The sequence below is a fragment of the Neoarius graeffei genome, chromosome 15 (genome assembly GCF_027579695.1).
Source record: "Neoarius graeffei isolate fNeoGra1 chromosome 15, fNeoGra1.pri, whole genome shotgun sequence".
Classification (NCBI taxonomy): domain Eukaryota; kingdom Metazoa; phylum Chordata; class Actinopteri; order Siluriformes; family Ariidae; genus Neoarius; species Neoarius graeffei.
Genome location: NC_083583.1, coordinates 59,574,747 through 59,718,925, shown reverse-complemented (window position 1 = coordinate 59,718,925; position 144,179 = coordinate 59,574,747). Strand labels below are relative to the sequence as shown.

Below are 144,179 nucleotides of genomic sequence, written 5' to 3'. Positions count from 1 at the left end.
TTGTAGCGATTTCCATCGGATGCACAACATTCTGGACGAGATAGTGAGACCAGCGGGGTCTCTGTGGATTGTTATCGGAAGCAAAGCGAAGGAGGCGGTGCCGGGAGCGGAAGCAAAAGCGAGGCTGCAGGCAGAGCCGGCCTGTTGACTAAGCTCAAAAACAACCACTCAAATCTCCACCGCTAAGCCTCTACCTCTCCAACGCCAGATCCATGGTAAACAAGACGGACGATTTGGAATTACAGCTGGAATTACCTTATTCTATTCTATAATCGGCTGGTCAGGGCTATACTCAATACTTAAGTGACTTACCCATCCAATGAGGATTCTTGTTTACAAGATGCCACATCTGAGTCGCTGACAAATCCTGAATTTCTGTAAAGATAACTGTGCAGAGATTTATAAGCACGCAGTGCTTCACCACTGAACAGCGAGGGAAAGTTAATGAGGTAATCATACACATCTGGGTATTCCACCTCTGGCAGTTCAACATCCACCGACACGGTCATGAAAACTCCGTCCGGTAAGCCATAAGGGTCACTAATCTGTAGGTCATTTATTTTAGACATATATCTAGTTATCTGTTCATTAGAAAAATGAGCCGTGTAGTCCGTCGATTGAAATTGATCCATTCTGTACACGAGTGCAGCAGTATTCAGCGGTGTTTTTGACCGACAAGATGGCGGCTGTGTATTTTCCAGTCACGTGACTGCGAGATCTCTATAGACTGATATTTTGCACGATTACACGAATAATGTGTTTGCCAGTCTAAAAAATTGACTTTTTGTATTTTGATTTGTCGTTTTTGTTTGATATTTCAAAAGTATTGTATGAACATTTTGGCACAAAATTGATTCCACAGATATGTGCCATAAAATAAAGATCTATTCTAAGTATTAGATGTATATTTACTCAACGTGTTCTGAACTGGGAATCACAGAACACTGCTTGTTTACTTCGTGGTATTTAACCAAACACAGGAGGAGTTGAGCTGTGTGTATAATTTCAACCCTGAAGTTGTTGGGTTTTTTTTTTTCAGAAAACCCAAAATAAATTAGCATGATTAAGCCTTTAATGAGTGAGTTCTGTACCTGTCCCAGTCCAGGCATCCCTCCTCCAAGCCTCAGTAACCGGTCCATTTGATCTACAAACAAACAAACAAACATTTTCACACAAATGTCTCCTTTTCTGCCCACATTACTCAGGTTTACTAACAGGTGAAACACACCGAAACTAATCACTAACTAACCTGTTTCTCGAGTCTATAATTAAAAAAAAACAAGAATAAACATCAACACTGGCATAAATTATATTTCCTTTAGTGATGAAGAGTTTAATCTGAGTAAAATCAGAAGCTAAGCGCTGAGGCTGCTAGCTAACCGCTAACTAGCTGCGATGCTGTTTAGTCCAAAATAAACCACCAAAAACAACAAACAGCTTTTCTTCAAGCTGAAATTCTCTATTAGTACAAAATAAAACTTACATATTTATATAACAGTTTAAAACTGTTACCTGTATTATTAAAACCCGCCTCAGAACTTGTGCTAAGCTTCAGGAGGTCTACAATGAATCAGCCCGAATTAGCACAGTGAAGTCAGCAACAACACCACTGTAGAGCCTTGAGGGGAAACCAGATCATATATATATCTATCAAAATAAAAGTCTTTTCACTTTATATATGAAATTAAAATATTGTTATTGATGGCTTGAGTTTGTTAATTATTATTATTATTATTATTATTACATGAAAATACATGGAAAACACTTAACTTGTAAAAGACTTCTTTCTATTGTGATGCAAAGATGCCTTCAAAAATACATTATTATTATTCTCAGGGTGGCACGGTGGTGTAGTGGTCAGCGCTGTCACCTCACAGCAAGAAGGTCCAGGTTCGAGCTCCGTGGCCGGCGAGGGCCTTTCTGTGTGGAGTTTGCATGTTCTCCCCATGTCCGCGTGGGTTTCCTCCGGGTGCTCCGGTTTCCCCCACAGTCCAAAGACATGCAGGTTAGGTTAACTGGTGACTCTAAATTGAGCGTAGATGTGAATGTGAGTGTGAATGGTTGTCTGTGTCTATGTGTCAGCCCTGTGATGACCTGGCGACTTGTCCAGGGTGTACCCCGCCTTTCGCCCGTAGTCAGCTGGGATAGGCTCCAGCTTGCCTGCGACCCTGTAGAACAGGATAAAGCGGCTACAGATAATGAGATGAGATGAGATTATTCCCATGGGGGAAGTCATGACCTAAAGGTTAAAGTGCATATCACAGGTAAATCCAGGAGCAAGATCAATGTAATTCTCATCTCATCATCTCATCTCATTATCTCTAGCCGCTTTATCCTTCTACAGGGTCGCAGGCAAGCTGGAGCCTATCCCAGCTGACTACGGGCGAAAGGCGGGGTACACCCTGGACAAGTCGCCAGGTCATCACAGGGCTGACACATAGACACAGACAACCATTCACACTCACATTCACACCTACGGTCAATTTAGAGTCACCAGTTAACCTAACCTGCATGTCTTTGGACTGTGAGGGAAACCGGAGCACCCGGAGGAAACCCATGCGGACACGGGGAGAACATGCAAACTCCGCACAGAAAGGCCCTCGCCGGCCCCGGGGCTCGAACCCAGGACCTTCTTGCTGTGAGGCGACAGCGCTAACCACTACACCACTGTGCCGCCATGTAATTCTCATATTTTATATTAAACTTTGGTCAAATATCTGTCACATTTTGCATTTTGTGCAATTTTTTTTTTACCTTGCGCAATACCAGAAAAATTCAGTTGAAATCAAAAGCCATCTGAGGCGAATTGGTCCGCCTCTGAAAAAACTTGGCATTTGGATTTCCCGGGAAACATTGATTTGCGTGACGTCGCGTGCAGGACGCCTCCCTCTGAATCCTACGTCAGCGCTGGTTTGTTTATGAGAAAACGACCTGGTGGTTTTCTGCAAATTTCTTCAACGTTATCGCGTAATTATTAAAATGGTTAACAGATGTATCGTAGGAGGGTGTAGCAACACCAATCACCATGGGATTAGTACTCATCGTTTCCCACATTGCGCTCAGGTGACAATTCCATATTTCAATGCAAAATCGCTAGCTGCTAAACTTGGTCTACACAGGCTGTGCACTGAAACCGTGCAAGCTCACGCAGCCTGTTGACGCTTCCGCAGGTGACGTCACGAATCTGGCTCCAGACTCCGTTGGGATTTTTCCAGACGAGTTTTTTTTTTTTCTGCTGTAGACAGATGGCCTTGTGCAAAATTACCCTTCTGGATGAGTGTGTAAAGGGACATTCTTTCAAATTTTAAAAAAAACGAATTTGGTCCAGGATATGCACTTTAAAGAAGCAGCTTTGGGACCAGAAGTTTGCCGGTTCGATTCCCTGGCCCAGCAGGAATGGCTGAAGTGCCCTTAAGCAAGGCATCTAACCCCCAATTGTTCCCCAACTTGCTCTGGGTTTGTTGTATGTCATTCTGGATAAGAGCGTCTGTTAAATGTCTGTGATATAAACTAAATATTCACTGTACTTACTTGTGAAATCTACATTCTCCACAAGAAGATTAACTTCATATCTTTGTACCACTGTGTATCCATCCATCCATCCATCCATTATCTGTAGACGCTTATCCTGTCCTACAGGGTCGCAGGCAAGCTGGAGCCTATCCCAGCTGACTACGGGCGAAAGGCGGGGTACACCCTGGACAAGTCGCCAGGTCATCACAGGGCTGACACATAGACACAGACAACCATTCACACTCACATTCACACCTACGGTCAATTTAGAGTCACCAGTTAACCTAACCTGCATGTCTTTGGACTGTGGGGGAAACCGGAGCACCACACGGACACGGGGAGAACATGCAAACTCCGCACAGAAAGGCCCTCGCCGGCCACCGGGCTCAAACCCAGAACCTTCTTGCTGTGAGGCGACAGCGCTAACCACTACACCACCATGCCACCTGCCACTGTGTAATGTTCTTTATATTATATGGACACATTCACCAAAAAAAAAAAAACCTTAAGTTAATCAAAAGAAGTTTAATTTTGAACCGGTTCACCATTTTGACAATGCACGTCAAGTCAGCAGGTAAACACCACTGAGCTCTATGTAAAAATCTGGAGAGCTCAAAGGCTTGTCAGAGTGAAGCCATTTGGCCACCATCTTACCACTCTCATCATGGAGTGGAACAGTCATTTAGGCTACTGGAAGCTACACAAAACTGGACAAGTTTTTGATGTAATTGATGAGGAAAAATTGCAAGAAAAATGCCTGCATGTGCAGCAATGAACTGTACAAACCATCATGTCAAAGGTTGTGGACGAACATTCCACCTGTAAGTGTTGATAGTGTGTGATCATTTTCACGGCTTTTACACGTGTGCACAGTGCCGTTTGCATGGACCACCTATAGAATTTTATCATGGTTTGCAAGAGCGAAAGAAAAAATAACAGAAACTCTGTCTCATCATCTTGTCTGTTTTTGTCGGAAATCTGACGTTGATATCTGGGATGAATACTGTGTCAGATTTTCGATGGAAATGTCCCAGACTGGGGCGGCACGGTGGTGTAGTGGTTAGCGCTGTCGCCTCACAGCAAGAAGGTCCGGGTTCGAGCCCAGCGGCCGACGAGGGCCTTTCTGTGCGGAGTTTGCATGTTCTCTCCGTGTCCGCGTGGGTTTCCTCCGGGTGCTCCGGTTTCCCCCACAGTCCAAAGACATGCAGGTTAGGTTAACTGGTGACTCTAAATTGACCGTAGGTGTGAATGTGAGTGTGAATGGTTGTCTGTGTCTATGTGTCAGTCCTGTGATGACCTGGCGACTTGTCCAGGGTGTACCCCGCCTTTCGCCCGTAGTCAGCTGGGATAGGCTCCAGCTTGCCTGCGACCCTGTAGAACAGGATAAAGCGGCTACAGATAATGGATGGATGGATGGATGGATGGATGGATGGATGGATGGATGTCCCAGACTGGATCAAAGCCAAAGTCTAGACATGTTTGATATTGAATGTGAGAGCTCAAGCTCAACAGCTCAAATTAAAAAGAAAAATGAACTGAGTAAATTAGCCTCAAGGGCCTAAATGAAAGAAGGACCATAGCCTTAGTCGGAAATGGCAGTGAGGGATGCAAATAGAAAGAGATATGTAAGAACTATATGAAAGAGAAATATACACTGTATGAGAGAAAAACTGAAATAATCTCTGTAAAAAATAATTACAGGAGTAAAAGAGCAGTTCAAAAAAACGATCAGAGACTGAACTGGAAAAGGGAAAAAACAATAAATGTGAAGGGGCACACTATGCAGATGGAATGTGGGTAAAGTTGAGAAAATAAGAGGAGGTAATGAAAGGGAATAAAAAGTCATGAGATACTTTTCTTGGGGCAAATTTGATCAGATACGACGGTTTAACACAAATTAAATGCACGCGATGTGAGTGGTAAGATGGCGGCCAGATGGCTTCATTCGTCTCTACAGCGGGGAATAGGCTATGAGCTCAGTGGAAAACACTGAGAGTGATATCATTAGAGTGAAATATCGGGAATTATTATACATACAGGACACTTTTCCATGGAATAAAAACATGTATTCTGTTCCCTTCTAGCGGGTTTATTGATGGCATGCAATATTGTTATCATCTCGCTTATCCTCCATGCATTACGCCACTCTCCCCAATGGAGAATGAGCGTGCATTATTGTTATAATATTGCACATTGTCAAGACAACACGACATCACACATTGGAGCTCATGCGTAGATGAGCCGTTGAGAGCCGTTGTCGTGAACTCGGGCTTGCATGCCACCATGGAATTGCCAGACGATGGTGATGAAGTGATCTGGACAGCCAAACTTTGCCATGATTTTCCAGAGGCCTTCGCGACTCACAGTATCAAAGGCTTTTGTCAGATCAACAAAGGTGGTGTACAGTCTCACATTCTGTTCTTGGTATTTTTCTTGAAGCTGTCGAGCAGCAAAGATCATGTCCACAGTGTTACGCCCTTTGCGGAAACCACACGGGCTCTCTGGAAGAAGGCCTTGTTCTAGATGGGCTGAGAGGCAGTTTAGACATATCCTTGCGAGAATCTTGCCAGCGGTAGACAGCAGTGATATGCCACGATGGTTGCTGCAGTCTTTGCAGTTACCTTTGTGCTTATATAGATGGATGATGGAGGCATCTTTGTATTCTTGTGGCAGTTTCCCTTGCATCCAAATTTCAGAGAACTGTTCTGTGAGGTGGCTGGTGACTAGAGGGTGATTCAGTTTGTAGATCTCTGCTGGAATGGAATCACTGCCAGGAGCTTTGCCATTTGCTAGACCCTTGATAGCTTTGAGGACCTCATCTACTGTTGGTGGATTGTCCATTGTGTTATTTACGGGTACTTGTGACAGCCTTTCGATTGCCTCCTCACTGATGTTTGGGGGTGATTCAGGACATTATTGAAGTGTTCAGCCTAGCATTGGAGGATCTCTTCCTTCTCAGTTATTGTAGAGCTTACATCCGCGCTAAGCAGAAAGGAAGACCCAGAGGAAGATGGACGATAGACAGTTTTCAGAGCACAGTAGAAGCCTTTACAGTTCTTGTGGTCAGCGTATGCTTGGCTCTCATCTGCCTTTGTACTAAGCCATTTGTCCTGTATTTGGCGGAGTTCAGTCTGAATCTTGGCCTTGATGTTCTTCAGGGCATATGCCTTGGAAGCAGAGTTTGGGTCCTGGAGCATAGAACAATGTAGCTGGTGCTTCATTTCCAGAAGTTCTCGTATTGGAGTGGCACTCTCGTCGAACCAGTCCTGGTGTTTGTAAGAGGATGTGCTGAGGACAGAGAGAGCAGTGGTGTAGATTGCATCTCTCAGCTTGGCCCAGTTTTCTTCAATATCGCCATTGGTTTTAAGGTGCTGTAGGGACTCTGAGAGATGCGCAAAAAGGGTCTGCTTGGTAGAAGGGGCAGAGAGTTTGGCTATGTTGAGGCACTTTGGGGCTTTCTTCCCTCGTGGTCGTCTTGGTGGTTGGAACTTGATCTTGAGCTTAGAGACAAGTCACCTGTGGTCCGTCCAGCACTCAGCACCACACATCACTTTGGTTATTCTAATATCCTGCTTGTCCCTCTGACATACCAGTACGTAGTCAAGAAGGTGCCAGTGCTTGGAGTGAGGGTGCTGCCATGTGATTCTACTGCGTTTCCGGAGATGGAACAGAGAGTTTGTGATCAGCAGCTCATGATTGGAGCAGGTTTCTAGCAGCAGGTAGCCATTGCTGTTGCACTTGCCAATACCATGCTTCCCAAGTACACCACACCAGGTTTCATGATCATTGCCAACACGCACATTGAAATCACCCAAGGTGATGAACTTGTCTGACTTGGGAACGGCCGAGATGGTAGAGTTCAGCTCCTCATAGAATCTCTCTTTTGCTTCATCAGTGTTAGTCATTGTTGGTGCGTATACACTGAGGATCGTGGCATAACGCTTGCCGGTTACTGGCAGTCTTAGGGACATCGGTCTATCGCTGATGCCTTTTGGAGCGAATGGCAGCTTCTTTGCCAAGCCAGTCTGAACAGTAAAGTCAACTCCGGATTCACGGTTTTCTTCGTCACTTTTGCCACGCCAGTATAACGTATACCCAGCACCCATTTCAGTCAGCTGTCCTTCTGTCAAATTGTGTCTCACTGAGGGCAGTGATCTGGATCTTGTATCTTGAAAGCTCACGAGCCACGAGAGCAGTTCTCCTCTCTGGCCTAGCAGTTTCGCTACGGTCCAGCAGAGTTCACACACTCCATGCTCCTAAGATCAGTGGGGTGATTTTAGGTTTTGGCTTGGAATTTCCTCATTGTTGTTTACTGCAGAGAGGGGAACTCCTGCCAGCTGCGGTAAGCTGGCCAGGTTGGGGGTGAGGCAGGCAATTTTTAGGACACCTTTTCTAGTCCCTGCCTCAAGCCATGGAGGTGAGCAGTGCATTCCTAAATAGGGCTGCTCAGTCACCCGGGGGGCTGCCGAGGTCCAGTGCTACCTCGGTCACTGGACAGCAACCCTATAGCCTGGGCCGCCTATGTGCAGGTTTGTGGCTACGGCTCCCAGTGCAGTCCAATACCTGCCGCTTCGCCAATCTCCCATCGCCGTAGGACTTGGATGTGTGAAGATGAGTTGGTGAGATGAGGTGAAGTGGATGAGTAGGTATGACTTGTGCTAGGTGTTGGATTAAAGTGAGGATGGGTTGCGCTGTGCCAACCTCACTCTCTCACCCAAGATCCATGATTTTCAGCAGCAAGACAAGGTCGAGACAGCAGAACATGGAGTTGGGTGCAGTGGATGGCCTGGAAGCCTTATGTGCCTCATCCAGCCCTGAGCGCTCCATCCACAAGGCAGTGGAGCTATTTGAGCCATAGCTGGCACCCTAACAGGTGCTACCACTCTGGGTCAGAGTGGACCTGGGAGTAATGACAATTAAGGGGTGACTCCACGCTCCCCAAAGCCCCATCCATCCCTGGCAGGAGCCTTGCCACCAGATGCAGTTTAGCATCATACCCAGGACCAACGGGTTCCTCTACGGGGTAAAGAAAGGTGCATTCAATTTGGATCGACACCAAACTACACAGCAGCTCTCATGATCAGACAGGTCTTCTCTGTCAATCAGTATAAACAGATAAAGGTGGATATCATGGTCACGTAAATACACTCCAGTTGCTCACCAAAGCAATCAGCAATGGTTCGTTGAGTTTGCTCTAGTGGTGAGTCACACAAGAACCTCTTAAACTGGCTCTCGCTAGGCTTATCAGGTGGGTTGTGATGAACAACCATCTGGTAGAGTTTGTACACTTGGTACAAGGCATTGAAAGAAGCTTTGAACTGTGGACTGGATGGCATGGAGCTCATTAGCCTCACCTCTAAGCGATGAAGAGGGTCATCAGGCAACGAGTCTGTGATAAATTCTTCTAATGCCTTGGGTTGACCGGATGCTGGGGTTGCTGGAGCAGGCTTCAGGTTTGTTAATCTAAAGACTAAATGGATGACAGCTTGATAAAATAAACACTTATTAAAACCAATATCACACTGTTTATTCTCAACAGCTCAGCTGCTACAAGATTAAAAGCTATGAACAAGTACACAACATCGCCGAACTACACACGGTCTCAATCTGTAAAAGTCGGCTAGGCTTTGGTAAACATCATACAAAAAAAAAGAAATAAATGAATAAATAAAACCACATAGCCTAGAATTAACATGTGAAATACCAGACTAATTGTTTAAGAAGCAAGATATTGTTACGGATTATTTTCTTGTTTATCTTCTCCTAAACATTTGGCTGATTTAAAATGATCGAAAAACTATTTTTTTAAAAATCTCTTTAAGCGTGCTGATTTCACTTGTCCTTCGTGGCTAATTGTTGGTCTTCAACAAAAGATGAATTATCAGTGTGAGCCCATCCATCTCTGCATTTTCTATATTCCTCTCTTTTTAAACACCCCCCCTTCATTTGCTCCAGGCAATTTTGACACCTTAAGATCTGCCTGCTGCCACTTCTCCATTGAGCACAGACCTCTATTTCACCCATCCCCACATGCGAACTCACGTCCATGATTATTATTCCAAGAAAAAAAAGCATCATATAAAACACATTAAACTACACACCATCTGTTTTAATCTGTTTTTCTTTAGTCATATTTGTGTTTTTTTTGGAGGAAATAAATTCTTCAAGAGGCCAATTATTGTCAATATTACACCACACTAGCACTAATTATCCTGGTGATATTGTAGTTCAATATATTTTCAAGGACCTTATTGAAAAAAGAGAACCAATTGTCGTAAGACTTGACATTCCTTTTTAATAACAAAGACACAATCGTTTATTAACCACTACATCATGGATAGATGATCCACTCTGATGGCTTTTCCAGGTTTGCTATTTCCATGTTATGGTGATCTTGAATAACAGATAAAGTCTCATTATATTCTCATGGTGTTCAGAGGTCTTCAGCACATTATTATCACTATGGACCTCAATTAGTGATCTGTTAGACTGTTGTTGAATTTTTATTACTATTGTTATTATTTCATGGTGCCCTCTATCTCTGTCAGTCAGTGGTGCGAATATCCACTGAGCTCACAGATGGGTTTTAGTGTACAAATTTATTTAACCAAGCTCTTAGGATGCATAAAGACAATCAGATGGGAAACCTGGGGCAAATTCAAGTGGGCATCATCATCATCATCGTTGTTGTCGTCGTCGTTGATGTCATCATCATAATCATTGTGGTTATAGTGGATGTTGTTGTTACTGTTGTTGTGTGGTTGTTGTGGTGGTGATGGTTGTTACTGTTGTTACTGTTGTTGTGGTGGTGGTGGTGGTTGTTACTGTTGTTGTTACTATTGTTGTTACTGTTGTTATTGTTGTTGTTGTGGTAGTGATTGTTGTTGATGTTGTTGTTGTGGTGGTGGTGGTGGTGGTTGTTGTTGTTGTTACTGTTGTTGTGGTAGTGATTGTTGTTGTGGTTGTAGTTGTTGTTATTGTTGTTACTGTTTTTGTGGTTGTTTTGTTTTGTTGTTGTTGTTAATGTTATTGTGGTTGTTGTTGTTGTTGTTGTTACTGTTGTAGTGGTGGTGGTTGTTACTGTTGTTGTTACTGTTGTTGTTGTGATGGTAGTGGTAATGGTGGTGGTTGTTACTGTTGTTGTTACTGTTGTTGTGGTAGTGATTGTTGTTGCTGTGGTGGTGGTGGTTGTTACTGTTGTTACTGTTGTTGTGGTGGCGGTTGTTACTGTTGTTGCTGTTGTCGCTGTGATAGTGGTTGTTGTTGTTGTCGCTGTGATAGTGATTGTTGTTACTGTTGTTGCTGTTGTTACTGTCATTGTTGTTGTGGTGGTGGTTGTTGTTACTGTTGTTGTTACTGTTGTTGTTGTGGTAGTGGTTGTTGTTGCTGTTGTTAATGTTGTTTATTGTTACTGTTGTAGTGGTGGTTGTTGTTACTGTTGTTGTTGTACTGGTGGTGGTTGTTGTTACTGTTGTTGTTACTGTTGTTGTTGCTGTTGTTGTTGCTGTTGTTGTTGTAACTGTTGTTGTAGTGGTGGTCATTGTTACTGTTGTTGTGGTGGTGGTGGTTGTTACCATTGTTGTTACTGTTGTTTTTACTGTTGTTGTTGTTGTGGTAGTGGTTGTTGTTGTTTCTGTTGTTACCTTTGTTGTTGTGGTAGCGATTGTTGTTGTGGTGGTGGTTGTTGTTACTGTTGTTGTGGTGGTTGTTGTTACTGTTGTTGTGGTTGTTGTTGTTGCTGTTGTTATTGTTAATGTTGTTGTGGTGTTTGTTGTTGTTGTTACTGTTGTTGTAGTGGTGGTTGTTTTTACTGTTGTTGTTACTGTTGTTGTTGTGATGGTGGTGGTGGTTGTTACTGTTGTTTACTGTTGTTGCTACTGTTGTTACCTTTGTTGTTGTGGTAGTGATTGTTGTTGTTGTGGTGGTGGTTGATGTTACTGTTGTTGTTACTGTTGTTGTTGTGGTAGTGGTTGTTGTTGCTGTTGTTGTTGTTAATGCTGTTTGTTGTTACTGTTGTAGTGGTGGTTGTTGTTACTGTTGTTGTTGTACTGGTGGTGGTTGTTGTTACTGTTGTTGTTACTGTTGTTGTTGCTGTTGTTAATGTTGTTGTTGTTGTTGTTGTAACTGTTGTTGTAGTGGTGGTCATTGTTACTGTTGTTGTGGTGGTGGTGGTGGTTGTTACCATTGTTGTTACTGTTGTTTTTACTGTTGTTGTTGTGGTAGTGGTTGTTGTTGTTTCTGTTGTTACCTTTGTTGTTGTGGTAGTGATTGTTGTTGTGGTGGTGGTTGTTGTTACTGTTGTTGTGGTGGTTGTTGTTACTGTTGTTGTGGTTGTTGTTACTGTTGTTGTGGTTGTTGTTGTTGCTGTTGTTAATGTTGTTGTGGTGTTTGTTGTTGTTGTTACTGTTGTTGTAGTGGTGGTTGTTTTTACTGTTGTTGTTACTGTTGTTGTTGTGATGGTGGTGGTGGTTGTTACTGTTGAGTTACTGTTGTTGTTACTGTTGTTACCTTTGTTGTTGTGGTAGTGATTGTTGTTGTTGTGGTGGTGGTGGTGGTGGTTGTTACTGTTGTTGTTACTGTTGTTGTTGTTACTGTTGTTGTTGTGGTGGTGGTTGTTGTTATTACTGTTGTTGTAGTGGTTGTTGTTGTTGCTGTTGTTATTGTTAATGTTGTTGTTGTGGTGTTTGTTGTTGTTACTGTTGTTGTAGTGGTGGTTGTTTTTACTGTTGTTGTTACTGTTGTTGTTGTGATGGTGGTGGTGGTGGTTGTTACTGTTGTTTACTGTTGTTGTTACTGTTGTTGTTGTGGTAGTGATTGTTGTTGTGGTGGTAGTGGTTGTTACTGTTGTTGTTGTTGTGGTGGTGGTGGTTGTTGTTATTGTTGCTGTTGTTGTGGTGGTTATTGTTGTTGTTGTTGTTGTTGTGATGGTGGTGGTGGTTATTGTTACTGTTGTTGTTGTTGTTGTTGTGGTGGTGGTGGTGATGGTTATTGTTACTGTTGTTGTGGTGGTGGTTGTTGTTGCTGTTATTTTTACTGTTGTTGTGGTGGTGGTTGTTGTTGTTACTGTTGTTCTTGTTACTGTTGTTGTTGTTGTTGTTACTGTTGTTGCTGTTGTTGTGGTGGTGGTGGTGTGGTTGTTGTTACTGTTGTTGTTGTTGTACTGGTGGTGGTTGTTACTGTTGTTGTGGTGGTTGTTGTTACTGTTGTTGTTATTATTGTTACTGTTATTGTGGTGGTAATGGTGGTTTTTGTTACTGTTGTTGTCATTGTGGTGGTGGTGGTTGTTGTTGTTACTTTTGTTGTTGTTTTTTGTTGTTGTGCTGGTGGTTGTTGTTGTTGTGGTGGTGGTTGTTGTTACTGTTGTTTTTGTGGTGGTTGTTACTGTTGTTGCTGTTGTGGTGGTGGTTGTTGTTACTGTTGTTTTTGTGGTGGTTGTTACTGTTGTTGCTGTTGTGGTGGTGGTTGTTATTACTGTTGTTGTGGCGGTGGTTGTTTTTGTTGTTGTTACTGTCGTGATGGTGGTGGTTGTTATTATTGTTTCTGTTGTGGTGGTGGTTGTTTTTGTTACTGTTATTGTGGTGGTGGTGGTTGTTGTTGACATAGTGGCACAGTTTCCTGTATGTGCTGAGTGTTACATGTTCTCCCCAGGTTCTACATCTCCTGTTTCCTCCTGTTATCCAGAAACATGCAGGTAGGCAGATTGGTCGAGCTAAATTTCCCATAGGCATGAATGATGAATGTGTGAAAGGTGCCCTGTGATGAATTGCCATCCCACCTGGCATCAATCCTCCCACCTTACACCCTGTGTACCGAGGATTGGCTCTGGATCCACTGTGACTCTAACAGGTTAAAGTCTTACTGAAGAAAAGTGTTACTGATTTTAATTATTATTATTATCTCATCTCATTATCTCTAGCCGCTTTATCCTGTTCTACAGGGTCGCAGGCAAGCTTGAGCCTATCCCAGCTGACTACGGGCGAAAGGCGGGGTACACCCTGGACAAGTCGCCAGGTCATCACAGGGCTGACACATAGACACAGACAACCATTCACACTCACATTCACACCTACGGTCAATTTAGAGTCACCAGTTAACCTAACCTGCATGTCTTTGGACTGTGGGGGAAACCGGAGCACCCGGAGGAAACCCACGCGGACACGGGAAGAACATGCAAACTCCGCACAGAAAGGCCCTCGCCGGCCACGGGGCTCGAACCCGGACCTTCTTGCTGTGAGGCGACAGCGCTAACCACTACACCACCATGCTGCCCAGGTTCTTTTGATCAAAAAAAAAAATTTAACCAAGCTAAATCACATCAGATCTTTTTTCCATCTTTAATGTTATATAGCAGCCAACAAAATTCAAGTGAAAAAAATTGGGGAAAAATGAAAAGAAAAAACTAACATTAACTTGGCTGCACAGCCTTTTATAATGCGGCATGCAACTGCGCATATGTTTGGTTAATGTGACTTAACCAATGAGGCGCCACATTACCATGGACAGGATTTCTATCTCAAATTAACAAAACTTATCAGGGAGGCTGTGAAACACCTCTGACAATATTAAAGGAGCTGCAGGAATATTTGGCAAGTACTGGTCACTCCCTACATGTGTCAACAATCTCTTGTATTCTTCACATGTCTCGGCTATGGTGTAGGATGGCTAGATTCTCATGAAAAACACATTCAGTCCCTTCTAAATTACCCCAAACCATGTGAGAAAATGTGTGATGGTCTGATGAGACCAAAGTAGAACTTTTTGGACATAATTCTAAAAGAAAAGCAAGACAGCTTATCACCAAAAGAACACTATGGAACATGAATACTTGTGAAACATGGTGGTGATGGCATCATGCTATGGGGCTGCTTCTGTTCAGCTGGGCCTGGGGCTCTGTTCAGGATAGAAGGAATCACAAATAGCTCAGAAATAATTGGCTAAGTTTGCTATGAGCGGTTGAGAGTGAATGGGGGAAATACTGTATGTATTACATGTCTGCGTGTTATTATTTCAAGTTAAGGTTATACACACTTTCGGACTTAACTAACATTGAAGTGACTCATACGCCGATTTATTCTGAAATTATAATTGAAATTAGGTCATCTATATTTGTGCTATTGGAATGGGTTTATTTTATTATTTTTAGAGATTTATTCTCTACATTTCTGAAAACATAATAGCTATACTAGTGCATCTCAAAAAATTAGAATACCATGAAAAAGTTCCTTTTTTTCATAATTTAATTCAAAAAGGTACACTTTCATATATTCTATATTCATTACATGTAAAGTGAAATATTTAAAGCCTTTTTTGTTTTAATTTTGATGATTATGGCTTATAGCTCATGAAAATCAGAAATCCATTATCTCAAATTATTAGAATATTCCCTAAGATCAATCAAAAAAAGGATTTACAATACAGAAATGTCCAACTTCTGAAAAGTATATTCATTTATACACTCAATACTTGGTTGGGGCTCCTTTACCATGAATTACTGTACCAATGCGGTGTGGCATGGAGGTGATCAGTCTGTGGCACTGCTGAGGTGTTATTGAAGTCCAGGTTGCTTTGATAGTGGCCTTCAGTGTATCTGTATTTTTGGGTCGGGTGTTTCTCATCTTCCTCTTGACAATACCCCATAGATTCTCTATAGGGTTCAGGTCAGGCAAGTTGGCTGGCCAATCAAACACAGTAATATCATGGTCAGCAAACCATTTGGTAGTAGTTTTGGCACTGTGGGTAGGTGCCAAGTCCTGCTGGAAAAGGAAATCAGCATCTCCAAAAAGCTCGTCAGCAGATGGAAGCATGAAGTGCTCTAAGGCCCAATCCCAATTCTAATTTCTACCCCTACCCCTCCGCCTTCCCCTCCGCCTTCCCCTTGGCCCTTCCCCTTGAAACTGAGCTACAAGGGATAGGGCTTGAAATTCAACCCTTACGTATTGGGATAGCCCTTCAACGATTGCATACGTCATCGCGTACCTCCGTCAGCGTTTACGTTAGCAAAATGCGACCAAATGCGTCATTGGCTTTGACCAGCCGCTACAGTCAGAGCCAGAACAGAAATCTCTGCTGGCAGGGTGTGATTTGTTAACTAACACCACTGAATGGGATATCTTTGGCGCTTCGTGCACCACATCCGACAGAATGAGGTGTCAGAACACTCATGTAAACAATAAAAGCGAGAATAACAGAACAAAACGTACGCAGTCAAGCAACCGAAAACAATACTCACTCCCAAAGCTTTTTAGCAGCAGCTTGGATTTCAGAAATCGCTGCTCATTCTCAGCTCGAAAGCGAATCAAGCGGCGTGTTTCCTCTGGATAACAACTTAAAACACGTAAATAATGGAGAAAATACATTTATGACAATCTTTCGCCGCGGGAACCGCCATCTTTCTGAAATCCGCATGAAATCTCGCTGAAATCCGCATGGCATTGTGGGAAATCACTCAAACCCCTTCGTTCGGAGTCAGCTCCAGGAAAATCTCCGTTTGGAGGGGTACAGAAGCCCTCCCCCTTCCCCTACCCCTCCGCGTTAACTGGGATTGGGATACCCCTACCCCTTCACGTGAACGCGCAAAATGGAGGGGAAGGGCTAAGGGGTTGGTCCAAGGGGTGAAATGGGATTCGGCCTAAAATCTCCTGGTAGATGGCTGTGTTGACTTTGAACTTGATAAAATACAGTGGACCAACAGCAGCAGATGACATGGCACCCCAAATCATCACAGACTGTGGAAACTTCACACTGGGCTTCAAACACCTTGGATTCTGTGCCTTTCCACTCTTCCTCCAGACTCTAGAACCGTGATTTCCAAATTAAATGCAAAATGTACTTTCATCTGAAAAGAGGACTTTGGACCACTGAGCAACAATCCATTTCTTTCTCTCCTTAGCCCAGATAAGACACTTCTGACATTGTCTCTGGCTCAGGAGTAGCTTGATATTAGGAATGTAAAAGTTGTATCCCCTTTCTTGAAGACGTCTGTTCGTGATGGGTCTTGATACACTGACCCCAGCCTCAGTCCACTCCTTGTGAAGCTCTCCCAAGTTCTTGAATCAACTTTTCTTGACAATCCTCTCAAGACTGTGGCCATCCCTGTTGCTTGTGCACCTTTTCCAGCCACCCTTTTCAGCAATGACCTTTTATGGCTTACCCTCCTTGTGGAGGGCATCAGTGATCATCTTCTGGACAACAGTCAGCAGTCTTCCCCATGATTGTGGTTGTGTGTACTGAACTAGACCGAGAGATACACTGTGTTCATACTGTTTTACTCAAACTCGAAATGAAACATTCTAATATTTTGAGATGTTTTTTTATGTTTTTGTACTATATGCCATACTGATTAAAATTAAAATAGAAAAATGCTTGAAATGTTTATGTGTAATGAGTCTATAATATATGACATTTTCACTTTCTTAAATAACTGATGGAAAATATTGAACTTTTTCACAATATTCTAATTTTTTGAGACGCACTAGTATGTTACAGAAAACAATGCTGTTCTCTTCTATGGTGTAATGTGAAATAATAGCCACTAGATGGCGCTATTGAAACGTTTGTGGCCGAAATTCCTGCCCCACGAAAGTGAAACTGTACATGGTGTTTATTCATTTCAGAAGAAATCACATGGTTCAATAAAAATAGTTTCAGCTAGCTTATTTATTTCAACTGATTTCTGTTCACAAGCTATTTTTTAGTCTTTAATATTATTGTTTTGTTTTGTTTTATTTTATGACTACCTAGGTGACTTTATCTCAGGTTTTACTGTGAGCAGTTTTCAGAGAAATGCAAGCACAGCATACAGATTTACCTTGAAAGTGTGTGTGTGTGCGTGTGTGTGTGTGTGTGTGTGTGTGTGTGTGTGTGTGTGTGTGTGTGTGTGTGTTGAAAAAAAAAACATTGCTTACCATCTGAACTCTTGCCTGTCCTTCATAATAAAGAAGTACGGCCATATTTTTTCCAGATTATCATTGAGATAAATAATAAAAGTATGAGATAAACTGTTCCTTTAAGTCACTCAAACAGGGTTTTTTGTTTTTTTTTTTTGGTGGGAGGGTGAGGCCTCTGCACTGCTTAATTATCCCCCGTAGGGTTCCGGAGCCTCTGAAGGGTCAGGCATGACCCAGGGGCAGGCGTGACCTCCTACCTCCATTAAAAGGATAAGCTTTCTCAGGCCACCAATGACTCTGGGTAAGTTTTCTCTTCATGTTCTGGTGTGTCTATGGAGCTTTATCGTCGTTGCCACAACACTTAAAGGGCATCTTCGAAGACCATCATCAACAAGTGGAGAAAATATGGCACCACAGGGACTTGACCAAGAACAAGACATCCCTCCAACAACAACAAAAAAAAGGACAAGACGAAAACTTACAGTACCAAGGAGGCTGCCAAGACATCGACTCTGACATTAAAGGAAGTGCAGAAATACTACTGATAACATCCTGAATGTGAAAACCATCTCTTGTATTCTTGAGAAGGTCTGGGCTACCGACTAGGGTGGCTAGAAGGAAGGTCTTTCTTAAGGAAAAAATGTCCAAGCGTGATTAAATTTACCCAAACCATGGCAAAATGCGTTATGTTCTGATGGCACCAAGGAATAACGCTTTAGACCAGAGGTTCTCAACCTTTTCTACTTTAAGGCCCACCTATTCAACGAGTCAGGGCCTATTAAAAAAGATCCCCAATTATTTTGGCTCATCTGTTCTATTAGAATCTAATAGAATACTGTAAAATGTATTAATGGGATGCAACATCACTCCCTGTTACAGATGGGAGCCCAGGAATTAAGTCAATACAATAAAAACAAACTGTTTTGAATTGTAGGTATTGTATTTAAAACTGTACGGATGTGCCAGAAGCCAAACCCTGCATGCAGGTCATTCTCAGTCAAAAGGGATTAATGATCCAAAAGTGGAGTCTGGTCTATTAACACAAGAACTTATTGCCATGTTTGTGTTCAGCAAACAAGCAAGTTATTAAAACCAAGAAGTCCACTCAAAAGAAGTGGATATAGAACCCACTCAATGGGATTAGATCCTTACACACTAACAAAGAAGGATTTTTCCTATGAGTTGAAAAAGGATCCATCTGTTGAGTTCCCTGACATCTCAAACTACTTGGTGCTGCAGACATCGTTCTACACGGACACACAGATAAAAACCTGGAAGAGCATGGAGGCGTACAACTTTTTATATGTGGCTGGGTTAAAGATCTGGGGATCAGGACATGACAAGATAGACGGCAGGAGAGGGAGCTAAGTGCAGGAAGAGTGTTTATTAGCAGGTGTGATATTTACAAAAACGAAACACCAACAGAAAGCAGAATCATAAAGCGGAGTATTAAAACAGCGTCATGAACATGGCTATGAACAAAAGTGACAGTGATAATACTTCGCAAAGCCTCCGTGGAAACAGCCTCCGTATCTGCACATGCTAATTGCACTCAAATCAGAATCAAGTGTTTCCCGTAATGACTGGGTCCCAAGAGCACACACAATGCACTCTGTGAGCGAGCGTGACCGCTCGAGCTGCGCCAGACTCAAGTCTGCAAAGGGACAGTCAAGTGTTCACCTGCTGTGTGACCACAACCTTTAGCTCACGCGTATATCACCATGCATCGCCACCAAAATGCCTCGTTTTCATCGATAACCCATTGCAAAGCATCGTGAGCTGTAGTGTGACTGTAGCTTAATGAGGTGGATGTGATGTTGGATGCAATCCAACAACTACCCTACTATGAGTAAAAATTAGCTTCAACTTGAAAAAAAATCGCAGCCCACTAGAGGGTGCTTCACGGCCCGCTAATGGGCTGCGACCAAGTGGTTGAGAAACACTACTTTAGCCACATTTCTAAAAGATATGTTTGGCTTTAAAAAAAAAACAGCCTAAAAAGACACCCAAAGAACACCATACCCATGGTGAAACATGGTGGTGGCAGCATCATACTATGCGACTGCTTCTTTTCAGCTTGTTAAGGTAGAGGATAGCTCAGAATACATGATTTAGCTTGGTTATATTTTTTACATCACAAAAAAACCCTTGCAGGCTTTACTTTTTATATCCACTGGACCTATATGTATGCAGAGAGCAGTTTAGGAGTTGGGATGCCTGTGGGGTTTGATTGTCTTCAGAGAGAATGAATTCTTCAACAAATGACCCCCTGAGGTGAACTGGAATCATAATCAAATCAATTGCACATCTTATATTTTAGATTACTACAAGTAACCAAGTAGAAAAACGTCAAATCAGGAATCATTGCTTCTTGGTAGGGTCAATGAACCTGCCTCTCATGCGCAACTTGAATTCTTTCCTTTACTACAGGAAGTAGTGAAGTGGGAGGTGTGGGATGGCTTCCTGTGGAAATAGATCCCACAGCATATCAAATCAGAGAGAGAACAGATCACAGGCCTTCTCACTTCCTGTCAGTAGATACTGAGAAAGAAAAATATCTCAAGCCATTGACAGCAAAAGTGGATGTCCAAATCATAACAAACCACGGTGAGGTCCAGCATATTGTAGCACACTGTAGTCTGTAGAACATTCACATGTCACGTGTCACCTATCGTGTGTCACGTGTCTTACAAGTCATAAGATGGTTCAGCTGGAATGTCTTATGTGAGTAAAACAAAAACTAACCTTATAGAAACCTTAGTGTGGAAACTAAAACGTTGGCGTAACATCATAACAAATTGAACGTTCAAGAACCTAAAACAACCATAACCTTTACAAAATGCTACCTGAGTTTATAGTCAATATGCGTAAGGCTGGTTAGCATTTACAACCCTGATTCCAAAAAAGTTGGGACAAAGTACAAATTGTAAATAAAAATGGAATGCAATGATGTGGAAGTTTCAAAATTCCATATTTTATTCAGAATAGAACATAGATGACATATCAAATGTTTAAACTGAGAAAATGTATCATTTAAAGAGAAAAATGAGGTGATTTTAAATTTCATGACAACAACACATCTCAAAAAAGTCGGGACAAGGCCATGTTTACCACTGTGAGACATCCCCTTTTCTCTTTACAACAGTCTGTAAACGTCTGGGGACTGAGGAGACAAGTTGCTCAAGTTTAGGGATAGGAATGTTAACCCATTCTTGTCTAATGTAGGATTCTAGTGGCTCAACTGTCTTAGGTCTTTTTTGTCGTATCTTCCGTTTTATGATGCGCCAAATGTTTTCTATGGGTGAAAGATCTGGACTGCAGCCTGGCCAGTTCAGTACCCGGACCCTTCTTCTATGCAGCCATGATGCTGTAATTGATGCAGTATGTGGTTTGGCATTGTCATGTTGGAAAATGCAAGGTCTTCCCTGAAAGAGACGTCGTCTGGATGGGAGCATATGTTGCTCTAGAACCTGGATATACCTTTCAGCATTGATGGTGTCTTTCCAGATGTGTAAGCTGCCCATGCCACACACACTAATGCAACCCCATACCATCAGAGATGCAGGCTTCTGAACTGAGCGCTGATAACAACTTGGGTCGTCCTTCTCCTCTTTAGTCCGAATGACACGGCGTCCCTGATTTCCATAAAGAACTTCAAATTTTGATTCGTCTGACCACAGAACAGTTTTCCACTTTGCCACAGTCCATTTTAAATGAGCCTTGGCCCAGAGAAGACGTCTGCGCTTCTGGATCATGTTTAGATACGGCTTCTTCTTTGAACTATAGAGTTTTAGCTGGCAACGGCGGATGGCACGGTGAATTGTGTTCACAGATAATGTTCTCTGGAAATATTCCTGAGCCCATTTTGTGATTTCCAATACAGAAGCATGCCTGTATGTGATGCAGTGCCGTCTCAGGGCCCGAAGATCACGGGCACCCAGTATGGTTTTCCGGCCTTGACCCTTACACACAGAGATTCTTCCAGATTCTCTGAATCTTTTGATGATATTATGCACTGTAGATGATGATATGTTCAAACTCTTTGCAATTTTACACTGTCGAACTCCTTTCTGATATTGCTCCACTATTTGTCGGCGCAGAATTAGGGGGATTGGTGATCCTCTTCCCATCTTTACTTCTGAGAGCCGCTGCCACTCCAAGATGCTCTTTTTATACCCAGTCATGTTAATGACCGATTGCCAATTGACCTAATGAGTTGCAATTTGGTCCTCCAGCTGTTCCTTTTTTGTACCTTTAACTTTTCCAGCCTCTTATTGCCCCTGTCCCAACTTTTTTGAGATGTTTTGCTGTCATGAAATTTCAAATGAGCCAATATTTGGCATGAAATTTCAAAATGTCTCACTTTCGACATTTGATATGTTGTCTATGTTCTATTGTGAATACAATATCAGTTTTTGAGATTTGTAAATTATTGCATTCCGTTTTTATTTACAATTTGTACTTTGTCCCAACTTTTTTGGAATCGGGGTTGTAGTAGTATCGTGCAAAATGTCAGATCAACGTGTTACGTTTTATATCGATGGAAAGATTTTTTTTAATTTTTATTTTTTTAGAAAGCCCAGCGCTGCTGTCATCACTTCTTTCCACTGTCGTTTGTCAGAAACCCAATCTGCCTGCAAAACAGCAATCTGCCCTGCCAAGAGCATTGCACTGGGGAAAGTAATGCTCCAAGAGTCACAACTTCATCTGTGGGCCTCGTCTAGTTCCAGGCAAGCTGGATGTCGGTGTAGTTAATGTTACCAGTGTTCCCGGTTCAGATTTCTGCAAGACTACTCCATCTGCTTTTCGATCTGAGGCTGCATGCGTTTGGCCTTTCACATAGCTGTGGTGCAGCGCTAAGGAAAACGCAGCTGTCCTGGTCTGTAAACAAATACTTGTAGATGGTGTGGGGAAGTGTGTGTAGTAGTGCGAGATAGAGAGGTAATGGGAAGGTTGTGTAAAGCAGACTCTCTCTCTGGTATGTCAGTAATGTGTAATGCCTGTTTACCAACCTGCCCCTCCAACACACACACACACACACCCACCCTCTGCTCCTTTTCCCTGCCACTTTCCACTCATGCGTGACCCTCTGCTCCTGATTCCCCCTGGAGGGGTTTAGAAAGTGGAATCCCTGTAGATCCTCATGTCTGCACCCTCCGACCACCCAGTCCACTCCCTGTAGATCCTCATGTCTGCACCCTCCGACCACCCAGTCCACTCCTGCAGCACAGGATCTGATTTCGGCTCCTCTAGATAAGGCTAACGACATCGGAGCAGCTCCGAACACACTCTGATCCGGTCTGTGATTGAGGCCGGCTCTCTGCGGCATACATTAGACTCTTTAGATATCCGATTACGCTATTACACGATTCCTGAAAGGGGTCTTCAGCGTACAAATGGCTGGATCGCAACTCAAGTGTGCTGCATGACAGAAATAGACTAAGTGGCCTCGCTAATGATGCTGATTAATTCATGACAACATAATAATAATAAGACGAAGAAGAAGAAGAAGAGAAAATGAAAGCTGTTTTGTCAAACATGGTTTGATGTCGAGTTTAACTGACATCCAATGTCTGATTCTGAGAATGTCCTCTGTTTGTATGTGTGTGTGTGTGTGTGTGTGTGTGTGTGTGTGTGTGTGTGTGTGTGTATTAGAGGGCCGTGAGTATTCCAGGAATGCAGTAAGCAAAAATGCACAGCTCCGATTGCAGGAAGGAAACCACAGAAAACAACCCAGTGAGAAAATAGACGTGGTCCCCTTCCCCCCAACCACACCAATCTCGGTTCTTTTCCTTAATCTGAACACAAGGGACGAAACTGGTGCCTAGTTTACTGCTAAGCTCGTGGTACGAAACAAAGGACGGGACGCAGACCCAAAGAGACGTCAATGAAATGAAAATACACAATATGTAACTCACACACGCAAAAAAACCCAAAAGGACCAACAAGTTGAGTTTTAAACAGCGTTTGAATATAAAACCTCTCGGTTGACATCCATCCAAAATGCAAGGCCTCGAAGACTGATAAAAATTATAAGCAGACATAAAAAAAAAAGATCATATGATTGACTTGGCAGCACGGTGGTGTAGTGGTTAGCGCTGTCGCCTCACAGCAAGAAGGTCTGGGTTTGAGCCCCGTGGCCGGCGAGGGCCTTTCTGTGTGGAGTTTGCATGTTCTCCCCGTGTCCGCGTGGGTTTCCTCCGGGTGCTCCGGTTTCCCCCACAGTCCAAAGACATGCAGGTTAGGTTAACTGGTGACTCTAAATTGAGCGTAGGTGTGAATGTGAGTGTGAATGGTTGTCTGTGTCTATGTGTCAGCCCTGTGATGACCTGGCGACTTGTCCAGGGTGTACCCCGCCTTTCGCCCGTAGTCAGCTGGGATAGGATCCAGCTCGCCTGCGACCCTGTAGGACAGGATAAAGCGGCTAGAGATAATGGATGGATGACTGACTCTAAATCGATTTAAAGCGAGGGACTCAAAGATCATCAAATAAATAGAAATTGGAGCGAATGTGAGGAAGGATCAAGGTTTAAAACTCATGTAAAGCATCCCGTATTGAGAATATTACATGTACAGGAATGGAGGTTATTTATGAAATGAAAAGAAATAACACAAAACCACATGCATGGTTTTGTTTGGTCATGACTAACCACATCATGTTTTTCTTTGGACGTAGTTATACTTGCAGAAAATTAGGGCTTAGCAAATCTATTTTGGGGTATATCTATGTATTCTAACAATCCTTTTTCAGACTTCATTTTTTTAACCACAGATTTTTTTTTTATTAATTCAGAACGTGGTCATGACTTGATGCCATCACCAAACCAAAGTTGATTTGTTTCCGCTAAGAGCAGGTCCCCAAATGTTTTATTCCTCACCAATTTCCAATAAAATGATTACATTTTATTTTGCATTGAATGAACAAGAAGTCATACTGGGAGGTATAGGAGCTATAAACATTTGTTCCTTCATGACCTTCTCTTTTTTACTTGCATTCGAAGTTAATAAGACAAAAAAAAACAAAACAAAAAACCCTCTCAGATTTCACCCAGAAACTAGAAGGTCTTCTCCCTTGGCAGAAAATGTACAGACTGCTACAAAGCCAGACTTCTTCCTTAAATAAACATTAAATAAACATCTCTTTACATAAAGCTTCACCATGATAACAAGTATATTATATCATGGTGAGTTGCGGTGTTTTAGAAAATTAAGCAACACTTTCTGCCCAATCGGATTCAAGAACTGTGCTATAAGTCATAATAATGTTATGGATAATCTCATGACATAACAAAATGTGTTTTACTGCTGGTGTGATGTAAAGCAAGCACATCTAAAGTTTTCGTAATGCTTCTCTAAAGAAAAGCTCTCCATACTGTCAGGTTTCTGGGTCAGGAAAATACCCAGCAGGGATTGCCAGGATTTTCTGTGTAAATCAGATAAGCTGCACACACAATTTGTGGAAATAATAGAACTGGATTCAAGCACTTGTAAAAGTCAGCTTGGGTTTTATGCAATTCAGATGAAGAAAGCCAACAAAGATTTGGTTTTAAAAGTAAATTAAACTCCATACAGCCAAAGCAATCCAGGAGTTCATCAAAATACCTTGGCATGTTTTCATGTGATCACCTTTTGATCACCTTTATACAGTACAGTATGTTGTCTTTATTGTCTATGGGTCTATATGTCATCATGTGATCATTTTTAAATATTGTCTCTATTGTCTGTGTCATCATGTAATCACCTTTATATATTGTCTCTATAGTCTGTGTCATCATGTAATCACCTTTATATATTGTCTCTATAGTCTGTGTCATCATGTAATCACCTTTATATATTGTCTCTATAGTCTGTGTCATCATGTAATCACCTTTATATATTGTCTCTATAGTCTGTGTCATCATGTAATCACCTTTATATATTGTCTCTATAGTCTGTGTGTCATCATGTAATCACCTTTATATATTGTCTCTATAGTCTGTGTCATCATGTAATCACCTTTATATATTGTCTCTATAGTCTGTGTCATCATGTAATCACCTTTATATATTGTCTCTATAGTCTGTGTCATCATGTAATCACCTTTATATATTGTCTCTATAGTCTATGTGTCATCATGTAATCACCTTTATATATTGTCTCTATAGTCTGTGTGTCATCATGTAATCACCTTTATATATTGTCTCTATAGTCTGTGTGTCATCATGTAATCACCTTTATATATTGTCTCTATAGTCTGTGTCATCATGTAATCACCTTTATATATTGTCTCTATAGTCTATGTGTCATCCTGTAGTCACCTTTATATATTGTCTCTATAGTCTATGTGTCATCATGTAATCACCTTTATATATCATCTCTATAGTCTATGTGTCATTATGTAATCACCTTTATATATTGACTCTATAGTCTGTGTCATCATGTAGTCACCTTTATATATTGTCTCTATAGTCTGTGTCATCATGTAATCACCTTTATATATTGTCTCTATAGTCTGTGTCATCATGTAATCACCTTTATATATTGTCTCTATAGTCTATGTGTCATTATGTAATCACCTTTATATATTGACTCTGTAGTCTGTCATCATGTAATCACCTTTATATATTGTCTCTATAGTCTGTGTGTCATCATGTAATCACCTTTTATATATTGTCTCTATAGTCTGTGTGTCATCATGCACTACGTTCAGACTGCAACCTGAAACGACCCATATCCGATTTGTTGTGAAATCCGATTTTTTTGTTCGGCCGTTCACATTACCAATTATATGAGACTTGTATGCGATCTCGAATATGAATGGAAAACGACCCAAAAGTGTCCCACATGCGCAAATTGACACGTAATAAGCACATCTACGTAATACGTAAACAAAAAAAAGCGCACTCTTCAAGTTTGCAAGTAAAGCATGGAGATGAGGCGAGACCTGGCAATGTGGTTTTTGTGGCGGCGGCGGAACTCACACAATAATCTGATTAATGTGGGCAGCAGACTAATGAGACCGAAGGTGTCAAATTACTGGAAATTTCCAGAACAATCTTATAATCTTGTAATACAGGATGGTTTAATTTATAAATCAGTTATAGAAACTGTTTTATTTAATCAGGCTAACAGATCAACATCCAGGTCCCTACCAAATCCACCATTAGCTTGATCAATTCTATAAAAGTCTATTTAAATTCTGAAAACTGTACAAATGTTGTTGTTTTCCACCAAAGAGGCGGGATTAGCCAACGCAGAATAGTGACGTTTGTCTCTTGTTGATGACGTGTAGGTCGCATGAATGCGACCTGTCCAGTCAGACTACAGTCGCATGTGAAAATAACAGATATGCATCGGAATTAGGACCACATATCCAAGCGGCCTGGGTCGCATGTGAAAAAAATCAGATCTGTGTCGTTCAGATTGTCAATAACAAATTGGATACAGGTCGCATATGGGCAAAAAAATCGGATATTGGTCGTTTCAGGGTGCAGTCTGAATGTAGTCATGTAGTCACCTTTATATATAGTCTCTATAGTCTATGTGTCATCATGTAATCACCTTTATATATTGACTCTATAGTCTGTGTCATCATGTAGTCACCTTTATATATTGTCTCTATAGTCTATGTGTCATCATGTAATCACCTTTATATATTGTCTCTATAGTCTATGTGTCATCATGTAATCACCTTTGTATGTTGACTCTATCGTCTGTGTCATCATGTAATCACCTTTGTATATTGTCTCTACACAGCAAAATCCGCATACCCAAATTAACACTGTCAGATTTAATTTCAACACTTTGAAAGTGTCTATATGGGTCCACCCCATGAGTGTTAATTTAACTCTTTTTGCAGTGTTGGTACCTTAACACTAATTTGGTGTCATTTTTCACTCTTTTTGGAGTTAAAAGTTAACACTTATTAACAACATCCAGTGTTAGTTTTTCTCAACACTGATATGTAGTGTTAGACATTAACTCTCTCAGAGGATCATTTGTTGACTATAAAAGTGTTCGCCCCATAACACTTAAAAGGTGTAAATACAGCTCTTCCTGGAAATGATTTTCAAATTAAAGTTTGCTGAAATAAAGTTGGATATTTGATTTAATGGTGGATACTGTTGTCTCTATACTCTATGTGTCATCATGTAATCACCTTTATATAGTGTCTCTGTAGTCTGTGTCATCATGTAATCACCTTTGTATGTTGACTCTATAGTCTATGTGTCATCATGTAATCACCTTTATATAGTCAAGTCAAGTCAACTTCATTGTCAAATATGCTATACATGCTTGACATACAGCACTCAATGAAATTTCAGTCCTCTCTGACCCACGGTGCAAACAGGCAATGCAATAAATAAAAATAGAATAATTGAAAAAAAAAACAATATAAACAGTATAAACACTAGATAAGAACTAGACATAGACTAAACACTCAAACAATATAAACAGAAAAACACTCTAGATAAGAACTAGACATAGACTAAACACTCATATATATATATATATATATATATATATATATATATATATATATATATATATATATATATATACACACACACACACACACACACACACACACACACACACACACACGTAAATTGGTGCAAATAAACAAACAGTCAAGGGCACTTGAGGTATAGCAGGTAAACATGAAATAAGCAGTATAAACAAACTAGCAGCTGTTAAGGTGAGGTAGTGCAGAACAGTGCAAATGAGCGAGGTAAAGTGAGATGTGCGGTCCCTGAATTCAGTGTGTTAATGAACGTTGAGATGTATGTATGTGTGTGTGTTTGACGGGGGGAAACTGTGAGGATGACATGTCAGATGCTGAGGGGGGGCAGGGGGGTGTGCGAGCAGAATCTGTGGCAGGGGGCAGAGGGGGGAGGAGGGGCAGAACAGGGAGGGAGTTGAGCCTCCTGATCGCCTGGTGAAAGAAACTGTCCTTAAGCCTGCTGGTTTTGGCCCGGAGACTCCGCAGTCTCCTCCCCGACGGTAGCAGACTGAAGAGATTGTGAGATGGGTGGGTGGGGTCACCTGCAATTCTGATGGCTTTGCGGGTGAGGCGGGAGTTATAGATATCCATTAGAGAAGGGAGAGAGACACCAATGATCCTCTCAGCTGCTCTCACGATGCGCTGCAGAGTCTTGCAGCAGGACACGGTGCAGGCGCCGTACCACACGATGATGCAGCTGGTCAGGATGTTCTCGATGGTGCCTCTGTAGAATGTGTGCATGATGGGGGCCGGGACTCTTGCTCTACTCAGTTTGCGGAGGAAGTACAGACGCTGTTGGGCTTTTTTGGCCAGTGATGCAGTGTTGTTGCTCCAGGACAGGTCTTCAGAGATGTGCACACCCAGAAACTTGGTGCTGCTCACCCTCTCCACTGCAGCACCGTCGATAGATAGTGGAGCATGCTGGGTGTGCGCTCTCCTGAAGTCCACAACAGTCTCCATCTTCTCCACGTTCAGACGGAGATTGTTGTCCTTGCACCACATGGCCAAGCGGCTCACCTCACTCCTGTAGATTGTATCATCGCCATTGTTGATGAGACCCACCACAGTCGTGTCATCCACAAACTTAATGAAGAGATTAGAGTTGGATGTTGGTGTGCAGTCGTGGGTCAGCAGAGTGAAGAGGAGGGGGCTCAGCACACATCCTTGGGGGGCCCCCGTGTTCAACGTGATGGTGCTGGAGGAGTTGCTGCCAACCTGTACAGCCTGTGGTCTCCCCGTCAGGAAGTCCAGCAGCCAGTTGCACAGGGAGGTGTTGAGTCCCAGCTGGTCCAGTTTATGAATGAGCTGCTGAGGAATGATTGTGTTGAATGCTGAGCTAAAGTCCATGAACACCATTCTGACATATGAGTCTTTTGTCTCCAGGTGGGTGAGGGCTGAGTGGAGGGCAGTGGAGATGGCGTCATCGGTTGAACGGTTGGACTGATATGCAAACTGGAAAGGGTCCGGGGGGGGGGGGGGGGGGGGGGCAGACTTGATATGCTGCATGACTAGCCGCTCGAAGCACTTCATGATGATGGGAGTGAGTGTGACAGGGCGGTAGTCATTGAAGCAGGAGGGAGATGGCTTCTTCGGGACCGGGATGATGGTGGTGGTTTTGAGGCACGTGGGGACAACAGCCTGGCTCAACAAGATGTTGAAGATGTCTGTAAAGACATCTGTGAGCTCCTCGGCACAGTCTCTCAGGACACAACCAGGAATGTTATCAGGACCCGGGGCTTTTCATGCATTTGTCATCCTGAGAGCTCTCCTCATGCTGTCTGGGGACAGCGTCAACACCTGGTCGCCGGGAGGTAGTGGGGGCTTCTGTGCCGTGGTGCTGTTGTCTGCCTCAAAGCGAGCGAAGAAGTCGTTCAACTGATTCAGCAGAGACGTGGAGTTGTCACAGGTCTGCGGCAAGGGCTTGTAGTCTGTGATGGTCTGGATCCCCCGCCACAGGTTCCTGGTGTCTCTGCTGTTGTTGAAATGGTCAGCAATGTACCTGGAATACTGTCTCTTGGCCACCCTGATGCCTTGTGATAGATTGGCCCTAGCTGTCCTCAGGCTCACCTCGTCCCCAGCTCTGAAGGCGGCGTTCCAAGCCCACAGGAGCCTGTGGACTTCCTCTGTCAGCCATGGCTTCTGATTGGCCCGAATGGAAATGGTTCTGGTGACCGTAACGTCGTCCATGCACTTCCTCATGTAGGCAGTGACAGTCTCTGTGTACTCCTGGAGATCTGTGATGTTGCTGTAGGTGGCCGCCTGTCTGAACATGCTCCAGTCAGTGGTGGAAAAACAGTCCTGGAGTGCCTCTGAGGACCCCTCTGACCACACACATATCTGTTTTGTAGCTGGTTTGGTGACTTTAACCAGCGGCCTGTATGCTGGCAGTAGCATAACAGTGGAGTGATCTGAGGCCCCAAGGTGGGGGAGGAGTAGGGCTTTGTAGGCATCTTTATGCAGGGTGTAAACATTGTCCAGAGTATTGTTTCCACGTGTGGGAAAGTTGATATTTCCATAGAGTTTTGGAAACATGCTCTTGGGGTTTGCATGATTGAAATCCCCAGCCAGGATGAGAAAAGCATCTGGGTGGGCTGTCTGCTGCTCACTGATGTGCTGATAGAGTTCATTCAGTGCTTCACTCCTGTTGTTATTGGAGCCAGGAGGGATGTATAATGCTACCAGCAATATGGCTGTAAATTCCCTCGGCAGATAGAATGGCCGGCACTTAATAATTATAAACTCCACCAGTGGTGAGCAGTGTTTGCAGACCACAACAGCATCACGGCACCAGGCATCACTGATGTAAACACAGAGTCCTCCACTGCGAGTCTTTCCCCCCTCGACTAGCGCTCTGTCTGACCGGTAGCATGTTAGCCGGGCTAGCTGAATGGTACAGTCCGGGACACTGTCGTTAAGCCATGTTTCCACAAACACAAGGACACAACACTCACTCACAGACTTAAAAGATGAGCGGAGCAGGCGGACATAATCCAGCTTGTTGTCCAGTGAGCGTACGTTGGCCAGAGTGATGGTATGGATAGCCGGCCGGTGAGGGCTTGCCGCTAGCCTAGCCTAGATACCTCCGTGCTTGCCCCTCTTCTGCTTCCGCATGTTCCGCCTGTGGCACTTCCACTGCGGGATGGATGCAGGAGTGGGGGTCGGTGGTTGAGCAGGCCTCCAGAGCAAACCATAGCCACATAGCACTTCCACATCCGCTGGATTTATATCCGTGAATATAGTTCTGCGGATGTCGAGCAGAAACTCACGGGAGTATGTGCGCCTTAAGACTGATGGATGCGACAAAGATGAACAGATACACACTGTTTTAAAACACAAAAAACACAAAAACACCGTTCTGTCAGGACAGAGAGGAGCCACTGCATGTGTGCGTGCCACCATCTAGGAACATTATTGGAATATTATTGTCTTGGAATATTGTCTCTATAGTCTATGTGTCATCATGTAAGCAACTATATATATATATATATATATATATATATATATATATATATATATATATATATATATATATATATATATATAAACTCTATAGTCTGTGTGTCATCATGTAATCACCTTTATATATTGACTCTATAGTCTGTGTGTCATCATGTAATCACCTTTATATATTGACTCTATAGTCTGTGTGTCATCATGTAATCACCTTTATATATTGACTCTATAGTCTGTGTCATCATGTAATCACCTTTGTATATTGACTCTATAGTCTGTGTGTCATCATGTAATCACCTTTATATATTGACTCTATAGTCTGTGTGTCATCATGTAATCACCTTTATATATTGACTCTATAGTCTGTGTCATCATGTAATCACCTTTGTATATTGACTCTATAGTCTGTGTCATCATGTAATCACCTTTGTATATTGTCTCTATAGTCTATGTGTCATCATATAATCACCTTTATATATTGTCTCTATAGTCTATGTGTCATCATGTAATCACCTTTATATATTGTCTCTATAGTCTATGTGTCATCATGTAATCACCTTTATATATTGTCTCTATAGTCTGTATCATCATGTAATCACCTTTGTATATTGTCTCTATAGTCTGTGTGTCATCATATAATCACCTTTATATATTGTCTCTATAGTCTGTCATCATGTAATCACCTTTATATATTGTTTCGATAGTCTGTGTCATCATGTAATCACCTTTATATATTGTCTCTATAGTCTGTCATCATGTAGTCACCTTTATATATTGTCTCTATAGTCTATGTGTCATCATATAATCACCTTTATATATTGTCTCGATAGTCTATGTGTCATCATGTAATCACCTTTATATATTGACTCTGTAGTCTGTCATCATGTAATCACCTTTATATATTGACTCTATAGTCTGTGTGTCATGTAATCACCTTTATATATTGTCTCTATAGTCTATGTCATCATGTAATCACCTTTGTATATTGTCTCTATAGTCTATGTGTCATCATATAATCACCTTTATATATTCTCTCTTTAGTCTATGTGTCATCATATAATCACCTTTATATATTGTCTCTATAGTCTGTGTCATCATGTAATCACCTTTATATATTGTCTCTATAGTCTGTGTCATCATGTAATCACCTTTATATATTGTCTCTATAGTCTGTCATCATGTAATCACCTTTATATATTGTCTCTATAGTCTGTGTCATCATGTAATCACCTTTATATATTGTCTCTATAGTCTATGTGTCATCATGCAATCACCTTTATATATTGTCTCTATAGTCTGTGTCATCATGTAATCACCTTTGTATATTGTCTCTATAGTCTGTGTGTCATCATATAATCACCTTTATATATTGTCTATATAGTCTGTCATCATGTAATCACCTTTATATATTGTCTCGATAGTCTATGTGTCATCATGCAATCACCTTTATATATTGTCTCTATAGTCTGTCATCATGTAGTCACCTTTATATATTGTCTCTATAGTCTATGTGTCATCATATAATCACCTTTATATATTGTCTCTATAGTCTGTCATCATGTAATCACCTTTATATATTGTCTCGATAGTCTATGTGTCATCATGTAATCACCTTTATATATTGACTCTATAGTCTGTCATCATATAATCACCTTTGTATATTGACTCTATAGTCTGTGTGTCATCATGTAATCACCTTTATATATTGTCTCTATAGTCTGTGTCATCATGTAATCACCTTTGTATATTGTCTCTATAGTCTGTGTCATCATGTAATCACCTTTGTATATTGTCTCTATAGTCTGTGTGTCATCATATAATCACCTTTATATATTGTCTATATAGTCTGTCATCATGTAATCACCTTTATATATTGTCTCTATAGTCTGTCATCATGTAGTCACCTTTATATATTGTCTCTATAGTCTATGTGTCATCATATAATCACCTTTATATATTGTCTCTATAGTCTGTCATCATGTAATCACCTTTATATATTGTCTCGATAGTCTATGTGTCATCATGTAATCACCTTTATATATTGACTCTATAGTCTGTCATCATATAATCACCTTTGTATATTGACTCTATAGTCTGTGTGTCATCATGTAATCACTTTTGTATGTTGACTCTATTGTCTGTGTGTCATCATGTAATCACCTTTATATATTGTCTCTATAGTCTGTGTGTCATCATGTAATCACCTTTGTATGTTGACTCTATTGTCTGTGTGTCATCATGTAATCACCTTTATATATTGTCTCTGTAGTCTGTGTCATCATGTAATCACCTTTGTATATTGTCTCTATAGTCTATGTGTCATCATGTAATCACCTTTGTATATTGTCTCTATAGTCTATGTGTCATCATGTAATCACCTTTATATATTGTCTCTATAGTCTGTGTCATCATGTAATCACCTTTATATATTGTCTTGATAGTCTATGTGTCATCATGTAATCACCTATGTATATTGACTCTATAGTTTGTGTGTCATCATGTAATCACTTTTGTATGTTGACTCTATTGTCGGTGTGTCATCATGTAATCACCTTTATATATTGTCTCTATAGTCTGTGTGTCATCATGTAATCACCTTTGTATGTTGACTCTATTGTCTGTGTGTCATCATGTAATCACCTTTATATATTGACTCTATAGTCTGTCATCATGTAATCACCTTTATATATTGTCTCTGTAGTCTGTGTCATCATGTAATCACCTTTATATATAACCTCTATGTGTCCGTGTCTCATCGTATGATCAGGTTTATATATTGTCTTTATTATCAATGAGTTTATGTGTACTGAAAAGAGTATCCTTATATTTTAATTGTTGTTTTACTGACCCAATGGTCCAGTACCTGAAATTGATAAAGTCCCCATCTTGAGGATGTATCAAATCTTTAAATACAATGTTGTCACCTGCTCCACACGTCTACCTGATTTGCACCATTTAACCGTAGCATGGTAATCAGTGTGGGAAATAAAGAATTTTAAGCAGACTGTCACAGGATAGACAAGTCTGAAATGTTGTCTGTCCATCCAAATTTCAGCCTGTCCAAATGATGCGGCCGGGGGTCCGAGGTTCTGCCTTAGGGCCCTGGAAGCTGACGGGCTTTAGATGCCGGGAGATGCTTCTCAGTTATTTCCAGGCACATTTTTGTGATCTTCAAAGGCCAAATTACACGAGACAGTAGCTGCTAATTACACTACAAATTGAATCTAATTTACAAGAAAATTTCAGAAGATTAAAAAAAACATGCTTAAAGTTTATACCCAAGAAAACAGTAGCACACACAGGTCAGTTCCATGTCTAGAAAAAAATATGAGGGGGCCAAGATGTTCCAGTTGGTTACAACTTACTGGGACTCATATAGGTACTATAATAACACTCATGAAACCTTGTCAACAATGACTATTTTTTATACTATGTTTATAATAAATCTATAAGAAATTTAGTAATTAACAATACAACTATTCTTACGTAATAGAGTTAAAACTTTGAGGATGAGATTCCAAGTAACTTTGTAACAAAATTACTTTTGAAATGACTCAGAACTAGACATGGGAATATCATTTGGCATTCAGACTCAAATCTGCTGCACTAGAACTTAGAAAATAGAAGAAAATAAATACTATTAAAATATAAATCTACATCGTATAAAGCATATGACTGACTGTCATTCTTATTATGAATGAAAAAAATGCACATAATAATAACAACATAACCACTGATTGGCAGTTTGGCACGTAACATAATACAACCCCAATTCCAAAAAAGTTGGGACAAAGTACAAGTTGTAAATAAAAACGGAACGCAATAATTTACAAATCTCAAAAACTGATATTGTATTCACAATAGAACATAGACAACATATCAAATGTTGAAAGTGAGACATTTTGAAATTTCATACCAAATATTGGCTCATTTGAAATTTCATGACAGCAACACATCTCAAAAAAGTTGGGACAGGGGCAATAAGAGGCTGGAAAAGTTAAAGGTACAAAAAAGGAACAGCTGGAGGACCAAATTGCAACTCATTAGGTCAATTGGCAATAGGTCATTAACATGACTGGGTATAAAAAGAGCATCTTGGAGTGGCAGCGGCTCTCGGAAGTAAAGATGGGAAGAGGATCACCAATCCCCCTAATTCTGCACCGACAAATAGTGGAGCAATATCAGAAAGGAGTTCGACAGTGTAAAATTGCAAAGAGTTTGAACATATCATCATCTACAGTGCATAATATCATCAAAAGATTCAGAGAATCTGGAAGAATCTCTGTGCGTAAGGGTCAAGGCCGGAAAACCATACTGGGTGCCCGTGATCTTCGGGCCCTTAGACGGCACTGCATCACATACAGGCATGCTTCTGTATTGGAAATCACAAAATGGGCTCAGGAATATTTCCAGAGAACATTATCTGTGAACACAATTCACCGTGCCATCCGCCGTTGCCAGCTAAAACTCTATAGTTCAAAGAAGAAGCCGTATCTAAACATGATCCAGAAGCGCAGACGTCTTCTCTGGGCCAAGGCTCATTTAAAATGAACTGTGGCAAAGTGGAAAACTGTTCTGTGGTCAGACGAATCAAAATTTGAAGTTCTTTATGGAAATCAGGGACGCCGTGTCATTCGGACTAAAGAGGAGAAGGATGACCCAAGTTGTTATCAGCGCTCAGTTCAGAAGCCTGCATCTCTGATGGTATGGGGTTGCATTAGTGCGTGTGGCATGGGCAGCTTACACATCTGGAAAGACACCATCAATGCTGAAAGGTATATCCAGGTTCTAGAGCAACATATGCTCCCATCCAGACGACGTCTCTTTCAGGGAAGACCTTGCATTTTCCAACATAATGATGCCAAACCACATACTGCATCAATTACAGCATCATGGCTGCGTAGAAGAAGGGTCCGGGTACTGAACTGGCCAGCCTGCAGTCCAGATCTTTCATCCATAGAAAACATTTGGCGCATCATAAAACGGAAGATACGACAAAAAAGACCTAAGACAGTTGAGCAACTAGAATCCTACATTAGACAAGAATGGGTTAACATTCCTATCCCTAAACTTGAGCAACTTGTCTCCTCAGTCCCCAGACGTTTACAGACTGTTGTAAAGAGAAAAGGGGATGTCTCACAGTGGGAAACATGGCCTTGTCCCAACTTTTTTGAGATGTGTTGTTGTCATGAAATTTAAAATCACCTCATTTTTCTCTTTAAATGATACATTTTCTCAGTTTAAACATTTGATATGTCATCTGTGTTCTATTCTGAATAAAATATGGAATTTTGAAACTTCCACATTATTGCATTCCGTTTTTATTTACAATTTGTTCTTTGTCCCAACTTTTTTGGAATCGGGGTTGTACTGTACTGCCAAGTTTCATATAAACTCAAACTGGCTGGATCAATCCGATACTGTTAACCCTAAAACACTAGTTCAACTGCATTGTGCAATAAAAACAACAGTGAATACCGAGTGTATTATTATTATTATTATTGTTGTCTTATTTAGTGTGCTACTCGGGGAGAAGGAGGTGCCTGTGAAATTTTGGCGGGGCAAGAACCTTCGGTGGCCAAGTTATGAATTTTTAAATCCCTGCACACGAGCAGCCGGAGCCAGGGCTCGAGCTAAAGTTTTCCACGAGCCGTGCTCGCTCCTGATGTTGAATTGGGCTGATCCTGGGCTGGTTCAAAAGGTCTCGAAGAGAGGGACGTGCCTGGAAAGTTTGGTGAGGCTGGGACTTTGAGTGGCCTAGTTATTCATTTTTAAAGGCTGGCTCAAGCCAGGACTCGTGTTAAAGTTTTTCAGTGGCTCCGGGGTGAATAGTGTACCAAGCTGCAGTCATAGCAGGCCATGCCGGGGCTGGTTCGAAAGGTCTCTGGGAGAGAGACGTGCCTGTAAAGCTTGGCGTGGCTAGGACCATCGGTCGCCGAGTTATGAATTTTTAAAGTCGCGCCCGCAGGGACCCCTGTATTCACCCAATGTAACATCTCATCTCATCTCATCTCATTATCTCGAGCCGCTTCATCCTGTTCTACAGGGTCGCAGGCGAGCTGGAGCCTATCCCAGCTGACTACAGGCGAAAGGCGGGGTACACCCTGGACAAGTCGCCAGGTCATCACAGGGCTGACACATAGACACAGACAACCATTCACACTCACATTCACACCTACGGTCAATTTAGAGTCACCAGTTAACCTAACCTGCATGTCTTTGGACTGTGGGGGAAACCGGAGCACCCGGAGGAAACCCACGCGGACACGGGGAGAACATGCAAACTCCACACAGAAAGGCCCTCACTGGCCACGGGGCTCGAATCCGGACCTTCTTGCTGTGAGGCGACAGCGCTAACCACTACACCACCGTGCCGCCCCCCAGTGTAACATTTGGAAGAAAATTAGAAGTAGATTAGACCCATATCTTTATAATTTTTTATCGGCCATCCAGTCCGATGCTTTTGAAATACAGACGAACAAATGCGAAAATTTCCGTGAAATGTCCACCAGTCCGGCTTTATTTCCCACACTGGTAATGAATTAGACACTCGACTACACATGTGTTATTTTATATGACACCACATTTTAGAATACTTTACAGATTAGTAACGCAACTAAGAAGAGATGAATGATATTTTCCCCATGGTGAGAATTCAGTAATGACTGCCACTGCTATCGCTTCAGGAAGAAGCGGTGTCTAAGAGTTTCAAGTTTCAATGTTTATTGATATAGCGTGTTATCAAACTGTAAAATACAGTATGATCGTGGAGTATTGAGCGAGTTGCTGTGAAATGAGCTCACAAATGCTCCAGGGTACAGATATGAAGCAAGTGGTTTTGATTTCACATATTAAATATTTGAAAATATTCAAATAATCGGGTCATTTGGACATATCTGGGTCCTTTTGTACTGTGTAGTCGTTCGTGCATGGGCACTGGTTCACGACCCAGGCTTGCTACCACAGGGAGGAAATACAGTACAGATGCTTCCTACAGTTTGCAGAAGGCTTTTGATTTTAGCATGTAAGTTAAACCAGTAGTATCAATGCTCCAGAAAAACAGAAGGAGAAAAATAAAACAGTAAGGATCTTATATGTACTGTACATGTACATTTCGCATCTATTCATCTGTCCTTCCTGCCTTGCTTTCCTTGCATCCTCAGAAAGGAAGTGAGGAAACGAAAAGAGGAAGTGAAAAGAAAGAAATGCAATGTACTTTTAAAGTTTTGGATCCAGTTGTTGGAGTAACCCAGACATGGTATACTTGTCATGCTGTCTCATCTCATCTCATTATCTCTAGCCGCTTTATCCTGTTCTACAGGCAAGCTGGAGCCTATCCCAGCTGACTACGGGCAAAAGGCGGGGTACACCCTGGACAAGTCGCCAGGTCATCACAGGGCTGACACATAGACACAGACAACCATTCACACTCACATTCACACCTACGCTCAATTTAGAGTCACCAGTTAACCTAACCTGCATGTCTTTGGACTGTGGGGGAAACCGGAGCACCCGGAGGAAACCCACGCGGACACGGGGAGAACATGCAAACTCCGCACAGAAAGGCCCTCACCGGCCGCGGGGCTCGAACCCGGACCTTCTTGCTGTGAGGCGACAGCGCTAACCACTACACCACCGTGCCGCCTGATGTTAGATATAATCCGGTAATTCAAAACACCTTAATTCAAAAACATGTATGTGAATGAATAAAAGGATGAGGAGGATGTGGATGTGTCTGAAACCCTTAAGTGACCCGGTCCCTTGTGCCTCCTGGGACTGTTACTGAGTATCCCATCTATAATTCAGCAGTGAGATGATGTCTGCATACAACAGTCCAAGGCTTCCAGGAAAAATATAGCATGTCATTCTGGCCTATGATGATGATCCAGGCCTTTTTTTTTTGTCCAGATCATTTCCTGACTTCTCTCAACATGTCATGCATCAGCTATTAGTCATAACCAAGGCTTTTTGATATTTACTGAAAATTACACACCAATATATGAAACGTATTCTTTATTTACTCTCTAGAAAGCGTTGTTTGCATTTTCAATTTCAATCTCGTAGAAAGTGGAAGTGTTTTTAGATTACAGACTGTGATCGGCCAGTGCTATAGAGGGTGTAAAAAAATGTCCTTAGCAATGCCCAATACTACGTGTCATCAATAATGGAGTTTAGACTACTGATAGTGAGCACTTTAGAAGGCTAAGCTGGGAGAAGGCTTCAGGGCTGAGATTCCAGGCAGTGATCAGTCATTAAGACTGATACATATTTAATGCTGTGGCCAAAAAGCAGCCAAGACTTTAGATCAATAGTCTACAAGACACCAGACCCAATCAAGGGAAACCTCCATATCCAGGCTTTGCTTGTGTATCTCGGTGACGATACTAATACAAGACATACTGTGTACACAATTTTATATATACATACACCATCCATCCATTATCTCTAGCCGCTTTATCCTGTTCTACAGGGTCGCAGGCAAGCTGGAGCCTATTCAAGCTGACTATGTGCGAGAGGCGGGGTACACCCTGGACAAGTCGCCAGGTCATCACAGGGCTGACACATAGACACAGACAACCATTCACACTCACATTCACACCTACGCTCAATTTAGAGTCACCAGTTAACCTAACCTGCATGTCTTTGGACTGTGGGGGAAACCGGAGCACCCGGAGGAAACCCACACGGACACGGGGAGAACATGCAAACTCCGCACAGAAAGGCCCTTGCCGGCCACGGGGCTCGAACCCAGGACCTTCTTGCTGTGAGGCGACAGCGCTAACCACTACAACACCAATCAGATATAACATTAAACCCACTGACAGGTGAAGAAGTGAATAATGTTGATTATCTCATTACAGTGGCACCTGTCAAGGGGTGGGATATATTCGGCAGTAAGAGAACAGTCAGTTCTTGAAGTTGATGTGTTGGAAGCAGGAAAAATGGGCAAGCGTAAGGATCTGAGCGACTTCGACAAAGGCCAAATTGTGATGGCTAGATGATTGGGTCTGGGTCTCCAAAATGGTACATCTTGTAGAGTGTTCCTAATAGGCAGTGGTTAGTACCTACCAAAAGTGGTACAAGGAAGGACAACCGGTGAACCAGTGACAGGGTCATGGGTGGCCAAGGCTCATTGATTCACATGGGGCATGAAGGCTAGACAGAAGAGCTACTGTTAGGTTTTGATCTGTCTGTACCAAAGGAGGCTGACTTGAGAAAGTACGATCTAGGAATGTCGACCTCTGCCGCCTAAGAGATTCTGCCTCACAGATATCTGAGAGCAAACAGTCACTGACACAAACACAGCTGCTCAGAGATGTTTCTCAGTTTATTGTCGGACAAACATGAGTATATATTCACATTCAAGAGTGTGTTGTAGCTATGTGACTGGATGATGATGTGATTGATGAAGCTAAGTTATCTACGTATAACGTAAATGGCTGATGAAGCATTACATCACTGGTTTAGACTACACTACTGTATGAAAGAAGAGAAAAATGATGTACCATTACATCACCCGTCAGCATCATAGTCTTATGAAAAGAAGAAAGACATTACTGGTCAACATCACCTTCATTAAGCAGAGAGCAGAATATGCGAGCGAAGATAAATCTCAAGGATTTAACTTAACCAAAACAACTAGCCATCAGAACAGCCTGCCTGTTCCAGTTTCAAGCATCTCATCTCATTATCTCTAGCCGCTTTATCCTGTTCTACAGGGTCGCAGGCAAGCTGGAGCCTATCCCAGCTGACTACGGGCGAAAGGCGGGGTACACCCTGGACAAGTCGCCAGGTCATCACAGGGCTGACACATAGACACAGACAACCATTCACACTCACATTCACACCTACGCTCAATTTAGAGTCGCCAGTTAGCCTAACCTGCATGTCTTTGGACTGTGGGGGAAACCGGAGCACCCGGAGGAAACCCACGCGGACACGGGGAGAACATGCAAACTCCTCACAGAAAGGCCCTCGCCGGTCACAGGGCTCAAACCTGGACCTTCTTGCTGTGAGGTGACAGCGCTAACCACTACACCACCGTGCTGCCCAGTTTCAAGCATGTCAAACATATATTTCTATCATCTAATACAAACTGCTGAAAAAGTTAATGCTGGCTAAAACAGAAAGGTGTCAGCATTTACTTTTTCAGCAGTTTGTCCTACAGGAGCTCTTCTGTGGGATTGGACCATATGGGCTAGCCTTTGTACCCCATGTGAATCAGTGAGCCTTCGACACCCATGACCCTGTCGCCGGTTTACCTTGTTGTCCTTCCTTGGACCACTTTTGGTAGGTACTAATCACTGCATACCAGGAACACCCCACAAGACGTGCCATTTTGGAGACCCAGACCCAGTCATCTAAGCCATCATAATTTGGCCCTTGTGAAAGTCACTCAGATCCTTACGCTTGCCCATTTTTCCTGCTTCCGACACATCAACTTCAAGAACTGATTGTTCTCTTGCTGCCTAATATATCCCACCCCTTGACAGGTGCCACTGTAATGAGATAATCAACATTATTCACTTCTTCACCTGTCAGTGGTTTTAATGTTATGACTGATTGGTGTGTGCTTAATGAATTATGTACTGTACATCAAGGTCTGGATACATTTTAAGAGTTCCCTGAATGAATAACTAAAGACAAAGTATAGGCACCCCATCAAGGTTCGAGCGATACAGTATACTGTTTTACCTTCCTTCTTTCACTACATACATCCAACCAGATGGTCCAGATCGATCCTTTTGACCTGAAGACGTTCTAAATTTGGCCGAACTCTCTTCAAAATCCTTGAATCAATGCAGTATCTTATAGCACATGTGAAACCTGATAAATACACACCACTGTACAATAATCATGACCCAGGATGACTTGTAAATAAGGACAGGATCGTCAGGAATGGAGTAAATACACTCATCTCATCTCATTATCTCTAGCCGCTTTATCCTGTTCTACAGGGTCGCAGGCGAGCTGGAGCCTATCCCAGCTGACTACGGGCGAAAGGCGGGGTACACCCTGGACAAGTCGCCAGGTCATCACAGGGCTGACACATAGACACAGACAACCATTCACACTCACATTCACACCTACGGTCAATTTAGAGTCACCAGTTAACCTAACCTGCATGTCTTTGGACTGTGGGGGAAACCGGAGCACCTGGAGAAAACCCACGCGGACACGGGGAGAACATGCAAACTCTGCACAGAAAGGCCCTCGCCGGCCACGGGGCTCGAACCCAGAACCTTCTTGCTGTGAGGCGACAGCGCTAACCACTACACCACCGTGCCACCCAGTAAATACACTATATATTTTAAAGTCTGATATATTTCTGTTTACAACCATTGTATGAGCTGCATTGTATGGGGCGTGTTAAGGACAATGATGTCTAAATAGAATTTATTTGGATATGCTGTAAAGCCAGTGTGTGAATAGTATCTGCGTTTGTACTGGAGGGCTGACCTTTAGCTGTGTGCCATTGATTTTAATTGTGCCTTGGCAGGTCAGGTTTGTGGTTCTGTCAGTGAGGGAAAGGAAAGCACGTGCTCTGCGACCTGATCTATTTGTACGACGAGCCAGATGTTCTTTCTGCATACAATGTGACCCGAAGAGGACAAGGGTCCTTTAAATAGCCTATTATCGAATGCACGATCAGTGTAGAAAAGAGTTTCTTTCCTGTGTGTGTGTGTGAGAGAGAGAGAGAGAGAGAGAGAGAGAGAGAGAGAGAGAGAGAGAGAACTGTGCAAGCATAGCATGCATGTTCTCAAAGCATTCCTCTATGGAATGGAACAGGGCTTGAAACCACAGAGCGATTACACAAACATGGCAGCTGAGACTCGGTGGACGCACTGTTTACAGGCAGAGTTTGCAATGTTGCTAAGCAACGGATTCAGCTCAGACTGACAGACTCGGGACTGTGCTGCTCTGTTCTCCTCTGTTCTGTTCTGTTCTGTTCTACATGTCTGTGGCTCTGGGAGAAAGTGTACGTGTGTGTGTGTGCACGCACGCTTTGGGCGGGAGGGAGTCTGGAATGAATGCTAAAAGCCGTGACCTTTGCACAGGAAGTGACTGGACACCCACGGGGAGGTGGGTGTGTTTGTGCAACTGCCAATCGTGAATGATGTATGAGATTACGCTGAGATTTTATTCACCTTGTGGATTCGCAGCATGAATTACTCAAAAGGCAGGAAGATGGGGGGGGGGGGGGGGGGGCAAGGAAACAAAAAGAGACGTGGTGTATAAAAGAGGGAAATGTGTCAGTAGAGTACTCTCATGTTATTCGCTCCACCTCAGTCACAAGCGTTGGGGGAAAAAGAAGAAGTGGTGCAAGTAAGCATGACCCATAAGTGCAAAGCCAGCAGCTTCATTCAGGCCTTTACAAGGAGAAAGCCCTCATGCCTTCTGTTCACTTGGCCTGACCTTCCTCTGTGCTGAATCACGCTGAATCTCACACTTTCACCTCGGCCTCCCTTGTCCTCCCTCTCCGTCTCTGTCTCTGTGTCCTACACTCCCCCTTGTTGACCTATTGACATTGCATTTTTAGTCAAATAGACTCAGGGTCTTCATTGTGGCTTGACCTCTTGTCTGAACAGTGCACCATATAACGACCCACCACAGTGAGGCCCTTTATACTAAATGGACAGTGGTTGGTTAGGATTGCAGATATCGTAGTAGGAACATTCGAAAGTGTTTGATGGACTTGCTACAAGAGCATAATGTTGGAGATGTTGATACCACAGTAGGGTCTTACAGGATTTGAATCTAATTAGTCATAAAGTATTTGTAATTTGCTAGAACAGTAGTCCTAGCTATCAAAAAGTCAAAGTCCTTCCCGTGCCAGAACCTGGTCTTCCCAGGCAGTCTCCCGTCCCAGTACTAACCAGGCCCTTAAGGCGCATCGGGCGGCGCCAATCTCCACTTCTATAGCTCTCAGCCTCTCGCCTACAATGGTGGACAAAGTACCCAACTTCATTACTTAAGTCAAAGTACAGAGACCACTAGTCAAATATTACTCTGATACAAGTGAAAGTTCATTCATTCTCATCGTCTCTAGCCGCTTTATCCTGTTCTACAGGGTCACAGGCAAGCTGGAGCCTATCCCAGCTGACTACGGGCGAAAGGCGGGGTACACCCTGGACAAGTCGCCAGGTCATCACAGGGCTGACACATAGACACAGACAACCATTCACACTCACATTCACACCTACGGTCAATTTAGAGTCACCAGTTAACCTAACCTGCATGTCTTTGGACTGTGGGGGAAACCGGAGCACCCGGAGGAAACCCACGCGGACACGGGGAGAACATGCAAACTCCGCACAGAAAGGCCCTCGCCAGCCACGGGGCTCGAACCCAGGACCTTCTTGCTGTGAGGCGACAGTGCTAACCACTACACCACCGTGCCGCCCACAAGTGAAAGTTGTCCAGTCAAATTTTTACTTAAGTTAAAGTACTGAAGTACTTGCTTTTAAAAATACTTAAGTATTAAAAGTACATTTTCTGTCAATGCCTTGTTGTATTATTGCCACAACGTAGACAGAAATGTGAATTCACAAAATGAACGCATGCTGTGCCGTCATGGTGGTTTAACGTTAAGCTAGCTAGTCAGTGAAACTCCACCTGACATGCTAGCAAATTCTTTTCAAACTCGAAATCATATTGGGTGGCTAACGCTACTAGAAAAGAAAGATTTCTACATTCTGTTTATTTGGCAAGATTATGCTAAAACACATTTCTGAAAGGACTTCAGATAAGTTAATGTTATTCATGTTAGCGTAACTCTGTTCTTACATGCTAACTAACGGTGTCCAAGTTAACTAGCTATGTGTAAACATTAGCCGTGGACAAGGCTACGGCAACTTGTTGGGCAAATCCATAGAAAGTCATTTGACTAACCAGACTGCATAGCTATTGCAACATTATCGCTAGCTCTAAAAGCACAGACAACTTCGTTGTAAGCTTTCTCTTGGAATAAAACATTTATATCCCTCAATATGCTTCCACAGGTTGGACGGAGAGTTTTTGTAGGCTGTGATGTGGTTCGTTTTCGGCAAACAAAGCAAACATTTAAAACGAACGAATCTTTAATCCGTACATAAAACCTGGGCTGCCAACTCTCACGCAATGTGCGTGAGACACACGCATTTGATTGTCTTCACACACTCACACGCCATACCTCCGATTTCTCACGCTAGAAAAAAATCTAGTTTATCTATCTGATCTAGGCTACCCATTGCGTCGCGCCAACCACTTGCGATCGATCAATTCCCTTCTGTACACACTCCCCTATGGTAGGTGGCACATCTAATGATGCTGCACTCGCCAGAAGTTGGATAATTGCCTACCGTCAATTTAGAGGAAGAGGAGAGAGAAGAAGGTATCCGAGTTGAAGACGGGTGTCTCAGACAGGTTTGTACATATGCACGCCAATGTGTGGCGTTACTGGCGTAATTATGAACTTATATAAAGTTTCTTAATCGTTTTAGCCTATAAGTGTTGTGAAAATATTTAATGCCATATCGAGAGCTGTGTACTAGGCATGCTAAATCATTATAGGCCTCCTGCCATGCCACAGCCTCTATCTTCCCCAACAAGCAGCACGGGAGAGCACCTCCTTAGCACATGTTTATTAAGGTGCATTTTTAGTTTGTTTACTGTATGTTATCATACTTTATGACTTTATTTGAAGCCATACTGGAAATGTTGTAAAATAAAGCAAGTAAGAGATAATATTACAAATGCAAGAAGAGCCATTAGCCACCATACCTATTGTTGATTTACAGGGTATTTATTTTTAATTATTTATGATGTATGTAATAGCTCAGTTAAAGTAAATAAAGCATGGTCACCTGTAATATCAAAGAACTTGAACTTGTGAATAATTAAAAAAAAAAGACAGAGAACAATATACTGAGGAGACAGGGTTTCAAAGAGGGCAAGACAGGTAGAGAATATTTGTCAGATAACAGGCCCTGACGAATGCTCTATTACTAATAAGAAACATAGATAAGAAATAAATTAATAAGAAATATATTAATATAGCTTATTTAAGTATGACCAAAAATTTTAAGCCCAACGTTGTGTGCACAGTCCCACCTATGGCCAAGGTTCAGCTTTTTGTGTTTCAATACTGTTCAAACTGGGCGGCATGGTGGTGTAGTGGTTAGCGCTGTCGCCTCACAGCAAGAAGGTCCTGGGTTCGAGCCCCGTGGCCGGCGAGGGCCTTTCTGTGTGGAGTTTGCATGTTCTTCCCGTGTCCGCGTGGGTTTCCTCCGGGTGCTCCGGTTTCCCCCACAGTCCAAAGACATGCAGGTTAGGTTAACTGGTGACTCTAAATTGACCGTAGGTGTGAATGTGAGTGTGAATGGTTGTCTGTCTATGTGTCAGCCCTGTGATGACCTGGCGACTTGTCCAGGGTGTACCCCGCCTTTCGCCCGTAGTCAGCTGGGATAGGCTCCAGCTTGCCTGCAACCCTGTAGAACAGGATAAAGCGGCTAGAGATAATGAGATGAGATGAGATACTGTTCAAACTTAATCATTTTAATGTTTCTTGTAGCACATGCACATTTTGCTTACTGTTTAAGCATTTTATTTGTTCTTTTGCTGTTGATATTTTTCCCCATGCCAATCTTCTGCTGAACCCAGTGGTGGGGAAAGCCCTTAAATGCATAATGAATAGTCAGTGAGGGACAATCTTATTTTTGCAACAGTTATTAAAAACTTAACATTTAGTTTCAATTCAGAAGGTGTTTAGGCTTCGCTGATGAAATATTTTCAAACATGAACTTGCCTTTAAATCTGAAACACAGGTCTATAGGGCTACAGGAACATTGGCAGTCATCTGTAGTTTTCTAGTGTGGGGGCTTTTAAGCCAAAACTTGGTGCTTTTGTTGGCCACAAGCTGAAGGCCTGGCAAGTCAGGGTGTGTAAGAATGTAAGTATGGCATAGCAGGCCACTCCAAAAATCCACCAGAATGCAGGAACATCTACTAAATCCAAAATCTCAACACCCTCTCCCCCCTTCATTGTCCATCTCCAGCTGGACGACCCACAAACAAAACTCCAGAATGCAGGGGGACAAGCGAATATCAAACTGAATATAAAATTCCCACTTACTGCATGGTGTGCGGAAAAATTTTGCCATCCCCCCCAAAAAAAAAATCTCACTCCAAGGAATTGTGAAAAGTTGGCAGCCCTGGAAAACTGAAACATGGCTTTCAGGTAAAGCCGTGGGTGCATACATTCTCCAGAAGAACCGCCTCCTTCCATTCTGCCATCAACTGATTGTGTTAAATAACACTGCTGAGAAATCATTGAACTTGATTTTATACAGTCTATGGATGTGACATGACCCTAGTGATTACTGATCGGCTCTCAGTGTCACCTGCGAAGAAAACAATCACGTTTTAGAAAAGAAAAGAAAAAAACATCCACTTCCAAAGCTGCTTCATAGTAACGAGCAACGAGGACCTTGATAGAAATGTAGTGGAGTGAAAAGTATGATATTTGTCTTTCAAATGTAGTGAAGTTAAAGTCATAAGTTTCCAAAAAAATAATACTCAAGTAAAGTACAGATACTCAAAAAGTGTACTTAAGTAAATGTACTTTGTTTCTGTCCACCTCTGCTTGCCTATACAGCTAGGGTTACAGTGGGGGGCCGGTCCTCTGGTAACCACGAGAGTTTGACTCCCCACTCCCATCTGTATTGCAATGTGTCTTGCCAGATGGTAGTAGGTACCATTTTTACGATGATCTTTGGTATGACTCAACTGTGAGTAGAACTCATGATCTCCATCCATCCATCCATCCATCCATCCATCCATCCATTATCTCTAGCCGCTTTATCCTGTTCTACAGGGTCGCAGGCAAGCTGGAGCCTATCCCAGCTGACTACGGGCGAAAGGCGGGGTACACCCTGGACAAGTTGCCAGGTCATCACAGGGCTGACACATAGACAACCATTCACACTCACATTCACACCTACGGTCAATTTAGAGTCACCAGTTAACCTAACCTGCATGTCTTTGGACTGTGGGGGAAACCGGAGCACCCGGAGGAAACCCATGCGGACACGGGGAGAACATGCAAACTCCGCACAGAAAGGCCCTCGCCGGCCATGGGGCTCGAACCTGGACCTTCTTGCTGTGAGGCGACAGTGCTAACCACTACACCACCGTGCTGCCCCCTCGTGATCTCCAGTGGAAGCTATACTATCACTAAAATGTCATTATAATTCTATTAGCATTACAAGTATAATAAATATGCAGGGTTAGTCAAAATTATGTTTACACTAATGGATTACTTTTCTCTTGAATGTGTGGTGCGCCGTGACCGCTGCTGGCGTAATTGGCCCCTACTTTTTTTGACACCCCAACAGTGACGTCAGACGTCTACGTACAGATGGTGTAACAGTACGCCATTGATGAACTTCCACTACAGATCCGATTGGCGCGGTATTTCCAACAGGATGGCGTACTGCCACATTTTGGCTGTACTGTTCGTGCTTATCTCAACCACACATTTCCAGGTCGATGGATAGGTCGCGGTGGACTGTTGCCGTGGCCTCCACACTCCCCTGATTTGACGCCCTGTGATGTCTGGTTATGGGGTATGGTGAAGGAGCGCGTGTATAGCAGGAATGTTCATGATATCAATGACCTCAAGGACAGAATAAGGACTGTGGTATCATCTGCAGTATTCCGAAATGCAAAATGTGTGTCCGGGCTTTAAATGGAACTGTCGCTCGCTGGTTTTTGTGTGTTGAACACGCTGGCGAACAGGTTGAGACCGTCCTGTAAATCATCTTGCACATACGATATATGTTTTGTGAATAAATGGTTTCTACCATTTACGTGTTAACATAATTTTGACTAACCCTGTAATTATAATCAAATTTTTAAATGTGTTATTTAACCAGGACAAATGTATCATTGATAATGATCATTATCGTAATAGTGGAGCTTTCTGTTTCCGTTTCTGTTATTTAACATTTTCAAAGGAGTCTCCAGTGATACATTTTAGCGTTTTTTTAGTACCAAAATACAATTTTGTGCTGTTAACTTCAAACTAGGCGGCACGGTGGTGCAGTGGTTTAGCACTATCGCCTCCCAGCAAGAAGGTTCCGGGTTCAAACCTGATGGACGACGGGGGCTTTTCTGTATGTAGTTTGCATGTTTTCCCCGTGTCTGTGTGGGTTTCCTCTGGGTGCTCTGGTTTCCCCCACAGTCCCAAGATATACAGTTAGGCTAACTGGCTCATCTAAATTGTCCATGACCAAAAGCAGTGCAGCAGAGGAGTAGCTAGCTGGCTGTACTTACTTAGCCAAGGGACCCAACCCAGAACACACTGGATGTGCAAAAAGAACTTTATGGGAACTGAATTTCATGGAAGTTTTGCAACATTAAATGTAGCCATAAATGGATAAAAATTACAATGTACCATTCTCTAGGTAATAATAACACGGCAGCTTTGCGGTACCATAACGGCACATCCTGTCATGTTTTTATTTCTTATTTTATTTTACTTGAATAAACAGTGTTCACGTAACACAGATAGATAGATACAGTGGTGCTTGAAAGTTTGTGAACCCTTGAGAATTTTCTATATTTCTGCATAAATATGAACTAAAACATCATCAGATTTTCACACAAGTCCTAAAAGTAGATAAAGAGAACCCAGTTAAACAAATGAAACAAAAATATTATACTTGGTCATTTATTTATTGAGGAAAATAATCCAATATTACATATCTGTGAGTGGCAAAAGTATGTGAACCTCTAGGATTAGCAGTTAATTTGAAGGTGAGATTAGAGTCAGGTGTTTTCAATCAATGGGATGACAATCAGGTGTGAGTGGGCACCCTGTTTTATTTAAAGAACAGGGATCTATCAAAGTCTGATCTTCACAACACATGTTTGTGGAAGTGCATCATGGTACGAACAAATGAGATTTCAGAGGACTTCAGAAAAAGCGTTGTTGATGCTCATCAGCCTGGAAAAAGTTACAAAACCATCTCTAAAGAGTTTGGACTCCACCAATCCACAGTCAGACAGATTGTGTGCAAATGGAGGAAATTCAAGACCATTGTTACCCTCCCCAGGAGTGGTCGACCAACAAAGATCACTCCAAGAGCAAGGTGTGTAATAGTCTGCGAGGTCACAAAGGACCCCAGGGTAACTTCTAAGCAACTGAAGGCCTCTCTCACATTGGCTAATGTTAATGTTCATGAGTCCACCATCAGGAGAACACTGAACAACAATGGTGTGCATGGCAGGGTTGCAAGGAGAAAGCCACTGCTCTCCAAAAAGAACATTGCTGCTCGTCTGCAGTTTGCTAAAGATCACATGGACAAGCCAGAAGGCTATTGGAAAAATGTTTTGTAGACAGATGAGATCAAAATAGAACTTTTTGGTTTAAATGAGAAGCGTTATGTTTGAAGAAAGGAAAACCCTGCATTCCAGCATAAGAACCTTATCCCATCTGTGAAACATGGTGGTGGTAGTATCATGATTTGGGCCTGTTTTGCTGCATCTGGGCCAGGACGGCTTGCCATCATTGATGGAACAATGAATTCTGAATTATACCAGCGAATTCTAAAGGAAAATGTCAGGACATCTGTCCATGAACTGAATCTCAAGAGGTGGGTCATGCAGCAAGACAACAACCCTAACCACACAAGTCGTTCTACCAAAGAATGGTTAAAGAAGAATAAAGTTAATGTTTTGGAATGGCCAAGTCAAAGTCCTGACCTTAATCCAATCGAAATGTTGTGGAAGGACCTGAAGTGAGCAGTTCATGTGAGGAAACCCACCAACATCCCAGAGTTGAAGCTGTTCTGTACGGAGGAATGGGCTAAAATTCCTCCAAGCCGGTGTGCAGGACTGATCAACAGTTACCGCAAACGTTTAGTTACAGTTATTGCTGCACAAAGGGGTCACACCAGATACTGAAAGCAAAGGTTCACATACTTTTGCCACTGACAGAGATGTAATATTGGATCATTTTCCTCAATAAATAAATGACCAAGTATAATATTTTTGTCTCATTTGTTTAACTGGGTTCTCTTTATCTACTTTTAGGACTTGTGTGAAAATCTGATGATGTTTTAGGTCATATTTATGCAGAAATATAGAAAATTCTAAAGGGTCTGTTTAAAATAATTTCCAAGCCAGTTATGACTAAATGCCCGAGCCGATAGATTGTTACGTCATGTTTAATAACAGTGTGGTGGTGGCGGCTGTTTACGCTAGTTGTCGTTTGTGGTTGCCACCAAGACTGCATGAGTTTGTACTGTGGTCATGAGCGCCTTGCATTCCTGTGAAACATCTCCAACTTTGATGTGTTCATTCTGTGTTGTAGCGGCTTTTCGAAACCATACGCTACCTCAGCAGTGCTGAGAGCGAGTGAAATCGTAGCTCTGTCTTTCTCTCCCATGCAATTTCTATTCTTCAGTTACATAAACAAGGTCAGGACTCGTGTGATTATGTCCCAACACCACTTGAATGACCGTGACCGTGAATGCCCTACTAAATTCAAGCTGTATATGCTAACTACTAAAGGCGTTACCAACAGCTGATTCAGTATGGCGTGATCAAACGACCAGTGTTGAATAAAAGTAAGCGCATGAACACCTATACATATCTACACTACTGTACATGCATATGGACTTGTAAAGTAACAAAGCCCAGATGCAGTTTTTCTGCACTCATGCAGGGACAGTTTAGCTTTCGTTAACATCAGAAAAATGAACGAATAGGCGGAAATGTGACCTCGGTGACTATGGTCATGACATGGCCATTGGTGCATCCAGTGATCCATTGGTGAATAACAGTTCTACCAGTGGAAACGTCTTGTTGATGAGAGAGCGAAAGAGACAGAGAGAGAGAGAGAGGAGATTTGATCTGACAAGAAGATTACAATACCACAAATAATCACACATTACAGTTGTGGTAAGCAGAAAAAACATCTACTCAAACACAAACAATGAACCATGTGGTGGGTGAGCTATAACAGAAATAGACCACACTGGGTTTCACTTCTGTCCGCCAACAACAGTGACTATAATGGGCACAGTCACACTGAAACTGGACAGTCAAAGACTGGAAAAATATTGCCTTGCCTATTGCTGTAGCTCAAGACATGTCCCTGGGGCAGGACATACATAACTTCTAGAGGGCATTTAATTGGACGAATACAAGACTAGTACAGGATAAATTACCAAAAGATAAAAAATAAAATTAAGCATTTTTCCCCAGAACCAACAAACTATAAAACAATCTTCAAAACTATTCATAATGAGATTGTACTGGTGTCTATACCATGAAGACCGTTTTCACAATTGGGTTTTATTTTTCAGGCAAGTGTGGTATGACTGGTGAAGTGGGAGATGAGAGCAGTCCAGGGAAGTGAACACTAATCCTCTTGAAAGCAATGTTCTGGGGTTTGCTGTTAGGGTTTTGCTGGGATTCGAACCTGGTTCGTTGGTGTGATAATCCAGCAAACCCCCACTAGGCCACCAGGGGGATGACTCAAATGCAGAGGCGTGAGGCGGAAGTAGAAAAAGAATCAAAAGGTTTATTTAAACTATATACACTATATACAGGGCAAAACAAAAGACAAAAAAAAAAACCAAAGAGTATTATCCAAAAGAAAAGCAAAGTGCAAAAATTCAAAAGCTAAGAAGATCAAAAAACACAGTACAAAGGAAACTGGAGATAAACATAACAGCACAAAGACTCCGTGACAAGAGGACTGAACTCAGGGGTATAAATAGACAAACTAATTAAGGACACAGGTGAAGATAATTAGGCAATTAACACAAACACAAAACACAGGAACAGTGGCGGCCTCTAGAGGCCAAAATAAACACGACATGAAAAGGAAATAACAGCGGCCTCTAGAGGCCAAAACAGTCCTAGTCCTAACAGGACCCCCCCCTCTAGGAGCGTCTCCTGACGTTCCCAGGGCGATCCAGATGGGCCGAATGGAAGTCCCGGCATAGTTCTTTATCAAGGACATCCCGAGCAGGAACCCAGCAGCGCTCCTCAGGACCATAGCCCTCCCAGTCCACCAGATATTGCAACCCGCCGCGGACCCGGCGGGAGTCAAGCAGGCGATTCACAGTGAACACAGTCTGCCCCTGGAAGATGCGGGGGGGTGGGGGGTTCCTAGGGGCAGGGGCATACGTAGACGTCAGTACGGGCCGTAACAGGGAAACATGGAAAGTGGGGTTGATCCTCAGAGTCCGGGGCAACTGGAGCCGGTAGGAGACAGGGTTCACCCTGCGCACCACCTTGAAGGGGCCAATGTAGCGAGGAGCAAGCTTGCGGTTCTCCACCTGCAGTGGAAGGTCCTTAGTGGACAGCCAAACACGCTGCCCAGGGCGGAAAGCGTGTGCAGGTCTTCTATGGCGGTTGGCCTGAGTCTGGTTGGTTCTGGAGGTCTGTATGAGGGTTTTCCTGACCTTGCTCCAGGTCTTGCGACACCGTCTCACATATTGGTTGACCGAGGGCACCCCTGCGTCCTCCTCCTGGTCCGGGAACAGAGGTGGCTGGAACCCGAATTGGCACTGGAATGGCGACAGCTTGGTGGCCGATGACTGCAGGGTGTTGTGGGCGTACTCCGCCCATGGCAGCCAGGTGCTCCACGATGTCGGGTTATCCATAGCCAGGCCTCGCAGGGTGGTTTCCAGGTCCTGGTTGAGCCTCTCCGTCTGACCATTGGACTGTGGGTGAAACCCAGAGGAGAGGCTGGCAGTGGCTCCGATGACCTTGCAGAACCCGTGCCACACTCGGGAGGAGAACTGGGGCCCTCGGTCTGAGACGATGTCCTGTGGAAGACCAAAGACTCGGAAGACATGATTAAACAAAAGTTTCGCAGTTTCAAGAGCAGAGGGGAGTTTGCACAGTGGTATGAAGCGGCAGGCCTTGGAGAATCTGTCAACTAAGACCAAAATGACCGTGTTACCTTGTGACTCAGGGAGACCCGTGATAAAGTCGACTGCCACGTGGGACCAGGGACGCCGGGGAATGGTCAGAGGATGCAGGAGACCCTGGGGACGCTGTCGTGGGTTCTTGGTTCTGGTGCAAACCTCACAGGACAGGACAAATGACCTTACTTCCTTCTCCATGTTAGGCCACCAGAAGCGTCTTTTCAGGAAGTCCAGGGTCCTCCGAGCTCCCGGGTGGGCGGTGAGAGGGGAAGAGTGACCCCACTGGAGAACCTTGGCCCGGGCTTGATGTGGGACGTACAAGAGGCCTGGTGGCCCCGTCCCAGGACCGGGGTCCTGGCGTTGGGCTCGTCGGACAGCCTCCTCAATACCCCAGCGAACAGGGGCCACAATCCGGGACACAGGGATAATAGGCCCGACTTCATTCTCCCTGTTAGTGGCAGAGAACAGTCTGGACAGTGCGTCAGGTTTGGTGTTCTTGGAGCCGGGGCGGTATGAGAGGGTGAAGTCAAACCGACTGAAAAACAGGGCCCACCTAGCCTGTCGAGGGTTCAGTCTCTTGGCTTGCTGGAGGTACTCCAGGTTCTTGTGGTCAGTCCAAACCAGGAATGGATGTTGTGCTCCCTCCAGCCAGTGCCTCCACTCCTCAAGGGCCAGTTTGACCGCTAGCAGTTCTCGATCCCCCACATCGTACCGGGACTCAGCAGGACTCAGGCGGTGGGAGAAGTAAGCGCAGGGGTGCAGCTTTCCTTCCGAACGTTGAGAGAGCACCGCGCCGACACCACTGTCCGAGGCGTCCACCTCCACGATGAATGGTTGGGAGGTGTCCGGGAGAACCAGAATGGGTGCCGTGCAGAAGCGGTCCTTGAGGTCTTTGAACGCCTTTTCTGCCTGAGGAGACCATCCATAAGATCCACCTGTCCCTTTGGTGAGGTCTGACATGGGTGCTGCCACAGAACTGAAGTTCCTGATGAACTTGCGGTAGAAGTTAGCGAATCCTAAGAACCGCTGAACCTCCTTAACGGACTTGGGAGTAGGCCAATCCCGGACGGCCAGGGTCTTGGCAGGGTCCATTTGGAGTTGGCCTGTCCGTACAATAAATCCCAGAAAGGAGACCTCGGGAACATGAAATTCGCATTTCTGGGCCTTGGCGAACAGATTGTTCTGTAGCAGCCTCTGGAGAACCTGGCGGACATGGTGGCGGTGCTCCTGCACGGTCTTGGAAAAGATAAGGATGTCGTCGAGGTAGACAAAAACGTATAGGTTAATCATGTCCCTTAAGACGTCGTTGATTAGGGCCTGAAAAACAGCTGGTGCGTTGGTGAGTCCGAAGGGCATCACCTGGTATTCGTAGTGCCCAGACGGGGTGTTAAAGGCAGTCTTCCACTCGTCTCCCTGTCGGATACGGATGAGGTGGTATGCGTTCCGTAGGTCCAACTTGGTGAAGACGGTGGCGCCTTGGAGCAGGTCGAAAGCTGTGGACATCAGCGGAAGGGGATATCGGTTGCGCACAGTGATCTTATTCAGGCCCCTGTAATCAATACATGGTCGGAGCCCCCCATCCTTCTTGCCGACAAAGAAGAAGCCGGCTCCAGCAGGTGAAGTGGAGGGTCGAATAAACCCAGAGACCAGGGCATCTTTGAGGTATTCCTCCATGGCCTTGCGTTCTGGCTGAGAGAGTGAAAACAGTCTGCCACGAGGAGGGGTAGTCCCAGGGAGCAAGTCGATGGCACAGTCGTAGGCCCGGTGCGGAGGAAGAACGGCGGCCCTGCTCTTGCTGAATACCTCCTTGAGATCCCAGTACTCTGTGGGAACTTGAGATAACTCGGTGAGATCAGGGGGCTCGGCAGGAGACACAGGAGAGCTAGAGAGCAGACAAGAGGCATGGCATGCAGGGCCCCATTCCACAACCTGGCTTGTTACCCAGTCTATGCGAGGGTTGTGGCGAGTAAGCCAAGGAAGGCCTAGAATAACTGGGAACTCAGGTGAAGGAATCAGGTGCAGGGATATTTCTTCCTTGTGACCTTGAGACTGGAGGAAAACTGGAGAAGTAACTTGGGTGACTCTTCCATCACCTAACGCTTGGCCATCGAGGGCAGACACAGACAGTGGGACTTCAAGAGGTGCAGTCGGAATATTGATGCTTTGGGCGAAGTGAATATCCATAAAGTTCCCAGCCGCCCCTGAGTCTATCAAAGCTTGACAAGAGTGGACAGACTCACCCCAGGAGATGGAGACCGGGATGTAGATTCCTTGGCCAGGGAGTCCGGGAGAGAGGGTAGGCCCCGTCACAACCCTCCCTCGGCTGGACGGGGCGGTCCTTTTCCCAAGAGTTCGGGACATGATGCTCGGAAGTGACCAGGCTTGCCACAGTAGATGCAGCACTTGTCCCTCCTTCTGCGCTCCCTCTCAGATGCGGAGAGGCGAGTACGACCCACTTGCATGGGTTCTGGACAGTCACTGAAGGAGGTAGACGGTCTCCAGGTAGAGGTAGGGAGGCTGGGGGGGCTCAAGGCTTGGTGGCGTTCTCTCATCCTGTTGTCCAGACGAATAGCATGCGAGATGAGGGTTTCGAGGTCACTTGGGCATCCAATAGAGGCCAGACCGTCCTTGATGGGGTCAGACAGACCATGGTGGAAGGCTGACACCAGGGCAGTCTCGTTCCATCCACTTACTGCTGCGAGTGTTCGGAACGAGATGGCGTAATCTGCGACGCTTCCTCCTTGCCGGATGGACATGAGCTTTCGGGCTGCGTCGGTACTGATGTCTGCCTGATCGAAGACCCGAAGCATCTCTTCAGAAAACAGCTGGAAATCAAAGCACTCAGGTCCCTGTCTTTGCCAGATAGCAGTAGCCCAGGCTCGCGCCTTACCAGCTAATAAGGTGATCACAAAGGCAATCTTGCGGCGATCCGTAGTGTAGGTGGTAGGCTGAAGCTCAAAGGTGAGTTGACACTGGGTAAGGAACTCTCGGCACTCACTGTGCTTGCCGTCATACCTCTGTGGTGCAGGAAGGCTGGGTTCGCGAGGTGAAGAAGGCAGCATTGCAGGAGGCACTGGAGCAGGAGTGGGAGCTGGATCAGGAGCAGGAACTGGATCAGGAGCAGGAGATGCAGGCAGAGATGTCAGCTGTGCCAGGGTTTTCCCAATTTGCTGAAGCAGTTCCTCGTGGCGAGCGAGGGCCTCACGTTGGCTGGTGAGCGTACGTCCATGAGCGTCCATGGTCGCTCCGAAGCGTGTCAAAGCTGCCATAATTCCCTGAAGGTTGGCCGGGTAGACAGTTGAAGCAGCCTCTGCTGAGTCGGTCATGACGGAGTCTTTCTGTTAGGGTTTTGCTGGGATTCGAACCTGGTTCGTTGGTGTGATAATCCAGCAAACCCCCACTAGGCCACCAGGGGGATGACTCAAATGCAGAGGCGTGAGGCGGAAGTAGAAAAAGAATCAAAAGGTTTATTTAAACTATATACACTATATACAGGGCAAAACAAAAGACAAAAAAAAAAACCAAAGAGTATTATCCAAAAGAAAAGCAAAGTGCAAAAATTCAAAAGCTAAGAAGATCAAAAAACACAGTACAAAGGAAACTGGAGATAAACATAACAGCACAAAGACTCCGTGACAAGAGGACTGAACTCAGGGGTATAAATAGACAAACTAATTAAGGACACAGGTGAAGATAATTAGGCAATTAACACAAACACAAAACACAGGAACAGTGGCGGCCTCTAGAGGCCAAAATAAACACGACATGAAAAGGAAATAACAGCGGCCTCTAGAGGCCAAAACAGTCCTAGTCCTAACATTTGCTTTAAGGTGTGGAAGCTGTAAAAAAAAAAAAAACAGACCCAGCAAATAGATTAACATATTGCCTAACTTTTTGCAAAATAGAGTGTAGTAGATCCATGGTTTGGAAATGAATTCTTCTGTGTGAAAGCAAACCTGCAGTTACAGTATGACTGCCTCTCCAAACAAGCCCAGAATCAGTCCTCAGTGCATTTAGACCAAGCATATAAACACTCTGATGTCGGTACATAAAGCTCTGAAAGACCCATTTGATTTCAAGAGTATGATGAAGTCTCGGCGGCACGGTGGTGTAGTGGTTAGCGCTGTCGCCTCACAACAAAAAGGTCCTGGGTTCGAGCCCCGTGGCCGGCGAGGGCCTTTCTGTGCGGAGTTTGCATGTTCTCCCCGTGTCCGCATGGGTTTCCTCCGGGTGCTCCGGTTTCCCCCACAGTCCAAAGACATGCAGGTTAGGTTAACTGGTGACTCTAAATTGACCGTAGGTGTGAGTGTGAATGGTTGTCTGTGTCTATGTGTCAGCCCTGTGATGACCTGGCGACTTGTCCAGGGTGTACCCCGCCTTTCGCCCGTAGTCAGCTGGGATAGGCTCCAGCTTGCCTGCGACCCTGTAGAACAGGATAAAGCGGCTACAGATAATGAGATGAGATGAGATTAAGTCTCGATGATGCATTTATTTCTACCAAGAAGGTTTCTGTTGTGGGGAGTTCAAAACTCAAACGCATAAGGATGAATGTTAAATGGACGTTCAGGGCAGTGGTGGCTCAACAGTTAAGGCTCTGGGCAACTGATCAGAAGGTCAGGGGTTCAAAGAATCATGCACTTACCATTCGAGAGCTTCATAACAAAACAATGCATCTGCTGATTGAGTCTCCACATGTGGACGTTTATGAAGTAAAAGATGATCCATTATGGGTTTGTTAATGCTAAGTTTCAAAAAAAATTCTTAACAGCATATCAAAGTAAGGTCAAAAGTTCAACATGTGCTGTGCCCATTGGCTGAACCAGATCATCTGCGTTGCCTTTGTATTTTTTTAGCCTTAAAACAATCGGTTTGTTTTATTAATGTATTTATTTATTTTTCACATAATAAATGAAAGTCTCATCTCATTATTTGTAGCCTCTTTATCCTGTTCTACAGGGTCGCAAGCAAGCTGGAGCCTATCCCAGCTGACTACAGGCGAAAGGCGGGGTACACCCTGGACAAGTCGCCAGGTCATCACAGGGCTGACACATAGACACAGACAACCATTCACACTCACATTCACACCTACGGTCAATTTAGAGTCACCAGTTAACCTAACCTGCATGTCTTTGGACTGTGGGGGAAACCAGAGCACCCGGAGGAAACCCACGTGGACAACATGCAAACGCCACACAGAAAGGCCCTCGCCGGCCACGGGGCTCGAACCCGGACCTTCTTGATGTGAGGCGACAGCACTAACCACTACACCACCGTGTTGCCCATAGAAATTTCTTGGGGGTGCTAAGTGGGTGCTATGGCTATCCTTGGGGGAGCCATTGATCCAAAGTCCAATCTTTATGCTCCCGATCAAATTGAAGTTTTGACCATGCTTGTTTAGCCCTTATCCTGTGAGATCTCATCATATACAGTAGAATGTGTGGAAATGCTTTTACTTTCACTATCAAACACAGCCGTGAGTTCTACTGTAGATTTTTTATGATTCGACTTCACAAAGTGTTTCAGTGATCTCTGATCATGGTCAGTCAAGATTTTTTTTTTTCCGACCATATTTCTTGCATGAAGTTGACAGTTCACCATTATGCTTGTACAATTCTTAACCCAATTCCAGTCATTTCAGCAATCCCCTTCGTTTTTTTTTTCTTTACCCTTCTGAAACACAGTAACATCTTATGGCTGTTTAAGAAAAAAGAAGCTACTCACTGCATCAGTTCGGGTTAAAATAATTGTTGCTAGGTGGCATAGTGGTTAGCACCGTCATCTCACAGCAAGAAGGTTCTGGGTTCGAGCCCAGTAGCCGGCGGGCCTTTCTGTGTGGAATTTGCATGTTATCCCCGTGTCTGCGTGGGTTTCCTCGGGTGCTCTGGTTTCCTCTACAGTCCAAAGACATGCAGGTTAGGTTAATTGGTGGCTCTAAATTGACTGTAGGTGTGAATGTGAGTGTGAATGGTTGTCTGTGTCTATGTGTCAGCCCTGTGATGACCTGGCGACTTGTCCAGGGTGTACCCCGCCTCTCACCCATAGTCAACTGGGATAGGCTCCAGCTTGCCCGCGACCCTGTAGGACATGATAAGCGTCTACAGATAATGGATGGATGGACTTCACAAATGGCCCTTTTCCACTACCCTTTTTCAGCTCACTTCAGCTCGCTTCAGCTCACTTCAGCCCGACACGGCTCGCATTTCGACTACCAAAGAACAGCACGACTCAGCTCGCTTCAGCCCTGCTTAGCACCTAAAACTCGCACGGTTTTGGAGTGGGGCTGAAGCGAGCCAAAGTGAGCCGAGTGAGGCTGGGGGCGTGAGCAGACACTCCCCTGTGCACTGATTGGTGAGGAGGAGTGTCCTCACATGCCCACATACGCCCCGCGAGCGCGCTGGGATCTGTAAACACCGCAAACCCGGAAGGAGAAGAATTACGAATTACGAGAATTTCTGAAGCCTTATGCGCCTCGCCTCATCTATACGCTCTTGCCAGTATCTGTTGGCGTTGTCGGTGACAACAAGCCACAGAACCAAGACCAGCAACACTAACGACTTCATGTTTATTGTTTACTATTCGGGTCGTGAGACTACCGCTTAAAAGATCACTGATGTCACTGTTTGCGCTGCTTAACGACATCACCTGACGTCCATCCACTTTCGCTAACTCCACCCAATGTGTCCACCCACTTCCAGCCAGCACGGTTCAGCGCGGTTGTAGTCGAAATGCAACTCCAACAGCCCCGTTCAGCTCGACTCAGCCCAGCTCAGCACGGCACGGCTCAGCCGCGTTTGTAGTGGAAAAGCGGCATAAGTGTTTAAGTGATCTCTGATCATGGTCAGTCAAGATTTTTTTTTCGTCCATGAAGTTGACAGTTCACCATTATCCTTGGACAATTCTTAACCCAATTCCAGTCATTTCAGCAATCCCCTTATTTTTTTTTCATTTGCTTGATGCAGGCTAATAATTTGACCCTTCTGAAACACAGTAACATCTTATGGCTGTTTAAGAAAAGAGAAGCTACTCACTGCATCATTTAGGCACAGTTTTGAAGTTTTGGCTGCACTTGTTTAGCCCTTATCCTGTGAGATCTCATCACATACAGTAGAATATGTGGAAATGCTTTTACTTTCACTATTAAACACAGCATGTTCTCCCCGTGTCTGCGTGGATTTCCTCCGGGTGCTCCGGTTTCCCCTACAGTCCAAAGACATGTGGGTTAGGCTAATTAGTGGCTCTAAATTGACCTTAGGTGTGAATTGACTGTGAACGGTTGTTTGTCTCTATGTGCAGCCCTGCGATGATCTGGCGACTTGTCCAGGGTGTACCCCGCCTCTCTCCCCTAGTCAGCTGGGATAGGCTCCAGCTTAACCCATGACCCTGGATATGATAAGAAATAAAGCACAACTTTATTCATCACACACTTGTGAAATTTCCTCTCTGCATTTAACCCATCTGAAGCAGTGAACACACACGAGCGCGCACACACACATACCCAGAACAATGGGCAGCCATGCTAACAGTGCCCGGGGAGCAGTTGGGAGTTAGGTGCCTCGCTCAAGGCCGTCCCATATTAACCTAACCGCATGTCTCTGGGGGAAACCGGAGCACCCATGGGGAGAACATGCAAACTCCACACAGAAAGGCCCTCGCCGGTTGCTGGGTTCGAACCCAGAATCTTCTTGCTATGAGGCGGCTGTGCTAACCACTATGCCACCGTGCCGCCCAAGAATTATGTGAAAGGGGAGAGCGTGAACGCAGTCCCCCACTACCAGAAATTATGCAGTCGAGATTCCTGCATTTGAGGAATTCACAAAAGTCAACACAGCCTGAGTGCAATGGCTGGGCCTCACTTTGAGCAAACCACCTTCTTGATCATGGTGTTGCCCCTGCCAGGTAAGTATACGCGATAAGTGGTTATGGATAATAATAATAAGAAACCTTTATTCGTCACATGCACAGTGAAATTCATTCGCTGCATTTAACCCATCTGAAGCAGTAAACACACATGCACACACACCCAGAGCAGTGGGCAGCCACACCAGAGCGCCCGGGGAGCAGTCAGGGGTCAGGTACCTTGCTCAAGGGCATCTCAGCCCAAGGCTGCCTCACATCAACCTAACTGCATGTCTTTGGATCATGGGGGAAACTGGAGCACCCGGAGGAAACCCACGCAGACATGGTGAGAACATGCAAACTCCACACGGAAAGGCCCTCGCCGGTTGTTGGGTTCGAACCCGGAACCTTCTTGCTGTGGATGGATTTATAGCTGGAATATTAATCACCGCAGTAATAATCCAGTCAAAGACAATGAAGTATTTGCTTATTTAAATCAGTGTAGATAAGGTTGAAGATGATTTGTTTTCACACCATCACTTCCTTTTGTGTAGGTTTTGCTAACTGGACCTCATCATGAATTCCTGACTTCATGAGTGGACTTTGCTGTAATGCTGCCTACAAATCACAGTTCAGAGTTATCTCATCTCATCTCATTATCTCTAGCCGCTTTATCCTGTCCTACAGGGTCACAGGCGAGCTGGAGCCTATCCCAGCTGACTACGGGCGAAAGGCGGGGTACACCCTGGACAAGTCACCAGGTCATCACAGGGCTGACACATAGACACAGACAACCATTCACACTCACATTCACACCTACGGTCAATTTAGAGTCACCAGTTAACCTAACCTGCATGTCTTTGGACTGTGGGGGAAACCGGAGCACCCGGAGGAAACCCACGCGGACACGGGGAGAACATGCAAACTCCACATGGAAAGGCCCTCGCCGGTTGTTGGGTTCGAATCCGGAACCTTCTTGCTGTGGATGGATGGATGGCTGGAATATTAATCACCGCAGTAATAATCCAGTCAAAGAAAATGAAGTATTTGCTTAGTTAAATCAGTGTAGATAAGGTTGAAGATGATTTGTTTTCACACCATTACAAGTTCTGGTTGTTTTCCTTTTGTGTAGGTTTTGCTAACATCATGAATTCCTGACTTCATGAGTGGACTTTAATGCTGCCTACAAATCACAGTTCAGGGTTATCTCATCTCATCTCATCTCATTATCTGTAACCGCTTCATCCTGTTCTACAGGGTCACAGGCGAGCTGGAGCCTATCCCAGCTGACTACGGGTGAAAGGCGGGGTACACCCTGGACAAGTCGCCAGGTCATCACAGGGCTGACACATAGGCCAAGTTTACATTAGACCGTATCTGTCTCGTTTTCTTCGCGGATGCACTGTCCGTTTACATTAAAACGCCTGGAAACGCCGGGAAACGGGAATCCGCCAGCGTCCACGTATTCAATCCAGATCGTGTCAGCTCCGGTGCTGTGTAAACATTGAGATACGCGGATACGCTGTGCTGAGCTCTAGCTGGCGTCGTCATTGGACAACGTCACTGTGACATCCACCTTCCTGATTCGCTGGCGTTGGTCATGTGACGCGACTGCTGAAAAACGGCGCGGACTTCCGCCTTGTATCACCTTTCATTAAAGAGTATAAAAGTATGAAAATACTGCAAATACTGATGCAAATACTGCCCATTGTGTAGTTATGATTGTCTTTAGGCTTGCCATCCTTCCACTTGCAAGTGGTAAGTGATATGCGCTGGGATCACACACACAGCGGCTCAGTCCCGAATCACTGCTCGTGCGCTTCACTCGCGCGCTCTGTGAGCTGCGCAGGGCCGGAGTGCGCACCCTCCAGAGGGCACTCGCTGTTCAGGGCGGAGTGATTTGGAGCGCAGGATGCCTGTGGAGCCGAGCGTATCCGTGTATTGGCGTTGCTGTGTGCACGCGAATCGACAACCATTCACACTCACGGTCAATTTAGAGCCACCAGTTAACCTAACCTGCATGTCTTTGGACTGTGGGGGAAACCGGAGCACCCGGAGGAAACCCACGCGGAGAACATCCGCACAGAAAGGCCCTCGCCGGCCACGGGGCTCGAACCCGGACCTTCTTGCTGTGAAGCGACAGCGCTAACCACTACAGAGTTATATGTGATATAAAAGGTGTTTTAAGCTCATGTGAGGTGATGGAGCCCCTCCACACCCCGGGCTGGGACAGTGCTGGTGGCCTGGGGCGCTGCTCTGCGCCCGGACTGTGGATAGGATGTGATGGTCAGGTTGTGGAATGTGTGGTATGCGTGCTGGAGACAACCAAGAGCTCGGCGTAGGGTTGGAACAAACCATTATGTCTTGGTACAAAGCGTGGATTTGACTTCTTAGTCGTTACTCCGGACTCGGGCTCGATTAAACCGGGTTTTAACACCTTCTGGTGTCGCTGATAAATCACCTGACTTCCGGAGAAGAGCCTTGAGCTGATCTGCGTGCGGCTGATCCACCCCCGCGGCCCGAGCGGCGAATGGGCCGGTCCACAGTGGGTGGGGCTTTCCTGCGGGCAACACAGCGGAGATCAATGAAGCAGGCGATTTACCGAAACTGGTTGGACGGGCCGGGGTTGGAATAAGCCATTTTACACAGAAATATTATTATTGTTACTAGTATTTTTTATTTTTTATTCTATTTTTGGTTGGCACGTCGAGCCAGCCCTTCAAAATACCGATTTGTTTGTTTGTTTTCTCGTGAGCGCGCGACACTACAAGAGTGCAATGTGGAAGAATTACAGCTCCTCTGAAGCCTAATAAACCACTGTGCTTTTATTTTTATTTTTTATTTTTATTTGTACGGACATATTCTTTTATTCAGCTCTGAAACAAGGACGAAGGAATATTAACCATGATTTTTGCAAACACCACCAATCCAGTCAGGACACCTTATCGAAAACAGGTAAACAACAACAAGAATAATATCACTAATAATAATAATAATAATAATAATAGGAGCAGGAGCGCATGAGCTGCGATGCTGGACAGGCCCAGGACAACAAACATGCCCACAAGGCTGTTGGGTTACACAGCAGGCGATTATATTCCATCTATTTCACTTTGTTTGTTTGTTTGTTTGTTTGTTTGTTTGTGAGGTAAATAGGGTCCAGGCTTAGAGATTTTTTTTTTCTTCCCCTCGTTTGACCCACGAATGGACTTCAATACAGTTTGTTCCGAATACACGAATGAATCGATTCATCCCTGAGTACATGATTCATGAACCGAGCGTCCGAAATGAATCATCTTCTATTCGACTCAGCTCTTTTAACTCTGGGTTTAGTCTTAAACATTCAACAACTTCAGCACGGCTGAGGCAGGAAAGCGGCTGATGCGGTACAGGAAGCGTCAATTCGCGGCGTTATTAGGATTAGTAATCAAATTAGGATTTTTTTTAAAAAAAGGAATCAGTATCGAATCGAATCGACACCGTTTTCAGTCATTTAACAGAGGCGTTTTTTTTTCCCACTCCGCCTTCTATATATTCATTTATTTTTTTGGAGGTAAATTCTCCTTAAAGTGCTTACTGAACTCATTTTGAGGCGTTCGATTTTGCGGACAGTTTGAAAACAAAGCTGTTAATGCGAATCGATTCAGGAGTCGAGCAGTGGGACAGTTGAAGGATGTGACCTGGAGAGTTTCCCATGGCAACTTGTGTCAGGAAAATCCTGGATGTGCTCATGAATATTTATGAGTTTGTACAGTATGTAACAGAAGTTGGGCGTGGCCTAGATAAAGCAAGGTTACCAAAGGGCAATAGTTCAGACTGAATATGAACTTGCTTGGTTTCTCTCTCGATGTTTACATGATATTATTTTCTAACCTTTTGAGAATAATTATCTATCTATCTATCTATCTATCTGTTAGTCAGTAAATACCTTTCCAGATATTTCGACTCCAAGCTTACTGAAATAGTTATCGAGATCCCACACACATGCCTAGACACCTTCGTGCAGACATTTGCATATGTTCTTGCGTAACTCGGCTCAGATCATTGGTAGCAGAGGTTAGCACAACTCCAGGATTTCACAGTTTATAGGAACCATATGGCGCAGGATGACTGCAGCACATAGCACGGGACCCAGGGGACACCACCAACGCTTGAAAGATGGCCCGGAAATTGAATCCGATCTTTCGTTCTGTGCTTTTCTTCATGCCTCCTCCTCCTAATCCCCACCTCTCTCTGTCTCTCGCAGAGCTTACTGTATACACTCACGAACAGACATTTGAAACGCCACTTTACGTTTCGTTATGCTTCCGACTCGGAGACAGTATAGCAAAGGGAAGGGAGAATTATTTCGCCGCTGCTTTAAACAAGGTCTCTCCTGGAGAAGCTTTTCAAAGTGCGTTTTCTGACAAAACGGTCCCTTATGTTCGAGTCCCCTTGGCGCCTCACGTTCACCGTGTTCCTCAGTGGCCTTTAGAGGCCTCCGTGTATTCTCTTACTCCTTTCATGTTGAGCTGAAACACATTGCCCCACGTGCATACCTTGACCTCTTCAGCTTGATCAAATGACAGGAGTAATGAGCTTTGCACTCCGTGTCCAGGCTCACCTGAGCGTGCACGTGTGTGGGGGGCCGCGAGTTCATGAGTCACTCAAGCAGAAGTGGGTCAGTGTGTCAGAGAGCAGGAGGACACACACACACACACACCCTTACCCCTTTTGGTGCTCTTGTTAGGTGGCTTTTTTTTTTTTTAATGAACTGTGGTCCACACACACACACACACATCCATGAGAACGCATGCAGCTGGAGTTTAACATCACTTCACGGCAACAGCTGTAATTCACACCACTTGGCTTTTCCGTCACTTTATTATGTTCTTGTTCCTTTAATGCCTGTCTGGTGGTGTTTTATAGGCAGCCATTTTATGCGTACCGAGAGGGGCGAGCAGAACTCGAGCTGTTTTAATGAACGAGCCAGAAACAGGAAGTGATTCACTGACGTGAGCCGCAGTCACTATACTCTGCGGTGAGGGCGAGGCCTGTACTTCCTGTGTCCTCATTCTCAGCCTTGTCATGTGACCTTTCCAAAAAAAAAAACCAACCCAGAACTCTCTTCCCCCTTTTTTTTTTTTTGCTAACACCAGCTGTTGATTCTGTATTAGTCATCCCGACTAGCTCCAGTGTGAACGACTTTAGTGGTCAGAGGAGATGTTTCTGCTGTGACTCAACTCTGCTGTGATGTCGGGTTGTAAAACTGGTGCACTTTAGAGATTTTCTCCAGCAGTTTGGTTTGCGGTTTGTTCCTCAGGCACATTCTGATGGAAAGGTGATTCATTTTCCATGCACGCTTTTTATTAAAACAGACCCAAAGTTTTGTCGTGTCTGTTAGTGACCATTTTCTTCACCGTTCTTTACAACAGACGCTTGGTGGTGGTAGTAGTAGTAGTGTACATGCAAGGAGGCTTTGGAGAAGCTCAAACCGAAACTTCTAATGCGTTTATACTTTAACTCTATAGAAGCAAGCTATTTATAATCACGTTGTCTGTTCTCATCCAAATGAGGATGGGTTCCCTTTTGAGTCCGGTTCCTCTCGAGGTTTCTTCCTCATGTCATCTGAGGGAGTTTTTTTCCTTGCCGCCGTCGCCACAGGCGTGCTCACTGGGGATAGGTTAGGGATAAAATTAGCTCATGTTTAAAGGAACAGTCCACCGTACTTCCATAATGAAATACGCTCTTATCTGAATTGAGACGAGCTGCTCCGTACCTCTCCGAGCTTTGCGCGACCTCCCAGTCAGTCAGACACGCTGTCAGACGCGCTGTCACTCCTGTTAGCAATGTAGCTAGGCTCAGCATGGCCAATGGTATTTTTTGGGGCTGTAGTTAGATGCGACCAAACTCTTCCGCGTTTTTCCTGTTTACATAGGTTTATATGACCAGTGACATGAAACAAGTTCAGTTACACAAATTGAAACGTGGCGATTTTCTATGCTATGGAAAGTCCGCACTATAATGACAGGCGTACTAACACCTTCTGCGCACTTCGACAGCGCATTGGTATCTGAGCTCCGTATCAATGCGCTGCCGAAGCGCGCAGAAGGTGTTAGTACGCCTGTCATTATAGTGCCGGCTTTCCATAGCATAGAAAATCGCCACGTTTCAATTTGTGTAACTGAACTTGTTTCATATCACTGGTCATATAAACCTATGTAAACAGGAAAAACGCGGAAGAGTTTGGTCGCATCTAACTACAGCCCCAAAAAATACCATTGGCCATACTGAGCCTAGCTACATTGCTAACAGGAGTGACAGCGCGTCTGACTGACTGGGAGGTCGCGCAAAGCTCGGAGAGGTACGGAGCAGCTCGTCTCAATTCAGATAAGAGCATATTTCATTATGGAAGTACGGTGGACTGTTCCTTTAAAGTCTTTACATTTCTGTAAAGCTGTTTTGTAACAATGTCTGTCTGTTGTTAAAAGCGCTACACAAATAACCTTGACTTGTTGTTTTGTTGAGGTTGCGCAATACATGTTCATGCTAAGGGAAAACATATACATTTATGAAAAAAAATGACAGACGTCGTCTCGATTGAGGTCATCGTATCGTTTCAACCGATGAGCAGGAAATCAGAAAGAATGGAATCGGATGTCAGCGGGTATGAACGTAAACGTCACGGCGTGGTTGGATTTCATTTGGTTTCATGCAAATTTTGTTGTAGGAAATAATTTGAAGCCGCTCGTTTCTTATTTGAAGTTGAACTGACTTACACCTTTTTTTTATTATTATTATTATTATTATTATTAAAGTGTTATTTCGTAACTACTGTATAGTGTAGTGACCATAAAAAGTATATCGTTATGCGTGAGAGGACTGGACCTGCCTGGGAGTTTAAGTTTCACTGACGTACCGACTATTATTAGTGGATTTTATTTAGTGGACTTTGCAACCATGTGACCATATTGAGAAGATGATTTCTGGTGATATTGGCACTAATCCGACAGGATTACAGGCTACAGCAAGGCTGCAGAGATTTGGCTTTAAATCTCATTCTTTCATAAGCAGCTAAAATAATCTAATCTAAAGGGATAAATTCCCGTCCTGAGAGTTCAGCGTGGAGAACTAATCCTCCACCGTTCCGTTCTGCTATGCTAAACCGGTAGATTGGACAGATATCAGAGCTGAAGGCCTGCTCGGGCAGGGACGTCCGATGGTGCATAACCCAACAGAGGATCTGTGGTTACTGATTAGATGGCAGGCAGGTGGAGATGCGAGTGAACCCATGCAGAACCTGAGTCTGCAATCGACGCGCTAACGAGCACCGCAGAGGCGTGACGGGCAGCACCGTGGTTAAGCGATTTGCTTGTTTCAACACGCAGCAGCACGACTGGGAGGATGAGGTGGGGCGAGCGTGTAGTATGCTCGGTTCGGTCCAGCGCACATGAGAGATTTTTGTTTGCACAGAGAACAGGGATTGGATTGGATTGGTTTGGTTTGGATTTTTCCTGTGCATCAGGATTGAAGGGATGAGTGATGAGAGATTTCAAAGAAGTTTGAAGAGGAAAAAAAAAAACTTATTTTCAGTCATATTTAGTGTTTTTGAATCATGTTTAATAAAAGCACGCTCGCTTCTTCTTTCATTCGCTCTTCAAGTTTTATTTATTTATTTTTTTAAATTTGCGTCCTTAGCCTCCGGTTGCTCCGCCCACACTTCCAATGGCTCCGCCCAGCCCAAGCACCAATAGCAGCACCAATAACAGCAGCAGCAACAGCAGCACAACCGGATGGGAGCAACTCAGCAAAACCAACCTCTACATCCGCGGCCTGCCCCCATCCACCACCGACCATGACCTTGTCAAACTCTGTCAGCCGTGAGTACACACACACACACACACACACACACACTGTACACATCTGTCTTTCTATCTGTGTGAAGACTTTCCACTGACATCATTATTAAAGCAGCGAGTAAACCTTAAGCCCAAACCTTGATTTGAGCTTCATCAAAATATAAACACACACACACACACACACACACACACAGGAAGGAATTGTACAGACCACACCTTATTTCGAAGTATTGCTGAATATTTCAAGCTTCACAGGTCGTGTAATGTAAAGATGGCACTGTTTTTCAAAAGATAAAATAAGCTGACACACCACCAGCAGGAAATGAGTTGCTGCTTTAAAACTGCTTGCTTTAGTAGAATCAGTGAAATCAAACCCTTTTTTTTTTTTTTTTGAAATTATTTCCGCAATTTTCTTTCTCCAAGCCCAGGTCAAATGTAAGCACAGACAGAATTTACAGTTTATAAACAGAAATTGTGAAGTTTTGTCTTTATATATATATATATATATATATATATATATATATATATATATATATATACTAGTGCTGTCAAGCGATTAAAATATTTAATCGCGATTAATGTCGCGACAGTCATAGTTAACTCGCGATTAATCGCAATTTAATCGCACATTTTTGTCACATAAAAAACCATTGTAATTCTCTTATCAGCATAAAAAAGTGAATGGGCTTGCTTTGTACCAATGGTTTTTTTTTTTTTTTATTGCAAAGCATAACACGTCTTGACACAGCCACTGCAAAGTGAAACCTAAGCCGAGCACCGGCACAGGGCTAGCAAGAGAACCATGAGTGAAATGATCTACTGTTTGAGTTAGTCTACAACTCTAATCAGAGAGACAGGTTACACAGTGACGGTAGGCTTGACATGCTTGATTATAATATAAAGTACACTATTATATTAAGTTTAAGTTGTTCGTTGATAAATATTGCATTGAATCTGATCTTTACTGTTTCAGCTCACTTAACACATTTTGTACTTTTACACTTTCTGCCTGTTGATGCGTCGCGCTGTCCAATCAGAGGCGGCCAAATTTGCATATTACAGGAAGGATTTCTGGGGTAGCGTTGAGTTTACAGTTCAGAGGGATCTGGCTTCTTTAGACGCTGTCTTCTTAAAACTGAATAAATATTTAAAAAGAGCCAAATGAGCCAGTCTTTTGAACGGCTCTTTTCAAAGAACGGATCACAAAGATGCGGATCCCATCAAAGAGCCATAAATCCCATCTCTACTAGCACGCCCTGCCCGCGCTGGTTCTTTGGGGGGGCAGAGGACTCTGGCTGTGCGGGGCAGGGCATTACAGTCTAGCTGCTGGTTTTCTAAGCAAAGTCTCTGTTCCAAGTTCCTGGCAGTTTCAAAAGCTTATGAAAAACCTACATCATGTCACAGAGCGTTAATCTCGCGATAAAAAAATTATCGCCGTTAAAATTGAGTCAAGTTAACGCGTTAATAATGCGACATTTTTGACAGCACTGATGTGTATATATATCAGTGCTGTCAAGCGATTAAAATATTTAATCGCAATTAATGTTGCGACTGTCGTAGTTAACTCGCGATTAATCGCATGTTTTTGTCACATGGAAAAACCACTGTAATTCTCTTATCAGCATAAAAAAGTGAATGGGCTTGCTTTGTACCAATGTGTTTTTTTTTTTTTTTTTTTTTTTATTGCAGAGCATAACACGTCTTGTCACAGCCAGTGACATCCATATAACTTCCATATTAGATGAGAAAACCAAGGGATGAAAAATAAAGTGCATATCACTGTGAAAATAAAAAAATGTTTTATTTTACTCATTAGTTTCTTTTGAAGAGAAGTATTTGCCATAAAAGAAGAAAAAAACAGATAAAAATAAAAACGTTCAAAAACGTTCACCATAGTGTGGCACTGTATTCTCTAATTCTCACTGCTTATAACTCTACACCCCCCCGGTGGAGATGAGCTGGGAAACTGAAGACTGAAGGAACAGTATTGAAAAGTATTTTTCCAGTCTCACCTGTGAAAGGTAATCCCATGTGATCTCGTTTGGACAGTAAACCTGTTGGTACAGTTAAACGCAGCACATGAATGAGGCATCTTTATTCTCGGCTACTGTCTAGACGCTATACCAGAGACGGCTGAAGAATCTCCACTTTGCCCCATCCAATATGGCGGCGAGGATGTTTATATGTCTGTGCCTTTCTCCATCACTCACACGTACTCTTATTGAAGCAGCACGCGACAAGCCTCAACAGGAACTACGGGTGACTCGCAGGGCCAAATTAGAATTTGCGTTAACGGCACTATTTTTTTTTTTTTAATCGCGTTAAATTGAGATCGCGTTAACTTTGACAGCACTAATATATATATATATATATATATATACACACACTACCGTTCAAAAGTTTGGGGTCACCCAGACAATTTTGTGTTTTCCGTGAAAAGTCACACTTTTATTTCCCACCATAAGTTGTAAAATGAATAGAAAATATAGTCGAGACATTTTTCTGGCCATTTTGAGCATTTAATCGACCCCACAAATGTGATGCTCCAGAAACTCAATCTGCTCAAAGGAAGGTCAGTTTTATAGCTTCTCTAAAGAGCTCAACTGTTTTCAGCTGTGCTAACATGATTGTACAAGGGTTTTCTAATCATCCATTAGCCTTCTGAGGCAATGAGCAAACACATTGTACCATTAGAACACTGGAGTGAGAGTTGCTGGAAATGGGCCTCTATACACCTATGGAGATATTGCACCAAAAACCACACATTTGCAGCTAGAATAGTCATTTACCACATTAGCAATGTATAGAGTGGATTTCTGATTAGTTTAAAGTGACCTTCATTGAAAAGAACAGTGCTTTTCTTTCAAAAATAAGGACATTTCAAAGTGACCCCAAACTTTTGAACAGTAGTGTACCATTTTAAATATTAATACGCACAATTATACATTGCAATACTGTTTTATAAAACAGAGTATATGCAAAATACAGCCTCAAATCAGAAACGGTCGGGACGGTATGTTGAAGTTGAAATTTAAATTAAAACCGCAAACCATGATTTGTAAATAATCTGACCTGTATTACTCTCAAAACAATACAACAGCGCGTTGTTTGATGTTTGACCGCATTAATTAATTAATTACACATTTCAATTTTGACTCTTGGAACACGTGTCCAAAAAAATTGGGACGGGAAGCATTTTTTACTTTATAATGTTGCCATTCCTTCTCACAACACTTTAAAGATGTTTAGGGACTGAAGACGCCAAGCGATGAAGCGTTTCCGGTGTTTTGTCCCGTTCTTCCTGTAAACAGGTCTGAAGGTGTCGAACAGTACGAGGTCATCATTTTTATATTTTCGCCAAAATTCTCCACACGTTCTTTATCGGGGACAGAAGGGACGCGGCCTCTTCTTCCACAGCCATGCCTTTGTAATGTGCGCACAATGTGGTTTTGTTGAAATCTCCCTGGAAAAGATGTCGTCTTGAAAGCAGCATACTTTACTCAAATCTCTGTTTCTGCATTAATGCTCCATCACAGAACTGCACAGTACAGTACATTTGTCAAAGGCACGGACACAACCCTATACCGTGACACACCCTGGCTTTTGGACTTGTTCCTGGTAACAAGATGGACGGCCCTTTATTGCCGCTTTTCCACTACAAACGCGGCTGAGCCGTGCCGTGCTGAGTCGGGCTGAGCGGGGCTGTTGGAGTTGCATTTCGACTACAACCGCGCTGAACCGTGCTGGCTGGAAGTGGGTGGACACATTGGGTGGAGTTAGCGAAAGTGGGTGGACGTCACGTGATGTCGTTAAGCAGCGCAAACAGTGACATCAGTGACAGTGGCGGAACAAGTCAGAGCCGGGCCGGGGGCGGGGCAAATGACCGGGCCCTTTATTAAAGCTTATCATAACATCATTTTAGGCTACAAAATGTCCGCAACTGCGGTGTTTACCAATTTCAACACTACCGGGTGCAACTATGTTATTTAGTACATCAAGTCCTTCAAACGAACATGTAACTCAGAAACAAAAAACATTAGGATACTGTACATGGCTCATAATAAAACATCAATAGCCTATACTGCGCACATTATTTGAAGGGCATACGAATGAGCGCTCAGAGGTTGCAACGGTGACAGGAAGAGTCAGAAATAAAAGGAGGGCGGTGCAAACCTCACTGAATGCACTGTGTTTACCAATTTCAACACTACGGGGTGCAACTATGTTAGTTTGTACATTAAGTCCTTCAAACGAACATGTAACTCAGAAACAAAAAAACATTAGGCGACATACTGTACATGGCTCATAATAAAACATCAATAGCCTACTGCGCGCATTATTTGAAGGGCATACGACGAGCCTTGCGCTCCGCGAACTCGTCCACGATGCTCTGTATGTCACTGATTCAGTGATCTTTTAAGCGGTAGTCTCACGACCCGAATAGTAAACAATAAACATGGAGGACATGGAGTCGTTAGTGTTGCTGGTCTTGGTGCTGTGGCTTGTTGTCACCGACAACGCGGACAGATACTGGCAAGAGCGTATAGATGAGGCGAGGCGCATAAGGCTTCAGAAATTCTCGTAATTCTTCTTCCGGGTTTACGGTGTTTACAGATCCCAGCGCGCTCGCGGGGCGTGTGTGGGCATGTGAGGACACGCCTCCTCACCAATCAGTGCACAGGGGAGTGTCTGCTCACGCCCCCAGCCTCACTCGGCACGGTTTGGCTCGCTTCAGCCCCACTCCAAAACGGTGCGAGTTTTAGGGGCTAAGCAGGGCTGAAACGAGCTGAGTCGTGCTGGTTTTTGGTAGTCGAAACGCGAGCCGTGTCGGGCTGAAGTGAGCTGAAGCGAGCTGAAGTGAGCTGAAAAAGGGTAGTGGAAAAGGGCCATAAGTCTTTGGTGTCCATTTCTTCCAAAAAAAAAGATCTGGAATACTGATTCGTCTGACCACAATACACGTTTCCGTTGTGTGGTGGTCTATCCCAGATGCCTCCGAGCCCAGAGGAGTCAAATGTGCTTCTGGACACAGTTAACATAAGACTTCCTTTTGGTACGGTAAAGTTTTACCTGGTATTTGTGGATGTAACTCTGTGTTGCAGTTTGACAAAGGTTTCCCAAAGTAATCCCAAGCCCATATGGTTAGGCCAAAAAAAAAAAAGATAGTGTGTTTCAGGTAACATGAAATACTAAAATAAGGTTGGTAGGTAGGAAAATTTTTTTTTTTCTTAATTTTTTTTTTTTTTATTTTGTTCGAAAAAATTAACACAAGTAAACATCTTACAAAATAGTATTTTGGCACAGAATCCTTTATACCACACATTATAATAAAATAAAAGTGTTTTAAATCTTTAAACGAATAAAAAAAAATATCGCAAGAGTTCGAGTTATGATCTACGGAAGCGTATTGCTGCCACACTCAAAAAAAAAATTGGCTTAGAATCAAGTAATTACGTGAAAAGATATTAACAAAGTTGTCATGTTTTTACAATATATTTATCATGTAATAACATAACATCACGTAATTTCATGATACGAAATTATCACGTTATTTCATGATATTTTCATGTAATAACGTGAAAACACCTTATCAAGAAATAACGTGAAAATAACGTCCTAGGCTAGGCTACTTCCATTAAAAGCAGACGGCCTAGCCTAGCCTACTGTAGAACTTGGGTCGAGCAAAAACACCGAGCAAAAACATGGCTGAATCCTGAATGACTCCTATTTGTATAAATAGGGGACTACATAGGTGGCAAAACGTAGTGTTTTTCCCTGCCATGGAAGTGCACTTGTATACTGAAGAGGAAGCAATTTGCATTACAGCCGTGAATGAGGATTCAAAATGGCGGCTCGGCTCGGTTTTCCCTTCCTCCTTCAGTATACAAGTGCGCTTCCATGTTTATGCAGGAGGGCTGATAGAAGTGGCGAAACATTTTACTTTTTATCGTTTCTTTCACAACTTGAATGCGTTGAAACAAAAAATTATGACAAACTAACGCCGCTTACACTAAAATATTGTAATAAAAACTTTGCGGTCGGCAATTTCGACGTGAAAATTCTCGATCGGTCGGGTTACCGGAAACACACTTTTTTTTTTTTTTTTTTTTTTTGGCCTTATATCAGCTGTAGATGAATGACAGTTCTTGATGCAGCGCCGTCTGAGGCATCTTATGCCCCTTTTCCACCAAAGCAGTTCCAGGGCTGGTTCGGGGCCAGTGCTTAGTTTGGAACCGGGTTTTCTGTTTCCACTGACAAAGAACTGGCTCTGGGGCCAGAAAAACCGGTTCCAGGCTAGCACCAACTCTCTGCTGGGCCAGAGGAAAGAACTGCTTACGTCAGCGGGGGGGCGGAGTTGTTAAGACCAACAACAATAACAAGACCGCGAAAGATCGCCATTTTTAAGCGACGAGAAGCAGCAGCTGTACAAACACGAAGTCATCCATTATTATTATCGTTGTTGTTGCTGCTGCTTCTTCCGTGTTGTTTTTGCTTCGATATTCGCACCAAGGTTTATGCAAACGTAGCGACGTAACTGACGTATACAGTGACGTAATGACACGGCTCCCCTTAGCACCGCGAGCTATGGAAAAGCAAACTGGTTCTCAGCTGGCTCGCAAGTTGAACGAGTTGTGAACCAGCACCAGCACCGGCCCCGAACCAGCCCTGGAACTGATTTGGTGGAAAAGGGGTAAGAGATCACAGGTGTTCAGATTAGGCTTGAGCCCTTGCCCTTTACGCACCGCATTTCCTCCAGATTCCTTGAATAGTTTAATGATCTTATGCACCGTAGAGGGTGAAATATCCAAATCCCTTTCCGTCTTTCTTTGAGGAACATTGTTTTTAAACGTTTCAGTAATTTCCCCACACATTTGTTGACAAACTGGAGATCCTCGGCCCATCTTTGCTCCTCAAACACTAGGCCTTTCCTGGATACTGATTTTGTCCCAAATCATGCTTACAATCACCTGTTGACATCATTATTTTTGTCCACCTCATTATTTAATTGTTTTACCTCATTACTGGCCCTAAATTTTCCTCATCCCAATTTTTTTTTTTTGGAATGTGTTGCGGACCTGAAACACAAGAATGGATGTATATTAACAAATGAAATATCTTGGGTTCGTTCTGTCTGTAATGAAATAAGTCAAAGTAAATTTAGAAAGCACTGCTTTCTATTTTATTTGTATTTTCCATACCGTCCCACCTTTTTCTGACTTGGGGTTGCAGTATTACTGTCGTGTATAGCACAACTTTGCATGCAATATACAATCATGGGTCAAAAATTAGTTTGTAGTTTACTTTTAGCAAAAAAAAAAAGTTTAAGAAGAAGAAACCTTTATTTGTCACATGCACACTTCAAGCACAGTGAAATTCATCCTCTGCATTTAACCCATCTGAAGCAGTGAACACACACACACACACACACACACACACACACACCCCTTTTCCACCAAATCAGTTCCAGGGCTGGTTCGGGGCCGGTGCTGGTGCTGGTTCACAACTCGTTCAACTTGCGAGCCAGGTGAGAACCAGTTTGCTTTTCCATAGCTCGCGGTGCTAAGGGAAGACACGTCATTACGTCGTTGTATACGTCAGTTATGTCGCTATGTTTGCATAAACCTTGGCGTGGATATCGAAGCAAAAACAACACGGAAGAAGCAGCAACAATAATAATAATAATGGATGACTTCGCGTTTGTAGTGAGTTGGTGCTCGCCTGGAACCGGTTTTTCTGGCCCCACAGCCAGTTCTTTGTCAGTGGAAACAGAAAACCCGGTTCCAAACTAAGCACTGGCCCCGAACCAGCCCTGGAACTGCTTTGGTGGAAAAGGGGCACCAGAGCAGTGGGCAGCCACACTAGAACGCCTGGGGAGCAGTCAGGGGTTCGGTACCTTGCTCAAGGGCACTTCAGCCCAAGGCCGCCCCACGTCAACCTAACCTGCATGTCTTTGGACTGTGGGGGAAACCGGAGCACCCGGAGGAAACCCACGCGGACACGGGGAGAACATGCAAACTCCGCACAGAAAGGCCCTCGCTGGCCCCGGGGCTCGAACCTTCTTGCTGTGAGGTGACAGCGCTAACCACTACACCACCGTGCCACCCACAAGTTGAATTTTAAGATCTGATGCACATTTTCTGTTTTATATTTCACGATTTTTGGCTTCTAAACCTTTCTATTTTGACCCTGTACTAATTAGTACAGCAAATCCCTCTCACTTTTTCCTTCCCGTAAACCTTCAGTCTCTCTCTGTCACGGTTTATAAATCTCTCGCCATCTGTTTCTGTCTCGTTCTCCCATCCTTTCTGTTTCAACTTTTCTCTCTCATTCCTTCGTTTGATCTCTCTCTCTCGCGCTTTGCTCTTCCCGAGTGCCTCACATGTGCACGGCTGAAGCGTGTAACCCAAGGCGACAGCAGCTACTTGCGTGACTTCTTGGAAAGCAGCCTGTGTGAGGAAACCAGGCATGATTCAGCAAATATTGAACAAAATCAACGGAAAGAAAATGGATTTGGTTGTGGAGATCAGGTGCTGTATCGTTTAAGCCCAGGTAAAATAAACCAGCAGCTCTGTACTTTTCTTTACAGACCTTTTTTTTTTTTTTTTCTCCTTCTCTCTGTGCTGAGAAGAAAAACAGCACCCTGGGATTCCCAGAGCATAAAAGCCCAAATGTGTTTGTGTTTATCATGTGATGTTCAGCCTGGTTACGATTATGCAACCGGTGCAACCATTTGCCAGGGCTCTACGTTAACTTTGATACATGGTTGCCCATTCAGGCAACCATTTGTAGAAATCTGGTTGCCCGAACTCAGAACATGGTTGCCCAAATATTACATATATATTTTTTTTTATTTATTATTCGACCTTCTCAGACGCTGTCTGTATCAACAAGCATTGACACTAGCGCCCCGTGCGAGTAATGCGGTAATTAGTCATGTAGTTAAGGACATACCAATATCAGTCCCCCCAGGATTCCGCGGGCCTTTTTTGTGATTGTTGCGGGCTAAAATGTCTGATGTTGCGGGGGGTTTTCCAAAAAAATTGCGATGAAAGTTGCGGTGTTTTTAAGGTTTTTGTTGCGATTACATTGCGGGAGGAAGTGAAAATTGCGAGAAATTGTTGCGATTTTCTCTTTTTGTGATTAAAATTGAGTGATATGTTAAATATTAAGTTATTACTGAAAAACTATTGATTAAAAAAACAAAGACACTGAGAAATGATCCTATAAACAACTTTACCAATATAAAAGATTACCAGGACTACAAAAATGCAGAAAAACAGGCTTTACTTATCCAAATGCACCTGTTGGTTCAAAAGTTAAAGTGCTTAGAACCTCACAGCACAACATGAAGTTACCTTAAAATATAATATAAATGCCTCAGCTTTCATGTAAGAAAAAAAAACTATTAATACTAGTACTGTGTGCAGGCAGTCTCTCCTGAAGACCAAATTAAACAATAATTATAAACTAATAAAATAAATGGCTCAGGCTTCATAGAAGAAAAAAACCCAATTTGAACAGAATCTCACAGTATGATGCTGAAGCTGCCTAAGCAATGGAAAATAAAATACCATTTTGGCAAAAATGTTGGCATCCATTAATTTCTTGTATTAAGTAAAAAAATAATGTAAAGTGCACACAGTCCTTCACTGTAAACATAACACACTTTCAGTCACAGAATTTAAGCCGACATAAACACTGACTCGCACATGCAGTGTTGCCAGATACTGCTGACGTTTTCCAGCCCAAAATATGTTCAAAACCCGCCAAAACGCACTTAAAACCGCCCAATCTGGCAACACTGCGCACATGCTGCTTCTCTTGAACGTATACACGGAAGTTAGGCGGAAGGTAGTTTGTCGACGTCACCTCAAGACGACGCCAACGATTGGTCAAATTTGCGGGAAAGTTGCGGTGATTGGATACAACTGTAACACCGCCCTGAATTCGCGGGGATTGGTTGAATTTGCGTTGAAGTTGCAAATCGTGAAATCCTGGAGGGTCTGAATAGAGCACTGAATATGCACTACGTGATAATTATTAGCAATGGGAAACTGCATTGCAAGCCCGCGATGTGCAAATGTGAATTCCGCTAGTTGTTGAACATCCCGTAATGATAACATGGACGCGGTCTTTCCGAGTCAAACAATTGCAAATCATGATGGAATTTCATCATTATATGAATGAATAAACATCGTTTTTCACGTAAGTTGACATATTTGGGTAGTTGCCCGATCAGGCAAGCATTTGTGAGAGTCTGGTTGTCCGAATCTATTGAATGGTTGCCCCGGGCAATCGGGCTACTGTTAATGTCGAGCCCTGGATTCGCATGTAAGAGGATATTTTGGTGTGTAACAAAAATATTTTACATTGTACATTGCTTTCTTGTTTTACTTCACAACTGTGTTTGTATTTATTTATTTATTTATTTATTTTTTTAAAGCTAAAAATTGAAACACAAATTTACAGGCTCTTTGCTGCCATGCTTGTGGTTGATATTTGTTAGCGTGTCTGTGGTGTAACAGGGAAATGCTGCTGTTGTTAACTGGAATGTAAGTCAGGAATAACACAGATACGCTGTGCTATTATCGGAAAGTAATCCATGCCAGGGTGATGTTGGACCATTAACACCCCCTGATGTGGATTATTTTCCTCAAGCTGCACACCCTGCAAGTATGCTATTCCTCTTATAATAGTGTTGTAGTCAAGACCACCTAAACTGAGACCAAGGGTGCTTTCACACCAACAGCAGTCGGTGCGCACTAAACAGTCCATTCGAACCAAAAGATCTTGGTTCGGTTCGTTTTCGTCAGCGTGAAAGCATCAATCGCACTCGGGTGCGCACTAAATCAAGCGGACCGAGACTTCCAAAAAGGGGTGGTCTCAGGGCACTTTCACACCGCTAGTTCGATTATTTGGTCCGCACCAGGCAGTAAAATTGTTACATCGTAGCATACAGACTGCGTGTGGTCCGCGTTCACACATGCAAACGAACCAAATTGGTCTGAATGACGTTTCGTCATCTTCCGGTGGAAATAAGCGCCAATTTGGACTTTCACAATGGAGCGACACGTTCGCACACTGTTTCTTGCGCTGGTCCTTGCTTTTTATATCAACATTACCCATTTCTGGCAAAATATCCAGTTCCGGAATGAGTCACGGCTGCATCTTTGGATATACTGGATTCGCCAAAGGCTTATAGCGCGTCATTTCAGGCAGAGGAGACGCGCTATTTTCACCAATGCTGTCCTGATGATGATGAGGCCTTTCCAAAGACCTTTCCAAAGACCCAGCTGGCTTTTACTGCAGAATCTGTTATGCTGTAGGTTAATACAGGGCAATCTGAATTTCCCACTGACAGAATGCTGACAGAGCTGGAGCACGCGCGTGTGTTTGATGCCGCTGTTTACAGGATGTTATAATCACATTGTGTAGATGCTCACATTATTATAGTTATAGTTATTAAAATGGTTACTATTCTTAGTGTGGGCAGCCTTTTACATTATATCCAGTGTAGACACACCCCACTTTTCAATGAAAAAAATGTGCGTATTTAGACCCGAGTTGGTCCAGGTTCGCGTTCTCACCAGAGGGACCGCACCAGAGGTTAACATTTGGTGCGGAATCAAGTGGACCGAGACCCCCCCCCCCTTTTTGGAGGTCTCGGTCCGCTTGATTTAGTGCGCACCTGAGTGCGATTGATGCTTCCACACCAACAAAAATGATCTGAACTAAGAGCTTTTGGTTCGAATGGACTGTTTAGTGCGCACCAACTGCTGTTGGTGTGAAAGCACCCTCAGTCCACTTGATTCTGCACCAAATGTCAACCTCTGGTGCGGTCCCTCTGGTGAGAACGCGAACCTGGACCAACTCAGGAGTTTCAATTAAATTGACATTACAACAGTGCAGATGTTTCAGCTGTGTCAGGGTGCAGGCACTTACAGATGTAAACACAGGGGAGAGCAGGCTAACAGACTATAGCCTACCTTGTGGGTCTTTGGAAAGGTGCTTATCTCATCAGCAGGACAGCATTGGTGAAAATAGCGCGTCCCTTCTGCCTGAAATGACGCGCTATACGCCTTCGGCGAATCCAATATATCCGAAGATTGTTCTCCAGCTGCAGCCGCGACTCAATCCGGAACTGGATATTTTGCCAGAAATGGGTAATGTTGATGATATAAAAAGCAAGGACCAGCGCAAGAAACAGTGTGCGAACGTGTCGCTCCATTGTGAAAGTCCAAATTGGCGCTTATTTCCACCGGAAGATGACGAAATGTCATTCAGACCCATTTGGTTCGTTTGCATGTGTGAACGCGGACCACACGCAGTCTGTATGCTACAATGTAACAATTTTACTGCCTGGTGCTGACCAAATAATTGAAGTAGCGGTGTGAAGGCACCCCAAGTCATGACCGAGACCAGAATGTACCTTGACCAGAATGGACCAAGACAAGACCAAAGCTTTGAGGGGTTGAGACCGAGTCCAGACCAGAACCAAGGCATGGCCCGACCGAGTCCAGACCAGGACCAAGGCATGGCCCGACCGAGTCCAGACCAGGACCAAGGCATGGCCCGACCGAGTCCAGACCAGGACCAAGGCAGGGCCCGACCGAGTCCAGACCAGGACCAAGGCAGGGCCCGACCGAGTCCAGACCAGGACCAAGGCAGGGCCCGACCGAGTCCAGACCAGGACCAAGGCAGGGCCCGACCGAGTCCAGACCAGGACCAAGGCAGGGCCCGACCGAGTCCAGACCAGGACCAAGGCAGGGCCCGACCGAGTCCAGACCAGGACCAAGGCAGGGCCCGACCGAGTCCAGACCAGGACCAGATCAGTGTGTGTGAAGGGGCAGAGGAGGGGTGACAGCCATTAACACGAAGAAACCTTTTGAATGGGCAATAAGTCGGACTATTGGTTAAATTTGAAGCAGGAAGTTTTACATCCAATCACAGTAACAATGTTAACAAATAAATCGGACAATGCACAGGCAATTTATTGAAATCACTGCAGTTGCGGTCTTGACTGGTCTTGAAATAAAATCCCGAGTCTCTATGTCTGAGACCGAGACAAGCCTGAGTAAAAATGCGGTCGATGATGAGACTGAGACCTTCAAAAGTGGTCTTGAGGCCAGTGTCATGTATTACACCACTGTTATACCACAGCGATTTGCTAACGATTTTAAATTTGTTACTAAACGACACATTGCAAATCATTTATGGTTCCTCGTGAAACGTTCACAAGACAAGTTACAAGTCGTTCACTTGCCAGACTCTCTCTTTTTTTCTTTTATGATTATATTATTTTTAAAAAAGCAGCTTGTTAGGATATTTTACAGAAGAATGTGAAAGAAAGCTGACCCTTCCATCGCAGAAAGCTTACTGACTAAGCGCTAATACAGACGAGTTCCTCCTAAAAACGTCTCCTAACACAGAATTTCACCAGATACAGCCAATAGTAAAATGTTTTTCTCTGTTAAACAACAGCACATTTGAGCTTTCTGACGAGGTTTCTGACAACAACAAACATGGCGACGCTGGAAGAGGTTGTAATAATATACCTGTTAAAGAGGCAGCGTGGTACAAGGTGGTTTAAGATTTCTTACTAAATTGCATAATCTCTCCTCAAAAAGTTTCATCTTTAAAATTTCTTTCTTGTGTCTTGTTTGAACTAGTGCCTATGCTGCCCCCAGATTGCTCTGTTTCGTTCGTATCTGTAAGCTTTCAGAAACCATCCACTAACGGACAAAATAAATGCAGAGTACGGACGGGAGACTTCATCTATATCTGTATACGTATTTAACATTGAGTGTAAATGAGCCTTTTATGTCACCCATGACGCTGCATGAGTAGCAGTTCCAGAAGATGTGGTCGGCTGGTGTCACTTGCCTCGGTGGAAGCGAGTGATGAGCGTGTCCCTCTCTGGTTGGTAGGTGTTGTGTGATGGGGGAAAGCTGTCTAGTGGGTGGGAATTGGCCATGACAAAATTAGGTATGTTTATCATTAAGCTTAGATTGAGTAGAGCATTAATAATGTATCAGAAGCTTCTAAAGCCAGTATCTCACTGGGCTGCGACAGCTTGCGACAAATTGCGAACGTCATTCGCGAGAGTGTTTCAAAAGTGTCTTGAAACATTCGCGGGGCTTCTCAATTTCCTCGCATGAGTCGCAAAGTGTCGCTCCTTCGTCGCTGAAATTTTGAACATGTTCAAGAAATTTGTGCGACAAAATTTCTCTCAAAATAGCCGCAAATGCGTCGCTGGCGTCGCAAAGCCGTCACGAACCCTTCTCAAGTCGGTTTCCGTGAGACAGGAAGTGCGGGTGTATGGGTAGTATCTCACTGGGCTGCAACAGCCTGCAACTAGTTGGAGACACAACAATTGCGATTAAAATATGCGAATATCCATTCAGTGTGATTCCAAGTGAAAATTGTCGCCAATTCGCATATTTTATCGCAATTGTTGTCTCCAACTAGTCGCAGGCTGTCGCAGCCCAGTGAGATACTACCCTAAGCACCGGTCATTTGAATTATCACTGGCAAAAAAAAAAAAAAGTAATTTTGGGTATTTGTTTGTATATTGTGACCTATATTGTGTTGTCGAGGTTTACACCAGTAATAACATAACAGCTTTACTAGTACTACTCGTACTACTACTGCTCTTACCCATACTACTAATACTAATACTCTTACCCATACTACCTCTACTACAACTACTACTCCTACTCTTACCCATACTACCTCTTCTACTACTACTACTACTACTACTACTACTCTTACCCATGCTGCTACTACTACTCTTACTCTTACCCATACTACTACTACTCCTCTTACCCATACTACTACTACTACTCTTACTCTTACCCATACTACTACTATTACCCGTACTACCTCTACTTCTACGACCCCTACTACTACTACTCTTACCCATACTACTACTACTAGTAGTCTTACCTATACTACTACTACTACTACTACTCCTACCATACTACCTCTACTACTACTACTCTTACCATACTACTACTACTACTACTACTACTACTCTTACCCATACTACCTCTACTACTCCTCTTACCCATACTACTACTACTACTCTTACCCATACTACCTCTACTACTACTAGTCTTACCCATGCTGCTGCTACTACTACTACTACTACTCTTCCCCATACTACCTCTACTACTACTACTCTTACCATGCTACCTCTATTATTATTACTACTACTACTACTCTTACCCGTACTACTACTACTACTACTACTACTACTCATACTACTATTACTCCTATCCATACTACCACTACTACTATTCCTACTTGTAGTACTACTACTACTACTACTACTACTACTACTTGTACTACCTCCTCTACTACTACTACTACTACTACTTGTACTACCTCTACTACCACTACTACTCAGACTACCACTACTCTTACCCATACTACTACTAGTATTACCACTCCTACTCGTAGTACTACTACTACTACTTTTTACTACCTTTAGTACTACTCCGACTACTACTACTCTTACTCATACTACCTCTACTACTACTACTACTACTACTCTTACCCATACTACCTCTACTACTACTAGTCTTACCCATACTACTACTACTACTACTCTTACCCATACTACCTCTACTACTACTGGTCTTACCCATACTACTACTACTACTACTACTCTTACCCATACTACCTCTTCTACTACTACTACTACTAGTCTTACCCATACTACCTCTACTACTACTACTACTTCTACTCTTACCCATACTACCTCTACTACTCCTCTTACCCATACTACTACTACTACTACTACTACTACTACTTTTACCCATACTACCTCTACTACTCCTCTTACCCATACTACTCCTCTTACCCATACTACTACTCCTCTTACCCATGCTACCTCTACTGCTGCTACTACTACTACTACTAGTCTTACCCATACTACTACTACTACTACTACTCTTACCCATACTACCTCTACTACTACTACTACTACTCTTACCCATACTACCTCTACTACTACTACTACTACTACTACTACTACTACTCTTACCATGCTACCTCTATTATTATTATTACTACTACTACTCATACTACTATTACTCCTATCCGTACTTCTCCTACTCGTACTACTACTACTACTACTAGTCTTACCCATACTACTACTACTCTTACCCATACTACCTCTACTACTACTACTACTACTACTACTAGTCTTACCCATACTACTACTACTACTCTTACCCATACTACCTCTACTACTACTACTACTACTACTACTCTTACCATGCTACCTCTATTATTACTACTACTACTACTACTACTACTCTTACCCGTACTACTATTACTCCTATCCGTACTACTACTAGTTGTACTACCTCTACTACCACTACTACTCCGACTACCACTACTCTTACCCATACTACTACTAGTACTACTACTACTTTTTATTACCTTTAGTACTACTCCGACTACTACTACTCTTACTCATACTACCTCTACTATTACTACTACTACAACTACTGCTCTTATCCGTGCTACCTCTACTCCTACTTGTACTACTTCTACTACCACCCATACTACTGCTGCTGCTAGTACTACTACTACTATTACTCTTATCCGTACTACCTCTACTCCTACTTGTACTACTTCTACTACCACCCATACTACTGCTGCTGCTAGTACTACTACTACTACTACTATTACTCTTATCCGTACTACCTCTACTCCTACTTGTACTACCTCTACTATTATGCCTACTACTTCTACTACCACTCGTACTACTTCTGCTGCTACTACTACTACTACTATTACTCTTATCCGTACTACCTCTACTCCTACTTGTACTACCTCTACTACTATGCCTACTACTACTGCTACTACTATTGCTCTTACCCGTACTACTTCTACTACTATTCTTACTCATACTACTGCTTCTCTTCTACTTCTATTTCGACTATTACTATTACTGCTGCCACTATTATTACATCTCCTGCTGCTACTACTACTGCTGCTGTTGCTACTACGTCAGGTATAATTCTGTCAAAGGAGAACTTTAACATTAAAGGTCCTGGATGAGATTTGATGCGCTTTGGATTGGAGCCCTGGTGAACGCTGTACACAAACGATTTTGCTTATAGGGCTTTGGGCGTTTCTTTAAACGTTTGGTTGGTGGTTTGGTGAAACTAAAAACACTATTTCCAGCTGCTCTGTGCACATTAACACATTTCCAGCAGATGAGGGTGGTGTCTACAATTAAGGGAAATTGATGCCTAGTATTGATATTTAGCATTTTGTTGAACTTTTTTTTTTTTTACCCCATAAATCCTTTTGCGCTATAGCATGTCGCTTCCTGAGTGTGTGAGTGAGTGAGGGGTGGTTGATGGAGTCGGAGTGTTTGTGTGAATGTGAAGTCCGGACATTCCCGTCACAAGTTAATTTATCTTCGGGTGCACTGGGGAGTCCAGTCATCGCCATGGTAATTCCAGAAATTGATTTTTAAGAGTCAGCGAGGGAGGACCCATAATCCTCGAGGCATGTGTAAGGTTGAGGGGTTTGCTCAGGTCAAATGTCTGTTTCATGTTTTAAACCGTGCCTTATGCTGGTATTGTTTGTTTGTTTGTGTGTCGATGTGCTGTTAATGTGTTTACGGTGTCGCTATGACGGTCGTATAGCAGAATAAACAAGGTCTTCTGTTTCTGCTAGTGTTCCGAGAAGTTTCTGGCAAGTTCGATTTACTTGGACGTGCTCCAGGCTGACACATGCCATGGTAGTGAGCAGGAAATGGAAGGGGGGGGGAGACCTCCCCCAGAACGAAGGGGTCAAGGCCAAGGTCGGGTGGGCCTCTCCGTGGTAGGGAATCATGTGATCTGCGTGTGAAAGCCCATTGGATTCCTTCCCCCATATCTTTCATTTCACTTCACGGGATTTGCTAAGGAATGCTGTTTATGCAGCATACCAAATCCGACCTTTATTCAATTTAACGTTACGGAAATTCAACTCGCTCCGCAGTCTCTAGCACAGCGGAGAGGAGTCTCGAGGAAACCGTGATCTCTGGGTTTTGGATTATTCTTTTACTTTCAAGGGCTTTTGTTCAAATTTCGCAAGAGACACTCGCACGAGCAGTTTAAAAGAATTGTCGGTCTCCAGCGATTGACGCCGCTGTTTAAAAAGGAAAGGCAAATATTTTGAAAGACTGCTTTTTTTTTTCCTGTAAGAATGAGAGCATGCAAGGAGAAAGAGAGCAAAATATTAATCTAACGTTGCAGAAACAAAGACAGAAGTGAAGCCTTCTCTTCTCTCCATCCAAGCTGTAGGCGTTTGTCTCAGGGGTGTTGAGAAACACACTCGGCCATGCCTGCTTTCATTCATCATGCCTCACTCGCTGCCCGATGATGGAGAACACACACACACACACAGCCCGAGGCCGTGGTCAGCACTTTGACTGTGGAAGAACTTCCTCTGAACTCTATGCAGTAATCACAGGCTGCGCTCCATCAGCACCAGCATCTCAGGCTCTCTCTTTTTGACCACGTAATTGCCACACACACTTCGATTGTGGTTATGCCGGGCTTCCCACATTTCTCACACAAAGCCTTCTTTGTCTCTGCTTCTTTGTCTCTTCTCAGTTATTGGTGTCTGTTAGCTTAGCTTACACATTCCTTTTTCGTCATACCACGTATGACGTGTGTAGACAGACTGTCTGTCAGCAGGATGCATTTATCCTCTCTCTCTCTCTCTCTCTCTCTCTCTCTCTCTCTCTGCAGGTATGGAAAGATAGTCTCCACAAAAGCCATTCTGGACAAGACCACAAACAAATGCAAAGGTTTGTCCAATTGCCTCATCTTTCCCATACTGTATGTGGATCTTGTATCAGTGTCGGGCTTCATGACGGCACATAAAATGAAACGATCTCTTTGCTTATGATCACAAGCTTTCCGCTTAGGAACAAAAGAACGTTTTACAGAACGTCATGTTTGAAATTATTATTCTACATCAACAGAAAGTGGCTTTACATAGGCATTTATGGTTTGGTTTAAAAGCAGTCAAGGGCTAGGCAGTACTCATGAGAATGACCGACTGAGTGAGTGAGAGACAGGGAAATGGTCAGGCGATCAGCATGCAGGCGTAAACTAGACAAGCTCAAAGCTAGACGGCCTTTCGATTTCATAAAATCAGTGAAATTTAGTTCCGTCTGAAATTTGCTCATCGTGATATACATGTTATTTACCAGCTGGGAGGTCCGTATCGTGAAATACCATGACCGAGGTCTTGAAAGTACTGGCCGAGGTCACGGTATTTCACCATACGGACCGACCTTAAGCTGGTAAATAATATATCTTTTTCTTTACCAAATTCTAACAGAAAACGAGAGCGCGTGAAAGGGAAAACCGAGCCGAGCCGCCATTTTGAATCCTCGTTCACGGCTGTAATGCAAATGGCTTCCTCCTCGGTATACAAGTGCACTTCCATGGCAGGAAAAAAACTACATTTTGCCGCCTATGTAGTCCCCTATTTATACAAAATTGAGTCATTCAGGATTCAGCCATGTTTTTGCTCGGCGTTAGGAACAGTTAGAGGTTTTTAGCTTTCTCCTGAAATGTTTTCTTTTATTTCTTCTTCCTCAGGGTAGTAAAACTCGCTTTGGCTGTGAACACTGTCGTTATCGCTATCCATGCTGTAAAATTAATGCTATTCTCCTGAGAAATGCTGGCAAAGATTTAAGATTTTTGATAATCTTATAAATAAATCTTATAAAAAGATAAATGTTGACAAAAATTGCTACGTTTGTTGTTGTGAACGAGCGAGTCGCCAGAGGTCCATAACCGGGGTCCGTATCGTAGGATACGGACCCACTTACAAGCCAATCGGAGCGCAGGATTTGATGGAAACCGGACTGCGAAAAAATAAGTATGCTTATTTCTGTAATATCTCACAAAATATCAGGCCGCTCTGTGGCTGGGAAGTGATTTAATCTGCGAGGATTCCCGAGCAAATAATGCGCATGAAATCGCTCGCTTCGCGCAGTCAAGCAGACAGAGGAAGTCAGTGTGTGTGCGCATGCGCAGGTTTACCTTTGAGCGTGCACTGACCTGACAGTTCCATCATTCTGTCGCTAAACGAACAGCTGATCACACCGAGCTGCTCGCTGAGCGCCGATATTTATTAGTTTGGTCCTGCGTTTTCCCGGTCTTTCACGTTTCATTCGCACACTCGCGTCCTCCGTTTTTCTCTCCTGTTTCAAATTTGTATTCCATAATGCCTTGTGCGAACGAGGAAAGCCCACCACGTGATGCATGACGTAGTATCTTGAATTGGGTCACGGTGAAGCAGGAAAATATAGCGGAGAATTTAGGGCCATTAATTGTTCTATTTAAAAAAAAAAAATAAGTCTGTGATTCAAATTCAGTAGCTTTCGGTCCACTAAACAAAAATAACTGGGTGTCGGGAAAATTCTTTTCATGACCTACACTTGAAAAATCTGAAAGGCAGTCTATCTTTAAACGAAAGCGGTAAATGATAATCTGGCACAATGCTGGAGCTAGGGTTATTTATTTACGGGATTGAATCGGTGGTGTAGTAGGGATTTATTTCGGGGGAGGGTGCACTGTTGCCGTGCTGCCGTAATAGATAGGGTAGCGTTTATAGTAAAGTGTGACGTAAACGTGGTCATTTCGAGCAAGCTAGCAAACATCGGCTAGTTGGCTAACAGACACCTCCCAGTTAAATTAAAAAATTTATAAAATTGGTTATAGTTACAGGGTTAAAAGATAGCAGTATAATGTTTATTTTTTGCTAACTTTTCAAACATCTCAGCCAAAATAGGCAAAAAAAATTACATTTGTATGCAAATTTGCTTTTCTATGAAGTTTCGTCCACCATTTAAAAAAAAAAAAACTAAATAAATTCAGTTGCTTGAAGGAGCTGCCGCACAGTAGAGCCCTGCACTCCCGCGGGAGACCCGCGGGACCCGATGCAAAGCAGTGCGGCGCGGGACAAATTTTGAAAGCTCATTGCGGGCGCGGGCGGGAGAGGTGATAAGCTGCAGTCCCGCTAACTAAAAACGTGTGTTAAAATAAAATTTATAAATTATTAATTTATGTCTATCATATATAATTTCTGCTGGATATTTTATTTGTCATAAATAAAAACATTTTAAGATGCCTAAATTTGCGGATGTGGTCTAATCTCGCGTACGTTTCCGATTCCTTTCCGTGTTTGAGATCTCCGATCATGGCAGAAGAGCAGAGCTCCTCTAGTGAAGCTCACAATGGGCATCTCTGTAAAGCCTCAGCTGCGCATGCCGCCTGCCAACGCGCACCCTCGCTACGTGCGCTAGGTGAAGGATCGGTCAGTGGAGAGCTCAGCTAAGCTCAGCATGTTTAATTCCCCAAGCCAACGACAAGAACTTTCGTGAGAAATAACGCGAACGTCTGCATCATGCGGGATTTGCGGGCGGGAGCGGGACAAAATATGGCGGGCGGGAGCGGGACTGAAAATCATAATTCTTTGCGGGAGCGGGACTGAAAATTCTGTCCCGCGCAGACCTCTACCGCACAGATTTATGGGTAATAGGAGCATTGATGAGGCATCGGTGATGCTTTCAAGTGGGGACAATTTGAAGGTGTTTTAGAAAACAGGAAAAGAGACTTCGATTAATTTTGACCGCGATTCGTATAACAAGTGTGACGGAGTGGGTATGAAACAGGATAAAGGAGTGCTTTTATTCAGAATTGGTCATCGAATTCGTTAATGTACGAGTGCTTATCAATCCTACTTGCCATGTGTACAGGAAACACCATATATTTATTACAGATTAAAATAATATGCTAGTTGTAGGAGAACGTGTATTAGTTGTGTAACTAATGCCAAGTGGTTTTTTTTTTTTTTTCCTTCTTCAGGTTACGGCTTTGTGGATTTCGACAGTCCGGTGTCGGCGCAGAAAGCTGTGGCGGCACTAAAGACCAACGGAGTTCAAGCTCAGATGGCCAAGGTGCGACAACAACCTACCGCTTCCTTCTTTCATGCCTGATTTACATCTCCGTGACGGCGTATTTGCAAGAACGTCAGGGCGCCGGGCACGAATGCTCATACACACGTCTGCTATCGTACATGCAGCTTGTACACCAGGGGGCAGCGTTTCGTGACGCAAGCCCGACTTTACAGAAGGGGAAGGGGGGGAAGAGAAGTGCCTCACAGCCAAAGTGCATTTCACTGGAGAGGAGTAGTAAATGGAAGCGAGCACGGGAGTGAATTTGTTTTGCAAAGCACTGAAGGGAAAAAAGGAACAATTGCGTGATCAATTATTAAATGGGCACATTTGCACCGAAAGCATTTCTAAATCTTTTTTATATCAGTCGTATGTGCTGAAGCAGTTTTAGTTTGAAGTATTGAAGAGTTCATGTCTAAAAGTCTATCAAACACAGAGTTGTAGGGGCTTTGATGGGTTTAAACAAGTTGGTTCCCATAACGCACGTCACGTCACGTCACATCACATCACGTCTTTACTTGGAGTAAGTTAAGTCAGGCACTGTAAGGAGCGACAGTAGGTACAAAACCTCGTCCTTATAATAGAACCAGTCAAAAGATTGGACACAGGTTCTAGTTCAGTGTTTGGTTTTTTTTCTTTATTTTTATTAATTAAGACAATTCATGTCTTAAAGTGCCATTCCACCATTGGATGTATTCTTTGGCATAAAATACAATATATTTTATGACAACATGACTAGACAGAGAAATCTTTTAGCTTCAAAATGATATATCAAACATCATTTTTTGACAACGACAAGTATATTAATTTTGCGACCAAAGTCACCTACCCTTTTAATTTCCGCGCGGTAGTGAAACGTGATGTCATCGGCAGGTTCCCCTTCTTGTGTACGACGTGGCACGGATTATCAGCAATGGCGGATAGAACGCAATTTCCACTTGTCGATTGCTGTGCCGATATTCACCGTCGACCGTCTCCTTTGGGCATCACTTGCTATTTTCCTTCGCTTCTTTTCCGAAGCTGACAATCGCGTTCTATCCGCCATTGCTGATAATCTGTGCCACGTCACGCATGACGTGGTACACAAGAAGGGGAACCTGCCGATGACATCACGTTTCACTACCGCGCGGAAATTAAAAGGGTAGGTGACTTTGGTCGCAAAATTAATATACTTGTCGTTGTCAAAAAATGATGTTTGATATCATTTTGAAGCTAAAAGATTTCTCTGTCTAGTCATGTCATAAAATATATTGTATTTTATGCCAAAGAATACATCCAATGGTGGAATGGCACTTTAAAGTAATGATTACTACAGTTGCGGTGTTAAATAGGGCTATTTACTGTATAGATGACTTGCAACCACGTGATCAAAATGTGCTGCGTCGTGAGCGTCCGCCACAACTCATCGTACAGAGCGACTAGGACGGCAGCCGCCGAAAGCGTGTCTGTAAACGGTGCTGAATTTTCTCAGTATTGCTACGATTTGAACGCTCGATCGAAGATTTGATACAAAGAGAAGATGGATATGTGTGGTTTTGACCAGGGCTTTGAACCGGTTCAAGGAACGAAAATGAAAACCGGGAACTTTTTCTGTTTCACATGGAACAGAAACGAAACCAGAAACTTTATTATTTTTTATGTTCCGGAACAGAAACGCTTATTAAAAATAATGGTAACCGGTTAATACCGGTTTTTATTTCGTTCCTCAAAGTTTCCGTAGCCTACAAATAAAAAAGCCATTCTTCTCCTGCGCAAGTTTCTATGACCCGCTGGGGTTCACTTCCTGTGTGACGTTCGCTGACTGAATGGAGAGCGCGGGAAGGTGGACTACTATCACGTCTCCACGTGATAAAGTGAGTAAGTGCATTACTGAGTGTCTGAGCAAAGAAGAGCCTGAACGATGCAACCTCCCTATTGGCTGTTTGTAAACATGTATCAGTTGTTGCCCTTCCCACGGGAATCATCGCGGGCTCGAGAGACGAGACCTGACGAGTTAGTTCGTTGGTAGCAGAACAAAATGTCTGGGCACAAATCGGGTTTTCAGAAAAGGAAAGAAAATAAACGGAGGGTCGAAAATACAAAAAAGGAGGCAGAAAATGCAAAACGAGTTTTAAGGTAGGACAAATGGTTACTTTTTAAGGCAGCCCGCCGTGGCTGCAGGCTTTCAGTTGGGTCATTGAATGGTTACTTTTCCTGCAGGCTTATTTATTATAGCCCATTTAGTTAAAATAGTTGATATAAAATGTTTATAGTTATGTGATGGTTGTCCTGATTTAGACTTTTTTTTTTTTTGGGGGGGGGGGGGTTGCGCGATGTTGCACCCGGGTCCAGATTAGGGCAGAACCGGCCCTGGCTACATTTCAGGTGTAGTTTTATGTATGTATGTACTTGCATAGATGTGTACTTGGTCTTCCAATATGGCGCCTAACAAAATCTCGCGGCGCGGTGACGTCATGCGGTAGCCCTCTATAGGGCCTGACTAGCCTTTGGTAACACACTAAACGAATTCTCTTTCATTTTTGTCACTTTTTCTGTTTGTGTAGATGGGAAGACATACTGAGAATCCAAATCGCCAACATTTGAAATAATAATTGTTTTGAATTATTTCTTGTCTTATTTAATGAAGGTTGTAATAGAATTAGCCTACATTTGGCTTAAGCTGGATGAGACAGAGACATAATTTTATAGCCATTTGTTAAACAGCTGACAGGGAACGTAATTAACCGTTCCGGGAACGAAATTTTTTTGTTCTAACCGGTTCGGGAACGTCTATTTAATGGTGGAACCCAAAACCGGAAACGTTAAAATTCCGTTTCTGTTCGGAACGAACCAATAGGAAAAAAATTCTGGTTCAAAGCCCTGGTTTTGACCCATATTATTGAAAAAAGTCAGACTTTACTCCAATCTTGGATGAAACGCAGCCCGTGTTCTGAACGGGTGCCCAGTCTGGATTGTTTCTATCGTATCATTTTGCTGGCGCTCCTAGAAGCGAAGCGGTAATAGACGTGCTTAAAATTATAACGGCAGCAAGAGAACGCTCATTTTATATCAAAATTCTAGCAGCACAAAATAAAATTCTTCCATGATCTTATCGAGGAAGCTTTCGAATCTCACCGGAGATGAAATGATCACTTTGCAGGGTTTCCGCGGAGTCTTAAAAAGTCTAAAATACGAGCATATTTTTGCATTGTAGGTCTTAAATGCAATTTTGTGAAGTCTTAAATCCTTACGTCCGTTTACCCCATTCGCTTTTTTTTGTTAAATGCGTTGGTGATATTCATAATTAGTCATATAGGCTCGGCCTACTTGGTATCAGTAGGCTACGCTGCAAACTACAAATGAGACACGGTGGAATCCGGCGTCTAGCCCGGTTGGCATGGTGATGCACAGGGCATGGCACGCACGCATTTGGACAGTAGAGCCTAAAAGAAGCGAGGGAGATTGTCACGGTTTGTAGCAAAATGGGCAAACGCAAGTTTAACGACTGCTGGCTTGAACGCAGTGATTTCGTAGACTGGTTAAAGCGTGTACCAAACAATCCGTTTGAGGCGTACTGCACATTGTGCAAAAGAACACTCAAACTCGGCACCCTGGGTGTAAAGGCGCCGGAATCGCACGCGAAAGCGGAGAAGCACCAGGCTGCCCATAAAAGTCTGCAACAATCGCATGCCATCACTCAATTTTGTTCACCGTTGTGAGGTCCAAGCACATCTCGAGACGGTGTATCAGCTAACTCCGTGCGAACTGTAACGCTACAACACGCAAACCGTACGGAATCGAACGCCTCATCCTCAAGTGATTTGCGGGATGTCTTTGGCTCCACTGCAACTTAGTTCCTCATTAATGCAAGCGCGCACCCTAGGGACGTAATGAGTTCATTGGTGAACGATAATACATTTTGTTATTTTGAAAATAATTCAGGCTCTCCCAGTTTTCTTTATTTTTTTGTGCGGCATAAGTCTTAAATTTAACCTGTTATGGTCTCAAGTCTTAAATTGAACTTGTTCGAGCCTGCAGAAACCCTGGTTTGGTTTTAGCCTCTGTTGGATCAGCCCTGCCGATGTTGTTCAGCCATGCTCGTCTCATCTTTGTACTAAGCATCAGCGTTTCCTCGCCCTCTTTCCGAATCACGGACGGAATTCTAAAAATTCGGAACGTGCCACAGTCACGAGTACCGTTGTGACCACAACGAGAGAGCTGCACACACGTGACTGTTTTGTATGGAACGTCGTTTGACCCCGCGTTTGTACCTCCACCGCCGTGGCCGACATCCGGTTTCTGTTTTGCTTTGATGTCACTTGCAAGTCAAGGATTATTATTATTATTATTATTATTATTATTATTATTATTTCATCTCAAACACGTTAAGAAGGCAAGAAACTCGTCCACTAATTACCTTTTGACAAGTCACGCCTGTTAACTGAAAAGCATTCCAGATGACTACCTCATGAAGCCGGTTAAGAGAACGCCAACAGCGTGTAAAGCGTCATCAAAGTAAACGCTGGCGACTGTGAAGAATCTAAAGTATGAAATGTATTTTAGTGTTTAAACACGTTTTTGTTTACCGCATAATTCCATACACGCTCCAGATGTTGTTTCATAGTTTTGACGTCGAAAATACAGAAAAACCTATGAATGAGTAGGGGTGTACAAACTTTTGCCTGGACTACTATATACATGCTATGCAGGCACCAGGCTGATATCTTTCTCACTGGTTTCTGTTGCGAGTTTATGGAAGGAAGAAAGTGCTGGATATTTGATGAGGAATTTCAAGTCGTTCCTCTTTTTATGGTATAAAGTGTTCTTGTTTCGACTTGTAAATACAGCGCCTTGCAAAAGTATTCATCCCCCTTGAACTTTTTCACATTTTTCCACCTTACAACCACGAACTTAAAAGTTTTTTTTTTATTGAGATTTTATGTGACAGACCAACGAAAATGATAAACGGTCTTCAAAATTTTCAACAAATAAAAATCTGAAAAATGTGGTGTGCATTAGTATTCAGCCCCCTGTACTCTGATCCCTCTAAATACAATCCAGTGCAATCAATTGCCTTCAGAAGTCATCTGATTAGTTAATAGAGTCCTACTGTGTGTAATTTACTCTCAGCATAAATACACTTGTTCTGTGAAGGCCTCAGTGGTTTGTTGGAGAATACTGAAGAACAAACAGCATCATGAAGACCAAAGAACTCACCAGACAGGTCAGGGATAAAGTTCTGGAGAAGTTTAAAGCAGGGTTAGGTTATAAAAAAATATCCCAAGCTCTGAACATCTCAAGAAGCACTGTTCAATCCATCATTCAAAAATGGAAAAAGTATGGCACAACTGCAAACCTACCAAGACATGGCCGTCCACCTAAACTGACAGAGCGAGCAAGGAGAGCACTGGTCAGAGAAGCAGCCAAGAGGCCCATGATCACTCTGGAGGAGCTGCAGAAATCCACAGCTCAGGTGGGAGAATCTGTGCACAGGACAGCTATAAGCTTTGCACGTCTAGACACTGAAATTTTTGCCCATTCTTCTTTGCAAAATAGCTCAAGCTCAGCCAGATTGGATGGAGAGTGTCTGTGAACAGCGATTTTCAAGTCTTGCCACAGATGCTCAATGGGATTTAGGTCTGGACTTTGACTGGGCCATTCTAACACATGAATATTCTTTGATCTAAACCATTCCATTGTAGCTCTGGCTGTATGTTTAGGGTCATTGTCTTGCTGGAAGGTGAATCTCCTTCCCAGTCTCAAGTCTTTCGCAGCCTCCAACAGGTTTTCTTCCAGGATTGCTCTGTATTTAGCTCCATCCATCTTCCCATCAACTCTGACCAGCTTCTGGCCTTTTTGGAAGAGTGGCGAGAAGAAAGCCATTGTTGAAAGACAGGCATAAGAAGCCATGTAGGGGACACAGCAAACATGTGGAAGAAGGTGCTCTGGTCAGATGAGACCAAAGTTGAACTTTTTGGCCTAAACGCAAAGCGCTATGTGTGGCGGAAAACTAACACTGCTCATCACCCTGCACACACCATCCCCACTGTGAAACATGGTGGTGGCAGCATCATGCTATGGGGATGCTTTTCTTCAGCAGGGACAGGGAAGCTGGTCAGAGTTGATGGGAAGATGGATGGAGCTAAATACAGGGCAATCCTGGAAGAAAACCTGTTGGAGGCTGCGAAAGACTTGAGACTGGGAAGGAGATTCACCTTCCAGCAAGACAATGACCCTAAACATCCATCCAGCTGATCTCCGCTTCTTCTTCAATCACAAGCAAAACTACTATCGGAACTCTTACTTTCCAAGAACTGTTAAATTATGGAACAGCCTTCCATCTGCTATAAAATTCTCCCCCACGCCAATCTCCTTCAAAAGACAAATATCTGTTCACTTCTTTGAGAAACTCGCTTTGTACCATCCTCCGTAATGTATGATTTTTTTTTTCCCTCCCCCTTTTTTTTTTTTTTATTATCCTAAATGCGTCATAAGTCTTTATATTTTTGTAATCTGTGGGGGTTGAATGTCAATTGGGGCTTACGCCCTGTTTTCTTCTCCTGTCACGTTTGTATCTTTTTTATTTTCCCCTATTTTTGCTATACACATGTATATATTTATTTTTTTGTTGTAATTTATACTTTATGTGTAATCTATATTTTATGTGACAAATAAATTAAACTAAACTAAAAAACATACAGCCAGAGCTACAATGGAATGGTTTAGATCAAAGAATATTCATGTGTTAGAATGGCCCAGTCAAAGTCCAGACCTAAATCCCATTGAGCATCTGTGGCAAGACTTGAAAATCGCTGTTCACAGACGCTCTCCATCCAATCTGGCTGAGCTTGAGCTAAAAATGGGCAAAAATGTCAGTGTCCCAGATGTGCAAAGCTGGTAGAGACATACCACAAAAGACTTGCAGCTGTAATTGCAGCAAAAGGTGGCTCTACGAAGTATTGACGCAGGGGGGCTGAATACTAATGCACACCACATTTTTGTTTAAAATTTTGAAGACCATTTATCATTTTCATTTCACTTCACAATTATGTGCTTCTGTGTTGGTCTATCACATAAAATCTCAGTAAAAAACTTTAAAGTTTGTGGTTGTAAGGTGGAAAAATGTGAAAAGGTTCAAGGGGGATGAATACTTTTGCAAGGCACTGTAATTTGAGGTAGGCTTGGTGTCGAGAAAACTCTTGAGGAACGCTGCAGTAGAAGGCTTCGCTTGTTTCTCGCGATGCAGTTCAACACACCTCCACGCCAGCCAATCAGCATTCACCTGGCTGCTTGACGCACAGCGCTGCTTTCTAGAGGGCAGCGTGTGAGTCACGAGTCTGCCTCTGCGTGCCACTCTGTAAGGCAGGAGTACACGCCAGACCATATTTATAACGGACCATCTTTTGTTCAATCTACGAGTCGGATGCGGATGCATGTGTCCTTCGCTTCTCCACGTCGTCTTGCTCAGGCTTTGCTGATCTCGCTCACTGTCGCCCATTTTAAGCGTGTGTGCGGTAATCCAACTGCAAAAGCCTTACTTTTACTGCATTGACCTCCTCCCACTGCTTCTGCATCCGTGTTCAATTATTCATCGGTTCTCCTCTAACAGCTTTTATTATCGGTTATGGTGCATTGATCAGCCACTTTCACTTCTACATTCTTTTGCTCTCGCGCACATTTGTGTGTTTGATTCAATACGTTTCACATTGCTTCCTCCCCCCCCTTTTTTTTCCCCCCTCTGCAAATGAGGTGGCTTCCTTCCAGAGTTATATGTTAATCCGAGCTCATCACCATGGCTACGACCCCTTACTAACTAGACGGTTATGGTGGATGATAAATCCAGGGCGCCCTTATAAACCAAATTGCTTCATGGAGAAAGAATGTCAGATTTGCCTCGGGCACACTGTAGCTCAAATTATGCCTGACATGTTGTTCTTGGAACGCAGAGCACACCATTTTCGTCTCGGTGCAGTCGTAGATGTGGATTGAGCAAGATAAAAGTATGCGGTGATTTTTCCGAGGGCCTCCGAGGCGCGCTGGCCAGGCGAACTCTCTTCAAATAATATAAATCTGAATTGCGTGAAGATTAAACCCGCTTTTCTGGAACTGAGATCAGCGAAACGTCTTAGCCAGAATGGACGTATTATACTCTATACTCTATGTACAGTGTCTTTGCAAAAGTATTCATCGCCCTTGGTGTTTGTCCTGTTTTGTCGCATTACAAGCTGGAATTAAAATGGATTTTTGGAGGGTTAGCGCCATTTGATTTACACAACATTTTGATTTTACGACTTTAAAGGTGAAAATTGTTGTTTTTTTGTGACACAAACGATAATTAAGATGGAAAAAAAACATAAATCTGGACTGTGTATTGTATAGGTATTCGTATGAAACCCCTAAATAAGAGCTGGTCCAACCAATTCACTTCACAAGTCACGTAATTAGTTGATTTAAAATCCATGTGTGTGCAATCAGTGTCACATGATCTCTAAGAATCAACCTGTTCTGGAAGGACCCTGACTCTAACACTACTAAGCAAGCAACATGAAAGCCAAGGATCCTCCAAACAGGTCAGAGACAAAGCTATGGAGAAGTATAGATCAGGGTTGGGTTATAAAAAATATCCCAAACTTTGAATATCCCAGGGAGCACCATTAAATCCATTATAGCGAAATGGAAAGTATGGTACCACTACAAACCTGACAAGAGAAGGCCGCCCACCAAAACTCACAGACCGGGCAAGGAGGGCGTTAATCAGAGATGCAACAAAGACACCAAAGATAACACTGAAGGAGCTGCAAAGATCCACAGCGGAGATGGGAGTATCTGTTCATAGGACCGCTTTAAGCCGTACACTCTTAGCGTGGCTTTATGGAAGAGTAGCCAGAAAAAAGTCATTGCTTAAAGAAAACACATTTGGAGTTTGCCCAACAGCATGTGGCAGACTCCCCAAACACATGGAAGAAGATTCTCTGGTCAAATGAGACTAAAATTGATCTTTATGGCCATCATGGGAAATGCCATGTGCAGCACAAACCCAACACCCTGAGAACACCATTCCTACAGTGAAGCATGGTGGTGGCAGCATCATGCTGTGGGGATGTTTTTCGTCTGCAGGGACAGGAAAGCTGGTCAGGACTGAAGGAAAGATTGCTGGCACTAAATACAGGGCAATTCTGGAGGAAAACCTGTTTGAGTCGGCCAGAGGTTTGAGACTGGGATGAAGGTTCACGTTCCAGCAGGACAATGACCCTAAACATACTGCTAAAGCTACACTGGAGTGGTTTAAAGGGAAACATTTAAATGTCTTGGAATGGCCTAATCAAAGCCCAGACCTCAATCCAATTGAGAATCTGTAGTGTAACTTGAAGATTGCTGGACACCAACGCAATCCATCTAACTTGAAGGAGTTGGAGCAGTTTTGCCTTGAGCAATGGGCAACAATCCCAGTGGCTAGATGTGCTAAGCTAATAGAGACATACCCCAAGAGACTTGCAGCAAAAGGTGGCTTTACAAAGTATTGACTTATGCACGCTTCAGATTTCTGTTTTTTTTTTTTCATCTTACTGTTCATCTCAGAATAAAAACAATTTGCCCTTTAAAGTGGTAGGCATGTTGTGTAAATCAAATGGTGCTAACCCCCCAAAAAATTCATTTTAATTCCAGTGACAAAACAGGACAAACACCAAGGGGGATGAATACTTTTACAAGACACTATACATCGATTACATTGTGCCATTTTGGTCTCTTTGGGGATTTGTAGTAGTGCCACCATTGTGATAAAACCTGCTTCGATGTTCAGCCTGTTGTGCATTTGAAATGCTTTTCTGCTCACCATGGTTGTAAAGAGTGGTTGAGTTACTGTATACATCCTGTCAGTTCAAACCAATCTGTCCATTCTCCTCAACAAGACGTTTCCACTGACAAAACTTGCAAGTTTTTTTTTTTTTAAATATTCGCATCGAGGAATCTTTGAAAGGCCTGAAAGACTTCTTCATGCACATAAATGCTACAGAGTGGCACTTCAGGACCAGAAGCTCTGTCGAACTCTCGCTTCATAATGGTAATCATGTTCCTCTGTCGTTTGTGTTACAGCAACAGGAACAAGACCCAACCAACCTGTACCTGTCCAACCTGCCCGTGTCCATGGACGAGCAGGAGCTGGAGAACCTCCTCAAGCCCTTCGGACAAGTCATCTCCACTCGCATCCTCAGAGACGCGCACGGCATGAGCCGAGGTGTCGGCTTCGCCAGGTCAGTGTGTATGTGTTTATAGCGCCACCTGGACTGTTGTTCAGGTCAGTAGCAAATATTTTCTTGCCTGTATGCTGTGTTAATACTTTTTTTTTCCCTCTCTCCTTCACCTCTGTGTATCTGTCTCAGGATGGAGTCTACAGAGAAGTGTGATGCTGTGATCTCTCACTTTAACGGGAAGTTCATTAAATCTACGTCTGGAATGTTGGGTAATTAAAAATCCTCTTCTTTGTCGCTGTAGATCTGATGAGTGTCACGCAACGTTTCCAAGTGTTGGAAAGCTCAAGCTCGGTACGTATAACGTGTTTCCAGGTGCATCAGAGCCTCTGCTCTGTAAATTTGCTGACGGAGGCCAGAAGAAGCGATTGAGTCAGAGTAAATACGTCCCCAATGGACGGAACTGGACACGGGACGCCGAGGTGAGACTAGTAAGTCCGTCTCTTGTGCTTTATTCGTTATTAGAGCAGTAGTTTGTCTTGTACTGTACATCACATTTTATTGTATCATAATCTCTTAGGTCTCATAATCAAAAGCATCACTGTTTTGTCTTTCAGAGTGGGATAACCTTGACCTATGACCCCAATGCTGCTGCGCTCCAAAATGGGTAAGGGTTGTCAGATTGTATCATTAAAGCTATTTGACGAAGGTCGTCTTACTTAGTCTTTCTTGAGTAAAAATCTCTGTTATGCCGAGATCAGATGAGACAATATAAATACAGTGGGGCAAAAAAGTATTTAGTCAGCCACCAATTGTGCAAGTTCTCCCACTTAAAAAGATGAGAGAGGCCTGTAATTTTCATCATAGGTACACCTCAACTATGAGAGACAGAATGGGGGGAAAGAATCCAGAAAATCACGTTGTCTGTCTGATTTTTCAAGGATTTATTTGCAAATTATGGTGGAAAATAAGTATTTGTTCAATAACAAAAGTTCATCTCAATACTTTGTTATATACCCTTTGTTGGCAATGACAGAGGTCAAACGTTTTCTGTAAGTCTTCACAAGGTTTTCACACACTGTTGCTGGTATTTTGGCCCATTCCTCCATGCAGATCTCCTCTAGAGCAGTGATGTTTTGGGGCTGTCGCTGGGCAACACGGACTTTCAACTCCCTCCAAAGATTTTCTATGGGGTTGAGATCTGGAGACTGGCTAGGCCACTCCAGGACCTTGAAATGCTTCTTACGAAGCCACTCCTTCGTTGCCCGGGCGGTGTGTTTGGGATCATTGTCATGCTGAAAGACCCAGCCACGTTTCATCTTCAATGCCCTTGCTGATGGAAGGAGGTTTTCACTCAAAATCTCACGATACATGGCTCCATTCATTCTTTCCTTTACACGGATCAGTCGTCCTGTTCCCTTTGCAGAAAAACAGCCCCAAAGCATGATGTTTCCACCCCCATGCTTCACAGTAGGTATGGTGTTCTTTGGATGCAACTCAGCATTCTTTCTCCTCCAAACATGACAAGTTGAGTTTTTACCAAAAAGTTCTATTTTGGTTTCATCTGACCATATGACATTCTCCCAATCCTCTTCTGGATCATCCAAATGCTCTCTAGCAAACTTCAGACGGGCCTGGACATGTACTGGCTTAAGCAGGGGGACACGTCTGGCACTGCAGGATTTGAGTCCCTGGCGGCGTAGTGTGTTACTGATGGTAGCCTTTGTTGCTTTGGTCCCAGCTCTCTGCAGGTCATTCACTAGGTCCCCCCGTGTGGTTCTGGGATTTTTGCTCACCGTTCTTGTGATCATTTTGACCCCACGGGGTGAGATCTTGCGTGGAGCCCCAGATCGAGGGAGATTATCAGTGGTCTTGTATGTCTTCCATTTTCTAATAATTGCTCCCACAGTTGATTTCTTCACACCAAGCTGCTTACCTATTGCAGATTCAGTCTTCCCAGCCTGGTGCAGGTCTACAATTTTGTTTCTGGTGTCCTTTGACAGCTCTCTGGTCTTGGCCATAGTGGAGTTTGGAGTGTGACTGTTTGAGGTTGTGGACAGGTGTCTTTTATACTGATAACGAGTTCAAACAGGTGCCATTAATACAGGTAACGAGTGGAGGACAGAGGAGCCTCTTAAAGAAGTTGTTACAGGTCTGTGAGAGCCAGAAATCTTGCTTGTTTGTAGGTGACCAAATACTTATTTTACAGAGGAATTTACCAATTAATTCATTAAAAATCCTACAATGTGATTTCCTGGATTCTTTCCCCCCATTCTGTCTCTCATAGTTGAAGTGTACCTATGATGAAAATTACAGGCCTCTATCATCTTTTTAAGTGGGAGAACTTGCACAATTGGTGGCTGACTAAATACTTTTTTGCCCCACTGTATGTAGATATATATATTTTTTGTCTTTTATGATGGTTGCCATATCGGATTAGGCAGCCGTGTGTTGTTGGGAGACTGACCACGCTATGAGTTTGTCCCTGACCAATCATCGTTCAGGTCCTTGCATGTCATCAGCGAGGAGGGGCAAGAAATTGTCAATCATGGTCAACTACTGGTCAAAGTCAAGGAATATGTCTTAGGAGTTGACAAGCTAGGCGACAAAATGCAAAAAAAAAAGTCTGAGGCAGTGTTGTAGTCGAGCCACTAAACCTCGAGTCCGAGTCCAGTCTCAAGTCCCCAGTGTTCAAGTCCAAGTCATTAAAAAAACGTTTAAGTCGAGTCCACTATTGATCCGAGTCGAGGCTGAGAACAAACACTCCGCCCGCACCATTTGACGGCGGCTGTTTTAGCGTCATTAACATGAGTTTGTTCCTGAGCATGACAGGTGAACGTGCTTCTCTTTATCAGGGAGTGTCAAGTATTCGGTCAGAGATGGTTGGGAGACGGATGTAAGCGCAGAAGGTGTGTTTATTAATACAAGTGAAGACTTAAACAATCCAGAACGGCAGGCAACAGGTCGAGCAAACAGGCTATCGTAGACTCAGCAGAATCAAAGACGAGAAACAGGAAACCAGGGATCAAGAAACCAAATAAGGAAATAAGGCTGGGTAATGTGTCAGCAACGTAACTCAATACTTCGCAAAGTGCGTGAGTTTTCAGTTTTTATACAGGTGCGCTGATTGCGCCTTAATCCTGTTCAGGTGTGAGTTGTTTATGGCGCTGTCCAGAGCGCTCTAGAGTCTATCTGATGCACGCGCACAGGTGTGACACTCTGGCACGAAATTAGTACAAAAATTAAAGGAGAAAGTGAATGAAGGCAATTTTTTATCATCAAAATTCTGTTTCTCTCATTTTATTAAATATCAGAATGCATTTTTGGTCGCTATTTTGTCGCTGCTATAGCAAGTTATGAGTGTTTGAAATACGCTCTGTAATACATCAGTCCATATGTCAAAGCGATGGCCGTAAACGAGATTCGCTGAGGCATGTGCGAGACATCGTAGGACGGAAGTAAAACGTACAGTGGAAATCAAAGTAACCAACATCCGCCAACGTTGTCAAAAGACACGCACGCCCTCTTTCGAATGCTGACGTAATCGAGCCGGAAGTTTTGTTTGTTTTGATAGCGATCAGGAAAGTTTGAAAAAAGTAGGCGTCATTTAAACTCGTTTTTGTGCAATATTTTCGTTTGGAAAACAGTTTTCAAAATGGCGGCGCTGGCACTTCACGCTTCGAAGTCTCGCACAAGTCTCATGAAGATCGCGCGGATAAGCGACGCCTGCCGTGGACCAAACGAACTCAATTCAACACGGCTAAAAACCGAATAATTAATTGCAATTAGTTGCCGATACGAGTCACGATATACTGTAAGGTTACTAAAACTGAAAACGTAATCGAATAACACGAAGTAAAGCAAGTTTAAAAATGACTTCAGTTCTCCTTTAATGTAGATATAAATATCTTATGGCAAATTTATTATGGCATGTTAAAAAAAATAAAGAAAAAAGTTCAAGTCCTCATCTCCAGTTTGCGAGTCTGAACGCAGTTAATGTACGAGTCCGAGCCGCCAGCACTCAAGTCCAAGTCGAGTCACGAGTCCTTAAAATTAGGGCACGAGTCGGACTCGAGTACCACAAGCCTGGTCTGACATGCTAAGCGTTTCGTTAGGGTGTCGTGGGGCGTCCCAGATGCCACGTCACTGTTCTTTAGTTACGTCACACCTGACGTTCATAATCGGGCCTGACGATGGAAATATTCCGGCCACGACAAAACTGTGTCAAAATCCGGCTAAATTCACGGAGTCTGATCCTGGCATTACCTGTAAAATGGCTTCGTCTTTCCATTCAGCTGTATTCGGAGTTGAGTTAAGCATGTACAGTGAGTTAATCCTCAACATGTTGCATCTGCCAGCTAGAGTTTGCCTAAGACAGCGGTGTTGTCATTACAGATGATTCAGACCTTGGACTTGTGTAATATTAGCTCAAGTGTCTGGAACTGTCATGTAACCGCAATATTGTATGTCACACTGAAATTTAGTTTGTAGTATAAAAGTCTACTTGTATTGGACTTCTATTAGATGGTTATCAGAATGTTTGTTTGCCACCTTCACATTTATACATCAGCCTTTTTTAGTTTTCTTTTTTAAGTTGTATCTGACTGTTCTGTTTGCACGTTTGACAGAAAAGAATAAAGTGTTGCATTCATACCTGTCAACTTTGAGGTTTGAAAAAAAGGGATATTTCCCAGATTTTTAACTCAAAATAAGGGAAAATTTCGGAAAGTCATACCCTTCACCAAAAGTGGGTGTGTAGTTGAATGGGGGGCAATTTTCTATCTAGTATTTGTGATTTCCTGTACTCTGGTGCATGTTGGTGATAGCCAAGACCCAAACTCAATATGCTTATGGTTTATAGAGTGCATTTGTGAATAAACTATACATTTATTTTTATTTGCTTTCAGTGGTACCAGTTATTTCCCAAATTAAGGGCTAAAATACGTATCTTATGCTAAAATAAGAAAGGTCATTATATAACCAGTCAATAAATTCAATTCCATTGCAATTTATTATGGTTTTACCATAGTCATGGCCTCAGAACACTAGATGGATGGATGGATGGATGGATGGATGGATGGATGGATGGATGGATGGATGGATGTACGGTAATAGAGAGTAATATAAGATATTAAACCAAGAGTGATTTAAAATGGGTAAGTTTCAGATAGAAAATAAAATGGACAATGAGTGGATAAAAACGGTTAATACACCAATTAGTTTACACTAGGCTATTTATGAGGTCTTAGCCAGGACATACTTAATGTAAACATGTGTAGCTTACCTTTGATTATTTGGGAGGCTTTCGTTTTCCCCATGGAACATTTATTTGCGATGGAAGAGTCTGGGAACATTCCAGCCACGCACTTGTTGAAATCATCAAAGAAAGAGAGGCTAATGTTTTTCTTAGCTATTAGCATCGCCATCTTCACCTCAGACCTAATCAGTGTTGCCAGATACTGCTGACGTTTTCCAGCCCAAAATATGTTCAAAACCCGCCAAAATGCACTTGAAACCGCCCAACTTGGGCGGGAAACCTCCCAATCTGGCAACACTGGACCTAATCACTTGCTCAGCCTCGCCTCCGGACATAGTTCTGTAATTACTGATGCCTGAGAGGGCGGGGACGGGAATTCATGGCCCGACTTCCTGCTGTAAACTCCTGTCAGAGGCGCGTCATGAATTCTGGACCTACCGACTTTTTTTATATTGTGAAAATACGGGACTTTTATATAATGTGAAAATACGGGATATTTTCGGGAAAATAAAAAAACGGGAAGACAGCGGGAAATAAGTCAAAATAAGGGATTTCCTGGGAAAAACGGGAGGGTTGACAGGTATGGTTGCATTTTCGGTCCGCATTTTCTATCCCATGTTTTTTTTTTTGTTTGTTTTTTTCCCCCGTGCTTAGAGACAGGCGCGAATGATTCAAAGATCAGGTTGGCTGGTCTCGGTGCTCCTGAGAAACACGCACAACCCGAGTCTGAATACACACAACTTTTCCTGACGTAAATATTGACGTAATTTTCGGGCTTAAGTCGCTGACTCCGAATGCTCACTACATAGGGTGTAATATAATGGCAGCGTAGAGCCTTCATCGTGCCCGTTACATGCCGAACAGAATGCTATTTGTATGCCATAAGCTACAGGTATTTACTCGGACACCTTTTCCTCCGGGGAGTTTCGGAAATACTGAACGTTTTGACAGGATCTAATATTTGAAGCTATTCAAACACTAACACCCACATAGGCACGTTCTCTAGCCACTGTCATGTTTTCTCCAATTTTTCATCTCCTTGTTATCCATAACACAAGGAGTACTTTTATATTCGACAGCCTGAAGGAAAATAGTACTATAATAGTACGACAGGATAAATCTTCCACAAATGGATCAAACTCAAGTACCGTTTCCAAAAAAAAAAAAAGTCAGTGGGGAAAATGGATGGATAAAGGGATTTAAAAAAACGAGTGGTTCTCATGGGAGGATAGAGGGATGATCAAGAAAGAATGAAAGAAAAAGGAGCAGAGTTATGTAAAGTATGGGGAAACCATAGCCTAATGGTTAGAGAAGCAGCTTTGAAACCAAAAGGTCAAGCAATAATAATAATAATAATAATTAGTTCAATTTATATAGTGCCTTTCTCAAAACCCAAGGTCGCTTTACAATTATAGGGAGGAAAAAAAAAAAAGTCCACCAAATAGAGGTCAGGATGTCATTCCCACCAAAAGGCGCACGGAAACAAGTCCCGCACAGCCGCCGCTGGAACCAAGGCCTGGAGGGAACCGACGCCCACAACCGGCGGACAAAAACACTCAAACATCAAACTACACAAAAAAGGAGAGAAAATAAAATAAAAAGCTGAAGTGCCCAAGGGATCTAACCCCCAGGCTGTTCTGGGTATGTTCTACGTCGCTCTGGATAAATGAATGTAATATTTCCCAACTTTGGTGGTTCTCATGGATTAAAGTTTTCCGTCAACTGAACTCTCCCAAGGCCAAACGTGAGGTCGGTGCTGATCCGAGGAGAATTAAAATGACGGGTGGTTGGGTAGAGATTGGGTTATAACACTGATGTGTTGCAACACCATCAACTATCAGCAGGGTTTATTTAACTTTTTTGTTTTTGAGCCATGCTTTGTGTCGTTCATTTCCTATGTTTGATCACGTTTAAACGTTCGCTGTCTACGGTGCGGCATTAAAAAAACATGCGCTGTCAAAATTGGCAAAATACATTCCCATGTGCTCAGCGTGCTTGTGTCTGACCATTTCTGTTTTGTATTAAATTAAATCTTGCCAAAATGACTTGGTTCAAACCTGGACATATAGAAATAGAGCATGTTAAAAAAAAAAAACGAAAAAATAAACCCCGGAAAGCCCGCTCCTCTGCTTCAGCCAGACTTGCACTATGTTCAGACTGCAACCTGAAACGACCCATATCCGATTTGTTGTGAAATCCGATTTTTTTGTTAGGCCGTTCACATTACCAATTATATGAGACTTGTATGCGATCTCCAATATGAACGGAAAACGACCCAAAAGTGTCCCGCATGCGCAAATTGACACGTAATAAGCACATCTACGTAATACGTAAACAAAAAAAAGCGCACTCTTCATGTTTAATGATTTCTTTTTTTGTTTGTTTGTTTGTTTAATTATCTGGTTAGTGTTAGTGTGAGGTCTCGTGTGCGTTTTTGTTTCTGAACTGAAATGAAAACGTGTAGCCTGGTAACGAGGGTTGACTCCTAAATATGTCTCTAATTTCTATATAAGTGCACTACATGTTACTAGGAAGTAATGGATTTTTAAACTCTATATAGTGCACTCGAGCTTCAGTAGGCAGTCATTTGGGATACGGCCGCTGTATTACCAAACTCTTAATTCAGGCTTAATAATTTGCACATATTTATTTCGTCATATTAATAAACTTTTTCTACATTTTTATAAATATTTATTTAGATTGTTTATAGCCAGCTGAATTCTGCAACTTCTCTCAGCGCTGGCTCAAGGTGCAGAAACACCAGTGCAGTTTGCGATGGAGATGAGGCGAGACCTGGCGATGTGGTTTTTGTGGTGGCGGCGGAACTCGCACAATAATCTGATTAATGTGGGCAGCAGACTAATGAGACCGAAGGTGTCAAATTACTGGAAATTTCCAGAACAATCTTATAATCCTGTAATACAGGATGGTTTAAGTTATAAATCAGTTATAGAAACTGTTTTATTTAATCAGGCTAACAGATCAACATCCAGGTCCCTACCAAATCCACCATTAGCTTGATCAATTCTATAAAAGTCTATTTAAATTCTGAAAACTGTACAAATGTTGTTGTTTTCCACCAAAGAGGCGGGATTAGCCAACGCAGAATAGTGATGTTTGTCTCTTGTTGATGACGTGTAGGTCGCATGAATGCGACCTGTCCGGTCAGACTGCAGTCGCATGTGAAAATATCGGATATGCATCGGAATTAGGACCACATATCCAAGCGGCCTGGGTCGCATGTGAAAAAAATCGGATCTGTGTCGTTCAGATAGTCAATAACAAATCGGATACAGGTCGCATATGGGCAAAAAAATCAGATATGGGTCGTTTCAGGGTGCAGTCTGAACGTAGTCTTGAAGACCCGACGGTGCAATGCTTGCAGACTGTCAGAAGTAATTAGACCTAAATTTATAGCTAACAAATCAGCAGACGCCCCAACAATTATTTTTTTCGTTAGGCGAATGTGTAAGGCATGTTAGAACCGTGCCTTATAGCCTATGTTATATCACAATTTAAAGGACGTTTGAGGAGTTGGAGGCTGCGAGCGCAATGATGTTCCGACACGCGCTAAACTTTATTCCCTGAAAATCATACACCAGCGTTCAATGCCCCAAACAGTCAAAATGTCTAGAAGACTACGGTTAAATAATAATCATAGCCTACTAAGTTAAATTACGTCAAAACATCTGTTTCTGGCCGATGAAATGATGGAGGAAAATGAGAACGAACGCAAAGTATATAGCAGCCAACTTCACGCCATCTTTTAGGGAACTTGACACTCGTGTTGGCCACAATATTTCTCTTAATAAAATCTTGAATTGTTTTTGACGTCGTATTCAACACAGAGTAAGGTCAAATTATAATTTTAATGTAAGCGAAGATCCAAACTTTTTTTCTATATTGACGTCGAGCGTAGAGGAGCATGTCATTCTGCTTTCGGTTTCGGCAGCATGGATGCGCTTTACATGAAAGAAGGCACTAATGTGTCTGCCATCGATAAAGGTGTAAAAAACAAGTGGAGGTGGGCTTGGCTGTACGAAATAGGTGAAAACGGAAAGCCATTTAGTTCATGGTGCAAAAAACTAAACATTCCAGGCGCTTGCATTTGTGTGGTTTGCCACAAAAAAATAATATACGGAAGCAATGGAAAGAGAGTGCAATAAATTGAATATATTAATCCATTAATTAATTGATAACTTTATTATCAGTTCTAAGTTAATCATTCTCAGAATTTCATCGAAATCCACCCATAACCTAGCCTGGGCCCGCCCATCCTAAGCGTGACGCAACACGAGGGCCTGTTGCGAGCTTAGTCTGGCCAGGCAAGCTATCTCCAGCTCTTCCAAGCTCCCGAAAAATCGGGAGCCAATCAACTTTGAGCATCTCCAACGGCCCTGGGTAGAGGCGTGTTCAAGGCACTGACGTAGTAGAACTGCGACCGGAAGCCATAGATTGTTTACAGAATCTATGCCGGAAGCGCTTCATTCACGCTTCCGCATCTATTACGCATAGATGCTGTATTGAAAGCATTCAACGGGAAGTTCTCATTGAAAACGGAGCAAAGAGCAGCCCTGGAGGGATTTATTGAAAGGAAGGGCGTTTTCGCCTTGCTCCCGACCGGCTTCGGTAAGAGTTTAATCTACCAGTTAGCCCCGTCGCGTCGCATACGTCAGAGGAAAGAGTGATGTGATTGGTTTAAGCTTCGTCACAGCCTTTTCTGGCTTCGACCAGTAGCAAACTGAGGCATTTCAGGGAGGCGGGTCAACCACGGGCTCTGGGAAACGGTTGGGCTTAATATCTTGGCCAGACCAATAGCTCAGAGAGCTTTGCAGTCGCGTTAGCCAGACTACCCATAACCCCCCCCCCCCCCCAGAATTTCATCGAAATCCACCCATAACCCCCCCCCCTGTAGAATTTCATCGAAATCCACCCATAACCCCCCCTGTAGAATTTCATCGAAATCCACCCATAACCCCCCCTGTAGAATTTCATCGAAATCCACCCATAATCCCCCCTGTAGAATTTCATCGAAATCCACCCATTAACCCCCCCGTAGAATTTCATCGAAATCCACCCATAACCCCCCCCCGTAGAATTTCATCGAAATCCACCCATAATCCCCCCTGTAGAATTTCATCGAAATCCACCCATAACCCCCCTTGTAGAATTTCATCGAAATCCACCCATAAACCCCCCCTGTAGAATTTCATCGAAATCCACCCATAAACCCCCCCTGTAGAATTTCATCGAAATCCACCCATAATCCCCCCTGTAGAATTTCATCGAAATCCACCCATAATCCCCCCTGTAGAATTTCATCGAAATCCACCCATAACCCCCCTTGTAGAATTTCATCGAAATCCACCCATAAACCCCCCCTGTAGAATTTCATCGAAATCCACCCATAACCCCCCCCGTAGAATTTCATCGAAATCCACCCATAATCCCCCCTGTAGAATTTCATCGAAATCCACCCATAACCCCCCCTGTAGAATTTCATCGAAATCCACCCATAACCCCCCCTGTAGAATTTCATCGAAATCCACCCATTAACCCCCCCTGTAGAATTTCATCGAAATCCACCCATAACCACCCCCCCCCCGTAGAATTTCATCGAAATCCACCCATAATCCCCCCTGTAGAATTTCATCGAAATCCACCCATAATCCCCCCTGTAGAATTTCATCGAAATCCACCCATAACCCCCCCTGTAGAATTTCATCGAAATCCACCCATAATCCCCCCTGTAGAATTTCATCGAAATCCACCCATAATCCCCCCTGTAGAATTTCATCGAAATCCACCCATAACCCCCCCTGTAGAATTTCATCGAAATCCACCCATAACCCCCCCTGTAGAATTTCATCGAAATCCACCCATAATCCCCCCCTGTAGAATTTCATCGAAATCCACCCATAATCCCCCCTGTAGAATTTCATCGAAATCCACCCATAACCCCCCCTGTAGAATTTCATCGAAATCCACCCATTAACCCCCCCTGTAGAATTTCATCGAAATCCACCCATAACCACCCCCCCCCCCCGTAGAATTTCATCGAAATCCACCCATAATCCCCCCTGTAGAATTTCATCGAAATCCACCCATAATCCCCCCTGTAGAATTTCATCGAAATCCACCCATAACCCCCCCTGTAGAATTTCATCGAAATCCACCCATAATCCCCCCTGTAGAATTTCATCGAAATCCACCCATAATCCCCCCTGTAGAATTTCATCGAAATCCACCCATAACCCCCCCTGTAGAATTTCATCGAAATCCACCCATAACCCCCCCTGTAGAATTTCATCGAAATCCACCCATAATCCCCCCCTGTAGAATTTCATCGAAATCCACCCATAATCCCCCCTGTAGAATTTCATCGAAATCCACCCATAACCCCCACCCCCATAAATTTTCAGTCAAATATATATATATTTTTTGCTTTAATCCATGGGTTCCAGCTTTGAATCTTTAGGAACAGTTAGGCCTTGAAACATGACCTGAAGCCAATGGGAGGAAAAACGAAGGATGAAAAAACACAGGAGTGATAGAGGTATGAAAAGAGGTCGAGGGCTTTGTAGTATTCAAAGTCAATGGGGGAAATGGATGGATAAAGGGATTTTTTTTTTTTTTTTTTAAATGGTTCTTGAGGTATTGTTCCTGGTAGATTTAATAAGACGACGACAATATAGCTTGGCACAGGAAGGACGCGTAGATCTAGTACCACAGTGCACACTATAGACCAGAGTTCAGCTGGATAATTTGAAATGGCACGAAGACCGTAGCATTATGAAAAACTATTTAAGTCAATCCTGCTTGTCATAGACCCTTAACTATGGATGGTAAATATGCTTGTACAGAATTGAAGCTGGATTGTGGAATCATTGGGTATTGATTTGATTTAATAACCGTCAATCTCTAACACATCCAGGTACTACGCCCCTCCCTACAGCATGGGGAACAGGATAATGACCCAGACAGCCGTGTCTCCCTACATCTCACCTGTCTCCACTTACCCGGTATGATCGCTCTCTCGCGCTTTCTTTTTTTCCCTTCTATGGTATGTGCAAGCCTAGTTAATAATGGCTCAAGGGTTGTTTTTTTTCATGATTGAGTGGCTGCACCATGCATGTAGGATTTATAAATAGCCACAGTAGGCATTGTGTTACAACCGGAGATTCTCTGGTGATGAGGAGTACACAGCAGCTGTGTCAATGTAGTTAAGAGTCTTTTGTGCTGAGTAGTTAGCTTTCAGACAGCACCTGTTCTCAGTTCTGTGTGTGTGTGTGCACTTACAGGTTCAGAGCCCCTCCTGGATGACACATCAGCCTTACATTATGCAGCATCCGGTAAGAGATTAAAAGCAGTAGTTCAAGCTAGACTGCCTTTCAGATTTTTCAAGTGCAAGTCATAAAAATAATTTTCCGACACCCAATTATTTTTGCTTAGTGACCGAAAGCTACCGAATTCAAATCACAGACTTCCCATTGTATTTATTTATTTTTTAAAAATAGAACAATTAATGAATTTAGAGCCATGTGGCCCTAAATTCTCCAAATTTTTTTTTTCCTGCTTCACCATGACCCAATACTACCGTACGTCATGCATCACGTCATGGGCTTTCCCCGTTTGCGCAAAGCATTGTGGGATACAAATTTGAAACCGGAGAGAAAACGTGAGTGTGCGAATGAAACGTGAAAGACCGACTACGGTAACGGTAAGCGAGAAGAAAAGACGAGTTCTATACGAAGGAAAGGAAACGCAGGACCAAACTAATAAATATCGGCGCTCAGCGAGCACCTCGGTGTGATCAGCTGTTCGTTTAGCGACAGAATGATGGAACTGTCGGGTCAGTGCACGCTCAAAGGGAAACCTGTATGGAATCAATTTTGTGCCAAAATGTTCATACAATACTTTTGAAATATCAAACAAAAACGACAAATCAAAATACAAAAAGTCAATTTTTTTAGACTGGCAAACAAATTATTCGTGTAATCGTGCAAAATATCAGTCTATTACTCTTCAGAAACCTTTTATTTTTGTTCCGCGTCTTTCTCAGTTTTGTTTGGCGTAATTTATTTGGTTGCGATTCCAGCTTTCTCGTTTGCGCTCCCTGACTTTCTGCTTGCAGTTTTGGCACAAACTTGACGTGTGGGCGGGCTGTCCAGGAATGCTTTCCCATTGGCTAACTTGTGTCTGACTGACAGCTCCGCTCAGCCATTCCCTACTCGGATTCTGGCGGACTGTTTGACGAGTGACCGATCCATTGACGGTAAACAAGGATAGAGTGGACTTCAGTGGCGACGATGATACTGAATTTTTTTTGTATTTTGATTTGTCGTTTTTGTTTGATATTTCAAAAGTGTTGTATGAACATTTTGGCACAAAATTGATTCCATAAACCGGCGCATGCGCACACGCACACACGGACTTCCTCTGTCTGTTTGACTGTGCGAAGCGAGCGATTTCATGCGCATTATTTGTTCGGGAATCCTCTCGGATTAAATCACTTCCCAGCCACAGAACGGCCTGATGTATATTTTGTGAGATGTTACAGAAATAAACGTGTCACAGTGACCAAATTTCAGACGGAACTAAATTTCACCGATTTTATGAAATCGAAAGGCCGTCTAGCTTTAACATCTTTCTCCTTCACCACGAGAGCCAGTTCTTGGCTGGTAGGCATGATGGTAACGTCACATTTGTTTTCTAGACCACCACTGAAAAAACGATGGGGGATATATGGGTGGTTTTGAAAGCAACGTTAGTAATGAACGATCTTCTTGCAAACTGTTCTGCAGTCCGGAAATGCTTGGAATGTCAATTTAAACACGCCACAGTTTTTATGTTTAAGCATTAGGAAACTCCTATGTCCGCCAAGCACCATAATTAAAAAAAACAAATTATTAATAATAATAATAATAATAATAATAATGGTTTAATTTTCTCGTACTGATGACACTCTATTAATTTTTTTAAATTAAATTTGTTATTAAAATTTTTATTTAATTTGTTTTAAATTATTTAACTTTTTTACAATACTGACGATCATTATTTTAAAAAAATTACCTCAATAAATGAATTTCAGACACGAGTACGGAAAAGGAAAGAGAAGCCTGTTTTATTCAGCAGATGATCCTGACCCAGTGACGTCTTTCTATGTCTCTCTCGCTTTCTCTCTCCGTTTCTTTGCTTTCATTTTCCTTTCGCGCCACTTTGACTTGAGTGAATAGATCTGACTCACCATTTATCATCTCTCTTCAGGGAGCTGTACTGTCGCCCTCTATGGAGCACCCCATGTCTCTGCAGCCGTCCTCCATGTTGACTCCTCTGACCCAGCAGATGGGCCACCTCTCCTTAGGTGGCACTGCCACTGTAAGTTCCATACAAAGGACATCAGCTAACACTAGTTTGGAGATGCCTTTCAGAGTTATGTAAAGTTATCGTTTTGTTTTTTCTTTTAGTTTATTCCGGCAAATACACCTATGCAAGGAGCGTATATTCCTCAGTATGCTCATATCCAACCCGCTGCCATTGCCACTGAGGTACGTCCGCTTCTATCACTTAAGTTACTATGGAAGGAATAAAACACAATCGGAAAATAATCAGCGTCGATTATTTTCCAATAACGGCACATCCCAAAATTTGCAAACAGTTGCAATTTTAAACGAATTTACTAGATTTGCATTTGCTGAAAGAAATGCTAGATAAATTCAAGCTGGATAGACGGATGGATACGGTAAGGGTGTGCTTCGTTTCAGCAGTTGAATCTACTTCCAAAGTTTTGCAGTTCTACCATAAAAGTTGAAAGGGTCATAAACTCCATCGAAGGATGGAGGGATGAATGAAAGAATAGAATGCAGAGATAGAGGCGTGTCATCAGTATGAGAAGCAGTTAAGTGCTGTACGTTTGCAGTTGAATCCCTACACCAAGTTTGGTGACTCTACCTTAAAAGAGGTAGGAGTACTAAAATCAGTGGGTTCTAATGGGAGGATGGAGGGATGAAATGGAAAGAAAAAGGAGCAGTGCGACAGTTATGCCGGGTTTATGTAAAGTATGACAGCCTAATGATATTTACCAACTTTGGTGGTTCTAGCTTTGAATCTCTGGGAGCAGTTAGGCCTTGAAACATGACCTGAAGCCAATGGGAGGAGAAGCGAAGGATGGGGGGAAAAATACAGAAAAAACACAGGAGTGATAGAGGTATGAAAGGAGGTAGAGTGATTTTTGTAGTATTCAGAGGCAATGGGGAAAAGGGATAAGAGTGGTTCTTGAGGTATCGTTCCTGGTAGATTAATAAGATGACGATGAGGGATGATAATATCGTGCTTCACTTTGTAAATACTTACAACCCCGATTCCAAAAAAGTTGGGACAAAGTACAAATTGTAAATAAAAACAGAATGCAATAATTTACAAATCTCAAAAACTGATATTGTATTCACAGTAGAACATAGACAACATATCAAATGTCGAAAGTGAGACATTTTGAAATTTCATGCCAAATATTGGCTCATTTGAAATTTCATGACAGCAACACATCTCAAAAAAGTTGGGACAGGGGCAATAAGAGGCTGGAAAAGTTAAAGGTACAAAAAAGGAACAGCTGCAGGACCAAACTGCAACTCATTAGGTCAGTTGGCAATAGGTCATTAACATGACTGGATATAAAAAGAGCATCTTGGAGTGGCAGCGGCTCTCAGAAGTAAAGATGGGAAGAGGATCACCAATCCCCCTAATTCTGCACCGACAAATAGTGGAGCAATATCAGAAAGGAGTTCGACAGTGTAAAATTGCAAAGAGTTTGAACATATCATCATCTACAGTGCATAATATCATCAAAAGATTCAGAGAATCTGGAAGAATCTCTGTGCGTAAGGGTCAAGGCCGGAAAACCATACCGGGTGCCCGTGATCTTCGGGCCCTTAGACGGCACTGCATCACATACAGGCATGCTTCTGTATTGGAAATCACAAAATGGGCTCAGGAATATTTCCAGAGAACATTATCTGTGAACACAATTCACCGTGCCATCCGCCGTTGCCAGCTAAAACTCTATAGTTCAAAGAAGAAGCCGTATCTAAACATGATCCAGAAGCGCAGACGTCTTCTCTGGGCCAAGGCTCATTTAAAATGGACTGTGGCAAAGTGGAAAACTGTTCTGTGGTCAGACGAATCAAAATTTGAAGTTCTTTATGGAAATCAGGGACGCCGTGTCATTTGGACTAAAGAGGAGAAGGATGACCCGAGTTGTTATCGGCGCTCAGTTCAGAAGCCTGCATCTCTGATGGTACGGAGTTGCATTAGTGTGTGTGACATGGGCAGCTTACACATCTGGAAAGACACCATCAATGCTGAAAGGTATATCCAGGTTCTAGAGCAACATATGCTCCCATCCAGACGACGTCTCTTTCAGGGAAGACCTTGCATTTTCCAACATGACAATGCCAAACCACATACTGCATCAATTACAGCATCATGGCTGCGTAGAAGAAGGGTCCGGGTACTGAACTGGCCAGCCTGCAGTCCAGATCTTTCACCCATAGAAAACATTTGGCGCATCATAAAATGGAAGATACAACAAAAAAGACCTAAGACAGCTGAGCAACTAGAATCCTACATTAGACAAGAATGGGTTAACATTCCTATCCCTAAACTTGAGCAACTTGTCTCCTCAGTCCCCAGACGTTTACAGACAGTTGTAAAGAGAAAAGGGGATGTCTCACAGTGGGAAACATGGCCTTGTCCCAACTTTTTTGGAATCGGGGTTGTATAATAGTGAAAGGCACATCACACTTTCTAACTGTTTTATAGTTACATTTAACTGTATGACGCATCTACGAGATAAGTAATGCCTGGAACTAACTTATGTTATAGCAGCTATAAACACTGGGTCGCTCACCAGCTTCTCTTTTCTTCTCTTTCTTAGAGTTAACAAGACAAAAAAAATGCAGTTTATTGATTTATAATGTTATCAAGAAACCTGAAAGCTCAGAGTCTTCTTTCCTATGGTGGGAAACTTACTGGCTGTTACAAAGTGCTCACACTAGAGACTGCTGTTGCTATAGAAACAAGAACAGAAAAAGCACGTGATTCGAATTGCAGTAACAGTCTGAGTCGTGCTGTTACGGAAAATGAATCAACGCCTCCTGAGGCGCGAGAGCCAAGAATCCAGGAGTGCTGTGGTAAAAAGTGCATTGTATCCAGATGTTTAAGGCTGGTTGTTTTCATGTGCATAGCAAGCTGTCGATGCGTAACATACCACACCACTCCCTTGCTATAATAAATCTTGTGTGCATATGTGTAGGATGCATTATTCATCAGCGCATTATCTCCTGATTTACGAGCCTTGTTTGCTTTTCAGGATCCCAGTGTGCAGCCCCAGGATGTGACCTCCAGTGATCCCTCCACCTACCCATTCCAACCGAACAAGCAATAAAAGGGTAAAGCTCAAAACACAGCCAGGACGTGCCATGAACATGAAACGCACCATCATTTTCACCATAATTGCTTCTGTTGATATGAAGAGTCTGTGTAATTTGTAATTATGGTGCTTCTACCGTACAACCCCAATTCCTAAAAAGTTGGGGACACATACCGGTAAATAAAAACAGAATGTGAAGATTTGAAAATCATGGAAATCTTATATTTCATTGAAAATAGTACAAAAGCAACATATCAAATGTTGAAACTGAGAAATTTTTGAAAAATATATGCTCATTTTGAATTTCAGAAAAGTTTGGACAGGGGCAACAAAAGTCTGAAAAAGAAGTTTAATGTGTGTGTGTGGGGGGGGAATATTTGGCTGATTTGGGTATAAAAAGAGCATCCCAGAGAGGCGGAGTCTCTCAGAAGTAAAGATGGTGAGGGGTTCACCGCTCTGTGAAAGACTGTGTGGGCAAACAGTGCAACAATTTAAGAATAACGTTCCTCAATGTAAAATTGCAAAGAATTTGGGGATCGCATCATCTACAGTCTGGTACATATCATGAAAAGATTCAGAGAATCTGGAGAAATCTCTGTATGCAAGAGACAAGGCTGAAAACTGACAGTGGATGCCTGTGATCTTCAGGCCCGCAGGCGACACGGCATTAAAAGCAGATGCGTGTCTGTAGTGGAAATCACTGTATGGGCTCAGGTACACTTCAGAAAACCATTGTCTGCAAGTTAAAACCAGATATAAACAATATCCCGAAACACCGGTGCCTTCTTTGGGCCTGAGCTCTTTTACGATGGACTGAGGCGAAGTGGAAAATTGTCCCGAGGTCTGACAAATCAAAAGTAGAAATTCTTTTTAGAAATCCTGGACCCTACGTCCTCCACGCTAAAGAGGAAAGGGACCATCCGGCTTATCAGTGCACAGTTCAAAAGCAGCATCTGTGATGGTATGAGGGTTCATTAGTGCACATGACATGGGGAGCTTGTACATCTGGGAAGGCATCATTAATGCTGAATGATATAAACACGTTTCAGAGCAATATGCTGCCATCCAGACAAAATCTTTTTCAGGGAAGGCCTTCCTTCTTTCAGCAAGACAATACCAAACCACTTTCTGCAGAGATTAAAACTGCACGGCTCTGTAGTAAAAGAGTCTGGGTGCTAAACTGGCCTGCCTGCAGTCCAGACCTGTCTCCTATTTAAAACATTTCACAAATTAAAACAAGATACGACAAAGAAGACCCCAAACTGTTGAGCAACTGAAACTGTCTATCAGGCAAGAATGGGACAAGATTTCTCTTTCAAAACTACAGCAATTGGTCTCCTCAGTTCCCAAACGTTCAGAGTGGTGTTAAAAGTAGAGGTGATGCAACACAGTGGGAAACACGGCCCTGTCCCAACTTTTTTGAAACGTGTTGCTGACCTCAAATTCAAAACGAGCATATATTTTTCAAACAACAGTAAAACTTTCTCAGTTTCAGCATTTGATGAGTTGTCTTTTGTACTATTTGTTTCTACTATTTTGCTAATCTTCACATTCTGTTTTTATTTCTAATTTTAACGCTGCACCCCAACTTTTTTTGGAATGAAGGTTGAAGGTTTGGGATTTGTTGAGTATCGGTTGACCGACGTTTCTTGTTTGAAAGTAACAGAAAGCTGACCGTGGTTTGTGAAACCTGTCTCCGCCGTCTGTTTTCCAGGTGAGCAGTTGGAGGCGGAGTCAAAAGAGGGCTGCTATGATTTACAGGCTTATCTTCCTTGGAGAGGAAGTGATATCACCGAGGGAAAGACACCCTTTTTTTGCACAGGTTCCAAAAAAATTTAAAAAAAATAAAAACCACAAAAGTCCACGGTTTAAATCAACTTCAACAACCTCAAAAGACCCGCAGCAGGTGCATCAGCAACCAAAACAATGCAACTCATCACAGACAGATAGAAGGCACGGGAGAGAAGGAGACGTTTTATTTTGCTAAGGAACGAAGGAAACGAGACGAACACTTATTTTTTACCAAGGACTTCGGCACAGACCAAAGTCTGTGAACACTGGACTCCAAAAAAAAAAAAAAAAGGAAAAAAAAATGCAGTGTGCTTGTACCTTTAGATGCATGAGAGGACTTTTTAGTATGGTTTTTAGCGTGTTTTTACTGACCGTTTTATCACACGCTCACACGAGAAAAGAACATTTGCTGTGGTAGTAGCAACGAGGAGGTTTCTATTTTGCTTTTGTCTTCCGCACTTTGCCTTCTTAGTCCATAGTAAGAGAAATTTGCCTTGTAAATACTGTAGAGCGGGGTTTTAGGTTCTATCGCTCGACAGCTGTTGTTGTTCTCTCCTGTTTGTCAAAGCGGAGAACTCACACGCTTTACTTTTGGATGTTCTCTGAATGCAAGTGGTGCGTGTGTGTGTGTGTCACGGGAAAGACAGATTTCTGCTGTCCTCTGAAGTCTTCTCACCTTTTTCAGTCAAATTTGATGTGGTAGTTGTAGATGATGATGTTAGTTTGGGAGGGGCGGGTTGGTGATGGGAGGGAGGGGTATGGAATTTGTGGGCGGGGCTTGATGGGGTGGCAAACGGAATATAGATTATAGGGGAAGCGCTTGCTCGACTTTGGGGAGGGACACCGTGATTAGTAGTTTTTCAGAGAGCAGATTGCGATGCTTTTGTTCAATGGCAGTTATTTGATTTTTTTTTCCTTCCTTTTACGTTTGAACACAGTGTGTAGAAATTTCTTGTACTGAGAGGCAGACGTGCAATGTTTCTTTTAGATAGAAAGCAAGAGTTGTACAGAACGAGGAAAAAAAATGAAATCCTTTTTATAACTAAATCAATCATTGGGAAGTAAATCCCGGATTTTTGTTTGTGCGTTTGTTTGCGATTATTATTTTTTTAATTATTATTATGTGGTTACCCCTCTGGTTCATGGCAATATAAAGGGCTGCAGCTGTCAATCAGAAAGTAATATGAGATGCAGTGACTTTTTTTTTTAGGAATAAAATAAAAACAAGTTCTTCTGTTAAAAGAGAGGCATGTGAGAGCAGATCGAAAGCGTTTGTAGAGAAAGGAACAAACGCAAACTTTCGGAAATGACCAAGGATAAGCTCTTAGCACTTGGATGTTCAATTCAAAATCAAGTCCTGCAGAGGAAAGAATTAAGGCAATAAAAATATCTCAATAATCAATAAATCAAGGCAATTAAGATACTTTCCACCAAAGAGCATCGAAATTTTCCCATCAGTATGGACTAATGTTAAGGTGCAGGTGTAAGCTGGATATGTGGAAATTGTGCCTTTTTTTTCCCCCCCAATTCGGTTTTTGATCAAGTTTGTATTTCCTCATCTACTCAGACATGAAGTATCTGAGAATAAGAAGAAATACACGAAACGCTAAACTAATCAAAAGCTAATGATGCAGATTCAGAAGTGGCTTTGGTCTTTAACGTAGAGTGTTAAAACGTGTCGGGGGTTTTGGGGTTTTTTTCTTTCCTTTTGTTTGTTTTTTTCTTTTCGCGCCTGTTTTCTTTTGATGTCCAGGTCAGCTTGGCCGTCGATCTACCTCAGAGTTGTATCTGTCGTCTGATTGGTCGGGTTTGCAGGTCTATCCTGCCCAATCAGGAGGGAAAAACACCAGCTCTGGAGCTGGGATCATACAGGACTTCACATTTTAACAGATCTGTTCATTCACTTCTTCAAAGGAAACATATTTTGTGGTTTTATTCGTCTTTTTTTTTCCTTCTTTTTTGATTGATTGTTCTGCATTTTGGCCATCGGGTTACTAGAGTTACGAAAACAATGTGGGCCTCTTTGTTCAGGAAAAAGCTGTGGCGGTGAGAAAAGCCTGCGTGACTGCTTCGAAAAAGAAAAAAATTCACGACTATGTTTTGATGAATAGATGAATTATGTTCTGCATCCAAACAGAACACAAGCTCAACCAGATCGTTCCAGTCTCATCTTGTTCAGGCTTAATTCAAACAACCAAAGTAACACATCATTGTGAGAAGTGAACTATAGAAGTAGACTATCTGTCTGTCTGTCTGTCTGTCTGTCTGTCTGTCTGTCTTGACGAGGGACATTTTTCAGTTTCACGTTAAACAATGCTTCATGTCAGCAATGAGTGAGTAAAGGGAAAAAGTTCATGAAGCAAAGAAATGATACACAGGTTTCACAGAAATGATTTTTTTTTTTTAAATATAGTGCTTAATTGTACACATGCCACACTTTTATCAGTGGTAACTTGTACGTCCAACAACAAAACCTGCTCCTGTGTTTTTTGTTTCTATTCTTCAACCTGTCAATTTAGATTTTTTTTTTTTATTTAAACGCTTTTTATGTTTTATTTCTATGATGATTTCCTCTGTGAAAAACTTTTGAATTAAAGACAGAGCTCAAACCTGCCCTGCCCCTTCTGCTTTTCACTGGGAGACATTGTGCATGTGGTGAAATCAGAGGTTGCACCGTACTGCTTTTTCTTTCCCAAAACCTTGAAGGTACTGATACTAATACTGAAACCTCAAATATCAGATAATATTTGATAAATTGTGGCTCTGGAGCTGATAAACTGCAGCGTTTCCAGAAATATTGCTTCATAGTAAAAGTACAAGTACGACCCCAATTCCCAAAAAAGTCGGGAAACTGTAAACAAAAAAAGAATGTGGTGATTTGCAAATCATGGAAATCCTATATTTCGTTGCAAATAGTACAAAGACAACATATCAAATGGTGAATCTGAGAAATTTTATTGTTTGTTTTTTGAAAGTCGTGTAATGCTTAAAAAAAAAACTAATTTGTTTAATTAGCAGCAGGTCAGTAACCTGATTGGGTATAAAAAGAGCGTCACAGAGAGGCGGAGTCTCTCAGAAGTAAAGATGGCGGGGGTTCACCGCTCTGTGAAAGACCGTGTGGGCAAACAGTGCAACAATTTAAGAATAACATTCCTCAATGTAAAACTGCAAAGAATTTGTGGATCACATCATCTACAGTCTGGTACATATCATTAAAAGATTCAGAGAATCTGGAGAAATCTCTGTATGCAAGAGACAAGGCTGAAAACTTACAGTGGATGCCTGTGATCTTCAGGACCTCAGTGGACACTGCATTAAAAGCAGACACGTGTCTGTAGTGGAAATCACTGTATGGGCTCAGGAACACTTCAGAAAGCCATCGTCGGTGAAAACAATTACTACATCTACAAATGCAAGTTAAAACCAGATGTAAACAATATCCAGAAACACCGCCACCTTCTCTGGGCCCGAGCTCTTTTACAATGGACTGAGGTGAAGTGGAAAATTGTCCCGAGGTCTGACAAATCAAAAGTAGAAATTCTTTTTAGAAATCCTGGACCCCACATCCTCCACGCTAAAGAGTAGAGAGACCATCCGGCTTGTTACCAGTGCACAGTTCAAAAGCAGCATCTGTGATGATATGAGGGTGCATTAGTGCACATGACATGGGGAGCTTGTACATCTGGGAAGGCATCATTAATGCTGAATGATATAAACACGTCTCAGAGCAATATGCTGCCATCCAGACAAAATCTTTTTCAAGGAAGGCCTTCCTTCTTTTAGCAAGACAATACCAAACCACTTTCTGCACAGATTAAAACTGCACGGCTCCGTAGTAAAAGAGTCCGGGTGCTAAACTGGCCTGCCTGCAGTCCAGACCTGTCTCCTATTTAAAACATTTCGTGCATTATGAAGCGCAAAATATGACCAAGGAGACCTTGAGGAACTGAAATTGTATATCAGGCAAAAATGGGACAAAATTTCTCTTTCAAAACTACAGCAATTGGTCTCCTCAGTTCCCAAACGTTCAGAGTGGTGTTAAAAGTAGAGGTGATGCAACACAGTGGGAAACGTGCTCCTGTCCCAACTTTTTTTGAAATGTGTTGCTGACATCAAATTCAAAACGAGCATATATTAAAAAATAATAATAATAAAGTAAAATTTCTCAGTTTCAACATTTGATATGTTGTCTTTGTACTATTTCCAGTGAAATCTAGGGTTTCCATGATTTGCAAATTATCGCATTCTGTTATTTACGGTTTACAAAGCATCCAATATTTTTGGAATTATGGGTTGTATGAAGCAAATCAATCCTAACGAAAAATGCACAATCAAGTCTCTTGGATTATGTGTAACATTTCACAGTACTGTAGTGTCCAGTTTTCCATTTGTCACATGATCAGATCAAATTTTGTCCTGTGTATTGGGTCGGTGCCATCTCTAGGTGGGTTTGTTTTGGGTTTTTAAAAAGTATTTGTCCAAGTGAATAATGTAGTGTATTTATGGGAACAGTATATAGTACAGGGAAGCAATTCTCACATTCCTTGGCTGGGATTGGAGCACTGTGTGAACAATCGTGCTAGAATAAGAAAACTCTTAAAACGCATCAGCAGGCTGCTGAGAGAGAGAGAGCGAGAGCGAGAGAAATGAGCATGGATAATGTGGGTTTATTAATCCATCACAGCTGCCATCATCCTCTCCGAGCGCTCTCAATCTTCTCGAAGCATATGGCCACAAGCTCCTGCTGTGCATGACACATTTTTAATATCTTTCTTCATCGCAGTGACTCTCAAAGCTCATCATCACTATGAGGAACCAGACATTTACCAGCAGATGGCGCTCTTTTATTGGTTCGTTTGAGTCGGTGACATTATACCGTACACTGAACAGTCACTGACCCTCCAGCTAGAAGGACAAAGCTGATACCTGATCTGCAGTTTGACTTTAAGGAGTGCATGCGGTGTAAGATCGTCTCTCCACCGAGTGGATCCTCTTCCCTTCGGCACACTGCAGTCGTCCTGATGCCGCCTTTGTAATCGCAGCCTGCAGGGGTTTAGCTACAAATCCACAAGCTTAAGTAGAGCTGATGCCAGAGACTGGCAGGCACCATGTGTGTGTGTATATCTGCACTCTATCTATCTATCTATCTATCTATCTATCTATCTATCTATCTATCTATCTATACAGTACTGTGCAAAACGGCTTTAAAATGAAATGTTTCAACGTTAAAAAAAATACTATAAACGGTAATCAGGAAGCCATAATAAATGAAATAAAGTCAGTACTTGGTGTGAGACGACCCTTTGCTTTAGTCTCCGGTCCAATGAGTGCAGTTTGATAAGGAAATGAGCTGGAGGTTTTACTGAGCGTCTTCCAGAACCAGCCACGGTTCTTCTGAACACTTTGTCACACTTCATTTCGCACCAAAACCCAGTCGCCTTTATTATGTTTTCTTTTCTAATTTAATCTGAAAAATGCTCTCTTATGGAATATGCTGCTCAGATACAAACTTTTTTTTTCCCCCCTGTAAGATTTAGTTTTGTGCTGGAAAATGACACGAACAGGGCGGCACGGTGGTGTAGTGGTTAGCGCTGTCGCCAGGTTCGAGCCCCGTGGCCGGCGAGGGCCTTTCTGTGTGGAGTTTGCATGTCCTCCCCGTGTCCACGTGGGTTTCCTCCGGGTGCTCCGGTTTCCCCCACAGTCCAAAGACATGCAGGTTAGGTTAACTGGTGACTCTAAATTGAGCGTAGGTGTGAATGGTTGTCTGTGTCTATGTGTCAGCCCTGTGATGACCTGGCGACTTGTCCAGGGTGTACCCCGCCTTTCGCCCGTAGTCAGCTGGGATAGGCTCCAGCTTGCCTGCGACCCTGTAGAAGGATAAAGCGGCTACAGATAATGAGATGAGAATGAATGTATATGTCGTCTAGATACAGTAGATGAAGAAGAAGCCTTTATTTGTCATGCACTCAAGCACACAGTGAAATTCTTCCTCTGTGTTTAACCCATCTGAAGCAGTGAACATACACCCATACCCAGAGCAGTGGGCAGCTGTGGTACAGCACCCGGGGAGCAGTTGGGGGTTCGGTGCCTTGCTCAAGGGCACTTCAGCCCATGTTAGCCTAACCTGCATGTTTTTGGACTGTGGGGGAAACCGGAGCACCCGGAGGAAACCCATTCAGACATGGGGAGAACATGCAAACTCCGCACAGAAAGGCCCTCGCCGGCCACTGGGCTCGAACCCAGAACCTTCTTGCTGTGAGGCGACAGTGCTAACCACTACACCATTGAGTATGTATATGAATACATGAATATATAATAATGTACTCTAAGATTTTTCAAGAAACGTATTCCAGTCAACCGAGTTTAGATGAAAGGAAATAAAGTTACACAATTTTTCACTTGCTGTAAATATCGTAAATAACCCGAGATGTGTTTGGTGACCGGCTTCTCCTTCCTTGTTTTCACACCGGAGCTAAAAGTGTAACGAACAAGTAACAAGAAGTTTATTTCACCCAAAATATTCTCTGTACATGAATTGCAGGTTCGACTTTGTCAGTCAAGACATAGTTTGACTTACTGTAATCTGTATCTATATATCTATAGGACCGGTTGAAAGTTTGTACACCCCTACTCATTCATTCATAGATTTTTCTATATTTTGTATTTCCTACATTGTAGAACAATACCGAAGACGTCAAAACTATGAAATAACATCTGGAGTTATGCGGTAAACAAAAACGTGTTTAAACACTAAATATATTTCAGATTTTAGATTCTTCATAGTCGCCAGCGTTTCCCTTGATGACGCTTTGCACTCTATTGGCGTTATCTTAACCATCTTCATGAGGTCGTCACCTGGAATGCTTTTCAATTAACAGGTGCCTCATCAAAGGTTAATTAGTGGACGAGTTTCTTGCCTTTTTTAATGATTTTATAGTGAATAATAAAAATACAGTCGCTAGCCCTATTTCACAACTGTATTAATCCGTATTATGTCAAGAACCGCTCAAGTAAGTGAAGAGAAACGACATCCATCATTACTTTAATACATGGAATGACTTTTAATTAATAAAGGTAAAGAAAACCATTGAATTAGAAGGTGTACAATATGGACCTACTAGTGCATCTCAAAAAATTAGAATACCATTAAAAAGTTCCTTTTTTTTTCATAATTTAATTCAAAAAGGTAAACTTTCATATATTCTATATTCATTACATGTAAAGTGAAATATTTAAAGCCTTTTTTGTTTTAATTTTGATGATTATGGCTTATAGCTCATGAAAATCAGAAATCCAGTATCTCAAATTATTAGACTATTACCTAAGATCAATCAAAAAAAGGATTTACAACACAGAAATGTCCAATTTCTGAAAAGTATATTCATTTATACACTCAATACTTGGTTGGGGCTCCTTTACCGTGAATTACTGTATCAGTGCGGTGTGGCATGGAGGTGATCAGTCTGTGGCACTGCTGAGGTGTTATTGAAGCCCAGGTTGCTTTGATAGTGGCCTTGAGCGTATCTGTATTTTTGGGTCGGGTGTTTCTCATCTTCCGCTTGACAATACCCCATAGATTCTCTATGGGGTTCAGGTCAGGCAAGTTGGCTGGCCAATCAAACACAGTAACATCATGGTCAGCAAGCCATTTGGTACTAGTTGTGGCACAGTGGGTAGGTGCTAAGTCCTGCTGGAAAAGGAAATCAGCATCTCCAAAAAGCTCGTCAGCAGATGGAAGCATGAAGTGCTCTAAAATCTCCTGGTAGATGGCTGTGTTGACTTTGGACTTGATAAAATACAGTGGACCAACACCAGCAGATGACATGGCACCCCAAATCATCACAGACTGTGGAAACTTCACACTGGGCTTCAAACACCTTGGATTCTGTGCCTCTCCACTCTTCCTCCAGACTCTAGAACCGTGATTTCCAAATTAAATGCAAAATGTACTTTCATCTGAAAAGAGGACTTTGGACCACTGAGCAACAGTCCACTTCTTTCTCTCCTTAGCCCAGATAAGACACTTCTGACATTGTCTCTGGCTCAGGAGTAGCTTGATATTAGGAATGCGAAAGTTGTATCCCCTTGCTTGAAGATGTCTGTTCGTGATGGGTCTTGATACACTGACACCAGCCTCAGTCCACTCCTTGGGAAGCTCTCCCAAATTCTTGAATCAACTTTTCTTGACAATCCTCTCAAGACTGCGGCCATCCCTGTTGCTTGTGCACCTTTTCCAGCCACCCTTTTCAGCACTGACCTTTTGTGGCTTACCCTCCTTGTGGAGGGCATCAGTGATCATCTTCTGGACAACAGTCAAGTCAGCAGTCTTCCCCATGATTGTGGTTGTGTGTACTGAACTAGACCGAGAGATACAACCCCGATTCCAAAAAAGTTGGGACAAAGTACAAATTGTAAATAAAAATGGAATGCAATAATTTTCAAATCTCAAAAGCTGATATTATATTAACAATAGAACATAGACAACATATCAAATGTCGAAAGTGAGACATTTTGAAATTTCATGCCAAATATTGGCTCATTTGAAATTTCATGACAGCAACACATCTCAAAAAAGTTGGGACAGGGGCAATAAGAGGCTGGAAAAGTTAAAGGTACAAAAAAAGGAACAGCTGGAGGACCAAATTGCAACTCATTAGGTCAATTGGCAATAGGTCATTAACATGACTGGGTATAAAAAGAGCATCTTGGAGTGGCAGCGGCTCTCAGAAGTAAAGATGGGAAGAGGATCACCAATCCCCCTAATTCTGCACCAACAAATAGTGGAGCAATATCAGAAAGGAGTTCGACAGTGTAAAATTGCAGAGTTTGAACATATCATCATTTACAGTGCATAATATCATCAAAAGATTCAGGGAATCGGGTCAATACTGGGTGCTCATGATCTTCGGGCCCTGCGTCACATACATGTATTGGAAATCACAAAATGGGCTCAAGAATATTTCCAGAGAACATTATCTGTGAACACAATTCACTGTGCCATCCGCCGTTGCCAGCTAAAACGCTATAGTTCAAAGAAGCCGTATCTAAACATGATCCAGAAGTGTGGACGTCTTCTCTGGGCCAAGGCTCGTTTAAAATGGACTGCAGCAAAGTGGAAAACTGTTCTGTGGTCAGACGAATCAAAATGTGAAGTTCTTTATGGAAATCAGGGACGCCGTGTCATTCGGACTAAAGAGGAAAAGGACGACCCAAGTTGTTATCAGCGCTCAGTTCAGAAGCCTGCATCTCTGATGGTATGGGGTTGCATTAGTGCGTGTGGCATGGGCAGCTTACACATCTGGAAAGACACCATCAATGCTGAAAGGTATATCCAGGTTCTAGAGCAACATGTGCTCCCATCCAGATGATGTCTCTTTCAGGGAAGACCTTGCATTTTCCAACATGACAATGCCAAACCACATACTGCATCAATTACAGCATCATGGCTGCGTAGAAGAAGGGTCCGGGTACTGAACTGGCCAGCCTGCAGTCCAGATCTTTCACCCATAGAAAACATTTGGCGCATCATAAAACGGAAGATACGACAAAAAAGACCTAAGACAGTTGAGCAACTAGAATCCTACATTAGACAAGAATGGGTTAACATTCCTATCCCTAAACTTGAGCAGCTTGTCTCCTCAGTCCCCAGACGTTTACAGACTGTTGTAAAGAGAAAAGGGGATGTCTCACAGTGGGAAACATGGCCTTGTCCCAACTTTTTTGAGATGTGTTGTCATGAAATTTAAAATCACCTAATTTGTCTCTTTAAATGATACATTTTCCCAGTTTAAACATTTGATATGTCATCTATGTTCTATTCTGAATAAAATATGGAATTTTGTAACTTCCACATCATTGCATTCCATTTTTATTTACAATTTGTACTTTGTCCCAACTTTTTTGGAATGGGGGTTGTACACTGTGTTCATACTGTTTTACTCAAACTCGAAATGAAATATTCTAATATTTTGAGATGTTTTTTGTTTTTGTACTGTATGTCATACTGATAAAAATAAACTAAAATGTTTCAAGCATTTTTCTATGTGTAATGAGTCTATAATATATAACATTTTCACTTTCTTAAAAAACTGATGGAAAATATTGAACTTTTTCACAATATTCTAATTTTTTGAGATGCACTAGTATGTGTGTATATATAAGCATTTAAACAGCATGTAAAATATACAGTGGGGCAAAAAAGTATTTAGTCAGCCACCAATTGTGCAAGTTCTCCCACTTAAAAAGATGAGAGAGGCCTGTAATTTTCATCATAGGTACACTTCAACTATGAGAGACAGAATGGGGGGAAAGAATCCAGGAAATCACATTGTAGGATTTTTAATGAATTAATTGGTAAATTCCTCGGTAAAATAAGTATTTGGTCACCTACAAACAAGCAAGATTTCGGGCTCTCACAGACCTGTAACAACTTCTTTAAGAGGCTCCTCTGTCCTCCACTCATTACCTGTATTAATGGCACCTGTTTGAACTCGTTATCAGTATAAAAGACACCTGTCCACAACCTCAAACAGTCACACTCCAAACTCCACTATGGCCAAGACCAAAGAGCTATCAAAGGACACCAGAAACAAAATTGTAGACCTGCACCAGGCTGGGAAGACTGAATCTGCAATAGCTAAGCAGCTTGGTGTGAAGAAATCAACTGTGGGAGCAATTATTAGAAAATGGAAGACATACAAGACCACTGATAATCTCCCTCGATCTGGGGCTCCACGCAAGATCTCACCCCGTGGGGTCAAAATGATCACAAGAACGGTGAGCAAAAATCCCAGAACCACACGGGGGGACCTAGTGAATGACCTGCAGAGAGCTGGGACCAAAGTAACAAAGGCTACCATCAGTAACACACTACGCCGCCAGGGACTCAAATCCTGCAGTGCCAGACGTGTCCCCCTGCTTAAGCCAGTACATGTCCAGGCCCATCTGAAGTTTGCTAGAGAGCGTTTGGATGATCCAGAAGAGGATTGGGAGAATGTCATATGGTCAGATGAAACCAAAATAGAACTTTTTGGTAAAAACTCAACTTGTCATGTTTGGAGGAGAAAGAATGCTGAGTTGCATCCAAAGAACACCATACCTACTGTGAAGCATGGGGGTGGAAACATCATGCTTTGGGGCTGTTTTTCTGCAAAGGGACCAGGACGACTGATCCGTGTAAAGGAAAGAATGAATGGGGCCATGTATCGTGAGATTTTGAGTGAAAACCTCCTTCCATCAGCAAGGGCATTGAAGATAAAACGTGGCTGGGTCTTTCAGCATGACAATGATCCCAAACACACCGCCCCGGCAATGAAGGAGTGGCTTCGTAAGAAGCATTTCAAGGTCCTGGAGTGGTCTAGCCAGTCTCCAGATCTCAACCCCAGAGAAAGTCTTTGGAGGGAGTTGAAAGTCCGTGTTGCCCAGCGACAGCCCCAAAACATCACTGCTCTAGAGGAGATCTGCATGGAGGAATGGGCCAAAATACCAGCAACAGTGTGTGAAAACCTTGTGAAGACTTACAGAAAACGTTTGACCTCTGTCATTGCCAACAAAGGGTATATAACAAAGTATTGAGATGAACTTTTGTTATTGACCAAATACTTATTTTCCACCATAATTTGCAAATAAATTCTTTAAAAATCAGACTGTGATTTTCTGAATTTTTTTTTCTCATTCTGTCTCTCATAGTTGAAGTGTACCTATGATGAAAATTACAGGCCTCTCTCATCTTTTTAAGTGGGAGAACTTGCACAATTGGTGACTGACTAAATACTTTTTTGCCCCACTGTATACAGTGGATATAAAAAGTGTATACAGCAGTGTGTAGGTGTGTGTGTTGGTGGGGGGATGGAAGGTTAGGTGTGTGTGGGTGTTATTTATATTAAGATGAGTACTTCTTTATTTCCGACTACGTTGGTGACAGATGAGCTGGTTAGAGTATGTTATGAACTGCTGATGTCCTGGGAGTCTATAGAGTTGGCACAGAATGGTGCAAAAAACAAAAATGAATAAAAATTCAAGTGATTTTGAAAAGGAAACCAAGACTAAAACTGATAAACAAGCAAAATACTCCAAATATGCACGTTTCAAATCCTATACACTGTCTAACAATGCAGCTACTATTGCACCGTAATGCACGAGCCATAAAACACAACTGTTATCGGAAAATACTCAGTGATGGCGTGGCAAGAATTTTTTCACTTCTCAAAACCAGCATGCTGCACTTTTTATCCACTTGTCATTAATGTTGTGGAACATGTATGAGACAAGTTAATTCCTGTTATCACTTACAGGGTAGGAGTTACAGCATAATGGGTATGGCCATGCCCTTACCAGCATGTTTTTCTTTCTCTGTCTTGAAGTAATAAGAGAAAAAAATTGTGCAGCTTGTCAAGTTACGGAAAAATCCGCAAAGCCATCCTTTCTGAAGAAGTACCAGAGGTCTTGCGTTAATTTATTAATAACATCACACATCGTGATTTTTACAGCTTATAGTTACATATAATGTTGTGCAATTTAGCTTGTCATGTTTCCAAGAAACCAGAAAGTTCTGTCATGGTAGAAAATGTGACTGATAACAGAATGACGTAACTGCCTGTTATAAAGTGATGACAGTGGAGCTTCTGTCCAAAACGTTTCACTATCAAGAATTTTTTAAACTTTGTTCATTATTACATTTAGACTACGTAGAGTCCCTGTGTTACTCAAGTCATCGCTATAGAAATGTTACGATGTTAGAAAGAGTTGTATCTGAGCAGCATATTACACGAGACGACTTTTCAGATTAAAAAAGAAAACATAATGAAGGCGGGCGGCACAGTGGTGTAGTGGTTAGCGCTGTTGCCTCACAGCAAGAAGGTCCTGGGTTCGAGCCCCGGGGCCGGCGAGGGCCTTTCTGTGCGGAGTTTGCATGTTCTCCCCGTGTCCGCGTGGGTTTCCTCCGGGTGCTCCGGTTTCCCCCACAGTCCAAAGACATGCAGGTTAGGTTAACTGGTGACTCTAAATTGAGCGTAGGTGTGAATGTGAGTGTGAATGGTTGTCTGTGTCTATGTGTCAGCCCTGTGATGACCTGGCGACTTGTCCAGGGTGTACCCCGCCTTTCACCCGTAGTCAGCTGGGATAGGCTCCAGCTTGCCTGCGACCCTGTAGAACAGGATAAAGCGGCTAGAGATAATGAGATGAGATGAAGAAGCAAGTGTGACAGTCAAAGTGTCCAGAAGAACCGTGGCTGGTTCTGAAAGACGCTCAAAAAAACCCTCCAGCTCATTTCATTATCAAACTGCACTCATTGGACCTGAGACTAAAGCAAAGGGTCGTCTCACACTTTTTGTATTTATTCGTTTATTATGGCTTACTGATTACTCTTTATAGTATTTTTTTTTTTAATGTTGAAACATTTCATTTCATTATTTTTAAAGCCAGTTTTGGTCGACAGCATATGTTTACACACGCCTAAGACTTTTGCACAGTATTGTATATGTAAACGAGTGCAGTTTCACAGACCAACTCGAGGCCGAGGGCTTGGGGAGGCGGGCCACTCACTTCTGATTCGAGGGCGTTAATATTTTTTTAGATATATACACACTACCGTTCAAAAGTTTGGGGTCACTTTGAAATGTCCTTATTTTTGAAAGAAAAGCCCTGTTCTTTTCAATGAAGATCACTTTAAACTAATCAGAAATCCACTCTATACATTGCTAATGTGGTAAATGACTATTCTAGCTGCAAATGTGTGGTTTTCGGTGCAATATCTCCATAGGTGTATAGAGGCCCATTTCCAGCAACTCTCACTCCAGTGTTCTAATGGTACAATGTGTTTGCTCATTGCCTCAGAAGGCTAATGGATGATTAGAAAACCCTTGTACAATCATGTTAGCACAGCTGAAAACAGTTGAGCTCTTTAGAGAAGCTATAAAACTGACCTTCCTTTGAGCAGATTGAGTTTCTGGAGCATCACATTTGTGGGGTCGATTAAATGCTCAAAATGGCCAGAAAAATGTCTCGACTATATTTTCTATTCATTTTACAACTTATGGTGGTAAATAAAAGTGTGACTTTTCATGGAAAACACAAAACTGTCTGGGTGACCCCAAACTTTTGAACGGTAGTGTGTATGTGTGTATATATATATATCTCCTCTCATTATCTCTAGCCGCTTTATCCTGTTCTACAGGGTCGCAGGCAAGCTGGAGCCTATCCCGGCTGACTACGGGCGAAAGGCGGGGTACACCCTGGACAAGTCGCCAGGTCATCACAGGGCTGACACATAGACACAGACAACCATTCACACTCACATTCACACCTACGCTCAATTTAGAGTCACCAGTTAACCTAACCTGCATGTCTTTGGACTGTGGGGGAAACCGGAGCACCCGGAGGAAACCCACGCAGACACGGGGAGAACATGCAAACTCCGCACAGAAAGGCCCTCGCCGGCCACGGGGCTCGAACCCAGGACCTTCTTGCTGTGAGGCGACAGCGCTAACCACTACACCACCGTGCCGCCTGTGTGTGTATATATATATATATATATATATAAAATAATAAATTCCATGATATAGAGAAGAACCAAACGGTCGACTCTACGTCAGCATCGGCCTTGCAAGGTTCAGGATGATTGAAACCAGTAGACGGTGCTTTGAGCCATTTTCAACCCATAAAATGCTAATTTAAAATAAAAAAAAATTACTTTTGTAGTTTTTTTTCAATATTAGCAGCAGCACTGATGTGTTTTATCACGGTACAGTCACTTAATTTAATGTACAACTCAAAAAAAGACATTAAATATGGTTTATCTGTTTAAGTATTGCTGCTGGAAATCAGACCTGCTGTTAAAGGAAACTAATTATTTAACACATTCTGAGCAAAACGTGTTCATTAGCACTGTGGTATAATACACTGTAACGGGTCAGGATTAAAATACACGTTAAAGCCGAGTCGCAAATGAATAAAGAACAGCAAAGTGTGGAGAATCCGTATGGACAAAAACCAGCTAGCTAGCTAGTTAGTTAGTTCGTTCATTAATTAGTCACTTGTTCCCATGGGAAACATGAACAGATCAACACAAATACTACAAAATAAGCACAACGGAGGTGAAATAATGTAATCACGGTGTCATAACATTATCAACAAATTTTTTTTTTTGCTATATTTTTGCTAAAAGACTTTTTTTCCCTCTCGGACACAAATTACAGTCACAGAGGAAGCATGACGTACGCTTACGGGGAACAAACTTGCTGCTGTAAGTTGTACTCGTGAACTTAGAGCCAGCTTGTTTTAAAATGGTTTCAAAAAATAAGTTCTGAGGTTGATTTTTGAGCTCAAATTACTAACAGTGCGACAATTTGAACCTTTTCGAGAAATCTTTCGAGCACATGGATCAACTACTCCGGTACCACAAAGCGCCATGCGGTTCCTCAGTTTGTTTGTGGAATAAAGATGATGGTTTTAAAAACTGGAGTCCACACTGTCAAACCTAACACAAGCGACATGACTTAATGAAATGAGTATGCACTATACTGGACATACCAGTGTATAACATTGGAATAACATTGATTATCTCATTACAGTGGCACCTGTCAAGGGGTGGGATATATTCGGCAGCAAGAGGACGGTCAGTTCTTGAGGTTCATGTGTTGGAAGCAGGAAAAATGGGCAAGCGTAAGGATCTGAGCGACTTTCACAAGGGCCAAATTGTGATGGCTAGATGACTGGGTCTGGGTCTCCAAAATGGCACATCTTGTGTGGTGTTCCCGGTATGCGGGGGTTAGTACCGACCAAAAGTGCTCCAAGGAAGGACAACCGGTGAACCAGTGACAGGGTCATGGATGGCCAAGGCTCATTGATTCGGATGGGGTAGAAAGGCTAGCTCATTTGGTCCAATCCCACAGAAACTGCTGAAAAAGTTAAAGCTAGACTGCCTTTCAGATTTTTCAAGTGTAGGTCATAAAAAGAATTTTCCCGGACTCCTAGTTATTTTTGTTTAGTGGACTGAAAGCTACTGAATTCAAATCACAGACTTCAAATTTTATGAGTTTTTTTAAATAAAACAATTCATGAATTTAAAGCCACATGGCCCTAAATTCTCCGCTATTTTTTCCTGCTTCACCATGACCCAATACAAGATACTACGTCATGCATCACGTGGTGGGCTTTCCTCGTTGATGCAAGGCATTGTGGGATACAAATTTGAAACAGGAGAGAAAAATGGAGGATGTGAGTGTGCGAATGAAACGTGAAAGACCGACTACAGTAACGGAAAGCGAGAAGAAAAGATGTTATGTTCTATACGAAGGAAAGGAAACGCAGGACCAAACTAATAAATATCGGCGCTCAGCGAGCACCTCAGTGCGATCAGCTGTTCGTTTAGCGACAGAATGATGGAACTGTCAGGTCAGTGCACGCTCAAAGGTAAACCTGCGCATGCGCACACGCACACACGGACTTCCTCGGTCTGCTTGACTGCGCGAAGCGAGCGATTTCATGCACGTTATTTGCTCGGGAATCCTCTCAGATTAAATCACTTCCCAGCCACAGAGTGGCCTGATATTTTGTGAGATATTACAGAAATAAACATACATCACGATGAGCAAATTTCAGACGGAACTAAATTTCTTTGTGAAAGTCACTCAGATCCTTACGCTTGCCCATTTTTCCTGCTTCCAACACATCAACTTCAAGCACTGACTGTTCTCTTGCTGTCTAATATATCCCACCCCCTGACAGGTGCCACTGTAATGAGATAATCAATGTTATTCACTTCTTCACCTGTCAGTGGGTTTAATGTCATGGCTGGTCGGTGTATACACATTTCTCTGTAATGAATTTGTAAATGTACCTACAGTGGTGTTTGAAAGTTTGTGAACCCTTTAGAATTTTCTATATTTCTGCATAAATATGACCGAAAACATCATCAGATTTTCACACAAGTCCTAAAAGTAGATCAAGAGAACCCAGTTAAACAAATGAGACCAAAGTATTATACTTGGTCATATATTTATTGAGGAAAATGATCCAATATTACATATCTGTGAGTGGCAAAAGTATGTGAACCTCTAGGGTTAGCAGTTAATTTGAAGGTGAAATTAGAGTTTTCAATCAATGGGATGACAATCAGGTGTGAGTGGGCACCCTGTTTTATTTAAAGAACAGGGATCTATCAAAGTCTGATCTTCACAACACGTTTGTGGAAGTGTATCATGGCACGAACAAAGGAGATTTCTGAGGACCTCAGAAAAAGTGTTGTTGATGCTCATCAGGCTGGAAAAGGTTACAAAACCATCTCTAAAGAGTTCGGACTCCATCAATCCACAGTCAGACAGATTGTGTACAAATGGAGGAACTTCAAGACCATTGTTACCCTTCCCAGGAGTGCTCGACCACCAAAGATCATTCCAAGAGCAAGGCGTGTAATAGTCGGCGAGGTCACAAAGGACCCCAGGGTAACTTCTAAGCAACTGAAGGCCTCGCTCACATTGGCTAATTATATTATATCATGAATATTTATGTTCATGAGTCCACCATCAGGAGAACGCTGAACAACAATGGTGTGCATGGCAGGGTTGCAAGGAGAAAGCCACTGCTCTCAAAAAAGAATATTGCTGCTCGTCTGCAGTTTGCTAAAGATCACGTGGACAAGCCAGAAGATTACTGGAAAAATGTTTTGTGGATGGATGAGACCAAAATAGAACTTTTTGGTTTAAATGAGAAGCGTTATGTTTGGAGAAAGGAAAACACTGCATTCCAGCATAAGAACCTTATCCCATCTGTGAAACATGGTGGTGGTAGTATCATGGTTTAGGCCTGTTTTGCTGCATCTGGGCCAGGACGGCTTGCCATCATTGATGGAACAATGAATTCTGAATTATACCAGTGAATTCTAAAGGAAAATGTCAGGACATCTGTCCATGAACTGAATCTCAAGAGAAGGTGGGTCATGCAGCAAGACAATGACCCTAAGCACACAAGTCGTTCTACCAAAGAATGGTTAAAGAAGAATAAAGTTAATGTTTTGGAATGGCCAAGTCAAAGTCCTGACCTTAATCCAATCGAAATGTTGTGGAAGGACCTGAAGCGAGCAGTTCATATGAGGAAACCCACCAACATCCCAGAGTTGAAGCTGTTCTGTATGGAGGAACGGGCTAAAATTCCTCCAAGCCGGTGTGCAGGACTGATCAACAGTTACCGCAAACGTTTAGTTGCAGTTATCACTGCACAAGGGGGTCACACCAGATACTGAAAGCAAAGGTTCACACACTTTTGCCACTCACAGATATGTAATATCGGATCATTTTCCTCAATAAATAAATGACCAAGTATAATATTTTTGTCTCATTTGTTTAACTGGGTTCTCTTTATCTACTTTTAGGGCTTGTGTGAAAATCTGATGATGTTTTAGGTCATATTTATGCAGAAATATAGAAAATTCTAAAGGGTTCACAAACTTTCAAGCACCACTGTACTTGCTTTTTATTGAACTTGAACTTGCTTTTAATTGAAAATACGTCTATGAATGATTTTTTTTTTCAAAGTCTGATTAAGGGACTGTCATGACTGAATGGTGACACACTTCCCTTTAAAGCATTTCAAAATTTACATAAGTAAGTGTAACAAATAATAATAATAATAAGTTAAGAAGTTAAGTAAACTCAAATCTTTCTAAGTATTTGACGCAATCAATTTTTAAACTTGAATGATTTAAAGAAATCGGTCTCCTTAAGTGCGCTGAGTAAACATAACTCATCAGGTTTTGGAGTTCATCTTCGTAACACACTAATTCTTCTCTTACACTCAGAAATGGGGTACGGTACGAATCTATTTCTGTCCCCAACATACACTCATCTACGCAAATGTATCTCAGCTCATTATTTGACCTCAAGGTAACTATGTGTAGCTTTTTATGGCCAAAAAGGTACATATATGTTCCCAAGCAGTATATAAAAGGTACCGGCCCAGTGACCAGCCATTGTACCCCAAGCCAAGGTACGATAACAGACTTTATTTTCCGAGCGTGTATCCAGAACTTCGGTTTGCTCGATATCTCCATCTCACATCTCTGAATGTGCTTTGCAGCCATATTTTCTCTGAAGCCTCACAGCTGACGGGACACATGGTATATTCCCCCGTGGGAGGGTGAAGGTCACATCATGCGAGATCTATTTCTGCATGTGATATGTATGAGAGGCGAATGAAAAGCATGATTTAATCTTATACATTCATTACAAGATCATATTCCACATTCAGCCAACACCTCAACAGCAACCTGTGTTATCAAATGTGGCTTGAAAATTGAACTCAATTTATCTTTTTTTTTTTTTTGTGGTATTTGAAAGATTTCCAGAGTTTCAAACTGAAACCTTGTTAAGAGGTTAAACGAGCCACCTACATACAGAGCACCTTCCTGTCAGACAGAGCACCTGATTAATTGCGTGTGTGTGGTTAGGTGTGTGGGAGTCAGATTACACAATCACTGCCCCCTAACTAATCCTGCTCATGTTAGCCCCTCCCCTTTTCTCTCTCTCTCTCCCTCTCTCTGTCTCCCTCTCTCTGTCTCTTTCTCTCTGTCTGTCTCTCTATCTGTCTCTCTATCTGTCGCTTTGTCTGTCTATCTGTCTGTCTCTCTGTCTCTCTCTGTCTGTCTGTTTCTCTCTGTCGCTCTCTGTCTGTCTGTCTCTCTCTCTCTCTGTCACTTTGTCTGTCTGTAAATCTGTCTGTGTCTCTCTGTTTCTCTCTGTCTCTCTGTCTGTCTCTCTCTGTCTCTCTGTCTGTCTGTCTCTCTCTGTCTGTCTGTTTCTCTCTCTGTCTCTGTCTGTCTATCTGTCTGTGTCTCTCTCTCTGTCTGTCTCTCTCCGTCTGTCTGTCTGTTTCTCTCTCTGTCTGTCTGTCTGTCTCTCTCTCTGTCGCTTTGTCTGTCTGTCTGTCTGTCTGTGTCTCTCTCTGTCTGTCTGTTTCTCTCTGTCTCTCTGTCTGTCTCTCTCCGTCTGTCTGTCTCTCTCTGTCTCTGTCTGTCTGTCTCTGTCTGTCTGTTTCTCTCTCTGTCTCTGTCTGTCTGTTTCTCTCTCTGTCTCTCTCTCTGTCTGTTTCTCTCTCTGTCTGTCTCTCTGTCTGTCTCTCTCTCTCTGTCACTTTGTCTGTCTGTCTGTCTGTCTGTTTCTGTCTCTGTCTATCTGTTTCTCTCTCTGTCTGTCTGTCTCTCTCTCTGTCGCTTTGTCTGTCTGTCTGTGTCTGTGTCTCTCTGTCTCTCTCTGTCTGTCTGTCTGTTTCTCTCTCTCTCTCTGTCTGTCTGTCTGTCTGTCTGTCTTTCTCTCTCTCTCTCTCTCTGTCTCCATCCACGAGCGCTGTCAGTCCTGAACAGCAATGTGAAAGCAATCAGTACAGTTCAGTCAAGCAGACAACTCACAACTGAAACCACACACACACACACACACACACACACTCTGTTTAACCATAAGAGAGGAGACATTGGTCTAAAAAAACACCTGACAGCTACGTTCCATTAGAATCAGTTCCGCTTTAAGCTTTAACACAGACAACCTAAACCACCAGCCTACGTTCCCTGAGCGAGAGAGAGAGAGAGAGAGAGAGAGAGATACGCACGCATACACACACACATGGCCCGTCATTCCAACGAGCTCCCTCTCTCTTTAATGAAAGTAGCTTTTGAATGTGTGAGTGCATGTAGATGGACAGTTGCTGCTGTCATTTAAGGCTGTGGAGTGTGTGTGTGTGTGTGTGTGTGTGTGTGTGTGTGTGTGTGTGTTGCTTATGAGTAGGGGTAGAGAGAGAGAGAGAGAGAGAGAGGCGTCATGCTCCATAAAGCTCCTCTGATACTCCAAGTTTACTGTTACTCCAACACATAGTGTTTGCTGGAAGGACTTTCACACACCATGCGTGACGGCTTCTCATTTGTCCATTCAGATTTCGCTGTTTTCACTCCATAATCACGGATCCAGTTGGCAGCCTGGACACTATGGTAGCCGAAGAGGCTCCAAGAGGTACGTAACCATTAACGGGATCACAGCACTTAATTGTTTTGTCAAGATAATTACTCCATTTGGTGGAATTAGAGGTCCATGGAGATGTTTGTTCAGTTTTGGAATGAGATCACGGAGCCTGGAGAGGTTATGAGAAGAAAGGAGGGAGGTATTGAGAGGAGAAGGGAGGAGAGAAGAAAGGAAAGGATAAAAAAAGAGAAGAGAGGAGAAGAGAAGAGAAGAAAGGAAAAGAGGGGAGATGAAAGGAAGAGGCTCATAATATAATCGAATACGAGCAATCTGTTAGCTTTATGATGCATACCATACACTATTTTTCTTTCCTAGGATATATTTTTGTTGTATTAGTCTTTGAGCAATCAGAAGAATGAGATCCGTCTGTTCGAGCTGCATCCAGGATCACGCTTTACACCTGGTGTGTGTGTGTGTGTGTGTCCCTACTCATAACATTGCTCATTAAATTCAAGTTCCTGCTATCAAAGCTTCTTTTGAATTATGACAACAATGACCTGCTATCAAATCCTCGCAGCTCGCTGTGTTAAAGATTAATGTTGGTTTATCTTTGTTTGACTACATGGTGCTCGGTCTCAGACAAGCACACTGACTCACGATCGCTCAGCCAGGTGTGTCTCGCAGTCATACGCCCACACACACACACACACACACACACACACACACACACACCTGTTTGCATCCACGCAGAATGGAATGTGCTTTACTCAGCTAAAGAAAAGTCCCTCCATGTATCACGACAACAAATGTTGCATAGTTGGTGATAAATTATGTCCTGATATGGTTTTCTTAGAATAGCCTATTCTCCGTATCGTCAGCACGTCTATAACCTCGAACCACTTCAGTCTTATTCAACTGTTTGATGAGGTTTCTATTTGTAACAGTAGAATAAATATCGCTGTAAGACATTTCTAAACAAAGTTTACAAACTATTGAGTTGAAAATATGGCAGTATTGTTTTGCCCTTAGGGTTAAAGGTCATTAGATCAGCTCTCGATACAAATTAGCTTTTTTTTTTTTTTTTACAGATGTGTGGAAATGACAATTATACACAGAAGTGAGCTGGCTAGAGTGTAACCAGACACTCCCATGAATATCGAGAATTAGTTTCTAGTTCTGAGAGCGGTACGGCTCAAAGGTAGGATTTTTAAGGACGTTGCCTGAGGATCACCTGGTTACACCTGCGTACAAAACATCGGTCTGGAGCCGCAATTAACCCGAACTGAGATAGTGAACAAATGCAATATGGTGACTTTGAGCTGATGCAATAATTAAATAAATAAATATCAGTGAGACGGTATGTAGCTTTAAGCCTGACTGGAAACTTTTTTCAGGGTCTTTTTAAATGGCAGACGTCCAATAGATGGTTTAAGACCGATTCTGAAAAATATCTGTCAATTTTGTGATTTTTAAACATTTTAAGAACTTGGGGAAAAAAAAATGTTTAGCCCCATAATAACCTCGAAACAAACTCAGAGTTTCAGCTTTATATATTGTTTTCTACTTTCAAGCACTAATTTGGTGTGACCGCTCTCAAATATATGTCGCAATATAACATAATTATAACATAAGGTCATAACGTTCTGTAGAACCCGCGGTCAGTTCTGAGGTCTGG

General features: G+C 42.9%; 2 protein-coding genes and 1 non-coding gene across 4 annotated transcripts in view; 1 reads left to right on the top strand and 2 right to left on the bottom strand.

The window, feature by feature from the left end:
- Positions 1-1,600, bottom strand: part of psmd14 (proteasome 26S subunit, non-ATPase 14) — a 48,331-nt gene extending 46,731 nt beyond the window's left edge. The window contains exons 1-2 of the mRNA XM_060940606.1: positions 1,513-1,600; positions 1,092-1,144 (exon numbers count right to left, since the gene is read on the bottom strand). Coding sequence (XP_060796589.1) covers positions 1,092-1,139 — 48 coding nt within the window. The 5' untranslated portion in view covers positions 1,140-1,144; positions 1,513-1,600. The remainder of the gene's footprint in view (positions 1-1,091; positions 1,145-1,512) is intronic.
- A 60,402-nt stretch (positions 1,601-62,002) lies between these two features.
- LOC132899806 (U1 spliceosomal RNA) lies at positions 62,003-62,166 on the bottom strand. The gene has a single exon (XR_009656711.1). It is a non-coding gene; the product is annotated as a U1 spliceosomal RNA (small nuclear RNA).
- A 2,475-nt stretch (positions 62,167-64,641) lies between these two features.
- Positions 64,642-122,289, top strand: rbms1a (RNA binding motif, single stranded interacting protein 1a). Of its 2 annotated transcripts, none has more exons than XM_060941735.1 (14): positions 64,642-65,053; positions 69,776-69,957; positions 88,695-88,753; positions 91,830-91,921; positions 101,993-102,150; positions 102,280-102,359; positions 102,463-102,569; positions 102,705-102,754; positions 114,279-114,366; positions 114,646-114,696; positions 116,612-116,722; positions 116,812-116,892; positions 119,712-119,790; positions 121,486-122,289. In XM_060941735.1, the coding sequence occupies exons 1-13, from the start codon at positions 65,003-65,005 to the stop codon at positions 119,784-119,786; spliced, it is 1,185 nt and encodes a 394-aa protein (XP_060797718.1). In that variant the 5' UTR covers positions 64,642-65,002; the 3' UTR covers positions 119,787-119,790; positions 121,486-122,289. The 2 variants fall into 2 exon arrangements, with proteins under 2 accessions (XP_060797718.1, XP_060797717.1); XM_060941734.1 differs by having other exon boundaries at positions 64,643-65,053; positions 102,463-102,578.
- Positions 122,290-144,179: the final 21,890 nt, after the last annotated feature.

Bases quoted from the DNA above. Each gene is read 5' to 3' on its own strand.
- rbms1a (XM_060941734.1), top strand. From the start codon at position 65,003: ATGATTTTTGCAAACACCACCAATCCAGTCAGGACACCTTATCGAAAA. The intron at 88,754-91,829 runs GTTTGTCCAATT...TTCCTTCTTCAG, and splicing joins GACCACAAACAAATGCAAAG to GTTACGGCTTTGTGGATTTC. The intron at 114,697-116,611 runs GTAAGAGATTAA...ATCTCTCTTCAG, and splicing joins CTTACATTATGCAGCATCCG to GGAGCTGTACTGTCGCCCTC.